Source organism: Hydra vulgaris, chromosome 15 (assembly GCF_038396675.1).
Source record: "Hydra vulgaris chromosome 15, alternate assembly HydraT2T_AEP".
Taxonomy (NCBI): Eukaryota; Metazoa; Cnidaria; class Hydrozoa; order Anthoathecata; family Hydridae; genus Hydra; species Hydra vulgaris.
This window is the reverse complement of record NC_088934.1, coordinates 6,733,435-6,875,000: the sequence shown is the minus strand read 5'-3', so window position 1 is coordinate 6,875,000 and position 141,566 is coordinate 6,733,435. Positions and strand designations below refer to the sequence as shown.

General features: G+C 27.8%; 7 protein-coding genes across 15 annotated transcripts in view; 4 read left to right on the top strand and 3 right to left on the bottom strand.

Moving 5' to 3' along the window:
• Nucleotides 1–5,276, bottom strand: part of LOC136071971 (pyridoxal phosphate homeostasis protein-like) — a 31,715-nt gene extending 26,439 nt beyond the window's left edge. The window contains exons 1-2 of the mRNA XM_065818664.1: nucleotides 5,110–5,276; nucleotides 4,916–5,032 (exon numbers count right to left, since the gene is read on the bottom strand). Coding sequence (XP_065674736.1) covers nucleotides 4,916–5,032; nucleotides 5,110–5,235 — 243 coding nt within the window. The 5' untranslated portion in view covers nucleotides 5,236–5,276. The remainder of the gene's footprint in view (nucleotides 1–4,915; nucleotides 5,033–5,109) is intronic.
• Nucleotides 5,277–22,476: 17,200 nt separating this feature from the next.
• On the top strand, nucleotides 22,477–45,166 carry LOC136092404 (uncharacterized). Of its 6 annotated transcripts, none has more exons than XM_065820600.1 (4): nucleotides 22,758–22,813; nucleotides 33,381–33,444; nucleotides 36,291–36,360; nucleotides 43,360–45,101. In XM_065820600.1, exon 4 carries the CDS (start codon nucleotides 43,396–43,398, stop codon nucleotides 44,680–44,682), a length of 1,287 nt encoding a protein of 428 aa, XP_065676672.1. In that variant the 5' UTR covers nucleotides 22,758–22,813; nucleotides 33,381–33,444; nucleotides 36,291–36,360; nucleotides 43,360–43,395; the 3' UTR covers nucleotides 44,683–45,101. The 6 variants fall into 6 exon arrangements, with proteins under 6 accessions (XP_065676668.1, XP_065676669.1, XP_065676672.1 ...); XM_065820599.1 differs by lacking the exon at nucleotides 22,758–22,813 and adding an exon at nucleotides 25,494–25,592; XM_065820597.1 differs by lacking the exon at nucleotides 36,291–36,360 and having other exon boundaries at nucleotides 22,572–22,813; nucleotides 43,360–45,166.
• Nucleotides 45,167–66,600: 21,434 nt separating this feature from the next.
• LOC136091377 (uncharacterized) lies at nucleotides 66,601–71,675 on the top strand. Its single transcript, XM_065818856.1, has 6 exons — nucleotides 66,601–66,795; nucleotides 69,646–69,910; nucleotides 70,265–70,534; nucleotides 70,688–70,893; nucleotides 71,170–71,329; nucleotides 71,481–71,675. The coding sequence occupies exons 2-6, from the start codon at nucleotides 69,817–69,819 to the stop codon at nucleotides 71,621–71,623; spliced, it is 873 nt and encodes a 290-aa protein (XP_065674928.1). The 5' UTR covers nucleotides 66,601–66,795; nucleotides 69,646–69,816; the 3' UTR covers nucleotides 71,624–71,675.
• A 5,320-nt stretch (nucleotides 71,676–76,995) lies between these two features.
• LOC136092486 (uncharacterized) lies at nucleotides 76,996–90,353 on the top strand. Its single transcript, XM_065820811.1, has 2 exons — nucleotides 76,996–77,393; nucleotides 89,921–90,353. Exons 1-2 carry the CDS (start codon nucleotides 77,100–77,102, stop codon nucleotides 90,122–90,124), a joined length of 498 nt encoding a protein of 165 aa, XP_065676883.1. The 5' UTR covers nucleotides 76,996–77,099; the 3' UTR covers nucleotides 90,125–90,353.
• A 5,188-nt stretch (nucleotides 90,354–95,541) lies between these two features.
• LOC136091714 (piggyBac transposable element-derived protein 3-like) lies at nucleotides 95,542–96,036 on the top strand. The gene has a single exon (XM_065819422.1). It carries the CDS (start codon nucleotides 95,542–95,544, stop codon nucleotides 96,034–96,036), a length of 495 nt encoding a protein of 164 aa, XP_065675494.1.
• Nucleotides 96,037–116,612: 20,576 nt separating this feature from the next.
• On the bottom strand, nucleotides 116,613–119,435 carry LOC136091570 (uncharacterized). 4 transcript variants are annotated; one of them, XM_065819259.1, is made up of 7 exons: nucleotides 118,896–119,435; nucleotides 118,721–118,792; nucleotides 117,846–117,923; nucleotides 117,494–117,675; nucleotides 117,145–117,209; nucleotides 116,886–116,980; nucleotides 116,613–116,786 (listed from the first exon to the last, which is right to left on the bottom strand). In XM_065819259.1, exons 2-7 carry the CDS (start codon nucleotides 118,758–118,760, stop codon nucleotides 116,671–116,673), a joined length of 576 nt encoding a protein of 191 aa, XP_065675331.1. In that variant the 5' UTR covers nucleotides 118,761–118,792; nucleotides 118,896–119,435; the 3' UTR covers nucleotides 116,613–116,670. The 4 variants fall into 4 exon arrangements, with proteins under 4 accessions (XP_065675331.1, XP_065675332.1, XP_065675333.1 ...); XM_065819260.1 differs by having other exon boundaries at nucleotides 119,035–119,435; XM_065819261.1 differs by lacking the exon at nucleotides 118,896–119,435 and having other exon boundaries at nucleotides 118,721–118,877.
• A 7,993-nt stretch (nucleotides 119,436–127,428) lies between these two features.
• LOC136091713 (uncharacterized) lies at nucleotides 127,429–127,893 on the bottom strand. The gene has a single exon (XM_065819421.1). The coding sequence runs from the start codon at nucleotides 127,891–127,893 to the stop codon at nucleotides 127,429–127,431; it is 465 nt and encodes a 154-aa protein (XP_065675493.1).
• Nucleotides 127,894–141,566: the final 13,673 nt, after the last annotated feature.

The window sequence follows — 141,566 nt, the reverse complement described above, 5'->3', positions numbered from 1 at the left end:
AGTAGTTACAATAAATGAGTCACAAGTCATGAATTAGTTTGAATATTGCTGCTGGGAAGAAACTTTGCAAACCTTGTAAGCAAAAGATTACTAGATAAGAAGTTTTTAAAGAGAAGCAAAGTCAGGTTGAACAAGATAAGGATTTTCTAATATCGTCATTCAAATCAAAAAGACAGGAGATCAATGGAGAACTCAAAAATTTTAACATATCTCTTCTAAAATCTCATTCAAAGTCATCAAAACATATACTCTCAAAAGGAAAGCAAAAAGTTATATGCATCAACGAAATGTTACTAGCAAAATTGAAAGTCAAGTCAATATTTACTCAAAACTATGTTATGAAAAAGATAACATGAAAAAGAAGGCTGATAACTTTTATAAAATTATGAGCTTGATAAAAGAAAAAATTCTATTTTCTGACAAAAGGACTATTGTTCAACTTCTAACATTGACACCCCCAAATTGGTCAATATTAGAAGTACAAAATAACTTTGCAGTTACAGAATACCAAACAAAGATGGCTAGACATATTTATAATAAAAAAGGATTGTTAGCTATCTCTCCATTGTATAAAAGTAAAGTCTTGCAAAAAAGAAATAAAAGATTATGTTAAATTGTTTTATGGCTCAAGTGATTTATGTAGAGCTATGCCTGGAAAAAAGAATATGTTAGTATTCAAAAGAACGCCCATAAACAGAAAAAACTGCTTTTGTGTAATTTAAAGGAACTGTATGTATTATACAATGAAAACAATCCAGAAATACAAATAAGTTACTCAAAATTTGCTTATCTTAGACCAAAGTGGTGCATTTTGCCAGGTGCAAGTGGTACACATTCTGTTTGTGTTTGTTCTTATCACCAAAATGCTATATTGCTAGTAGATGCCTTAAATATTGGACTAAAGTATAAAGATTTACTTTTGAAAACTGTTTGCCCAGTGCATGCTTGCACAGTGTGATAATTGTCCTGGTAAAGAACCCCTCACCAAGTATTTGTATGAGATTTTTGGAGAATACGAAGATGATTTTGAAATAAACTACAAGCAATGAAAAACTACTGATTGTGCAACACTATTGAGTTTAACAGTTGATGTTCCAACATTTGTTGAACCATTATTATCTTGCTTTGAAAAGCTACAAGCTCATTCTTTTATTTCTCACTCTCAATCACAGTACCTTAATCTACTAAAGCAAAATATGGACTTTGTAGTCCATATTTTGCTTTAGTAGATTAAGGTAGAATTATGCTTTTGTAGTTCAAGATGAAATACAAAGCTATCATTGGAACATCCAAAAATGTTCTTTACATCCATTAGTGATATACTATAAAGATGGAAAAAGGTGTACTGAAATATATTTCTTACTGTTTTATATCAGACAATATTACACATGATGTAACTTATGTGTACAAAATATTTTAACTAATCATACAGATATTAAAAACAAAATTTTCCAATCTGTCCAAATTACATTTATTCACTGATGGTTGCGCAGGACAGTACAAAAATTTGAAAAGCTTTTACAATCTATGCCAACTAGGGAACAAATTTGCCCTTAAAGTTAAATGAAACTTTTTTGGTAAGTCCCACAGAATGTCACCATGCAATGGGATTGGCAGCACTGTAAAAAAGTTAACAGCGCAAGAAACATCAGAGGCTTTGTATGAATTGTGTATTGAGAAAATCAAGGTTATTAACTTCATTTACATAAAGAGATTGGACTTACAATTGTAACGTGAAGAGCAAAAAGAAAGGTACACTGGTGTAACAACTCTACCTGGTACTCATAGCTTTCATCAACTTAAACATCTTGGAGACAAGAGGGTTGGGGCACTACAGGTGTAGTACAGATACTAATTATACAATAATCCACAATCTTAAAAAGAAACAAGACATATTTCAACCTGATTCTGTCACTTTAGGAGGTTGTGTAGCTTCAGTCTATGATGATAAGTGGAAGGTCAACATTGTAACTGAAACCAAACTGAAGAAGTTGATGCTAAAGTTTAGTTTCTCCATCGAAAAGGTTCATCAATCTGTTTTAACTGGCCTGAAAGAGATGACTACTATTTTATTCCCAGCATAAACATATTGAAAAAACTATTCCACAAGCTTGCTCCAGTTCTGGTAGAAACTATGTGTTTTAAAATGCTTAAATAGAGTTGAAAATGCTAAGTACAAGTAAAATGGCAATAATATTGTGAACTATTACACACACAGTCAAAATAATTTACATCTTCGAAACCTTTAAAAATCTTGCATATTTAAGCAACTTTTTAAGTTACGATTAACTTATTTTTATTTTATTTACAAATATTTTTTGGGAATTTCTTGAAAAAGTGATATATCTTTGAAATTAAAGTTCTATATGTTTCAGTGTTTTCCAGTTAGATTTTTTGTGCCTAGTAAGATTATAAGCAGCTGTATATTATAAGCAATTTGACAGGGGTGTTTTGAGATATTGGGCCCCAAAGTTGGTTTATAGAAAGTAGTTATTTTATTAATTTTTAAGCATGTTGATTTAATTATTTCTTTATTATTTTAAGTACATTTATTGAATTCAGCATTAAAAAAACATTATATGTTTATTTTCATATTTTTGCTATTTTTATTTCTTATTTTTTTAAGAAAAATGTTTTTCAGAATGTTATAAAAATCAGGACATTTTGGGAAACCAGGTCAGTATTTATACTGACCTGGTTTCCCATTTGCAGTATTTTGTCAACCGCTCAACATTTTTAGCTGAAATTTAGCATGCAATATTTTTTCATAATTAGGAACAATGTGTCAAAATATAACACAAAAAAAGACACATGGTTCAATGGACTGGGTGAAATGATATGAAATTACCCAGTAATGTTATTAATAATTTTAATCACAATAGACATTGCCATTGCCTTTAAAACAAAAATACAAAAATAAGTAATTCAAATTTCATTCTTATTATTCATCTTCATTTATTTTAAACAAACTTAACTGTATCTTATATGAACTTACCGAGTAGTGTAAATTTAAGTAGAGCGACTGCTTGTTAAATTTTTTTTAAAGCTGGCAGTGACCCTTGCTAAATATTCATATTACCAAAGCAAACTCTTGTACTACGGAACTTACTAAACTATTATCGGTTAATAATTTCTGTTGCCACAGCAATAAGCATGTGTTTACAGGTGTAAAGCAATAGTTAAATAATTTTAAAATGCTTATTTTGTTTATTTTTAGCAGTTTTTGAAAGCAACATTAAACTTTTTTAAAAGTGAATAAAAAAAAAAATTATAGAAATTATAAAAAATATATTAGTATTAACAAAAAAAGATAAATATTAAATGACTAAAAAAAATAAAAAAATTAAATCTCAAACTTTTATAATTTCAAATCTCGAAAATCTTGAAAACATGTTTATAAAAATCTTCTAATAATAAAATTACAGAAACAAAAAAAAAATAAAAAAATAAATAAATAAACTGAATTAAATTCAATTTAAACTTTTATTATTTTTAAATAATTCCTTAAAAGGAACATAATTGCATGAAAAACCAAAACATAAGAGAATTTTAATTAAACATGACATTCTTGGATTAAAAGCAAAAATGTCATGTTTAATTAAAGCAAAACTATACAATGCCTATACCTAGAGTGTTATTATATGTACCAGAGTAACATAGGATATAAAGGTTGATTATATTATGACATCTGAAAAGAAGGGAAAAAATGATAATAGAGGTTGAAATACTTAGTGTATCTGGTAAAGTCAAGGAAGTTTGTAAATGTTCAGAATAGAAATACAGATGATTAGGTAGCAATTATTTTTCTTAGAAAAAAACATTATAACCAGCTACATTAATTTCAATTATAATATAAGATAAATTGCTGTTTAACTAGACCAATTATTGAATATTGCTCTCCAATTTGGTCGCCACACCAAACTATGTTAATTAAATCTATTGAAAATATTCAAAAACGATTCACAAAAAAAATTGCTAATATTAGTTGTTTAAGCTATTCTAGCCATTTACAGTTGCTTGGTTTGGATTCTCTGGAACTCAGACGTTTAAAACATTGTTTAGTCATATGTTTCGAAATTATGCATAATTTGGTTTGCATAGATAAAAACTTGTTTTTTGAAATTAACAATAATAATTATACCCGCGGTCATACTTTTAGGATTCGAAAGCAACGATGTCAACTCGACATTCGCAAATATTGCTTTTCTCAACGAGTTGTAAATATCTGGAATAATCTGACATTAGAAGCTGTAAATGCTGATAACATTTGTATTTTTAAAAATAAATTAAAATGGTGCAATTTCAATAAACATTGTGTCTATAAAGTAAATGAATGAAATCTTGAATGTTTCTATTACAAACTATATTTGTTCCTATGTACTTTGTTTTCTTATTTAAGGGCATATTGTCAGTGTCTATTTATTGGACCTAAATGTCCTTTAGAACATGTATTATTATTTTTTTTTTTAAACTTGTTCTAATAAATCTTTATTTATTTATTTATTTTTTTAACTATGATCTCTAACTTTGTTTTTAAATTTTCTTTTTTTTTTTTTTTTTGTATAAAAAGAAATAAATACTTGCTTACTGCAACAAAGGCAATAAACTTGAAGTTGAATTTAACTATAGCTAATAGTTAACTTAAGAATAATATAAAAAATGAACAAAACGTTTTTTTTTTTTTTAAATACTTGGATTAACTTTCAGTAATAAATTAAATTTTTTGTAAATTTTTGTGATTAATTGTAAATAAATTAAATTTTTTGTGATTTTTTGTAAATAAATTAAATGTTATTCTTATTCTCATGTATTAAAAAAAAATGATAAAACTGTTTAAAAATGTCTTAAATAATATCAAAAAGCTTTAAAGATACCAACAATTAAATCCTACATTTTATTAAAAAAAAACACATACATAATTTTCACCAAAATCTCTTTGTCCATGATTGTAAGCTTCTATTAACATTTCAGGTGGTTTAGTTTTACTTACCACTATTAGAGTAGGCATTACTTGCAAATTGCCATGATCTTTCTAAAATATATTTGAAACTGTTATTCAGTTTTAAAATTGATTGCAAATAAGTTTTAGATACAAAATTTAATTCCTACCAAAGAAACTTGGAATGCTTTTTGAATATTTAAATTCACTTCAGTCAAAGCAGTAGAAATAAATGACGTGGACATGATTCGAATGAATTGTTGAGAAAGAAAATTATTGCTCACAAATGTTTTCATTAAAATTAAATATTTTCTAAACTTATTAAAAGAAAATAATTATAGCAAATTATTATTATTAGTTAAAAAAATTGCAAAAACATTTTAGTAAAAGTGTGACCAGTGTTCCTATTTTAAATTTATAGCAATAAATATTTATTCATTATCAGAATGTTTATTTATTATATTAAAAAATAAGTGCTAATAAAACAGCATTTATTTCCTATATTATATCCAAGAAGTCCTATACAACGTAAAGCATACAAAGTAGAAACTATGATTAAAAACTTTTATTGTTGTAACACATTATTTATGGAACAACTCAGTTTAATACATTTCTCAGATACATTTTCTAGCTAAGAATAATACGTAGCAAATGTAGCGTACCAAAATTTCGCAAATAGATTGCAGCTAACGGTAACGTAACAGCTACAACGCATTTTGTTGTAAACTCAATTTATTACAATGCCATACCGAAACTAGTCAATAATCAAATGATGTCTCGCAGAAAGAGATCATAGTGCAGACGCAGCCAAAAGCAAAGTTTATGACGCGATTAATTGTTTTAACGTCCGGACGGTTCAAATGTAAGTTTGTCGAAAGAAAAAAAGCCAAATAGTCTGCTACAAAGCTACCCAGGCACTGAACAAGTTCTATAAATAATTTAGGTTTCAAACAAAGCGTCTGGCAACAGTGATGGTTTTTGGCCTTGTTTTATTAAACAATAAAAAAAAAAAAGTGCTATTGGTTTTATCAAATCCAGACTGAAAACTTTTTTTTTTTTTTTTTCTTTACTTCATACAAGGCTTCAAGCAACCACTATTACAAAATGAAATTACTGGAAGAGTAAAGACTGATAACGATTAACAGACGACTTGAAAGATTGCAAACTATATGAATCAGGAAAACAAGCGAAAGAAAGCGAATTCAAAAGGACTAATGCTCGAGGAAAAAAGCAAGACGAATAAGAATTTTTAGAGCATTCAGGAACAGCTACAGTAAAAGGATGAAGCTTAATAAAATGACGAGTAACACAAGAATAAATTTTAGTAGAAGGCACAAGAGACGCATGCTCTTCAAAGCAGTGCCCATTATAGTATTAATAGAAAAGAAAAAGAGAAGTAACATTATGATGATATAATAAAGGTTAAAGTTTAATTGCAAAAGCAGGTCTAACTATGTTTACATTGCGTTTTTGCACTTTGTCTAAAAGAGAAAGGACATCAATGGAAGATCGCCCCAGATATAGCAACAGTATTCCACACAAGTACGGATTTGAGATTAATAAAGATGAAGAATAAAATCCTGCGTTAAAAAGTGGCACGCTTGATAAAGAGATGCAACCTTAGCAGGTGCTAACTTTGCAATCGATTTGATGTATTGCTTCCAAATAGATTGGAAGTAAGTGTTAATCATAGAAGATGAAGCAAAAAATATAGAAAGATCTATGTTATAGGGATAACGATTAGCTAAAAAAATTGACTTTTACCTGAGTTAAAGTTTACCAGCGACAGAGAGCCTCATACTGTTGCAGAATCGAGATTCTTTTTAATCTCAATTGATCTTAAAGCAATCAGAGAGTGTTGACTTCTTATTAAGACATGAATAAATTGTAGTACCATCAGCGAATAATGCAAACTAAGATATGAGATTTTCTGGATCAAAAACAAGACATAAGTCAAGTAGAGAAGGTAAATTATTTGGATTGTCTGGAAAGCGAGATGGAAAGTTGTCTATTTGTGTTAGAGATTGAGAAAGGCAAAAGTTGTTGTTGCCAGCAGTTTGATGAGCATTAAAGTCACCAAAAACAACGATATTAGGTGAAAGATAAATAGAAAAGGCTTGGTCAATTTGATTAAAAATAACATCGAAAAGAGTGTAGCCTTGAGATTAAGAAGAGAAATATAGAACTAAGAGAAAAGCGATAGAGGGAAGTGGTGCTAAATGAAAGCAAATAAAAAAATAATCTGTGGATTTAAACCTAGTTTCCCGACAAATAGGTAAATTCTCACGAAAATATATTTCCAGGCCAATCATGTGACTATTTTTGGCTTTTCAAATTAAAGGAAGATAACCATCAGTACTAAGCTCACAAGATGAGACGCTGCACTTAAATTAGTCTTACAAATAGCAAGTAGGTCTGATAAAATTTGCAAGTGGTTAGACTCAACAGAAGAAAGTTTACTTCAAAGAACACGAATATTAATGAATGATAGATTTAGAGAACTTGATAATGACGATGGTTTTCTGAGTTTTTTTAGTTTTTGATACTTTAGTCATTTTTAAATGTGTTAAAGAATTTGATTCAAAGCACAGATTGGGCTCAATATACTATTTAATAGTCCAAGCAACTGCCTTATTTCTACTAATAAATCCTAAACCGTAACAAAGGGCTCCAAATGTGGTCTCGGCAATGCATACCATAATTTCAAACAGGGACACTATCCATGTGTAACATGGCACTGTTAGTACTCTTACACTTTACAGCTGTTGATGGAGTCAGCCCTTCTGAGTCCTACCACAGAATTTGGGAAATATGACTACCAGTCAGCCTTAGAACCGTAAAATTGAGTTTTAGAGTTGTACCCTCATTAGGAGATAGTTAAAATAGTTGCCTCGTCATAAAAACAGAGATACAAGCAAAACCCATGCAATGACTTAAGAGGATCCAGCATTCATTATCCTAAACTGGAAACAATGTATTATAAATACATCTGCCCTAGCCTTATAGATAAAGAAGAGGTGCGAAGCTAGTCAACAGATAGAATCTGTTTCCCTTAAATAGAATCTGTTTAACTCATTCTAATTCTGATTTCCACAGACTGATTCTCAGAGTTCCATAGACATCCTAAACACACGTGATAAGCTCTGATTCAAGACCAGATATTCTAAATAATGACCATAAAAATTTAACCCACTCAATTTGAGGGGGATTTAAACTTTTTATGGTCATAATTTTTGAACGCTGCACAGTGGGGAGGAGTAGCTTTAAAAATGGACAAATATAAAAAATACTTCATAGATTGTTAGCATTTATTTACAATTGTCAGTCGTTTTTAAAGTATTTTCGAATAATTTTGAGTAAAGTTTTTAAAAAGACCGGTAAGTGGTAGTAGAAAAAATAAGAAAATCAAAAGCTTGCACGAACAAGTAATATTAAAACATATTCAAATCGATTCACTAAAATAAATTAGAGTAATTCGAATTATATGTAAAAAGTTAATTAAAAATAAGTTACTTGGTAATTCGATTAGTTTTATTCGTTTAAATTTGGTTAAAACAGATCTTACAAAAAAAATAAAAAATAGAACGTCATTAGTTCATGCGTTTAAGACCTGGTTTCGTTTCCTGGTTTCTACTGAAGTAAGTGATACCTTTCCACTAATACACACAAAAGGGCTCAATAAGGGCAAAAAAAAAAAAAAAAAAGGTTTTAAAATCTGCAATCATCAGGAATTTATTCTTGTGTCTGCATTTTGAAATCAACTCATTTCGTTTATTTAACAAGTTATCACCTGTTAAATAAACGAAATGAGTTGATTTCAAAATGCAGACACAAGAATAAATTCCTCTTATCTTTTTTTGACACCGATGATTAGCTAATATTTTGTTTTTTCATTGCCATCAAGTATGTTTTAGCGACGTTAAGATCCCACTACACAGTGTTTTGTAATTTTTAGAGGTTTTTTTTGTTTTTGAATTTGTATTCAATGGCTGATGATTGCCGTATAGGCATGAAACTTAAAGTACCATAGAAAAAGTTGTTTTTTCTTCGTTAATATATATGTATATCGCTCTATTTGAAGTATCTTTTTAATATTGAGCACTCTTTTACGACTATAAGCTTTGTTTTATTATTTTAATACAAAACAGCCTTAAATATCAATATATATATATATATATATATATATATATATATATATATATATATATATATATATATATATATATATATATATATATGTATATATACATTATATATATATACATTATATATATATATATACATTAGGGGTATATATATATATATATATATATACATTAGGGGTGGGTAATTTTTTTTCCTTTGAGTGATGACCTTATAATTATTGATGGAGTAATTATCAAAAGCTTACAAAAACATAAAAATAAGCTATATAAACGCTAAAAACCCTATGCATAAATCCATTTTAAAGTGTTGTCAAAAGTTTGAAAAATTGCTTAAACTATTATATATTTTATATATTTAAATATAAACTGCATTGTAAATCTGTAAGATATCTGAGAACAATTTAATTGGAAAAATTGGTTGTTCTTCCAATATTTCAAAGCCAAGACACTTTATATATGGAAATTTGATTGAGAAGCCATTGATGGATTATTCAAAATTATGTAAGACAAAGCAGGTATTAGGAAGGTATTATTTCCTTTTATAATTGGGTAATATTCTTAAATCAAGTGATGTTATTAAAGAAATTTCACTTGAAGTTTGTCAATTATTAAGTCAACTATTGTCAATTATAAAGCTTCCTATTCAAAATTATAAATTTGTTATTAAATCAACACAAAGTAGGAATAAAAAGTTAAGTATCATAATTTGCTGAGATAATTTATTTGACTTATTGTGATATTTGGAATGATTGTCCATTAGACATTGATTACACAAATGAAGTAGGCAAAAGGTCGCTTTTGAAAATTAAACTATTTCTTCAAAGAAACGTCATCAACGTAGATGCCAAATTTTTTAGACACAGTAATAACCTTTGATCTGCCTATGTGTGTTATTGTATTAAAATATTTTATTGTTTAAACTATATTTACTTCCATGACGCATTTTTTAAAGAGTTAAAACTAAAGAATTTAGAACTCAACAAACAATATCTTTACCCTAAGTTACATAAATTTTTATGCGTAGTTTGTGTGCATGGAGGCTAGCTACGTTAAACAATTTGCAGGGCCATTTATTTCTAAAAATAATTTTTACTTTTTTTTTGAAAGCTCAGTAATGAAACGTTTTTAAGATTTCAACGTGCTAATGACAGTTTAGGAGGGAGGAGGGGGGCTCTGACCCTCTAGTCACAGCAATGTTCGTTAGTTATTTTCAGCCCAATGTAAATTTGTCAATTTGTTTTTTTTAACTACTCCCTCCGTCTGGAAATATGGTATACATTTTAGCGATTTTTGTAGTCCGGAAATATGGTATACGTTTGCGAAAAAATAAAATAAATCAAAAAATGTACATGACAAGTTTATTATATTAATTTTATTTGAAACATTTTAATTAAATAAGAATGATTTTTTTTACTCGAAAGACTGCGAAGCGTTCCTCGGCGATTTAATGGTGTATTCTTTATTTGCGCTATATTGTTTGAATAGTCTTTAAGTTTTCTTCTGCATCTTTCTTTCTTTTTTGAAGAAAAATCGGCACATATTTTACCTTCTCTGTATTGAGTTTGTGCTGCATGCCAAATTCTACTAACGGTTAGCCTGGAAACTCGAAACGCACTAGCAACTTCAATGGTTGCACCGTGTTTTAGCTTATTCTCCTTCATCTGCTGTAATAATATTTCTAATATACCTCGACGTTGTTCTTTGGTTAATTGTTTATATTTGGAATCCCTTCTTTCTAAGTTTAACAAATTTCCTTCAGAATTTTCCATACTCGTCTTGCAACGGTATTAATTTTATTTGTCTCAAGAAACACTGATGTTTGAGCGTTATGTTTTTAATTAAGAATGATATTGCTTACGTCAAATATTTCAGGTTATATTACCATGAGTATTTACTATAACAATGTAATGACAGTTGCCAATTTACTTTTATAATCACGATAATCTACGATTTTTGTTGAAATGTATACCATATTTCCGGACGGAGGGAGTAATATTTTAGTTTATAAAGGTCATTCCTTTTAAAAGCAAAGACTTTTTAATCTTAAATTTTTATCATTTTAAAAAATCGAGTGTGCTTAGAGGGTTTTTGAATCTGTTACGGTGAAAATTATTTTTAAAGTGTTTATTATAATATTACTGCACCGATAGTAATAGAGCAAATCGATCTTAAGTAAAAAAATGTAAAATATTTACACCCCTACTCTCCATGGAGAGTAAGAAATGAACCTTTTATAAAAGAGAAATGTATTATATGAACTTAAATAAATCTTGGGATGGATTATTTACCTGAGTAAATGATAGTAAATTAGAACATATTTACGATTTGTTGGACCCAACGTGGTTAGTTGGACCCAACGTTAATTTAGAAAATTATTAACAAATAAAAATATATTTATAACTGCAATATATAGACCGCCAAATGGTAATTACAATCAATTTGAAAACCACTTAAACTACTTGTTACCAAAGCTCATAAAACAAAATGTTTACTAAAACATTTAACGTGGCTAAAACATTTAACGTGGCTAAATCTGCGTCCATTATCGATAATATTATTACTAATATTTACACAAGAGCTAAAATCCAAAGTGGTATTATTAAAATAGATATAACTGACCATTTTCCAGTTTTTCTGATAACAAATTCTGCAACCCTTGAGAATAAAATAAAAACAAAAACTGTATATGTAAGAAAAATAAATAATGAATCAATCGCCACGTTTCGTGACCTCTTACATAAAGTAAACTTGGAACTATTGACTGATTGCAATGACGTTAATGATGGCTACAATTTTTTTATTCACATGCTCACTCGGCAATACGAAAAGGCCTTTCCAAAATTAAATAAAATTATTAATTCTAAAAATTTGCTAAGTCCGTGGATGATGAGAGGACTCATTAAGTCGTCAAAAAAGAAACAAAAACTTTACCAAAAATTAAAAAAATAAAAAGAACTACAAAAATGAAATAAAATACAAAAAATATAAAAATTCTTTTGAAAAGTTAAAAAAGCAATATAAAAAAAATTACTACTCTTCATTGCTTATTAAAACATTTGGAAATGCAAGGAAAACATGGAATATAATTAAAGAAATAACGAGAGGGAAATGTGAAAAGTGATAATCTGCCAAAAAGATTGCAAATAAATGATAAAAGTGGAGATGCTTTTGTATAAACATAGGATAAAACCTTGCCGGTGCAATTTCTGAGAGAAAAAAATTATTTAAATCCTTTTTGAAAAAATCTGTTTCCTTCATGGAGGAGTCGAAGTTTTTAATAGATGAACTTCGACTAGCAATTAGTATGCTGAAAACAAATAAAAGTGTGGGTTGGATGAAGTTAACCCTAATGTTGTAAAAGCGGTCTCAGATATTATAGAGAAACCTCTTTTTAAAATTTTTAATCTTTCCCTAAAAAACGGCATTTTTTCTGACCAACTAAAATTAGCAAAAATAATTCCAATATACAAAAGTGGTGATGACTCTATAAAATCTAACTACAGACCAATTTCCATACTTTACTGTTTTTCCAAAATACTAGAGCGTATTATGCACAACAGACTGTACAATTATCTTGACAAAACAACATTCTTTATCATAAACAGTTTGATTTTCGCAATAACCATTCCACGAAACATGCAGTACTTGATCCTGCCAACCAAATTTTAAATGGTTTTGATAACAACACTTACACACTCGGAATTTTTCTGGATCTAGCAAAAGCATTTGTCAACCACAAGATTCTTGTTTATAAACTACGCATTTATGGAGTAGTTCACTCCAACTTAAAGTGGCTGCAATGTTTTTTACAAAATCGTAAACAAGGAGTACCATATGACTTAATATGTTCCCCATTTGAATCAATGAGTTGCGGAGTTCCCCATGAATCAATACTTACCCTCTGCTGTTTTTAATTTATATTAATGATATTTATTTGTCTTCTAAAATACTTAATTATATCGTTTTTGCTGATGACACTAATGTTTTCTTTTCTGACTCAAATTTAAAAAATATTTTTTATATTGTAAACACAGAATTAATATATCTTAATAAGTGGTTTATAGCAAATAAACTTTCATTAAATATTGAAAAAACGAAATATATTTTGTTTGCTAAACCATCTAAATCCGAGAACCTTCCACTTAAATTACCTGAACTAACAATTAACAATATTAAAATAAAAAGAGTTTTTTCAATGAAAATACTCGGAATAATTTTCGATGAAAATTTAAATTGGAAAAGCCAAATAAAGCTAGTCGAGAAAAAAGTTTCAAAGACCCTGGGGATTATGTACAAGACAAAACGTCTTTTGAATAAATTATGTTTAAAATATTTATACTTTTCATTTATACATATTCATAATTACTATTGTAATATTGCCTGGGCAAATAATCATTTATCTTTCCTAAAAATTATTTATATAAAACAAAAGCAAGCAAGTCGATTAGTTTTGGGCGCAGATAGATACGAAAGTGCCGAGCCGTTACTCAAGGAAATAAATGCTTTTAACGTATACGAACTAAATATATACCATAACTTGTTATTTATGTTTAAACTTCAAAATGAAATGATTCCAAAATATTTTTTCAAAAGTTTCGCTCGAATTAATTATAAATATGAAACAAGAAACTCAATGAGTAATTACTACATCCCACTAACATCGCTCATAAAATCTGACTTCTATGCCGGGGACCACGCCGTGGATTTCGGTTCTTGACTAAAATGTGAAAAAAATTAGATCTACTGATACATTTAAAAGAACTTTAAAAAAACACTAACTAAATTTAAACATTACGTACATTCTCTCATTTTTTTTAAAAATTGAAATAATTTTTATTTTTTATTTTTAATGTATTTTATTTATTTTTAATATTGTATTGCATATGTATACGCATCAATTTTTTCAATTTTTTTATTTATTTATTTATTTTTTTCTTTCTTTTTTAACTTTTTTTTTTTTTTTTGTTTATGTTTTTTTTTTAATTTGTTTTTTTTATTTATTTATTTTTTAATTTCTTTTTTAACTTTAAATTCTTTTTTAAACTTTAAATTTTTTTTTTTTCAAACTTATTAATTTCACTCTTTTATATAATATTGGAAGATGTAAAGTTTTATTGTATTTTTCTGTATTTCACGAAGGGGCTTGAAGATAAGACATTTTGACTTCTACTTGCCCCAGTCAGCTAATTATATATATTTGTTTAAATTTATAGATATCATTGTAAAACATGTAAAATGACAAAATAAATAATAATAATGAGATATAAAACAATTGTAATTTATTTTTAAAAAATATATCTTTTAAAATTTACATTGCACTTCTAATTAAAATATTTATAACACCGTTTTTCTTTTTTCTGAGAAACCTTTCAGTTCTGATACGAATGTTGACAATTTATTTTGAGTTTTTCTGGCGACCCGTTTTAAGTAAATTTCGTAACTTTTCGCCATCGCATTTCTCCAAATCCAAAGTTTACCGATATATTTTTTAAATCCAAAGTTTATCGGTATAAACTTTTCGGAGATGGAATGGTTTTACTTTTCCTTCAAACTAAAAAATTACATCTGTTAAATTAGGGTTTAGAAAAAATTTCTATATGCATTATATTCCATATTTCCATTCCGTTAGAATTTCCGTTTGCATTAATAACCATAGATGATCTTGGTGCAACCATATTATCTTGTATTTGGCGTTAACTAACAATGGTTGATTACCTTCAAATAACTTTTTATATTCTTGACTTATTATTGGTGTGCTAATTATCAATTCCTCGCACATTTGATATGAGTATAAAGGCAAGAAGATTCAAATTCCGATCATTTTTAGGCGCCAGTATACCATCTATATCGTTTGATTTCAGTATTACCATCTATATCGTTTGACGGTGAACAAATTAATGTAGACGTAAAAGATTTCCCTGCTTTGAAATCTTCAATTAGAAATAAAGTCACTCGTTTATAACCTTTCATATTTAATGCATTAAAATCAATGTTAAAAAATACAATGTCTAACCTTTTCGATATCATTAACAGTTGTTCGTTTCTTATTTGTCGCATTCTTTTCTACATTTTCCCTGTTGTTCAAATTCTGCGTTTTGATCAATTTGTTGTTACAGAATTCAATATATTTGTTGTAAGTAACTTCTCAACAATATATTTGTTGTAAATGACAACTCTTTTTCTGAAAATAATTCAATAAAGTCGCTTGCTTGGAATCCTTTGTCGTACAATAAACATCTAAGGGATTCGCCGCAATCCATATCGCACCTGATCATTTTATAAGCAAACTTGATACGACAATACCTGATCGCATTTTCATTATGACGTCTGCCGTCAATGTGTAGGTCGTCAATAGGTCAACTGTGCAGCTATGGCTTAGCAGGCAACTCTTTTTAAGTTAAGCTGAAATGTCGGTATTACAACATTCATTACATTTTTTAAGTATATGCTCTCTATATCAAAGACATCTTGTAGTATTGAAAAGAGTCAAACCAATGTGGTAGTTCCCGCAGGACCCAGTTAACACACAAACGTCAAAACAACGTTTCGACAAAACGTTTAGATTTGGTCAATTATTCGTTTAGAATGAAATCCAGATTAACGTTTAGAACAAACGTCCATAAAAAGTCTATATTCAAACGTATTTTAGATGTCTATTATAGGATTATTATACGTATATAAAGCGTTTAAATTTTGTCTAATTTACGTTTAAATCTAGTGCAATTAACGTATATAAAGCGTTTAGATTTTGTCTAAGTAAACGTATATTAAACTTTCAGATCTAATAGTTTATTTGACTTAGTTTACATCGTTTCAAATTATTTAAGCTTTAAAACTAGTATAAATTAAAATAACGTTATAACTTTTTAACTTTATATAAGTAATAAGAGCTATATTGGTCTTGAAATTTATAAATAAGATATAGTTATAAAAGTAATGGAGTTGATAAAAAAGATACAGTTTTAAAAGACCTGGCCTTATTTTTTATATTTTTTACAACTATTATAACATGTTTATAAACTTTTATACTATACTACTTATACTAGACTTTTATTTTATAAAACTAAATATAAAGTTATAAACTTATATAAAACGTTTTCATATTAAGAAAAAAATATTTGTGCACCATACTTGTTTATATTTCGATAATTAAAAAAATTAAATAATCAAGCTTTTTGCAGTGGAAGTTTTATAGTAACAATTTTTATCAAATATTTTTTAAATTTAATTTCATAAGCAGAAATTAAAAGATTACATTAATATCAAGTCAAAGATTTCTAATAAAATTAATAGGCCGGGTGAATAAAAATGGGCAATTGCTTTTACTTAGTAATTGGTCAGCTTTACGTGAATAAAAACTTTAGTATTTTTTCTTATGATTTTATTCAAGAAAAGCTGAGCAGTTACTGAGTAAATTGCTTAACTTTTCGTGAATAAAAGTTTTTATTTGCGTAAAGCTGACCAATTACTGAGTAAAAGCAATTGCTTATTTTTATTCACCCATCCTAATAAACTTATAAACAAATATTTTGGATCACTGTTTTTCTGGTTTATGCTTATCAAAAATCTTCCTAGAATACCGTCTACTACTTGTTCATCTTGCATCTGTTTGTGCAACATCATCTTCTACATTTGTATCCTGATCGTCTGTTTCGTTACCTGATTTGTAACCGCAAAAAACTAGGGTAACATAGTTAGCATTTTAAATGTACATTTTTTAAATGTACATGTAGCATTTTTAAATGTACATGTAGCATTTTTAAATGTACATGTAACATTTTTAAATGTACATGTAGCATTTTTAATGTTTAAATCAAAATTGGATTTACACAGAACAACTTTATTTGAATGGATTTTCTGAATAGAAGTTTCCGGAATTTTATGTACCATCCATGTTTATTTTTGACATTAAAAAGTTAGTAACGTCGCGACATAACATATGCAGTGGTTTTTACCAGCTTTGTTCCACCAATTTTCTTTAGCAAATGTAACTAAATTAAGCTAAAATGCATTTTAAGTAACAAAATAAATATTTAGTTGTAAAATTTTAAGTAACAAAATAAATATTTAGTTTTTCCACTCTGTCTGTTTCCAGACAGAGTGGAAATAAGATGTTGGTAAGATGGTAGACGAGCCTGGTCAGTTAACTATAAGTAATAAAATTTATATATAATGTAACATTTACTATACATAACAAAATAATTATATATATATATATATATATATATATATATATATATATATATATATATATATATATATATATATATATATATATATATATATATATATATATATATATATATATATATATATGTATATATATATGTGTGTATATATATATATATATATATATATATATATATATATATATATATATATATATATATAATAATAATAATAATTAGAGATTAAAGTGCCATTATTTACAACAATCACAGCAGTGATGAAGTAATTCAGAAGCACTAAAACAAGTTAGCTAGGAGTTTGAAAAAGCGTTTATAAAAAGTTCATATTTAAGTCTTTTTTTAAATATTTCTAAAGAGGTTTAGTTTCGCGTGTTTATAGATAAACGATTCCAAATTCGAGGTTCAGTCATACAAAAAGAATTTGAACCCAGAGAAGTTTTTTGTTGACGACGTGTAAGTTGACAACTGTCTGATGATCTAGTATATTGTTTTGAAGTTCGTTCTTCTAGGAGTTCAGATAAATATGCTGGAGATTTAGATAATAAAATTTTATATGTGATAACTGATATTTTATAGATTATTCTTTGACTTATTAGTAACCAATGAAGAGATTTCAGCAATATTTCTGAATTTAAATGACTAGGAAAATGGAAAACGATTCGAGATAAGCTATTTTGAATTCGTTGGAGTTTTTTAATATTTTTTTGATAAGTACCAGATAAAAGACTGTTAAAATAGTCAAGCTGAGAGTTAACAATATATATATATATATATATATATATATATATATATATATATATATATATATATATATATATATATATATATATATATATATATATATACATATATATATATATATATATATATATATATATATATATATATATAAATACATACATACATATATATATATACATATATATATATATATATATATATATATATATATATATATATATATATATATATATATATATATATATATATATATACTATATATATACTATATATATGCCTCTCCATCAGTAGGTTCATCAGGAAGAATGTCTAAATATCAAAAAGTTCAAATTGTAGAAAAATTATTTAAGAGGAAGTTGGAAATTGTTAAAATTAACTATGTAACAACTGTTCATGTCTGCGTTTAGAAATTAGTTCAGATTTTTTATTCAGCAAATTTTCTTGATCTAAATTAGTAATAATTTCAAATTTTTTTGGAAATTTTATTAATGGCAGGCGCAGTTTTTAGAGTAGACCGGTTTAATTTAAAACTAATATTTTTTTCTTTCAGTAGCCAAATATATTTTGATAGCATAGTCTCTTTTGAGTATTTTTTATGTTTAAAAGATTGTTTGTGGTTGGCATAAGGTTATTTCCATTTGCCCTCGGTTAGGCCAATATATTGTTTATCAGGGGTACAAATGCATTGTTTTGCGAAGAGACAATGCATTTGTAAATAATTTTTTTTGATAAGCAATTGCCATTTATAGGGCAGTCAAATTTTTGCTTGCAGTCACAATTTTCAGTATTTTTTCTTTGGGAAATTCGTTTTTATTAATCAATTCAAAATTATGGCCTTTTATAATTCTTTAAATATTTTTGTACAGCTATAGCTTACCTTAAAAGTGTTTCGGTTAAAAATTTTGTGCAATTTATAAAAGGGAGGGAAATGTATGTCTACTTATTTTAAAAACACTTTTCCAATATTTTTTCAAACATTTTTGCTGTAGCAGGGTTGAACCAAATTATATTTCTAGTTCGCTTTTTTGCAATTTTTGTTTCAAATTTTAGCTCGAAATTTTTAAATCCGCATTTTTTAAGAGCATCTTCATACACGCGTTTGGAAGAGTTAAAAATATTTTCATTTGAAGAATTTTGATTTAGTCTATTGTTAACTGAAATTGGAATCTATTAGAAATAGAAATAGGTTCTCGATGATAAGACTTATTCAGTCTTCTACGAGTTCCCTATAACAATAAAATATATCTTAACAAGTCCTTCATAATATATTCAACTAATGCTTCCTAAATTTTTTTTTTCAATTTTTTCTTCTTTTTTAACTAAGTATTTTTTTTTCTGTTAAATGTATTTTATCAGTATTTGGTTAAATATAACCTTTTGTAACGGAAGTATATTTTGCTTATACTAGGATGTGAAAAAATTGTAACTAATATGTAGTTGTGAAAATGTAAATAAATAAATAAATAAATTTGTTTTAAGATTTGAGGGGGATGATTTGAATTTATATTAATATACGATAATTCATCATTAGGTTTTTTCTAAAGCCTATAAGAATTTTCCGAGAGGTTAAATGTGATATCAAGAAAATTCACAGTTTTTAAATTAATGTTAATTTCAATTTAGACGCTAATATTTTTGGTAATTTGTGTAATATTTTTTCTGATTTTTTCAAGTTGAGGCCCTAATTTTTTTTGCGTTTTAATTAAACCATTGTTGCGATACAAGCCTAATTGAGCAAAATGAACTATTTTAGCTAGGGAGTTTAAAATATATAAGCCTACAAATTCGCAAATTTCTGCTCCGTCGTAACTTCCCATTATTACATCAAAGCACTTGTGCCTGGTTTTTTTCTTCAACGTCTCGTTATTAAAATAGAATAATTTTTTTCTGCAATGGTTAATTAGACGAATAGTGTCGTCTGTAATTTCAGTGTGGAGTTTTCCAAATTCTATTGTTTTATATAAAATTTCGGCTGTAATTAAGGGGTAAAAATCATTAATATCAAATTGTCTAACTGTGCATTTTAGAAAACCAATTTATGACATCATATATATATATATATATATATATATATATATATATATATATATATATATATATATATATATATATATATATATATATATATATATATATATATATATATATGTATATATATATATATATATAAAGTTTTGAAAACGCTAAAGTATCTTTAATTAAAGATGCTAACATTAAAACAGTTAAAAATAAATAACTTGATAGTTATAAGTTGTAATAGTGAAATTTCATTTAAGTTTAGCGATGTAATTAGTTCAGATGAGCCATCTGATAAGGACGATGACATTTGAATGATATTAAAATGCTACGACATAAATCAAAAGCTTTTGAACTTTTATTTAAGATATAATCTGACTAGAAATGCTATGCAGGGGTGCCCAAAGCATTTTTTGGTCTTTGAGATAGCAAACTTCCATACATGGAGCAAACTTCAAATATTTATATGTTTATACTTATGTCAAATAAAGATGCTTTGCAAAAAGTTGCGATGATTAGAGCTTGGGAACAAAAAAGCCACAAAAGTTTAGTCCCCCTGCCCCAAACGTGTGAGCAACAAGTTGATGAAATATTTTTTGTATTATTTTCAACTAGAATTATATTCATCGATAAATTTAAAATTTAATAGTAAAATATTTTAGCGTTCAAAAATTATGACCATATAAAGTTTAAACCCCTCTTCAATTTGAGGGGGTTGCAAATTTTATATTGTCATAAGTTTTGAACTCTGAGAGATAATACTATGAAACTTAAAATTTATCAATAAATATAAGTCTAATTGAAAATAATACAAAAACTATTTAATCAAATTGTTGCTCAAAGTTTGGAGCAGGGGAGGGGCTAAATTTATGGGGCTTTTTGTTCCCAAGGTCCAATCATCGCAATTTTTTGTAAAACATCCTTATTTCACATAAGTATAAACATATCAATGTTTGGAGCTTGATCCATGTCTGGAAATTATCTCAAAGACCAAAAAATGCTTTGGGCGCTCCTGATGCTATGAAAGCTCTTTTAAAGTTATTTAACATCAGTTATGATAAAACTTTACCACAATATGTTACTAAAATTAAAGCTAAGTCAGGAACCTACAACCGGTCTAAAAATTAGGTAAAAAGAATTGAAAAAAAATTGATATCATATATTGGTGTGAAAGACAATTTATTGTATTGCATGGACTATCGTAATTTAAAGTTAAATTTGAAAAACAAAGATGGTAACAGTGACATAGTAAAATTATAGCTGTTTTTTAATCAAAATGGCCATAAATCCTCTAAAGATTGTTTTTAGCCATTTCTGATGCCATTTAGGTATTACAATCATATTGGGGCACTTCCTGCAGCCTTTCACGATGGTGCAGAAAAACCAAATTTGAATTTTTATCTTAAACACCTGGATGATGAATTGCAAACTTTAAGTGTTCATTTTGGTTTGAAAGAACTACAAATGGTTATTTCTAAAGCTGATTTTATTTGCGATACACCTACACGTTCGTTTACTAAATATTTTTAATCACAATGCATACTAATAGATATGGGTACTGTAATATCAAAGGTGAGTTATGTTAGAATTGTATTATTTTAACACATCAGAGTTATACATTCTGTTCTGATGAAAGTTGCAAAAATACTTCGGAAAATATTCAGCATGCCCCGTCACCACTTTTAGATATTCCTCAATTAAATGAACAGCAATCGTCATGTCCCTCAAAATATACGCATTTGTTAATCCACCGCGTGGTAAAAAAGTTATTTTAACTTTATTTGCCAGCAATGGTAAAATGCGTCTTTTACCACGTCTTCTACTGACGAACAAAAGGGTTTTTAATATCAGATACAAGTAGTATAATAAATTATAGTAAAGACAAAATAAAAGATGTTTAAAAATTCAAATAATGTCTAGACTTTCTTTTTTAATTTATTTTTCGCTTACATAAAAGACAATATAGCTATTTATTCTGTTTGTATTGATATCAAACCTAATGTTGTTGATAGTTGTATGTGCTATAAGCGAGTTGATGTTGTTCAGAAAATATAGTTCACTAAATTCTTTTGGTGCTACTTTAATATTTTCATTGCAATGCTTGTTTATAATATTGCTGAAAAAAAGACTTAAATGACTGTTCATCATGTTTGTTAGACACTTTGAAGTTTAAAAAAGTTTTTATTTCTAATGTGTACTTATAATTATAGTTAATAAAATCAAATTGCTTAAATAAGTTCATCGGTTTCTTGTAATAAATTATTTTATTGCATAGTTTTAGTATAAATAAATAAATTTTTTTATAAAATTCTTTTAGCTCTCCTTTAAATCTCCTTTTTCTTATTAAAAGTATTATGGCGACATAAAACTGTCTCCATAAATACACATACCATTAAAAGCATCTTTTTTCCATAATCTGTCATATGAGAATACAATCCGTAGGTCTAATATAAATAATATTCAAAAATGAGCAAGGAAAAATAAATATGAAAATGTAAACAGTAAATAACAATTTAGCTTTACTTCAACATTGTTTCCTCCGCAATTATTACCGTGAATCCAAATACTTAGAGTTATCTTTTACTTAAAGTTTGTTTTTATAACCATTATAAATGCATTGATTTACTTAAGATCCAATGAAAACAATTAAAAAATATCTTTTTGTTGTTATCAACCAATGAATATCTGCTAAATCAAAGTATATAATTTTTAAAATTATGTTCGTATTTTGCAGCCACAAGTTTTTGAAAGAAGTTTTTGAAATTTTTTTCAACTTTTTAAAGGTAAGTCTTTACAAAATTTCGTAAAGGCAACTCTGATTTAGAAGCAAACTCAAATTTGATAATTGCAAAAGTAGCTTTTAAAAGTAACTTTTAAAATAGAAAGAAAAAATACTTTAACGTTTTCATTTATTTCAGTTATTAATGTTTTCATAATGAAAATGTTTTTACATTTTAATAATATTTCAGATTTATAACATCGCTACGAAATCTACTATTTTGACCTTAATTAGCGACTTTCAGTTTTTTGGGGACCCTAATGACAAAAATTAAAAGGAAGGAGGATGGGGGTGGAGGGGTGGTAGCAGGAGGGGATTTCCACTCACTGCTATATATGTATATATATATATATATATATATATATATATATATATATATATATATATATATATATATATATATATATATATAAATACATATATATATATATATATATATATATATATATATATATATATATATATATATATATATATATATATATATATATATATATATATATATATATATATATATATATATATATATATATATATATATATATATATGTTTATATTTTCATATATGGACTAAAATCTAATATTAAAAAAAAAAAGAAACTATATTGTGAAAAAATGGTATCATTTTATGAATGAAATGGAGTGATACTTTTTAAATAATTTCAAATTAAGCATTAGCTGTATTTTTTATTGTTTTTATGTGTTTTAACTTGTTAATGTTTAAAAAATATTTAGAATAATGACGTATTTTGCATTTCCATTTTAAAAGAAACTTTAGTAGATGTAATTCATTTTGGACCTATTAAGATTTTTTTATAAAATTTGTATATAATTAAAAATAATAAAAATACTTTCATCAGAGTATAGTAACTTATAAATTATACTTAATCAGTATTTAATTAAAATTAACTTTAATGGCACCAAAAAAAAAAACAATAAATATATCAGCCATTAAGATGAATAAATTTATTGGCAGAGGAAAACAATCTTTACCTTTTGAGCTCCCTACTGCATGAGATAGTGTGCGATATGGAATTTTTTTGAGAGAGACAAGTAATCAGAATACAAGAAACTATACTGTTGATAAACTAGTTACTGATCAGTGGCGGGTTTAAGGTAGGGAGCAAGGGGGAAGTAGATCCCTCCTTGGGACTATGTTATATATTTTTTAAGGCGAGTAAGAAAATATATCAATAATCTTCTATGTTGTATGCAGTTATAAAATAATCTTCTATGTTGTTATAAAATAATGCAGTTATAAAACAATCTTCTATGCAGTTATAAAATAATCTTCTATGCAGTTATAAAATAATCTTTTATGTCTACAATAATCTTCTATGTTGTATGCAGTTAGAAAATATGTCAATAATCTTTATATGCATTAATTATTCATATATATATATATATATGCACAAGTTATAAAGCATTACTTAGTTTATTGTAAAAACCAACGAATGTTTCTTCCTTTTTTACAAAAAGTTTTTAAACCATAATGCATTGTAACTTAAAGTGTTCTAAAGCGAATGGTCGAAGTGCGAATGAAAGTTTGCACTGTAGTTTATTCTTTTGTACCTGCTTATTTAATATAATCGACCGTTATAATCATATCCTGTAAATTCCCTTTAACTCAAACCTCCAAGAGACCAAGGAATATATCAACATAAATCATATTTTGTTAATGTTTTTTTAACACATCAGAATTGTACACCCTGTTCTGATAAAAGTTGCAAAAAATATATTGGAAAATAATCAGCATGGCTCTTCACCACTTTTAGATATTCCTCAATTAAATGGACAGCCATCTTCATGTCCTTCAGAATATATTCATTTGTTTTTCCACAGCGTGGTGAAAAAGTTATTTTAACTTTATTTGCCAGCAATTGTAAAAAGCGTCTTTTACCATTGCTGACGAATAGAAGTGTTTTTAAAATAAGTTGCAAGTAGTATAATAAACTATTGTAAATTCAAAATAAAAGATATTTAAAAACTCAAATATTGTCCTGTCTTTCTTTTTTAATATATTTTTTGCTTACATAAGAGACAATATAGCTATTTATTCTGTTTATATTGACATCAAACCTAATGTTGTTGATAGTTGTATGTGTTATAAGCGAGTTGATGTTGTTCAGTAAATATAGATCACTAAATTCCTTTGGTGCTAATTTGATATTGTCATTGCAATGCTTGTTAATAATATTGCTGAAAAAAAGACTTAAATGACTGTTCATCATGTTTGTTAGACACTTTGAAGTTTAAAAAAGTTTTTATTTCTAATGTGTGCTTATAATTATAGTTAATAAAATCAAATTGCTTAAATAAGTTCATCGGTTTCTTGTAATAAATTATTTTATTGCATAGTTTTACTATAAATAAATAAATTTTTTTATAAAATTCTTTTAACTCTCCTTTAAATCTCCTTTTTCTTATTAAAAGTATTATGGCGACATAAAACTGTCTCCATAAATACACATAACATTAAAAGTATCTTTTTTTCCATAATCTGTCATATGAGAATACAATCCGTAGGTCTAATATAAATAATATTCAAAAATGAGCAAGGAAAAATAATTATGAAAATGTAAACAGTAAATAACAATTTAGCTTTAGTTCAACATTGTTTCCTCCACAATTATTACCGTGAATCCAAATACTTAGAGTTATCTTTTACTTAAAGTTTGTTTTTATAACCATTATAAATGCATTGATTTACTTTTGATCCAATAAAGATAATTAAATAAATATCTTTTTGTTGTTATAAACCAATGGAAATCTGCTAAATCAAGGTATACGATTTTTAAAATTATGTTCGTATTTTGCAGCCACAAGTTTTTGAAAGAAGTTTTTGAAATTTTTTTCAACTTTATAAACGCAAGTCTTTACAAAATTTCGTAAAAGCAACTCTGATTTAGTAGCAAACTCAAATTTGATAATCGCAAAAGTAGCTAACTTTTAAAACATAAAGAAAAAATACTTTAACGTTTTCATTTATTTCGGTTATTAATGTTTTCATAATGAAAATGTTTTTACATATATATATATATATATTTATATGTTTATATATATATATATTTATATTTGTATATATATACATATATATATATATATATATATATATATATATATATATATATATATATATATATATATATATATATATATATATATGTATATATATATATAAATATATATATATATTTTTAAAGTTATTTAAATATATATATTTAAACAACTTTAAAAAGTATTCTACACAATAGAGTGCTCAATGTTCTCAAAAAAACAGAACAATTATATATAAGTAGAAAATAACTTGGCAAAATTTTTTTTCCATTTAACACTGTGTTTAATCAACAAAGATTCATCAGAAAAATTTTATTAAATTTTATTTTTCTGATGAATCTTTGTTGATGGAACACAGTGTTAAATGGAAAAAAATTTTTGTTAAATGATTTTTTACTTATATATATATATATATATATATATATATATATATATATATATATATATATATATATATATATATATATATATATATATATATATATATATATATATATATGTATATATATATATATGTTATATATATATATATATATATATATATATTTATATAAATATGCGTATAAGTATGTATTTATGTCTGAATATATATATATATATATATATATACATATATTTTATATATATATATGTTTATTTATACATATATATATAATCATATATATATATTTATATACATATATATACGCACATATAAATATATATATATATATATATATATATATATATATATAAATATGCGTATAAGTATGTATTTATGTCTGAATATATATATATATATATATATATATATATATATATATATATATATATATATATATACATTTTATATATATATATATGTTTATTTATACATATATATATAATCATATATATATTTATATACATATATATACGCACATATATATATATATATATATATATATATATATATATATATATATGTATATATATATATATATATATATATATATAAATATGCGTATAAATATGTATTTATGTCTGAATATATATATATATATATATATATATATATATATATATATATATATATATATATATATATATATATATATATATATATAAATATGCGTATAAATATGTATTTATGTCTGATTTTTGGATATCAAGACCAAGATCATAAATTGCAGAAATTATGTTTGCGCAAGACTAAGACCAGTTGTACCAAATTTACATTCAATAAACTGTAGAAAGTCTTCACAAATAACATTATCACAGTCAATGTATCTTATAACTAGAGATAGCTTTTCAACATTAGAACAATCAGAGGCTCCATCAAACAAGATAAAAAGATAACCTAACTTATTAATTTTCTTAATTAGAACTTCTTTGATTGTTATTTCACAGCATTCAATAAGTTCATTTTGTGCGGTTTTAGATATATAGGCTGCATTTTTAGGAGCAGAACAAATATGGTGCTCAAGAGCTTTATCAACTGCTTCAATACGAAAATTTTAAAGGTTTTTCAAATTTACCTATACCAATGTTGTCTTTACATGTTTCTCCGATCTCTAGATAATTCTTACTGTCATTACGATGACCTCGAAAAGCAATACCGTTGCAGTCAAGAAAAATAATTGTCTTTATAATTGAAATTAATTTATTTCGATTACCTATAATAATTTTTTTTTTAAATTATCGATGTCAACTTCAATCAGATTTTTTTTGAATTAGATCTAAATTGCAGCATGTTAAGATAATGCATTGACATTTGATGAAGTCGAAAACTATTATTTTGATCCAAATAAGCATGAGTTGCATTACCCCCTGTTGTAAAAGGTTTTCGAATAAAGTTGATTATTGAGGTATTGTTTTGAATACTGTTACCTAACATTGTATATAAAAAGCTACCTAACATTGTATATGGAAGTCAGTATGCTCCATCTTTAATTTTTCAGTAAGCTAACCAGGAATATTCCAATAGCCATTCCAATAGCCAAAAACAGGAAAAACAAAAGACAAGTAAGAAGTAAATATTTTATTATCTAGATCTAATAACATTGAATCATCTTTGCCAGCAGATGGATGTCTACCGCGCTCATAGTAAGTAGAAACATCATAAAAAAGAAGGCTTGAATGTACAAGGAATATAATTAAGTAAGATTGGATTAGGAGTAACATCAAAATTTACATCTATAATTTTAGTTTCATTATCAATGCAAAACTTTATGTGAGATTGAACTAATGATTTTTTGTTGAAAATAGATTTTTAGGAGGTTAACAAAATAAATTGAGAACCTTGGTGGGAACAGAAGAACGCCATAGAACACTTGGCAAAACTGAACACGATCCACTTATTAAATCACTTTTGACAAATTTCTTTGAGGTAAAAAAATCACTTTTAACAATAGAGACAAAATGATTTGGTGACCATATATCTTTATCCTTGAAAATAGAGCGACAATCTGTGTTATACCATAAAATACTCAGAATTTCTTTATTTGTTTTATGATCACCACGTGGGTATATATTTACATTAAATAACTTTTTATATTATTTAAGTCCAAAATCAGGATAAACAGATCGAATTTGTTTGCTTAACACTGTAGATAATGCAATTAAACAAAGAAAAGAAGCAAATTTACTGTTTCTGCAATTGTTATAGGCTTTTTTTTTTATAAGTTCAGAAATATTTTATATAATTTAATTCTGTAAAAAAATCAGAATTCTTAAATGAAACACATGCCATAAAAACAGAGAGTGAAGAAAAATATTTGGATTCCATTTGGTTTAAGATTATTGGGTATCTTGGGTTTATTCAACAGAAGTTAATAGTCGAGGAACTTCATTTGTTTTATCTGATGAATATATTACTAAAGCAGCAGAGTTGTAAAGTCAGTTACCATTTTTCATTAACCTGTAAAGTCATAACATATATAAACTAAATAAAACTAAAAAAACCATATTTAACTAAAGATTATTTGTCAAGATTTCTTGTTTTATAAACAAAATAAAACATAAAAAAAAAAAAGTGTTTAAGCTCCTACTTTAAAACAATATAGTCTTCATTTTCTTTTTGCATAGGAATAAAAGCTTCCATTTCAGAATTTTTTAAAGAAAGAAGGTCTTTGTTTACAACAGGAAGCTTTGAGTTTAATTCTTTGAGATTATTACGAAGAGATTTGAGATTATAGCTTTGTAAATCGTAATATTAAGCAAATGCTTGGCTTCAATGGCATTGGATAGCAACAAATCCATAATTGCAAAGAAAAATAAAATTTTTATTAAAAATTACTTTAAGCTAATTTTTAATAAGTTTGTAATAAAATTGTAAAAAAACAAATTTCTAATTTTGAACTTCAATTTATTTCAATACTTAAGGCTTTATTCGAATAATTAAGGCGTTATTAGAATAATTAAGGATTCATTTTAATATATAAACGGAATCGAGAGAACCCTTTTGATCAAACGTTCCTGCAACTTTTTTTTGTTGTCTACAGGAAATTCGGGTCAAAAGAATCCTGAAACAATAGGGATGTTTTGGTCTTAATTACGGCAACCAAAATAAATACATTTCAATAACAGTTGATTAAAAGAGTTCATTTGGTTCCGTTTAATTTAAAACAGAATCTTGATAAATTGCGGCGTTTTGAAACATGACGAAAGAGAGCTAAGTCTTTGAGGCATTGTTACAGCCGTTTATGTTGGTAAGCAGAAGATAGTATGGCTCAAAATGAGGTTTTTTAGCTTTCAAAAAAGCAGAGCAGATAATATATTCATATGTTGAGAACATAACAAGGAGAGCTGCTATATCAACTGATTTAGGTAGAATATGCAAGGGGATGCAACTAAATCAACTGAGGGTTTGAGATATTAGTATACTATAAATTTAAGTTTAGTATTTTTTATATCATGAAACATAATTTTTTATTGTTTTTTAGAAATTATGGGTGAATCCTGGGCAATACAGGATACCCCTAGATACGCCCCTGCATATGCATAAATTATACAGCATAACTTAGTTTATTGTAAAAACCACGAATGTTTCTTCCTTTTTTACAAAAAGTTTTTAAACCATAATGCATTGTAACTTAAAGTGTTCTAAAGCGAATGGTCGTAAAGTTTGCGCTGTAGTTTATTCTTTTGTATCTGCTTATTTAATATAATCGGTCGTTTTAATCATATCCAGTAAATTCTCGTTAACTCAAACCTCCAAGAGACCAACGTAAAACGGTTCGACTAAACAAATATTCGATTTAAGCGAAGCAAAACAATTGTTATTGTTTTCAAGGGAGTATAAAATTAGTTTGAAATAAAAAAAGTTTGAGTTATCGGGTTGTTCGGCGTACCGGGACGCAGCTGTATTTATTTTATTTTTATATTCTAAAAAGTTTAATTTTTAAAATCTTAAATGATTTTTTAAATTTTAAGTGTTCTACCTCAAGTGCTATATTAAAGTTTTACACAATTAACAAATGAGCAGTGCCAATGGAGATAGTAAAAAAGCAACTACTGCAAAAAAAAAAAAAAAAAAAAAACAAGTTTGAGCAGCCGTGGCACAGTGGTTAGAATTCTGGCTTTGAACCCAGAGGTCCGAGGTTCGACGCCAGCTCTAGCCCAACAAGTGACATTGGCACGGAAGAAGGCGTGAACCTGTTGTTAAATGCTCTTCCGCAGTGCTCTGCGATAAGACTGTAAGGACTTCTGGGGGCACCTAAAATAACTTAAAAAAAAAAGTCAATATTTCTATACATTTTAACAAGAAACATATATTATCAGAACAGGTTAATAAAACAGAAAACTTATTCATGTCGATACCGTGCACTTCTTTATTATCTGAAAATGAAAAAATCACTGCTTGCAGTATAGAAAAAGATAACTTAGAACCTTCAACTTTTATTTAGGATATTGTATATTATTTAAATTCAAAGTCTTTAAATCAGAATACAAGATGTAGGTTTTCATGGATCTGATTTTATTTATCCTTTTTCAACAAATTATTTGTAAGATAAAATATCAACTAGTTGATATTTTATCTTACAAATATGAAATAATATTTTGTTCAAATTATGGTTGTTACCATGACTGCGAAAAACAAATGCATGTTAAATGCATGTGTGTGCGAGAAAATAAAATTCCTGTAGAACTCAGTTGAACTCAGCTTTATCTAGTCACAGAGAGATAAAGTCGGTAGTTTCACACATTACCATATTGGTGGTGTTGACATAAAAGAGTCAACAAAATTCAAAGAAGTTGAATTAGAGAGAGCAAAGAAACGTAAAATAAAAGAAGAGAAGATCAATGAAAAAGTTCAGCAAGATTATAATTTCTTATCACTGGTTAAACAATTACTTCTAGAACATCTTTGTTAAATATGAAGTTATTAAAGTAAATGCATACTTAAAAAAAAATACAATTTATTATAAAAACTACATTTTGTTAACAATTAGGAAAATAATAATGTATCAATAAGATAAGATATTGCATTTAATTTTAGATTAAAAAAACAGACAAAAAGCTTTCAGAACCAGATTTTTCTAGAGATCAAGAACCTTCAAAAAATATTGTAAAAGTTTATAATAGGATGGACATAACAAACGTTGCAATTGCTAGTATGAGACATCGCACAGGTTTAAGGAAAACTGCGGAAATAGCAACAGCAGCTCTAATTGATGTTGAAATTATAACAAAGAATAGTTTTTTAGATTTTTTTTTTCATCGCAAACTATTGATCACATTAAGGTAGCTAAAGTGACACCAATTTTCAAAGCTCGTGATGCAACCAATGTTTCTAATTATTTTCCAATTTCTATTTTGTCTGTTTTTTCTAAAGTTTTAGAGAGAATTTTATATAACGTAATTTATAATCACCTTTCTTCAAATAATATACTATATGTTAATCAATACGGATTCAAAAAAAGAACTCAACAGAACATGGAATAATCCAAATTGTTCGCAATATTTCAAATTCTTTTAAAAATTCTCAATTCACGTTGGGAGTTTTCATAGATTTATCAAAAACTTTTGATACAATTGATCATAATATTCACCTACAAAAACTTGAGCATTATGGAATTATAGGAAATGTTTTACTGTTACTTAAAAGCTACTTAAACAACCGTAAGCAGTTTGCTTATAATAACTTAACTGACCCATCAATCTATTAAATATAACTTGTGGTGTTCCCCAGGGTTCTAAACTTGGGCCCCTTCTCTTTCTCATTTACATCAATGATTTACATAAAGCTTCGAATTTTATGGCTGTTGTGTTTGCAGATGACACTAACCTTTTTTTATCTGATAACAACATTACAACATTATTTCAAAATATAAATATCGAATTAACAAAAACTTCTGAATGGTTTAAAATAAACAAGCTTTCATTTAATGTTGAAAAAACTAATTGGATACTTTTTCATCCAGCTCCTAAAAAAAAAAACTTCTGCCTTAAGATTTACTATTACTTCTTATTGACAAAATTCTAATAAAATGAGTAATTAATTTAAACTTTTTGGGTATCTTTATCAATGAAAACCTTATTTGGAACACATAGAATTCTTTTGTAATAAAGTTGCTAAAAGTATAGGAATATTGTATAAAACTAGAAGTGCTTTAAATAATTAATATTTTAATTAATATTTGCAAATATTTTGATTATTGTATTAAAACAACTATGATTATATTAATATATTTACTAAATCTTTATAATTTTTTTAGCAGTAGTCGTTTTTATGTCATCGTTAGTTGTTACGCTTTGTCAGTTTATTACTGTTTGTAACTGTAACTTTGTATGTAAAAACGATTGATGTATGGAAAGTTATACCGATTTATTTAAATTATTATAATTACTTTATTATTATTATTATTATTATTATTATTACTATTATTAATATTATTATTATTATTACTAAGATTAATTGTATATAAATAAACTATTTTTTGAAGGTATTTACTTGAGATTAGTATTTCAATACTATTTGTAAATAGCCGTGAAAATTTATTTTCAGAATATATATAATTGATTAAACGTAATTTGACTTAATTATTTTACTCCTTTATCCTTTGTCATTTAAACTATGCAAATATTGCTTGGTGTAGTGATAATAAATCCAAACTTAGGCCTCTTTATCGTCAACAAAAGCATATTGCTCGTCGGATTAATTTTAAAGATAGATTACCTCTCTTATTTGAAATGAAAATTCTTGATATATATCAGCTAAATGTTTTTAATATTCTTTGTTTTATGTACAAATGTAAAACTCCAACCCAGTTTCTTTCCATAATTTATTTACCTTAAAAAATGAAAATAAATACAACTAAAGAACTAATAATTTAAATTGTCAGCTATTCTTTTAAACTAATTTTGGAAAATCAAGTATTTCATTTTGTGGAGCTTCTCTTTGGAATAAAATAGTTTTAAAACATTTTGATTTTTCTTTGGAATGGAGTTAGTTCTCATTCAAAAAATAGGCTTAAGGAAATCATTTTTTTTATTGATGATATATTTTTGTATTTTTAAAAATTGAATAATTTACTTTTTTATTTTTCATGCAGTGATACAACTGAATATATTTATAAATGCACTTAAATTTTTCTTGTGCTTTAAACACTTGACAAGGTATGTATGCATTTGATTTTTATGAGATTTTTAATTTTACGAGCGGTTCTCAATGAAGACTTGATGGTCTTCTGCGAGTGTTCGCTTTCTTTTTATTTATTAAATCAAATACTTGTATATTTTTTGCTTATTTATATTTTCTAGTTGTTAAAGGATTTTTAATCTTACCAATTTAATTTATTTGTATAACGACTTTTATACTTTGTATAAATTTTAAGTTTCAAGTTCGTCATCAGCGGTTCTCTGAGACAAGACCTGATGGTCTTCTTTCAGTATTCATATTCTTTATTTATTTTTTATTTATTTATTTTTACGATATCTTCACTTGTTATTTTTCTCTTGTATATTTGTATTTGTATCTTAAACATTATTAAATAGAACAAAAAATAAGGGGCACAAGAGAAGTTAGCATTGTAATAAATTAGATAAAGATCTTGAAAATAATGAGGTTTCCTGTATTATTTTTGATTGCAAAAAAGATAATACAAAAGTATTAACAGAATTTAATAACATATATTTTCCTTATCTTATTAAGGAAGAACATTTTTCTGTAGTTACTGAATCAGGTGGCAGATATCTATTTCACTTTGCTTCAGATAATTGCAGACTACCTGGTTATCAGGTTGATGAAAATAAATTTAGAAATGCAATTAAAAGGCATCGGAGGAGATGGCAAAAATGTAAATACTGAGCATGAAGGTGGTGCAATGCAATGTATGGAAAAAAACTAACAAGGTGAAAGTCTGGGTTGTTTGTAATCATCACACCAGTTAGTTATGGTTAATGCACTTAATTATAAATTGAGATGGCCAAACAAAATGTCAAAATGTGTGGTCTGAAAAACTTGGAAAAATTTTAAATACAGCTACAGATCTTAAAATCAATCCTAGTTTTACAAAGATTGATTTTGGACCTCCGTTACTTGTTCTTTGCCCAGAAGTTATCAAAAGTTTGAGTACTGATTAAAGCTATGCTTATGATCCGTGTAAATGAATACAAGCAACTAATGCTGGGGATTATAGCCATAGGTATAGAAGAACACCTGATATTAACATTGACTTGAAAAATAATCTTACAGAGTGACTCTTGATATGCAATTTTACAACTGCTGCTATTAAAGATTTTATTAATAGCCCCATGGTTGTTCCCCAATGGAGTTCTCATACACAGTCAGTTGAGAGGTGTATAAAAAAGTTTATAGAAACTGCAGGACATGTCCACACAGTAGAGAGAAGGGAATCTTACATAAGAGCTCAATTCATTAGTAAAGAGGTAATGTCGGCTAAATTATACTTAAAATGATTTTTCATCGTTGCGTTTTAAAAAGTATAAGATATCTTTTTAATAAACGTTTTTATATAGGAATTATCTTTAATTTATTGTTGTTTAAATATTTAAAGTATAATTACATACTTAATATAACATTTAATTTAGTATAGTATTTAATAAGTATTTCATATTTATTTAAATACTTTATTGTTTCTATAAACTAGTTATTGTCATATATCTTATCTTTGTTAAGACAATAATACTCGTATTTAGATATATTTAATTATTAAATATAAATTACGTTTAAATGTAAGCTTCCTCCTTAGAAAAATTTATCAAGAAGTATTGAAATATTTAATTTATGAGCAAATATTTACAAGGATTGAAATGGATTTTACAAAGACCGCTTTGCAAAATTTTTTGATACAGGCAAATTTATGTGAGAGTATAAACTGCAAAATTTTTAAATTTTTTTATCAAAGAGCATTTCATTAATTATTAATTGTGTCACTTTCCTTAAAATTCGGAGAAATTTATTATTTAACTCCTTTCCAATATATTCCGAACATAGTCGTTTCAACTATTACGTAACCGATAAAACGACAGTTATCTTTTTTTCAATTTAGAGGCAACTGTGTTTAAGGGACTTTTAAAAAAGTTTTTAACTTGCAAAAATTAAAATAAAAAGTTAGAAATAATCAAACTATTTTGTTTCTAGGTCGATTTAGGAATTAAAACCGTGAAACATTTCTTTATGGGTATGCATCTAGTAGTTTCTATGCTGGTCATATACAATAAAATGTAGCTAGCATTATAATACAAAAACAAATATGAATTTAAAACATTTTTAAAATGACACACCCTACTATAAAAACAGGGCTTGCAGTTTTGAAGCCTAGATTTAAAATAAAAGATTTTTTAAACAGAAGTTTTGAAAATAAAACCTTTGATAAACTTAGGAGAGCTAAAGTTAAACTAGTTAAACTGTCGAGTTTAAAGTAGGGCTTTTAAAAGGAGAGCGAAGAAAAAGAGAGAGAACATGGTAGCTAAATTTTCAAAAATTATAGTTTTTTTTTTATTAAATCAATCCAATATGCAACTTCACACTAAAGAAAATAATATTAACAAGACGAAAGCAATAACATTTAAAATGAGGTAGCCTATATGGACCCTTTAAGTGAAGTTTGTGAAGTTGAGAGTGTTGAATTGACAATGATGAATTTTACTCTGGTAATTTTCATATTTTAATTTTTATCATCTTTAACATTTGCGAGACAAAATAAACTTATTAATGTTTAATAAACTAAAATATGTTATAAAACACATTTGTGGATTACTAATAATTATGATGTAAACATTTTTTCATTGTATAAAATCTGTTTGCAGTTTGCAACAAGAAGCATAAGGTTGTAGCTTAAAACATCGTTTAATTTTTGGTACATCATTTTGTGGGGTTTACTTTTTACGTATTTAATAATAAATTTTTATAAATATTCACATTTTATGACACTTATTACATACATTTATCTATTTTTTTATAATCTTAATGCTTATCATAAATACATTTTTTTTTCTAGATACCATAAAGATCCTGCTTAATGGCCATTACAGTTAAAGGAAAATGAACGTATGCACTACTTAAGCAAGGTCTATGCTTTTCTTGAAAATAAAGCGTCTAATCTTCGTAAATAAATTTCTAATCTTTGAATCGAGCTTTTTAAAATCAGTATAGATGTTAATATTTATATATTTTCAAAAAAATTGAATTATGGTGAAAAGTGTGATCAAAAACGACGTTTTATGACTCTTATAAATGTGTGTTTTGTTATGTTTGAAATTGCTTTCTATCGATTACAACAACTTATTTTTATGAAGTGGTTTTTTCAATTGGAAAAAAGCTGAACAAACTGATTTTAGCCAATCAAACAGCAAGAAACATATGCCATGTATGATTAAGTGGATACAATTCATAAAACAAAATACTCTTATCGATGATTATATGGTTAGCCAGATTAAAGACGAGATTGGGCTGTGATTTTAGAAAGAGTAGTAGCAGTTCATTTTTTAGCCAAAAGAGGGTTTTTTGAGGCTATAATGAAGTTATAGGATCATCAAATTACGGAATTTTTTTAGGCGTGCAAACTATTTTCTTAATCTGATCCAGTTTTGCAGCAAGACATTCACACTTTTGCAAATAAAGGCAAAGAGAATGTTTTTTATTTGTCTAAAACTGTGTGCAGTGTCAGAGAGTGCAACAATTCTAACAACTATTTTGGTGTTCTTCAAAGTGTGAATATTTTTTTGTAGGTTCTACACACAGATGCGATTTATTGAAAAGTTACCCAATGTTTGCATAATCTATGTTTTTATAGCATATAGGTTGTTTTAAAATATTCCCTTAGCGAATTGCGAGGCTAAGAGTTCATCCTTTACTTTTAAAAGAGTAAAAGACATGCACTGGTTATCAGTGCTCAATCATTCAACTTCGATGTAAGTTGAATGATTTCTTCCTGCATTTCTTTTCCGCAAACCATTTTTTTCTAATTAACTTAATTAAATATTTAATTTTGATAACTTTACTAAAAAATTTTAATTATTTTTAATTTTTATTAAACTTAAATTTTAAACTTTTATTATTTACTTTATTAACTATTTATTAACTTTTAATTTATAAAGTTTACTAAAAATGATATCTAATTATGATTTTAAGTTTTCTTAAAAGAAAAAATGTTTTGCTATATATTTTTTTTGCACAAAGAAATAGGTAAAAATAGGCTAAGATTACCCAACCTACACTAAATATTTCATATTTATTTTATTGATCAATGAAATAAATATGAATTATTTAGGAAATGTATAGAAAATAAATATGAAATATTTATTGTTCAATAAAATAAATATGAAATATTTAGTGTAGGGTTGGGTAATCTGAGCCTATTTTTACCTACTTCTGACTAAGAACAAAAAATATATAGCAAAGCAATTTTTTTTTGAAGAAAACTCAAAATCATAATTAGATATCACTTTTAAACTACATTTAAAGATTTATACTTAGTTTTTAAAGATGTTTAAGGAGAATTAATTTAGTTGTATTCTATAGACCCACATCGCCCCGTTAAGTGGTTTAATGTCGGTCTAAGTCACATTTTTATCCTTTTTTCAATAAAATATACCAACCTTTATTATCCTACAAACCTTCATTATCCTAAAAAACTAACCTTCATTATCTTACAAAAACTACATGTTTGTATAATAAAAATTCCATGTGCAATCCTTCAAAACTGCTACGTTATCTAATAGTTTTAATTGAAAACATAATATCATTACATCTTTAATGATCATTTAAAGGTATCCATAGCAGCATGACCCCAGAAAAATTCCCTATATATATATAAATGAATTCAGTCAGGTTTGTAATTAATACCAATTTTTATTTTAAAGGAATTTTTTGTTGTATAATACACATTGACATTCAGACCCACATTACCCCACTCAAAAATATTGCTTGTTTCAAAAAAAACTATGCATCATTCAGTCTTAAAACTTATTTGAACCTAATTATTTGGTAATTTTTCTTCCAGATAAAACATTTTCGATGTTTTAGATCCCGTTTTTAACACCCTTTTTCTAAAGTTTAAGGTTTTTGATAAAAATTTCTCTTTAAGTGTATGCGCTATTTTGATTCAAAATATACTTAAGAACTTGCATAGTAAGTTTATAATTAAAATTTACCACCTATAACATACAAAAAAAACTTCTACCTAAACCTTTCTTCTGAAAAAGTGATAAAGTTTGATTAGACCCATCTTACCCCTAGACCCACATTACCCCATCCTAGCCTATTCAAATAAATATCAGCGCTAGCTTTTTCAAGAGAACCTTTCTTTTTACTCATTTTTGCTGTTGCCCACGGAAAAAGGCTTTCTTCTTTAAAATTGCACCCTTAATCCACCGTTGTTTATTTTAAAACAACTTTTCTATGGTACTTTAAGTTTCGTGTCAATATACCAATCATCTGCCACGAAATTTACTATATACGGTGTAGTGAATTATTTAGGTCGCTAAAATAACAAACACAGTAAAAATGGTAATTTTAAAAATCTTTAGATGAACTGCTTACCGAGATTTAAATACAGTTTCACAGAAGCCAAAATATACTATTTCTTTTTTATTTGGTTATTTGACAACACAAAAACTTGATAGATACGATCTATACTAAGCACTGATTGTTCATAAGTTAAATGGGTTTGTTGACACGGTTGCAGGTTTTTTTTCCTTAGTTGCAACTTGCTAATATAATTATATATTCTATATTTAATATAATTACATATTCTGTGATTATGCAAATTAACAATGGACTTGATGTTTGGAATACACGAAAAGTTACTTGAAAAAAGTTACTTGAAAAAAAGAATAGAGTTGTAAAGAAAAGAAACGATTGAAAGAAGACTTGAAAAACTGTAGGTTTTAAGAGTCAAGAAAATAGATAGATATAGAGAGTTCCAAAAAAGTGCGGGGAAAAAAACTAGACGAGTAAAAGTATTTAGAGTATGCAGGAACAGATGTAAAAGAAACGTATAAAACTTTGCTGAATAAAGAGTTAAGAGAGAATGAGTTTTAGTAAATGGAACTAGAAATACTAGCTCCTATGAGCAGCGACCATGATAGTATTTGCAGAGAAGGGAAAGAGGTGCAACTTTAAGACGGTGGGATAGAGGCTCAAGCATGGCAGATAGCGGCTAAAGCTTGGCAGATATAAGCCAAGAAGAAGTACAGAAGAGGACTCAGCGCTGTTGTTACTGAATAAAATTATTCAGTATTAATTATTAATAATAAATAAAATAATTCAGTATATAATTATTCAGAATAAAATTATTCAGTAACAACAGTTTGCAAGTCAGCCGTAGAGCGAGAGGATCGAAAACCGTATTGATTGCCTGACAGTAAGTTATTTGACTCAAGATGTAATGTAAGAAATTTGTTAATCAAAGACTCAAAGACCTTGCTAATGACAGAAAGAAGACTGATCAGAAAATAATTGGATGGGTCAGGGCTCTAATGAGTTTTTGAAAATTGAAATAACAGATATCATTTTCCAGCAAGTAGAAGAACAAGACTCAGTCAAACTATTATTAAATAGTTTAGAGAGAATTGAAGAGAGTTTAAAAAGTAAAAAAGTGTAAAACACTTTAGTAAGACTATAACAAGAATGTTGTCTAAATCACAAACCGTAGAAAAGTTGATTTGAAAAATAGCTTTAGCAACGGAAGCTGGAGAGATTTGAATGTCTAACAATTGGTTGAATGTCTGACGTGGTAAATCGATTAACCTGTTTAATTAGAATGGAGTGGGAATGGAAGAAAGAGAATAGCCATAAGAATAAAAAGCCAAATTAGAAGAAAAGTTCTTTGCAAATATTTCTGTCTTTTCCTAGGAGAGGTATAAGATCAGTCCCATGGATGAGAGATGAAATGTTGGACCTACGATTGTTAATGACGCTGTTGAAGATTTTCCAAAAGCCTCTTGAGTCTAACCTTTGAGATAAGATACGAGATTTAGTAAACTAAAAGTAATAGAGCTTATCATTAAACAAAACTTTTTTACATCGATTTCATGCAATAATAACTAGAAGTTTGTTCTCAAGAGAGTTTTTCTTTTGAAAAAGATGAAAAAATTGTTGCGATTTGATACAGAAGCTGCACGAAGGATATACATAGGTATAGATTAGATATAGCTGCACGAAGATGAAATCCATGGAGTGTGATGAGACATGAATTAGAACCATAAATCTTCCAATTCTGCTTGATTCTATTAGGTTACGTAGGAAACGCATTTATTAGTTGAGAGAGAAAAAAAATAAGCTCAAGGACGTCACGAATAAAATCACAAAAAAAATCCCTGTCATTTATAGGGTAGTAGTAAGTAGTGCGATGATAGGGTAAGTCTATAAAGGAAATATGAGATAAAAGGTTTGAAGAGATCATTGCACGGTGAGAGCCACCTAAAGGAGTAAAAGGAGAAACTAAACAAAAGCAGGGATCAGAGACAAGACATAAATCAAGGAGTGTAGGTAAGTGATTAGGGTTGTCAGGAAATCGAGTCACAATGTTAACTATCTGAGTAAGAGATTGAGAAATGTAAAAGTTATAAGCTTTAGTCCCACCAGGGTCAGTGGCGTTAGCCAATTGGCTAAATGGCGTTAAACCTGAGCAAAGCCATTAATTGTTATGAGCAATAACAAAATTATTGTAGGAGGGGTTAAGAGAGAGGGAATGGTTAATTTTATCACAAATTTCATCTAAAAGAGTGCAGTCTTGGGATAAAGGAGAATAATTAAGAACTAAGAGAAAGGTGATATTGAAAAGTTAGAAGAGATTCAAACCTGATTTCACAACAATTAGATTCTTTGCAAATCAAAGGATAGTACCCATAAACATTGAGATCTGAAGAAAGAATATGTGAAAAGAGAGAGGGAATGGTCAATTTTATCACAAATTTCATCTAAAAGAGTGCAGTCTTGGGATAAAGGAGAACAATTAAGAACTAAAAGAAAGGTGATATTGAAAAGTTAGAAGAGATTCAAACCTGATTTCACAACAATTTGATTTTTTGCAAATCAAAGGATAGTACCCATAAACACTGAGATCTGAAGAAAAAATATGTAAATTTAAATTAGTCTTACTAAGAACAAGCAAGGCTAGCAAATTTTAAAATAGGTAAAATTTAACTGATAGAAAGTTGCTTCACAGACCCCAAATATTTGTAAAAGATATATTGAACATTTAGTTGGTGGGGTAGGTTTTTTATGTTTAATATTTTAGGTTACTTTTGGCATGGTTTAAGTTTAAAGAGATCTTGACTCATAAATAGACTAAGCAATACACAGCCTCCTATTCATTGAGCTATACAATTGTCTCAGTCATGCTAATTAACCCTAAGTTGTAACTTAGGGCTTCTTATGTGGCATTGAAAATGCGCACAAAAAGCATTTACGGGGACACCATTCATGTACAACATGGCAATATTGTTACTCTGATATTTTTCAGCTGTTGATGGAATGCAGAATTTGGGAAACCTTACCACCAGCTAGCCTTAGAACCCATAAACTGAGTTTTAGAGCTGTACCCTTATTAGGAAATAACAGAAAGAGTTACATAGCGACTATAAAAGAAGCACACGCAAAAACTATGAGTAGAGTCAAGAAGATCCAGCATTCATCATCCTACGCAGAAAACAATGTTACTCAGGTTTACATCTTTGCCAGCCCAATAGATAAAGAAGGAGTTCGAGGCTGGTTAGCAGGATTATTCTGCTTACACCTTAAGTCTCTGACTTGGAGACCTTCTACAAGACAGTAGCTGGATGCAGTTAACATCTGCCCAAGATAAGTAATTACCGAGACACCATCTCTAGCCTTTACTCAACTAAAAACCCCAAAGCAGGGGATTTTTAAGTTAGAGTTTGTTTTTACTAGCCTTTGCCTAAAAAAAACAATCTAGACAGCAGCAGGGCTTGAGGCAGGTCGTACTTAGTTATATGATACCGGTAGCAGAGTGATTGTGATGATCCTAAGCCTGACCTGTCTTGGGTATACCCTTTCCTTTCTATTTTCTGGTCTTCTTAGAACCTAAAAAAATTTAAAATCTGTTAAGAAACATATAAATTCAGTCATTTACTACTCAAGTATTATTCTAAAAAAAATTATTAAATTAACTTAATTTACATCTTTCAGCTTGACATTTTCTACTTTCATTCTTTCAGCTAAGAGATCATTTTTTTAATACTTAGTGGAGATGTTAAAAAGCTGGAAAGATTATGAGAGGAATTTTTTCACTATTTTTTGCTGAAGACAATTTAGTCAGTTTCTTGTATTATAAATTAAGTTTGATGTTTTGATGTTAATGTTCTACCCTGAAATCACAACTATCTTGCCAAACCCAGCATTATCCTAAATTTTTTTAAACTTAGGTTCAAAGCAAGAATTTTTAGGATATGTACAAACAACATTTTTACAAACAAGATATTTAGATTTTAGTTTCAACTTGCAACTAACATTAGTAGAAGTGAGTTTATAGCTGTGACTCGCAAAGAATGAATTAATTGTATCTCAAACTATCACCGCTAGATGGAAGCTGTCCTTGAGGTAATTCTCTCAGTGAGTACTTACACAGTTAAATATACCTCAATTTTCCTGTATCTTTTGGTTTTTTCTTCTTCTGTCCTATTATCATTCTTTTTTTAGCTGTTCAAACACTTTCATAGAACGCTATTTACAAAATCACGTTGAAGTGATATAGTGTTTTGTGCAAAAGTATAAATAAAAATACTGAGTTTATTTATTTATCTGTTATCAATGACAAAAATTGATTTTAAAAATAGGTAAAAAACATCCTATAATTTATTGTCATATATATTTAGTATTTATGAAACGCTTTTTTTGCATACACAATGTTAAAAAAAATAAAGAAATAAGATTATTTTATTAATTATATTTTCTTACATACACAATGTTGAAGTTTTACATACACAATGTTGAAGTGTTACATACACAATGTTGAAGTAGATAAAATTATACAATTATTCCATAATTCTGTTGCATACATAATTTTTAAGTAAATAAATACATTTGTTACTTTTTTTTTACAGGTAAACTTAATAAAAGAAGTTCAATAACCGCATGTGATGCCATCACGAATTATAGTTAATGATAACGTTCTACAACCACAAGCAGATATGACATCGCAGAAAATAAAAAATGATGACGTTCTACATTCACAAGCAGACATTAATCAAATGGCTAGCGAGACCACGCAAAATACAAACAACGATGATGTTTTTATTCCTCAGCCAAATGAAGAAAATTTATTAGCTGACATTTTAGGGGATGACGTTAAAGAAATTAAAACACCAATTTTTGAAACTGGGAACAAAGTTGCAAGTTTTGTAAAAGGGTCGTTGAACTTGGCTTATTTAGCAGCAAAACAATCTAAATCAGTTGAAGATTGGGTAAAAAATGGCGCCCTTACGTTGACTTCTCTTTACGAATTGGGATTAGGTATTCATCAAACCATCAAAATAAAAGAAAAGAAAAACATACGCGAAGAGAGGTTTAGAAAACAAGCAATAAAGTTAAAAAGTAAACTAATTAGTATGATGATAGGCGAAAAACTGGACGCACAGGAAGAGAATTTTAAAAAAGCAACCCAAGTATATCTTGCGCGTTATTACGCAACCTATTACATCGATAAAATTGACTATTATAAAGAAAAGAGTGAAAAGAAGAAGAACGTGCGTTCGTATCCATTGATTAAAAATTTTGAAGAATATTTTTCGTCTAGTGGTACACTTGCTGAAAAAATAGATAGTTACAGAAAAAAACTAGTTAAGTTGAATATTGACAGAGAAATACCAAATACAAAAAGTAGTTATTTTGAATACGTAGAGTATATTTTGAAGAAAGATTATCGTGAGTTTGTTAAGGAAGAGCATAAAGAGGAGTTTGCCTTGAAATATAAATTGTACAGAGCATATTTAAAACATGGGGAGTTTGATAAACAAATTTGTTGTGGCGATCAAAATGAAGAATTAAAAGCCCTCGCAAGTATTATTATCTTACCTGGAATTTATTTTTCTTTTTCAAGAGCAATGAGTGAATATAAATGGAACAGAAACATTTTAAAACTAGAAGAAGCTATGAAATCTTACTTGAAAGTTGAATCAAAAATAAAGGCTGTTATTAAGAAAAAACTTGCTATTGAAAAACTAAATTACTACTGGAAACTAACAGATTCTAGATATGGGAAGTTTTTATTGGATCTAAATCTTAAAGAATTGAGTTATGAATTTAAAAATGGTTCTTGTGAAAAAAAGTTTGACGTTGCTTTTGACTTATTTCAAAAATTGAGTTATACAGGCATTGCAAATCGAATGAACTACGTGCATTTAAATATTGAATACAAAAAGATTTGATACACAAAAATAAATAATGTAAATAAAACAAAAATGAAATAAATAAAAATACCATGAGCTAGTAGTTAGTTTTCTTAAAAAAAATTTTCTACCGTCTACCGTCTAAATTTATCTCAAAATTAAATTTATCAGTTGATTGACATTTTTACTTAAACGAAGTGATGCATCAGTTTGTTATGGAAAAGGTGCCAAAAGTCAAATAGCATTTTAAGCATGTCAAGTTTTCAAATCAAATTTGATACACTGAAAGCTCTAATAACTGACTCCTCAAACTAATTACAATCATTTTTAGACATGGACAACAACTGTTTCCATCACGATATTTCGAGTTTATAGCCTGTTTAGATCTTCAATTTAAATCTTAAAAAAGCTCATTACAAAAAGTTAATTTTTTCAAATATATAGCATTTAGTTTTAAATTAGTTTAATAATCGAAACAAGTTAACTAATAAGATAAAAATTTGTTATGATAAAAGAAAAGAAATTACAATAATTTTTAATCAAGTTAATCAAACAAGTGTAAAAAATGTTCATCAACTGTAAAAACAATAATACTGAGAGAAGGGGCCGTCGCGAAGAGGTCTTACATTGGGAGGGGGATGGTTGCTTTTTTTTTGCCAACTAACAACCAAAAAAAAAAAAACTTCTACGTCCTCCTTCAGGACGGCCCTGACTGTGAATTTTTTTACTTTTTCTAGGTTTTTATCAAAGAATAAATGTTATAATATAATTACTGTGATAATATAATAACTGTCTAATAATTCTTGTTGAGTAAGTTAACCCATTTGGGAACAATTTTTTTTTGTAAACTTTTTTTAATTTTGTATTAGAATCCACGTATGTGAACACAGGAAAAAATATCTTTTTGCAAAACAAGAGTATTAAAAATGTCTTTGGAGAATATAAATGAATGTTCCCATTTGTGAACGCTGGTCTTTATAGCAAGTAAATAAAATTAACAGATTCAGCAAAACATCAAATTATTTATTTGCTCCCATTTGGGAACGCTGGACCGTTATGGGTTAATATGTAGACAGAATTAATTTTGTTAGAAGCTAAGAACGCATCAAAGTTAATTTGAAAAGATTTTTTTTCATACAAAAGAAAAAGAAAAGACCAACTTTGAAAAAATTAATAAAGTGTTTTAGCTGATAAAGTTTTTTTATTTAAGGTTTTTATTTTTTTTATTATTATTAAATATTAAAAATTTTGCAACAATATCTTTGTTTCAAACATAAATATTATTCCAAATTAATAATTGGCGTTTCATTAACGAAGTTATTACTAAAAATTATCTAAACAGTGCACAGTGGGGCAGAATAGCTTTTAAACTGGACAAAATTTTTTTTTTTTGATTTTTATGTTAAATAATTATTTTAAGGGCATTTCTTAGACAGGAAAAGTTACTCTAAAGTTTTTTAAACATTCATTTACAATTCAGACGTTTTTAATGTATTTTTGAGTAAATTCGAGTAAAGTTCTTAAATGTTAATAAAAAATTTAAAAAAATCAAAAGCTTGCATGAATAAACAATATTAAAACAAATTCCAATCACTAAACTAAATTACAGTAATTCGAATTTAATGTAAAAAATCACTCAAAAGAAGTTACTCAATAACTCGTTAAGTTTTTAAGCTTATTATTATTAAAATTATTATTAAAATTATTATTAAAATTATTATCAAAATTATTATTAAAATTATTATTAAAATTATTATTAAAATTATTATTAAAATTATTATTAAAATTATTATTAAATTTATTATTAAAATTATTATTAAAATTATTATTATTATTAAAAGTTACTTAAAAACTCGTTAAGCTTTTAAGCTATTAAAGCTTAACATCAAGTTTAAAAACTTGCGCAAAACAAATCTTACAAAAAAAAAGAAAAAAAAAAGAACGTCATTAGTTCATTTTCAAATAGTACAAGTAAGTGCAAAAAAAAAAGCTTCACAGTCATATAATCATCAGCATTTTCATTAAAATAAAATTTGAAACTGTATCTAACTGAGGACATGAACTAAAAGTGCATTTTCATCAGTCTATAATCATCAGCATTTTCATTAAAATAAAATTTGAAACTGTATCTAACTGAGGACATGAACTAAAAGTGCATTTTCATCAGTCTATAATCATCAGCATTTTCATTAAAATAAAATTTGAAACTGTATCTAACTGAGGACATGAACTAAAAGTGCATATTTAAAAAAATATATATTTTAAATGCACTTTTTTTAAAGACCTACTAATGAATATTTTAAACACTTCAAAATTTTTTTTTCCAGCATGCTCTAAAAACTTATTTTTTCAAAATAAGTTTTTTTGAGCATGCTGGAAAAGATACAGTAAAAGAATGAGACTTTGCTGAATAGCGAGTCGAGAGAGAGTTTTAGTTAACGTAACTAGAGATGCTCATTTGAGCAGCGACCATATTTAATATAGTAATTGCAGAAAATAGAAAGAGTTGCATCTTTACGACGATGAAAGAGCTTGACAGATAGAGCGGGTCTAAATACGCTTAGAATGCGTTTTAGAACCTTGTCTAGAAGAAAAAGAACATCATAAGAAAAACCGGGTCTAATATAACAACAGTATTCCATAGAAAAGCGAATAAGAGATTTGTAAAGGTAGAAAATTGAACCAGGAGTGAGAAAATGGCAAGCAAGATTAAAAGGAACAACTTTAGCAAATGCTAGTTTAGCAGTCAATTGTACAAATGGTTTCCATAAGAAGTCAGAAGTAAACTATAATTTAAGAAAAAGTAGAGAAGAGGACTCAGTGAGTGGGTTACCGTTCATCAATATATGAATTGTAGACAGTATTGCAACAGTTGTTTGCAGTAAAGAACTGAGTTTTGTTGAAGTTAAAATTTACAAGCCATTGATAGTGCCAATCTGTTACAAAAGTGATATCAGATTCAAGATGTTCTAAGCGACTGAAAAGTAAAAACTTTCTGTCAAGACATCAGTGTAAAGTTGAATCATAAGCAAATAGAGCTACTTTAGATGTAAGGTTTCGAGAAGAGTTATTAATGTAGATAGGAAAAAAAACAGGACCAAGGATAGAACATTGAGGTACCCTAGAAGTTACTGTAAATGAAGAAGAGTTTTGGGCTTCTTGGAGATGCTTATAAAAAAAAAGCAAGTTGGTGGAGATTCTTATAAAGAAGAAGCAAGTTTATGGAGATGTTTATAAAAAGAAGCAAGTTTATGGAGATCCTTATAAAAAAGAAGCAAGTTTATAGAGTAGACCAGCTAAAACTACTGCCTAAAAATTTTGAGAACTAACTACAGAGAAGAACTTTTTTAAAAGCTTTAGATATGTTAAGAGCAATAGCTCTTACCTCCATCTAATTCACAATAAAATCTTTCAGTAACAGCAGTTATCAAGTCAGCCGTAGTGCAGGAGGATCTCGCTGACTCAAAAATATAACTTAGATGAAAAGATGCATATCTTTTCATCACAACTTATCTTTCATCAAAAAAACTTGTGATGCAAATTCTAAAATATTTTTTTTAATTTTGTCTGCTGTCAATTTGAACATTCAAATTAATTTGAATGTTCAAATTGACAGAAATTTTGACATCATAGTGCCCCAATTAAAACACCTGTAGATTGAGAACCCCTATCTGTAGATTGAGAACCCCTATCTGTAGATTGAGAACCCCTATCTGTAGATTAAGAACCCCTATCTGTAGATTGAGAACCCCTATCTGTAGATTGAGAACCCCTATCTGTAGATTGAGAACCCCTATCTGTAATTTAGTAACAATTAGCGCAAATGATTTTTGCTGATCAAACCTCAAAACGTTACTGATAACTGTAATATTCATTCACATTCATCATTTTCAAAAAAATAGTTAGATGTAAGTTTTACTATAAAAATCTAAAACTTTTTATTATACTTATTTTATTGTTACATTTTTTTTCATTTTATAGATCAAAATATTGATTTGCTATTTAAAGCGTGGTTCGAATTGGATTATGCATACCGTGATTTTAGAAACATTTTCTAAAATATAAACTACTGCCAAAATGAAAAAAAATGTTAAAAAAAAGTACAAAACCTGGTCAAAGTACTATCAGTTAGTAAATAAAAAAAAAACGTTTGAACTATTTAAACCCTATTTTTTACATTGTATTATATTTTTACATTATATGATTTTTGCCAAAGCAGTCCAGTCACATTTACTGCAAGTAATGAAACAAATGATGTTGCACAAAAATTTGTTGACAGCTTAGAAGAAGGTATTTAAAAATTTGTAGCATGATTCAGTTTAAAAAAAAGATGATATATACTCCTGAAAATAAAGATGATTTTAATGCAGCAACAGGATGTCACCGTTGTGGAAAAGATCTTGAAAATGATAAACCACGTGACTGCTCATAATGTTTGTAATTGGAATTATGTAGTTCCAGAATTCTTTCCAGTTAAACTTTACAATTTATCTGGTTACGATTGTCATTGTTTATAAAGAAATTATCTGGAGGAGAGTTGAGTTGTATACCAAACAATGAAGAAAAGTATACTAGCTTTTCTAGAAAAATTAAAGTTGGTGAGTTTATTAAAGATGGTAAGATTGTTGAAGATAAACGCGAGATTCGTTTCATAGACAGTTTTAGATTTATGCTTTCTAATTTGGAAAATATCGGAAAATTATATTCAGGTAAAAAATTAGATTTGTTACTAAGAAAAGGTGTGTACCAATATAACTGGGTTGGTTCTATTAATAAACTTTCTGAGACACAGTTACCACCAAAAGAATCATTCTTTTCAAAACTAAACGATGAAGATAAGTGATGATGATTAATCACATGCACAAATTGTAATTGTATGGAACGAGTTTAATTGTAAAGCATTTAGAGATTACCATGATTTGTACAACGTTTTAGATGTGTTGTTACTAACTGATATATTTGAGAATTACAGATGTTTTTATTAATTGCTATAAATTAGATCCTGCTTGGTATTATACATCAACAAAATTAGCTTGGGATGCAGCATTAAAAAAAACACAAATAAAATTTGAATTGTTGAGTGATTATGATATGAAATTGATGATAAAGAAAGGAATAAGAGGTAGAATTAGTATGATGTCTAATAGATTAGGAACTTTTAATAATAAGTACATAGGTGATAAGTATGACCAAAGCAAACAACCAACATATATACAGTATCTAGATGCTAATAATTTATATGGGTGGGCAATGAGTAAACCACTACCTACACATGGTTTTAAATGGATGGATGAAAATGAGTTAATAAACTGGAGATCAATTCCCTGTATACTGGAAGTTGATTTAGATTACCCTGAAAATCAACATGATGATCATAATGATTATCCACTTGCACCCAAAAGAATAACTGTTGATAAAGTTGAAAAATTTTGAATAATAAGAAAAATTATATAGTTCATTATGAAAATCTTAAATTTTGTGAAAGATTAGGATTAAAGATTACAAAAACTCATAGAGGTATAAAGTTTGAAGAAAGTGAAAACATTTAACTAAATACAAATCTAAGAACTAAAGCAACAAATGATTTTGAAAAAGACTTTTTCAAACTTATGATCAATTCAGTATTTGGAAAAACAATGGAGATTATTGAAAATTATATTGATATGAGGTTAGTTAAAGGGTATTAAATTAGCATCTCAACCCAACTATGACAGGAGAACAGTATTTGATGAAAACTTAATAGCATTACACATGAAAAGAAAAAAATTAAAGTGTAGCAAACCAATTTACTTAGATATGTGTATATTAGATTTCAATAAAACACTAATGTATGAATTTCACTACGATTACATAAAGAATAAATATTCTGATCGAGCAAAACTATTATTCACAGATACAGATTAGCATACGAAATAAAGACAGAAGACTTTTATGCAGATATTTCACACATTAGCATATGGACACTACAAACTAAAAGAAAAAAAACCCAATAATTTATAGGTCAAAGAGGCCGAAGAAGTCAAAGTGGCTAAAAAAGTCACATTGGTCAAAGAGGCCAAATAGGCCATAAGAGTTATTTTAGAAGAAAAAAAAACAATAGTTTATAATTAAAAATGGAAAAGATTAATAACAACTATAATTAACGTATCAAACTTGAAGGAATAAAGTTTTTAAAGTATTTTAAATAAAATATGAAAACTTTCCATAAAATATATTTTTTTTAAGGACAGTCATCATTTAGAAAGTTGTTTCCACATTAAAAAGTAACTAGAGGAACATGAAAATCATTAAAAAAAAAATTTCATAAAATTTATAACTATTAAACATATCTTTTATTTTACATTTAAAGTGTAAAAGAAAATTTACTGTTTTTGTTTTAGAACCACTAACAAATTTTCAATGCAGCTAAAAAACAAAAAATAAATCATTTTAAAGGTGCATTAGGTGTAAGAGATGAATTACCTAAAAATACACAAAGAAAAGAATGTGGAATATTAAATACTGGAGATTTCATTGCATTTCCTGGTATAAAGACGGAGATAAAAAAAACTTTTTATCTGGTTGGTGGTGATTTTCCAGAGTCAAAAAAGTTTTGACTCTTATGGAGAACCACCACCATTTGAAATTGTTAATTATTTAAAAAGTCTCTTTATTATAATAGTGAAAGACTTAAATTTGGAAATACTTCATTTTGTGGACACTAGTAATGTTAACATGAATTTATTAGAATTCATGTTAATATTACTAGTTGCATTATTTTGTCCATCTCTCCTAATAAAAAGTTACTAGCTTGAGATGTTGTTAATCCATTTGAGATGTTGTTAATCCATTTGTTACTTGTTTTGTAATATTTTAACTAGACTATAAAAAAAAATTACCTCAGATTATTAATAATATTCTGAAAATCATATCTCGTTTTTTTAAAATAAATAGATTTTTAAAAAACGAGATATAATTTTCAGAGTATTGCAATATTATAATATAATGCAACTAGTAATATTAACATGAATTCTAATAAATTAATAAATGTAGCAGAACCTACTAACTCAAATGACGCTGCTACAAAAAATTATGTTCATAAAATAATATCTATTCCTAGCATTTTAGAAATAATACCAAATTCAAGTTTAACATACCTTGGAGTAAAATCACAGACTCTTGCACCATATACAGGTGCTGATGGATCAGCAATTTTTATTCGAAATGGTGGTCCTGGTATTCTCAGAAGATTATGGTTAGCAATTAAAGGAACAATTATTATTGGAAGTGTACCAGGTAATGTATTTATTAAAATATAAGCAGATATTACACTTTGCATAGGAGATTCATCTTCTTCAACAGATAATACCTGAATAAATACTATACCTTTAGCCTGTGATATTTTGTTAGCTTCTACTTGTTGGTGGACAATTTTATACAAACTCTTTACAAGGTTGTAATGTGTTTACTAATAATGATTTAGGAGGATACTTTACACTTGATTTACCATTTAAAACCAATCTAACAATTTAATTGCTCAATAAAACTGGTTATACACTAACATATCGGTTACAACCTTTGATTACCTAAAGTCCATCAATACCACAACCAATTTCATCTCCTAAATTATACTCATCAGCATTTAGATATATGAACACAACTTATGATAGAGAATATATATTATTGGATGCTATAGGAAATGGTAATGGTGCTTATTCACAATATATTAGAATGAATGTTATTGGTAGATTGGTGGGAATCAAGAGTACGCATGTATGACGCACTCAATTCTCCTGTAAATACTAACTCTGTTATACAACCTTGGACGCTGTATAACTATAATAATTATACAGTACTTCCTGGATATGATGTTGAAATGAAATACTTTTAAATTAAATGTTATTAAATGTTTTTACTGCTCATCTGGTTGAGAAGATTTTTATCTTTATTCATGGAAAGGTGCTAACACTACCTCATTTAATAATACATCAGCTGGACTATTGTATCAATCAAAAGAAACAATTGATTCTACAACTACTATCTCATTTTAAAGAAATTATACCGATTCCATGCCTAGTGTTGCTAATGGAAGAAGATTAGTGGTTACATTGAACTCTGGCAATAAAAAAATTGGACAATCTGGAAGTTTTTATGTTTTAATAGGACAATTTTACTATTATGCGTAGTTATATTACATTTACGCTTAACTTAAAAAATTGAGCTATATTATATTTACGCTAAATATTCATGAGCCAAATATTATAAAATTAATTTTATAATTTTGAAATTTTTATATTTTTCTTTATATTTATACTTTATATTACTTTATTATTGGCTCAGGAATTATGGTTAAGATAATGGTTGAAATGAGTTAAGAAATTATGGTTGGGTTTATGGTCTAAATAAATTAAGAAATTATGGTTACGACCATAGTTGAAGTATGATGTCAGATTATGGTTCGGTTTATGGAGGTAAAAAAATGAGCTAGATCCGGCACTTCTATTACTTAGCATAGTGTAAATACTACCTATTATCGTGAATAAATATCAATTAGCACCTTATGGAAATGAAAACAAATTTTTTTAAATTGGCAAGATAAAGGATGAAAAATGACGAGCTCGTCATTTTGTCCCGTGTATTATTCAATAAACTATGATTATGATGCTGAAGTTGTTGAACAAATAAATAATAAATAATTAAATAAGTATTCGAAAATTGTTATTATATAAATTTAATAACAGAACAGAATTCAGTTTTCTTAAATATAAAATGAACTGCAAATACACTGAATATTTTTTGAGTTAAATAAAACTTGATTATAATTGTTTATCAATGGTTTATATATTTATATTTCAGATATAGTTAGAGACTATAAGAAAAAATCCTCAAGAGCTATGGCTTTAAGTGAGCTGAAGCTACACTTCGTCGCTGCTTGAAAAACAAAAAAAAAAATGTGAGGATAAATAATATAACTTTTATAAGGGTTTAAGATTTATATTTTAATATTATAAATTAAGTGATTTAAACTTTTGATTTATTTAAACTTTTGGTTGTAATCATGTTATTTAATCCTTATTCAAATATGATAAATTTGAGTTCTGAAACTTTTTTTTTACTAGAATGCTAATTTTTATTTCAGGAAATTCCGGTTCATGGAACCGGAATATCCTGAAACCAATTGCTGCACAGCAAGAAGATTTAAACCCCTACTAAACAGCAATGGGCAAAATGTTTTTGATGTTCAAATACCAGGAACGACTATCAACTAGGAAAAATTAAATCACAGCAGTCAAGTTTTCTAATTACAAACCGAGGTCTATCAATATGGAATCGTTTCCAAAATAAAAATATTAAAGACCTAAAAAGCATTTCATCGTTTAAACAACAAACTAAAATGCATCTCCTTAATTCCTGACATATATATTATAGTTTACAGTATTTGTTTTCAGATTTTTTAAAATATTTTTCTTTTTATTTATTTTTTATTTTTTTCTTCTTATGTGTTTTAATTTTATTAAATTTTTTATTTTTCTTTAAAAATTAAAGTGTTTTTTTATTTTTATTTCAATAGTGAATAAAGGGGCTCTATGAAAAGGTTGTGATGATAAACGCATCATCCTTACCTTCTTTGAGTCCCTGACTGATTATAACAGTATATATATATATATATATATTATAAATTAAAAAGATTAAAAACGTTTTTTATAAAGGTTTTTTTATGTTTACGATGTTATTTATTTTATATGAAAAATTGTAATATTGTTTAATCAGCGAAATAAAAGTTAAATAAATAATAAATAAATAATAAATCCCTATTTACGGTCAGACATAATCATCCAAACTTTTCCATAACAAAAAAATGATGTTGGGTAATGTTTATAGTGTCGTAGATGAATCAAACAACAATTTATCATATTTTAAAAATTAGAATAAGATTAATACAAATATTTACTTTTTAAGAGTCAAAACTTATAACTACATGTGGATCGATACCATCTATCCCAAGTATCATGTTTTACGGTAAGAAGAGTCGTCATGGACTATTCCCGCCCGGCATCTTTACGTTGATTCAACGTTGAAATTTTAGTTGATGAGGTTGTTCGTGGGGATTCGCGCATTTTTTAGTTTATTGCAGATTGCTAAAACAAATTCGACAAAAAAATGATAGTTCAAACCGTTTAAAACTAATTTTACTGAATTTAAATTTAAACCTTGCAGTTTGTAAACAGCGGCGGTTTTAAGCACAGGCAAAGCAGGCATTTGCCGGTGGCCTCGCGCTCAGGTGGCCTCGCATTTTTTTTTCTTAGTACAAGTAATATAAAAAAATTTTCTTAGTACAATAAATATAAACAACGAAACTCATTTATTAAAATTCAATATAATGTATGCGTACAGTATTTTTATAAACAGTATTTTTATAAAATATTCAACTTTACATATACATCTATTATTATGTATGTAGCAATTTTTTTTTGCGTTATACATAATGCCTGGCAACCATATGAAAGAGTATGCGGTTTCTAGTCTCATATACATTGACAATGACTGTGACAAATATATCTTTGCCCATATACACCTACACGTCTCAAAGGCTTTTTCTGTTTTTCCATCCTCCTAACTGAATGACTTTTTGTTTGTTTGTTTATCTATTTTATATAATATTGTCTTTACATTTTATATAATATTGTCTTACATTTTGGCTTTTGATTAGACTCGACGTTACAGAACTTACAACAAAGACTGATTTTTCTTTTACTAATTTATCACATTTACATACTACTTTTATTATTTTACATTAATGTTTTCATGAGGACGCTTGTTCCTTCCTTCTGACTTTGAGTCTTTATGCATTTTATGAGTTGAGTTCTTTATGTACATTTTAATATACAAAATCCTGGTACGTTTTTGGTTTTATATTGAAAAGATTTGTGGTTTCTGTAGTATTATATTTGTTTGACGTCGCTATGCCATTTTTGTCTTCATTAACGACCTTTTCATTTTTCCTGACAACAATTTTGTTTTTAGTTTCTCGTTTGTTATAGTTTGTTATATTGCTATAGCTATAGTATGATTGTTGTTGCTATAAAAAATGTTTTGTTATGATTGTGTGCGAGTTACAATTTTTTGGTATAATGTAAGTATTGAATAATGTAAAAAACCAAATTAAAAACTCATAAAAATTTTCAAATTAAAACTCATAAAAAACTATTTACGTTCCACTATGGGTCAAGACCGCTTATCTGCATTAGCTTTAATTTCCATTGAAAATAAAATAAGTCGGTCCTTGGACTGTTCTGATTTAATTGATGAGTTTGCTTCTTTAAAAGTCAGAAAGGTTATTAGTGCATCTTTATCCAAAATAAAAAAAATACTTAATGTACATTTAAAACCTATGTGCGTTTTTTGTTTCGTTACGTTCTAATAAATATCCAAAACACAATAGAACACAAGAGTTAAAAACTCAACTAATATAATAGAAAACTTGCCTATGGCCTCGCATATGGTAAATCCGCCACTGTTTATAAACTTAAATTTATTTACAATAAATTTATTATTGACAAAATACATTAAAGCGAGTATTTTTATTTATTTAAAATACTCGCTTTAATGTATTTTGTCGTGCATCAAGGACCTAACAGACAAATAAGTACATAACTTTGTTTTCCTCTGTGTCATTATAGCAGTCTATTTACACTAATATTATTATTTATATTCTTCCCTCCCTCACAACTATTTTCAAAAGTATCTTACTTTTGCTTACTGATTTCAGGAACTTTTTATTTACCCTTTATTATACGTTCTTCAAACACTTACCCGCATCATTTTCATCAACCAATCATCTTAGACTTTTATCTACCAATTGATTGGCACTTTTATTTACCGATCGCATATACATCTGTTGAAATTTAACTCTAAGAGCATATTCTCTATTGTTTCTGCTTTTCACCGTTTTACCACAACATGCGTCATAGATCATCGTGGTACACTTTAGTAAACTTTTACATGCGTTTATTATCTGCTCATTCGCGTTGCACAAACAATCCACTTCAGTATCACAAATTTCAAAACTTGTTTCTATTTTTCAATCAAGATATGGTAAGTTACATGTTCAATTTTTATTTCATTTTGTATTTTAATTTATTTTTTTACTATTTGTAGTTATTTTTTTAAGAGTATATAATGTACGTTCTATAAGTTACGTTTGGGTAGAATTTGTTAGTATAAGTACAAAATAAGTACTCAGCACTTATTAGGCTGTTTGGTATTATTTTAAGACTACCTCCTGTGTAATAAATTCTACTAACTTTCCTAAAAGTATATCAGTACGTATTTTTTTAAATGGAAGAGTGTTAGGGTGTTTGGCTTTACAGTAGTATGCCCTATCAAATGTTACAACATAAGAAGGCTTTGACGTCATAGAGGTGGGTTTTACTTGCTTGTTTTGAGGATGATATCCCGACGGGGGTTTCTAAAAATGAGCATTAAAACATTAGAAACATCATATACCAGAGTATTGATTCCTTATAAGGGTCAATACTATATCCATTTCCTGATGAGAATCTGGTATTATACTACATAATTTTCAATTTTATTTAACGCTGATATATTTTTATACTCTTTCTTTAAGTAAATATGCGCACACTCTCCCTATTATAATTAATGTGTGTCTTTGAATTTTTTGTGGTACATCTGCTATATTGTTGTGCTTTATGTTTAATAATTTAAGCTATTTTGTTATATTGTGTTAATTGGTTTATCACATTATGATTACCGCAACGATGGCATTTATTAACAGTTGTTTTGGTTTTTGTAAAAAAATTTTGTGTATTTATCTAATGGATTCTAATAGTTTTATTTGGGTGTTTACCATTTTTTGTCTGTGGCTGACGAGTTCGTGTTGCTTGGTGGTACACAGATTTATTCAGTTTATCGCTGTTTGTGAATATAAACTAAATGTAAAACAAATATTTTTGCTATAAAGCTGCAAATTTTTATAATACAAATTTATTAAACAATCAACTAAACGGTTAAGTTATAATTATATCTGCATTAGTATAAAACAAATAACTCCATGTTAACGGCATTTATTCTTATTTAATATAAACTAAGCGTTAAAAGAGTATTTTCAGTACTAGGGTATTAATTATAGTTAAATGTTAACTAAGCATAAAACATAAAGGTGAGTTTCCACTCATCCGTTTTTCTGCTGGAACGGGATGGGAAAGGAAAGAATAATCACGTGAGCATGCGCAGTTTTACTTCGAACAAATTAAATTTTATAATGCGCATGCCCACGTGATTATTTTTCCCTTCCTTTTCCCGTTCCCGTGAAAAAACGGATGAGTGGAAACTCGCGTTAAAAGTCCATTTGGAGTTGTTTGTATTTTTAAAATGGAATAAATATAAAAAATACAAACAACTCCATTAAAATGGTATACATTTTTAAATGAATAGCTTCGCTATAACGGTATAAATTACAACTTTATTTTAACTAAGTATTAAGTAATCATAATACGAGTTACTCGATGAAAACGGTATAAATTATATTTATATATAAACTAAGTATAATACAAATAACAACACTTGGAGGGCATACAGTTTTAAAAACGAATAATTTCACTAAAACGATATCAATAGTTAATTTGTATAAACAAAGTATAATGCGTATTACTCCAAGAAAGCGGTATAAGTTATAACTGTACATAAACTAGATTTAAAACGGTATAAAGTTTGAGTTAAATGTGAACTAGATATTAAACAAATAACCCCACTTTAATGGAATAAATTGTTATTAAAAATTAACTGTGTAAAACAATATTCTTAGATTAAAGGTATATAAAATAATAAGATATAAACTATGTAAAAAACAAATAACTGCAACGGTATACATTTTTGAATACTAACCACGCCATAATGCGGTTTTAAAATATAATTAAATATATTACTTAGTATAAAACAAATATTTACGGTCAAAGGCATTACTTTAAAGAATTATACATAAATATAAAACGAACATTTCCCCAATTATGATCAAAATTAAACAAAGTAAAAAGCGATAGAACAATAAAAAGTTTAAAACAAATATTTCCATTTAAAGAGTATAAATTAAATATGAATATAAGTTAAAATAAATTTAAGTTATATATAATAATAAAGGGTATATCTGAATATAAACTTAAGTATAAAAGATTCTACTAAAATGATTTACATTTTTAAAAAACAAGTTACTCCACTAAAACGGCATATATCATAATCTTTTATAAAATTAGATAAATCGAATAGCTCCATTTATATGGTATAAATTATAATTAATTATATATTAAATATAAACAAATGCTTACCCTGAAGGATATACATTGTGATTTAATATAAACTGAGAGAGTTTTACTACCATAATATAAACTAATTATAATTAATAAACTACTAGCAGTAAGCAACCCGTAATACGGGTTATTAGTAATTAAATCATTGCTTATAGTTAACGACAAAAAAAGACTACATTAACATAAGTAAATTTTTTTAAAAATCTGTTACACATAGCAGATACCATAAAAGGAAAGTCAAGTAAAGCCTGTCAACACCTAAAATAGAAATAAAAATTAATTACAATTTTTAATTACAAAAGTAATTAAAAATTGTAATTAATCTTTTGCATTTTATTGTTAGTAGAATTAGGATAATAATATAACAGAAAATATAAAGAATTAAAAAAATAGCTATAACAGCCCAGATCTATAAACACAAAACACAGAAACAATAACGCATAGCATAAGATTTTTGTAAGCACACATTACAGACATTACTATGTCTCTCCAAAATAATTAAAAAAGAAAAGATTATCAAAAGGCTAGACAATTTAACGTAAAAACACCGCCAAATAACACCACAAATTAATAAGATATTTTATCAACTAAAATACTTGTACTAAAGACTTTATTTTAGAATTTATTACAATATTGAACAATTATGGTTAAACAATTTGAACAATTATATCATAAAAAAGCAAGCAACTCGTAAAATATTTTATATACATGGTTATTATCAATTGTGGTATTAAGATATACGTAAGGGATCAGTAATTACATGTTTTATTGATGCTCCCTGTGCTAATTCTTATTTAACTCTCATCTAATAGAGAGAGAGAGGGAGAAAAAGAGAGAAAGAGTTTCCAAAGCAGCATATTAAAAAAAGTAAAAAAGTCACGCAATAAATAATATTAACTGGTTTTATTAAGTTACCAGTAAACAAGATTATTTTTACCTTTATTGATTGAAGTTCCAGCTTCTCTCTAACTATTGACTAATGATTAATAGAGTAAATTTCATATCATTAAATTTACAAAATTAAAACCATGGTTCAACAGTAAGCAAACTAATCAAGTGATGACAAAGGCAACTTAAGAAAAAATAGCATAATTATGTTTGAATTTATAAAAAAAATTAAAATCATTTTAATTTAAAACTGTTATTAACTGTTACTATAAGTAAAGTAAAATTCATTCCTAGTATTGTTCTAAAGTGTTTAAAATCAAATAAACAAACATTAACACTGCTTGACACTGAATTCTGGCAAGTAAGTTTTCTGCTCGCCAAGCAGCATTTTTTACATTTCAACAATGACTAATTTTTCTTTGCCTAGCTCTATCTCTTTTATTTGGACAACAATTATTTTTACCTATTATAATTTACACAAATTAATTCTTTGCCTATTATTAGCCACACATATATATATATATATATATATATATATATATATATATATATATATATATATATATATATATATGTATATATATATATATATATATATATATCTATCTATCTATATATATATATATATATATATATATATATATATATATATATATATATATATATATATATATATATATATATATATATATATGTTTATCAAAATTAATCAATATTTATTTACATCAATAAATTATAATTTAACAAAGAATCTAGACTACAATACACAATCTAAAAGTGTAAAAAATGAAGCAATATCAGTCAGTATATTTTACTCTTTAGTAATAAAAAAAATAAAGGAATTCAAGAGTATGTGTATATTAATATTTTCAAAGAGAAAATATTCATATACAGAGAAATATAAAATATACTAAGATATCGGCACATTTATGTATATAAACTTATTTGTCAACAAATTACAGACAGTTTTCCATGTTAAATACATGAAATATATATCTAATAAAGAATATACCCTACAAACTTACTAAAATCAGTACCAGTTTTTCTAAAATTTCGTCGAAAAATTTTTATTATTATTAACCCTTCTAATAATAAAAAATAACACTAAAGTGATCTGAAGTGACTAAAAATCAATTCATCTAATTCCAAACGCTCTATAAAATAGTTTTCAGCTCTTTCCAATTGCACTAAAATATAAAACAAAACTTGCTTAGTTCTTAAAAATCTGAAAACAGGAAAGTAAAAAACCTGGAACAAACATTTTTTAATAAAACTTCTATATTTAAACAAATTAAATTAAATAAAGCTCTAGGACTTCCTACATTGTTGATGGCAAAACTACAACACAGCATGGTCTAATATTATGATCATTTCCAAGGTCGCTTACATGTTTGTGGCATCATACTGCTCGCTTCTCTGTTTAGGTTAATTGTCTAATTATAAGTCTATAATTGTAATACTGAGATAATGTAGCCTAATTTCTAACCAACGTAGCACATTGATTATGCAAACCAGCATCACCCCTTGGAAAAAATAGAGAATAAATCATAGGATCTAAGTTGGCAGACATACTTGATATAGGTTTAAGAGGATGACCTCTTGGGTAAATAATAACTCAACTTGGAAGCAGGTGAAGCACCATCTTTGCAAACAAATAAAACTGCGACATCACCAAGTGAAGGGAGATTATAGCAACATCTATCTTGCTCTTCAAGTAAAGACACTTTTACAACTGAGCGACCTTCTATAGCTGCTCGGCGAATTTCTTCACCTTCCATTTCAGCTATGTTTTTAAATGCAGGAGCAATTGGGTTCTCTTCACTAATAATATTTTGCAATCGAAACATTAAATCATTTAAGCAAAGATCATTAGCACGTTGTCGCATTCTAAAATTTACAGCTGCAAGTGGATCATAGATAAATAGTTGACAATATGTCAGCGGAACATCTTGACTTGGCCTAAGATTACCTATACAATGAAAAACTTGACTTCATATTCTAAAACATGGCGGCCCATGATTCATTGAACTACAGCCAACTGGGGTGACTTCGGACAGCGGGGTGACTTAGGACAGAGCATTACTTATTATTCTACTTCAGTTTCTAAAACGTTAACTAAACTTAAAAGTGTTGTGTGGAACAAGCTCTAAAGAAGATATAAAAAAAACTATAGAAGATCACAGTAAAGGCATGAGTATTCGAAAAGCTGCTGATAAGCATTAAGTCAAAAAATCAACATTGCATGATCACATTAGAAAACCCACCTTAAAGGTTGGAGGCCAGACAATTATAGCAAAGCAGATGAGGTACTCATTGCTCAAATGCTAGAAGCTGTCACTGATTTGGATTTTCCTATCGGAAGATTAGAAGTCAGAATGGTGGCTTTTGATTTCCTCAAAAATCGTATACTGGGTATACTGTTGCAATTTGCAGATACCTAGAAATGACTGGTTAAATTCATTTATGAAACGAAACAATATTACTGGCAGAAATGCTTTAAACATTAAACGATCAAGATCAAAGTTAGGAGTAGAAGTGATAAATATTCATTGTTTTATCATTAATTATATGTGTATTTGAAATAGTTTATCAATAGTTTTTTTGTTCTTTTTTTTTTGTTATTTGAAATAAATAAAAATTAAATTAAGCAGCTTTTTTACATAGTTATACATTCATTTTAAAATCCTTGATGTTGAAATTTCAACTTTAAAAATCCCAAGCTTCAAGTGTCCGGAACGACCCCATTTCCCGATTTTGATTTTTTGATTTTCAGATCGTTCATTTATGCTAATACCATATTGGAAAGCTGAAAGCCAAAATTTCTTCATGTTCTTTATAATTACAGTGGTACGATCCACAAAAATATTTCCATTTTGTATTGATTTTAATAAAACAGTTTAATATTTTCTTCGAAAACTGTCTGTTGTCCGCTGAAAAAATTTACCCCGGTTGACGGTACATTAGCTTTAAATGAAGCAAAAGAAAGACAGACATTAAAATTTCGAATATATTTCAAAAAATTCAGATTGGCATTTCCATCTGCATAGTTTCCTTTAAGTACATCTTCTAAATCTTGTGGAAATGATGAAGGTTGCGACAAAACTACCTTTCTATTAAGACAGCATAAAAAATTTGTTTCATCAGGAAATTTCTTAGCACCACAATGCTGACAAATATAATTCATTTCTCCTAAATAATAATAATCTGGAATAGTATTACTTCTTGCTAGACAATGCATTCTTTCATATCTAGCAGCATTTCTAGCATTTTATCATTTTATTTATTAATTTCATCTCGCATAAGCCTATCTCTTTCATTTCTGCAATGATTATTTTCAACTTGTCTAACCAAGCTCTACTCATTTAGATTCAAACTATTTGCTGCTTGCCATGCAGCATTTCTAGCATTTTGTTAATTATTAAATTTATCTCACCTAAGCCTATCTCTTTTATTTCTGCGAAGATTAACTTGCTTATTAACATTTCCATTTTCTAAACTAATATCAGCTTCTAGCCTAATATCATCCATTTAAACTTCACTTTTAATTGAAAGTAGTAACAAAAATCTTAAACTAACCCTGAAGACTGTGATCTTTACTATAAAATTTTCTTTCTACTCTAAATAGCACACACAAATAATTTTTATAAATAATAAACTGTCATTTAAAATAAAATTGTACAATAATCTTATGACTTTATATTGAAAATCAATATACCTTAAAGCGAAAAGCTGTTGTGATTTACCAGAATAGTAGTTGTAAAAGATTATTATTTCATGTTAGCTTTTACAAAATAATTTATGCTGAAACATCATGATTCCAAAATATTTATTGCAAAATCATGTAGTAAACAGCATTAAGGACAAAAAATCAAATTGAGATAAAACAAATTGTATATATGGCAAAATAATTTGTCTTGGCTTATAGTGAATGATTAAAAGCAGTGATTTTAAATAATTATATTACCTATTTATCATTTTTAACAATAGACACCAACATGAAAGTAAGCCAAATGTCTATCAACTCAAAAGATAACAAAATAACAACATCACAACAACAACACTCAACAATAGTACACACCATAAGTTAATTTAATATGCATATAACATAACTTAAGTAACATAACATTCATATATAACAGAACATAAGTAACAACATTATGCAAAATGTTATTAAAATACATTATTATGCAATTTTAGAATAATTAATAATAAAGGCTTGAAAACACCTAAAAATAAAGCAGTAACAGTATGACACCAAACACTGTTGTGTACCCCTGTTATAAGTACATCACATAGCTTGCAAGGTTGACAAATCTTGCTCTACACATTTACCAAGTCATAGCACTTTGAAAACATGGAAACAACATAATATAAACACATGTACCAACTGTATATACAACAATTATATAACACATATCAACACATACACAAACAATAAAAACACGCTTTACATTATTATAAAAAAACATTGATAAAACAACTATAAAGCGCATATTACCACATACACATACTTATCAAAAAAGCGTATATGCAAACAATAAACATGAGCAAACAAAAATTTTAAAAATAACGCAAGAAAATTTGAAAAGATTCAAAGTAAACAAAATAAATATATACAAACAATACTCTTTAACTTCATTTTTTTTTCATGAGAACTGTAATCTTCATAAACAAAAATAAACCTTTACATGCAGTAACCTGTGACATGCCATGTCAGCGTTGGCACAAAATTTTAATTTATTTTTAATAAATTTTTTAAAAAAGAACAAAAATAGTTAATGACATCACAGATATTTCAAAGTAGTAACAACCAATTTTATGGAAATAGCATTAGTATAACTTTTTTGTTGCATAAAAAATAATTAGGTTTCATCCATACCCCTATTTTCCTCCTAAAAAATAAAATAATAAAAACTGCTAAAAAAAAAATAAAGCTAAAAGAAAAACTAAAACAAAAAAAATGTAAACGATTTAAAAAATTAATTGTAGTAATTCTTTCTACTTTATATCTCATAAAAACTTTTTATATATAACTATTTTCTATACTTACTTAAATATAATATATTTCTATACTTACTTAAATATAATATATATAATATGATAAATATAAATATAATATAATATGATAATATCAAATATAACGATGATTATTTATCTTAATATGATTCTTTATGTAATATTTCTAAACTAAGAAATCTTAATATAATAATAATTGAATTCCAAAAGGAAAAAGTTTTAACTCGCTTAAGGGGGTACCCCCCTCTGATTTTAAATCTAAGCATTTTTACAAATAATGATTATTGGTAACATGCTTATATTAAATTAAGAATAATGTTGCCATAGTAACCACAAAATACCCCTAAAATGACCAAAAAATGACTTTACGCCAACTAAAATACAAAGAAATTGAGTCATTTCTACCTTTCCATACTGAACCATAGTGTTGTTATAAGGCAGGTCTATGATATGAGTGGAACAGATATTTCATTAAATTATTCGCTTAATAATATCAAATCCTTTTTTATTATCATTGATAGAGGTGTAGAACTGATGAAGATAGTTGCAATCTTTTTTTTGACACTTAAGATATAATAAAGAAGATAAACCATGTCATTTATTATATCTCTCACCTAATGAGAGTGTGGGACTACCACATTCTGGACACAAAAAAGAACTTAAAACAGAAACCAAAACAGCAACATTAATGATACGATAACCAGATATACAAGGTTTCAAAACAAGTGTATCTTCTAAGTCTTCAACTTTTCAAGACGAAGCTGACAAATTAAGTGAGTTTTCATTATTTTGTTCCCAAACAATATAAATTAATTGTTGGCAACTCAATACTAACATTATCAGAAACACTATCAATGTTCACAGATTTATTAAGATTTCCAATAAATCCTTTCCTTTTACGGTGAGTTTGTGTACGTTGCTTCACTCGACTAATAAAACTAAGCTTATAAAATACTATAAAAAACACTAAAACTGATTTAAATTGTCGTACTTGATGTAGCAACCTTTACAAAAATTCTAGAAAAGTTCATAAAGAAGCTGTTTAAGCTTGAACATTACAATTATAACACACATTAGGGTTAAATAAAGGTAAAATGTAGGATGTATACAGTTAAACAAGTGCGTTGCTATGGCATTGCTAGAGATATCACGTTAAGATTTATTTAAATAGACAAATTAAGATAGTTATAGGTTAATTTGCTACTTTTAAAACAATTTTTATAATCATTCACAGGTAAAAGTAGTTAAAAACAATTTATTTTTTTTTGAAAATGTTGAAATTTTAACAGCCCCTTAAGAGATCTTTCTCAAATGACTGCGTGCATTTTGAGAACGCGCTCTTTCAAAGCCTTGTAACTAATGAAACAACGTTAAACGGTAAACGTTTTCTGTAACAATTATATTAAGATTGAGTGAATATTTTCAATGAAGCAGTATAAACAAAATTTAGATATAAACTATATATAAATTGAATATCTGCGCTAAAATGGTATACATTTCATATGACATAAGAGATATAAATGATCAGTGACTAGAATTTCTCCCACTTCACTCAATGCTTCTGTACTGGGCACCTGTCTAACTTTTTTGATCATTGTCTAACTACCCAGCGGGCACAGGACGTCCAAGGACGTCCATAGGACGTACTAAGTTCGTCCGTTCGTCCACGTCTAAAACGGACCTATTTAGACGTCCATAGGACGTCCAATGTTCGTCCGTTCGTCCAAGTCTAAAACAGACCTATTAAGACGAAACGGGTCGATTCTGATCCGGCCGAACGAACTATTTTATTTCAACCCACGTGTGTTTAAAGTAAAGTGATTCTCTTTAAAACTGAGATCATCTCCAAGTGGTGTTATTAAATTTTGCATTTATATATTATAATGGATTCGAAGCTTAGATTAACAAAAAGAAAAAATGTTTCTATCGATAAGAAAATACAAAGGTACGAGTGGGTTTTAATGTATTTTATATTTCAAGTAAATTTTTTTTTTTTTTCATGTCAATGTTTTGGTATTCAAATATATAATATACATTTAAATATAGTTATATATACTAAATATATAAAAATATTGTTAAAATTTATGCATGTATCTAATTATAAATATACACTGCAGTGTATATAAATGTGTGTATAAATGTATATATATATATATATATATATATATATATATATATATATATATATATATTTATTTAATATATATATATATATATATATATTAATATTATATATATTAAATATATATAAATATATATATACTTATATATATGTATATATATATATATATATATTATATATATATATATATATATATATATATATATATATATTAAATATATATAAATATATATTTATATATATATATATAATATATATATATATTTAATATAAATATATATATAAATTTGTTTTGAAACTTAACACTTAAATAATTATAGTGTTATAGCCATATATAACATAAAAAATATAAAACTTAGTAAGATGCAGCCATATAGTTGCTTTTTACCTATTTATAATTTTTGTATAAGTTAAATTAATAGATTATTTATGTTTAGTAGAAAGCGACTTGCAGACTGGCGAAATTCTAGAAAAGCTGTCTGTGAATTTTCCTAATCTTTTATTCTAAAGGAAGATTTTAAAAGTTCAGATTCTGAAGATTTAGAGAGTGCAGATAGTGACTCTGTATGTAAATTTGCTGCAGATAATGTTATTTATCCAAATGTAACTAGTGCCTTAAGGCCAACATTTAGTAATGGGGTACTACAAAAATATGTTTTTTCTTCTGATTCAATTATTAAAAATCAGATAGAGAGATTCACAGATATTAAAGATGGTGATCAGGAAGAAATGTATGTCTTTAACAATAGTGATATTGAAAAAGAGCCATTTGAAACAAATATTTTTCAAAATGAAATAAAAAACTGGAGTTTAAAACACAACTGCACAAGGCAATGTACCAATGATTTATTGACAATTTTAAATCGTCATGGGCACCAGGAAATGCCAAAAGATGCAAGGACACTTTTGTGTACAAGAAGAGTTGTGAAAACAGCATCTTTAAAAAATGGAAATTACATTTATTTTGGCATAAAACAAGGTATTAAAAATATATTGCAAGTTCAAGACTTCAACTCCACTAAAATTAATCTTATATGTAATGTAGATGGTCTACCACTCTTTGAATCCAGTGTCTACCAAGTTTGGCCTATACTTTGTCAATTTGGACATTTTAAACCATTTGTTGTTGGATTGTATGGCGGTGAAATAAAGCCACGTGCTTCAGAATTATTAGCAGATTTTGCAGAAGAGTTAAAAACTTTCAAACAGCCAGAAGAAATATTTGGTAAGATCTTTAATATTTCTTTGTTTGCAATAACATGTGATGCTCCTGCTAGGGCACTATTAAAAGGCACAGTTGAACATTCAGGATACTATGCATGTGAGAGATGCAATTTGCGTGGTTTTTATGTTCATGGTCGTATTGTTTATGATAAAAGTCACGAAACAATTGCAAATAGAAACAATGCTGATTTAAAAGTCGGATTATACTCTCAACAAGATAAAGATGGTCGGTGCCATCATCATACACGAACTCCACTGTTTGACATTGAAGGTTTAGACATGATTCAGGATTTTGCTCTAGACTATATGCACTTAGTTAATTTAGGTGTTATGAGACGTATGTTATACTACTACAAAGGTGCATATTCCCAAATATTTGATGGTCGTTTATCAACACCTTATTTAAAAGAGATTTCTCATTTACTCACTAATTTAAATGGAAAATTGCCATCAGATTTTGTGCGTCAAACGAGGTCTTTAGAAGATGTAAATAGGTGGAAAGCCACAGAACTAAGAACATTCTTACTTTATGTGGGTATTGTTGTCTTAAAGGACATTCTCAATCCTAAAATGTATAAACATTTTCTTAGCTTATCTTTAGCAATCCGCATGTTGTGCGAGGAGAGTAATGTTAATAGGAGAATATATTTGAGCCATGCTAAAAAACTTTTGGAGTATTTTGTGTTTAACACTCATGAACATTTTGGTGACACATTTTGTGTCTACAACGTTCACTGTCTTCATATAACAGATGATGTTGAACATTTTGAAAGCAGTTTGGACGAGATTTCTTGCTTCCAGTTTGAGAATTTTTTGCAACATTTAAAAACATTAGCACGAGGTAAACAAAACCCTTTAGTAGAACTTGCAAAACGCCTAAGCGAACATAAATTAGATGATCCACGTAAAGAAAAATTAATAACTAAAATTGATGTTTCTAAGAATGCTTGTTTCATGACGAAATATTTTGTTGTTTTTGTTAAAAACATTTTACCAAACGATCAATTAGTTTGTGAAATCTACAAAAAGAATCGTTTAAACAATTTCTTTGACAGCTTTGTAGAATCTAAGATACTTAATATATACTATATCAAAAACAAAAATTGTAGTCTAGCAATGCAAACAATTAACATGCATGACTTACTTAGAAAATGTGTGTGTATTCCATATAAAAATAACAAAGTTGTAATATCTTTATTAAATAATGTGAATTTTTGAAATTGCATATTTTTTTGTTTTTTATGTATTTATTGAAGGTTTATACATTTTTTAACTATGAAGCTAATTTCTAGAATCATATATGTTTTACAAAAACATAAAATTTATCCTCAAAACAATTCAAAATATACAAGAGTTACAATTTTGCATTGATATATTGTACATAATAAATAGTAAGTTTAATTGTTATGACTTATTTGCTATTTAGTTTATAATTATCTAAAATTGTAGGTTGTACAGTACTGTTGCAATTAAAGAAGATGGTATTGACACTAAGACAGTAGTACCTACTCACTGGGTTAATGCAGAAGAAATATAGTATACTATCCTCCACGAGGAAAAAAAACTGTGGGTGTTTATTTATCTGAATGGGCTAGTCCAGAACCTGGCTGGCAAGAGTTTATGTTGTTAGAATTTATTTTGGAGTGTGGAAGTTATGAAACATGTCAGGCAATGTTAAACTTTTTAACTGAAGATGAAAATGATGATCGTCCTGGTAAGTGTATCTATTGGTTCATTTAAAAACTGTTTGCATTTTTTTTTTGTCAGATGATATACTGTTATATATTTTGTAATAAAGATAATATTTTCAGAAACTTGCTTGTGTAGTTTCTTTGTTCAGCAAGGTTATTTTTTCACAGTTATAGGCTTGAGATAAGGTTTTAACAAAAATTACACAATAGTTACCCCTGGACCTTGAAGAAATTAGTATAATAAGAAGAAAAAATTGATAAAATAAGACCAATGCAATTTATGATAATAATGTATATAGAGCTTTAATATGTTGGGTATTTAATTGGTGTGTTCTGGGATTATTTAATTTTTTATTCTATTTTTTTTGATTTTATAGTTTCAAATATACTCAACCCAAAGGAACGAGTTCCAAGTCCAAATTTGAATGTTTTAAAGTGCACACCATCTGGTTCTTCATCACCAATTCAAATGGGTGTGCCACTTATATCTCCATGGAAAAAAAGTAAAGTGGGCTGTGTAATACAGCCAAGACCAAATGAAGATTTCCAACGATCATTGGATTTAGAATCGTACCACTTTAACAAAAATCCAACATCTTTCAAGATAGGTGATGGTGGTGTTTCATTTAAGGAAATGACAAATAAACGTAAGTTTTTGCATGGTATTAAGGTTTGTGATGATCTTTATTTCTCTGCTCTTATAATCTTTCTCTTTTAAAATTTTAAAAGCTAATTTTACCTCTAGTTTTATAAATGTTTTTTCCTGTTGGCTTCAATACAAATAAAGAATTTATATTTAGAGTTTCAGTATGCCATGCTAATAAAACTAGAATTGTTGCAGCAAAATCAAATTAAAATTATGGAGCGATTGGACAACATGGAAACACAACCAAAAAGTGGTGCTACTGATGTGGGTGTCATAATTACAATCCCACATAAAGATATTAAGTGTTTTAATGAAGAAGAGGAAATTCTCAGAGCAAGTTCTAGTGCTATGAAAAACAAGGTATAAACATTAAACTTTTCAGGAGTATATTCTATATACTATTAAAACAGGTGATGACCACAAATAACATACAACAAAGTTGTATGTTATTTATGTTATTTGTGGTCAACTCTAATGAAACAGGAATCTATTATGTTCCTGATGATTATTCAAGTAATGTTTCTTGTAACGTTAGTATATCGTGTTTGTGAAAATGTAAAGGTGCAATATAAAATTTAACTTTTACGATATTAGATTTTAGAACTTATTAGATTTAATAATTTAACAATTTCTCAGATCACTCAAATCAAAGCCATTGGTGGTGCAACACCACGCAAAACTGTGAAAAATGTTTTAAACCAGTTAATGGTGCCACAAGTGCAAAACTTATTTAGTAAAGATGGATTGAAAGGCAAGCTAAAGTTTACAGCTACAGAACATTACAAGTGTATTAAAGGTTAGGCAATGATTGTATTATGCATTCCTAAGTTGAATTAAAAAAAAAAGTTATTTTTATATTTACATATAAAAATAAAAAATTGTTTATATAAAAACCATTTCTTTGTTCAGAAGACTAACAATTGTAATTTACTTTTTTGTTTGTTTAGAAGGCTTAGTATCTGAAAGAACCGGTTATGATGCCGCAACTATCGAAGCCCTTGTTGGCGATTTATTGAAGCGGGCGTTGCCGAAAGTAAAAATAGTTAACGATGCTGACGTTGACGATGATGACGAAGAAGAAGCAACTTAAAATTGTTGCTTTGTAAATTTATTACTTTTGAAAGTAAATGCTTTTTACATTTTTCAGTTGTTTTTATTTTAGCACACCTTTTTATAAGCATTTGAAATTCTGATCAAAGTTTTTAAAATAATATTTATACTCTGTCACAGATGTAATTCTACCTAGACACACAGATATATCTAATTAGACTATCTAGTTAGACATATTTTGAAAAATATTTTAGACGTCCATGGACGTCTAAAATATTAGAAATTATAGACATAGTTGTCCAAAATGGACGGGCGAATGCCGTTTCATTTAGTCGTCTATAGGACGTCTTATGGACGTCTAAAATGGACTTCCGTTCGTCCAATTTTAGACGTCCATGGACGTCAATAGACGTCCGAAATGGGCGGACGAGTGCCGTTTCATTTAGTCGTCCATAGGACGTCTTATGGACGTCCAAAATGGACGTCCGTTCGTCCAATATCGGACGTCCATGGACGTCTTATGGACGTCCGCGTGCCCTCTGGGTAAGACTAACTCCAATAAAAATTATAGCTTCTTTCTCACTCACGTTTTTACAGCTGTTTGTGTTCCTTAAAGTAACTGGGTTCAGATACAAAGTTATGCAAGAAAAACCCTAATCGTAAAAACATACGGAAATCAGTACTGCCCATCCTTACCACTAAATTATATAATTTGAAATTATAAAGCTTTCTAACTGGACTTTTGTCCTTTTTGATAATTTCTTGCTTAATACTTACTCTAAAATAATCTTTTTTAAATTTTCACTGGAATTTAACGGCCTGATGTGTTCCAAGTAGTGACTAGACTTTTGCTTTAGTTGCGAGCATTATGAAACAGTTGATAAATTAACGTCGAAGAAAACTTTCACTCTAAATGTTGAATCAACGTAAATTCAACGTTAGGTTTCAACGTTGTTTTCCGGCTGGGTTATTTCAATTGGCACTTCACCTTTTTTTTAAAAAATAATAGTAAGCCGACAGAGTAGAGTGACAAAAGGTACAACGTGGTCAAAGGTACAAAAGGTTCCCCTAACTTGTTGCATCAGCACTACAGGCTTTAATCAGCCGTTTTTTTCGATTTTTGCCAGAAAACAAAGATCAAGTATTGATCTGACTTTTTGACAAATTTGAGAAAATTCATACATGTTTTTATTCATATCTTTATTCACTAAACTTGAATGTGCAAATATTGTAGGATAAATCAAGTACAGTTGAACTGTTTTTAAATCATTCCCAGGCATAATTTGGTTTCTTATTGTTTATACAGCACACTTATTATCTACAAAAGCAGTTTCATTTACTTTTTATCAAGATTAAAAACTTTCAAAAAAAAAAGAAAAACAATTTTACAGACATTTTTTTACATTCCATGAAAAATTGATTTAAATTCGTATCAAAAATTAGTTTAACTATTGTTCCTTATTATATTTACTAATCTTAAAGTGTAAAAACACAAGTCGTCATAGCATTAACTTTCATTTTAAACACATATTGTCATTACCTTTTATTTCAAGACTTTTTTGATTTGTAAATTTTTTGATTTTGAATCTTTTAGAATCTTATTTTTTTCAAAATTAATTTTTTTTGTATTAGAAATATAATTTTTTAAATTCAAAATCAAAGTTAGATTTTGTTTATGATGCTAGGTCCTAAATTTCACATACTTAATTTCTTTTTTAAATGAGTAGCTTATAATATATATATATACATATATATATATATATATATATATATATATATATATATATATATATTCATATATATATATATATATATATATATATATATATATATATATATATATATATATATATACATATATATATATATATATATATATATATATATATATATATATATATATATATACATATATATATATATATATATATATATATATATATATATATATATATATATATATATATATATATATATATATATATATATATATATATATACATACATACATACATTTAAGTTGAATTTATAGAGACCTTATAATAAAAAATACAATAAAAATGCAATTTAATAATGTAACAAATATTTTAAAAAGATAAAAGAACCGGTAATGTTAAAAGGAACCAGATTGAAAGTGATTTTTACATGGTTCATTTGTTGAGTGGGTTTTCCCCACTCTATGTACATTCTTTCTTTGAATAATAATATAAATTTGTTGGAGGCCGAATCCAAAATTGAAAAATTAGCATTATTAAAACTATTAAAACAGCTTTCATTTAAATGTGTGAGTTTTTATCTCTTTTTTGGTGGTCGATTATCCGTGTTTTTTAATGGCGAGTAGTTTCGCCAATATAACAGGATTTACAGCCTGCGCATTAGGGTGGAGCGATTTTGAAAATTTTTGAAATTTGATTTGCCTTAGCAGCAAATCAATATCTTTTGATGAAAGAAGAACCTTACTCTTCTTTTTTTTTAGTTTAAATGAGTTCTTGAGGTTCCTCTTTGGATTCTAAATTTTTGATGGGTCCTAATACTGTTTTAATTTTTTTTTTCTAAACTATATCAACTTGATACTTAAAAGAAGCAAAATAATATGCTGATTTTGAAAATAATATTTGTTTTTATTAAAAAATTAAAATCAAAAAAGTAGAGTTGTTTTTTTCATTAAAAACCCCCGTCCACAACAAAACGGGGGTTTTAAGGTATATTTTTGCAAGTATTTTTTTCACTAAAAAATTTTTTTAATAAAATTATTATTTATGAAACAAGCATTTTTTTCTGCTTTTTTTGAGTCCAAGGTTGATATGGTTTAGAAAAAAAAAAATTCAAAAGTATTAGGACCTGTCAAGAATTTAAATTCCAAAGAGGACCCTCAAGATCTCATCAAATTAAAAAAATATTTTTTTACTTTTATCTTATAATTAATAGACATTGATTCGTGTCTCAGTAATATTGGTTTTTAAACTCTTTTTTTTTTTGCTATGAAAATCGCTCCACCCAACTGCGCATTCAAATTTATAGATTTAATTCATCGTTGTCTATAAATTTGAATGCGCAGGCTGTATTCTAATAAATAAGATAAAAAATTGTCTTATTTATTAGAATATTTAATCATTTTGTACTCAAGAGAAACATTGAATATATATGAGGAATGGACTTGCAAAACCTGATAATTCACTTTTTCAAAAAATCTGACTTGCGCACACCACTGGATAGCTCTTGTAATTTTGCATCAGGAAAATAATTCAGGACATGCAGAATCCAATATTTCTATCACAAATTAATATGCATACAATAGTGTTTCAATTACAACTGCATAACAAACAGATTTTCTGAAAACAGTTTTTGCCAATTGTCTCGAAATGACAAAAAAGTGAATTATCAGGTTTTGCAAGTTCACTCCTCATATATGTATATATATATATATATATATATATATATATATATATATATATATATATATATATATATATATATATATATATATATATATATATATATATATATTAGACCATTTCAAAATTGTATATAAAAAAAATAATTTTTGAACTTTATTTGGGCTTCCCTTTGATTTGATGTGATATGTGGTTAAGAAAATTAGTTCAAAATTGCAAACTTAAATAATGTGTTTCAGAGACAGCTCAATTAACTTTACTTTTCAGTAAAGTTAATTGAGCACAGTTAACAGGTCCCTATTATTTTGAAAAAAGAAGTTTTTTCAAAAGTATGTCATGTTGGATCTTAAAAGTAGCAAAATTATATAAAAATTATAAAAAAAAATGATAATTTGTTCTACAATTATTATTTTAGATTTAATTGCACAAAAACTATGGTTTTTTAACTAGAAATAAAAAAAGTACATTTTTACAAGTTTTTAAAAAAAATAAAAATTTTTTAATTTATTTTTTATAAAACAATTATTATTTTTGAAATTTATATATTATTTTGCTTCTTTTGAGTACCAGGTTGACCTACTTTTAAGGAACTTTTTTTTTTAAGTTTTCGACCCCATTGAAAAGTAAACTTAATTGAGCTGTTACTAAATATTGGAATAATGCTTTAAAACTTTAATGATTTACTTTTTTTCATTAATTAACAACATTTAAACATCTAGCCACTTAATTATTAAAAAATATATTTTTTGAACTGGTCTAATATGTATATATATATATATATATATATATATATATATATATATATATATATATATATATATATATATATATATATATATATATATATATATATATATATACATATATATATATATATATATATATATATATATATATATATATATATATATATATATATATATATATATATATATATATATATATATATATATACTATATTATATTATACTATATTATATTATACTAAATATATATATAATATTATATTATAGGGTGGAGCGATTTTGAATATTTTTGAAATTTAATTTGCCTTTTGCCATCGATTCGAATCGATGTCTTTTGGTGAAAAAAAAACCTTACTTTTTTTTTTTTAAATTTAGATGAGTTCTTGAGGTTCCTCTTTGGATTCTAAGTTTCTGACGGGTCCTTATATTGTTGAAGTTTCATTTCTTCTAAACTATATCAACCTGGTACTCAAAAGAAGCAGAAAAATATGCTGATTATGAAAATAATATTTTTATTCTGATTATGAAAATAGTATTTTTATTCGAAACTAAAAAGTAAAAAAATAAAAATGTTTTTTTTTATAAAACTTTTTTTTATAAAACTTTTTTTATAAAAATATTCAAAAAAGTTAATATAATAGGGGCAGGAGAAGACTTAAAACTCAATTTTCATTGTTTTTAAATTTATGATTTTGGCCGGATAGTTCGACATTTTAGGCCATTGCGCACTCTAATAAATTAAAAAGGATTTTTTCGAGAGAAATTGCAATTTCTTTCTATAAGCTTTAATGTCTTCAAACTTTTCTCTTTTACTAAAAAAAAAAGTCTTGAATGTTTTTTCTTATTTTTAAAAAATACTTTTCTATTAAAGTAAATGTTTACTATACTTTTTTCATAGAATTAACTGCAATACTACACTGCAGTTAACACTAAGTTAGACTAAAAGTAAACTACGAGCAAATATTAGCAATTTATTAATGCGTAAAGCACGAAATAATTAAGAATTGATAAACTGTCACGTTTATAGTTAACAGATTGTTTTTTTTCATGTTATTCTTAAATTTTATGCTTTTGTATAAAACCCCCCAAAAAACTTAAAGCATTTTCATTAAACTGTATTTTAATAAACTTTGACAAATACGTTAACAAATACCAAGTTTTAAATTATGTTAACGCGACAAATCATTTTTATCTGTAATTTGTTTATATAAATAGTTGTTAAGACAAATAGCGCTTCTCCATAGTGTTTTATGTACATAACTTTAAAAACTCTTTTCATTTTTGGAGACAGTGAGTTTATGCAATAAACTGAAAGCTTGCAAAGTTTGCGTCTTACCATTAATCGAAGTGTTGTAAGACATTTAAAAATATTACAATGGTAAAACAACACAATATAAAGCTAACCATTAAGAATTCTACTCCTTTTGCGTTGACTTATTTTTCTAACTGGTTTGAGTCGGGTAGAGTGGCAGATCATTTTTCTTGGCCCAAAGAGATTATGCCGAATGAAACTCAAACAATATTGTGTTATGAACGTGACTGGGCAATGAGCGGCTGTTCTGGCTATGTTCAATATCTAATGAATGGATCTTTAATCACAATTGGGTTTTCAAATCCAAGTGTAGGAACTAACAAGTTAGGTGTAAGTGCTGGCGTTGATGGCAAACAAGTTAGTTATTTTTATTCAAATTTTCATTGTTATTATTACTATTATTATTTGTGTTGTTATTATTATATTATTATTGTTACCATAATTTTAATATTGATTAAAAAAAAGAAAATACACTATACTAATAACAACACTAGCAACAACTTAAAATTATTTACGTAAAGTTAATTTTAAAAATACGTAACTAAAACGCGTAAAAGTTACTTTATAATAAAACCAATAGCTTTTATTAATAAAAGTAATTTAAAAGGTTATTTATTTTTACTTGTGTAAATTTAAAAAATTAAAAAGTTATTTACTTTTACTTGTGTAAATTTAAAAAATTAAAAAGTTATTATTATTATTAAAAAGTTATTTAAAAAATTAAAAAGTTATTTACTTTTACTTGTATAAATTAAAAAAATTAAAAAGTTATTTACTTTTACTTGCGTGTAAATTGAAAAAGTATTTTAGTTTTTACTTACGAAAATAACGTAAAAACGGTTAATTATAAAAAATACGTCACTAAAAAATCGATAAAATAAATACTTCGCTAAATTAAAATCGCTTGTAAGAGCGAATATTATTTTTTGTTGTTGTTTACAAAAACTTTAACTTAATAAAAAGACAATTCGCACAAATTTAAAAAAAAAAATTTTATTCATAATTAAATATAAATAATATTACTATTATTTTTAAGTTTAACAAAAAAAATTTTTTCCGTTAAATAATATAGATAAAAAAACAACAACATTTTTTTGTTTCTATTTTCTTGGAATTTTTTTCTATTTTAATAGCCGTAGCTATTTATATATTTTTTTTCTAGAAATATTAATTATGTTGAAAAAACAAAAACAAATCTTATTCATAAGTGTTTACACGCTAAAAACAAGATTATATGGATGGTCAAGCGCCAAACCAGCCTATACGACAAAGTTGAAAAAAATTAGTTTATTTAAAAATGATTTATGTAGTATTTCTTTGCTAACACCAAAATGCCATAATTGAAATTTTTAAGTGCACTGAACTGCAATTACTTTTAATTTTTTCGGCTTAGTGGCTTTTGTTAAAGACTATTGTTTAAACTTTGCGTCAAATTATCTCAGTTCAACGTATTCGCTGCATAGGCTGGTTTGGCGCTAAGTCATCCGTAAGTAGGTACCTTCTCAAGCGTTCGATATAGATGCATTTTATATTTCCGACATTCAAACTCCGCTTCAAAAATATTCCAATAACATAACGCTTCAAAAATAATCCAGTTTTTCTATGTTTTTTTAAATATGCAAAATGGTAAAGAAAACTGTTTTCAAAAGATATGAAGAAAAATGTTTTCAAACAAGTGGAAGAGACTTTTCAAAAAAGGCTTGATATCGAAATAAAAAAATGGAATGCTAAGTTTTCAGAGCTAGAAATAGCTCTCAAATTTAAGCAAAGCGAAATGAGTTAAAACTACAAGTTTTAACTCATTTCGTCTCGCAACATGAAGTTTAGAATTAAATAGAGTTCCAAATTGGCTGGCCGGCAACGCTAGCCAGAATAAACTTGAAAAAGCCAATATAATTGAATATAGGGATAACAGATGCCGCTTTCCAGCAGGTTGTAAAACAAGACTCTGATAAGCACTTGTTGAACAATTACTGATTAAATTGCTTAACTTTACGTGACTAAAAATTTAAGAAAAACTCCTTAGTTTTTATTCACGTAAAGCTGATCAATTACTGAATAATAGCAATTGCTAATTTTTATTCACCCGGCCTGATGATGACATTCAGCAAATTAAATGAAATTCTTCATACTATAAATAAGGAAGAAATCAAACCTACTCACGTTATAAGATTGAAATCTCTAACATATAAACCAGGTCTAATTGTCGTAGAACTACCAGATAAGACTAATCGAAATCCAATATTAGCTTCAGCAAAAAATTTAAAAGGGAGTCGTAAATTTGGAAACGTATTCATCTGTCCCGATCAAACTGAAGCAGAAAGATTATTAGATTTCCAACTGCGAACTAAACGGAATGAATTAAATAATTCTTCAAAAAACAATATGGGATCCGGGGAAACGAAGTTGTGAAACTTAAAGTATTACAGCAACAACAAAAGTAATGAATTAGAATGTTGGTACACTAACGCCACATCTTTGGAAAACAAGAATTTGAAGCTTCTATAAGAGTACATAAAACAGTTATCATTGCAGAGACAGATACGTGGTTTTTTAGCAACTCAATACCAATTTTTTATTGCTATTTATTATACCGAAAAGTCAAAAGTGACGGTGGCGTAGCTATCCATATAAAGAAAGATTTTGCGCAATATGAAGTTACATTTCAAAATATTGAACAAAATAATTTAGAATAAAATAACATTTCAATCATGTAGTAAAATATTAACAGAATGCTTTTACCGTGCAAGAAATTTGAATTTAAATAAACAATTGCAAAGTTCTTTAACGATAGTATTACGCCTGTAAGTACTATAGACTTAGTATTCACCGATAAACCTAACAACGTATTTGAATTATTGTATTTACCTCCTCTTTTTACTAAACAAAGACATTATGTATTAAAATGGAAACTAGCCATCGACAGTGAAACGACTAAAAGTTAAAATAAAACATCAAAAATTTTGACGACCATTACAGAGTAGTTTCCATTATAATGAAACTATTCTGAAATAAGTAGAGTGGTTGAAGAAATGAACTGGACAATGCATTTTATGAATTTAACTGCAGACAAAATGTAAAATAAATTTTTATTAGTTTACTCAAATATCACTGACTCTTTTATACCACAACGAACTAGAACTTATAATGAGAAATTTAAGATTTAGTGCGTATCAAAAGTTCACCATTTATATTCAAAGAACAATAGATAGACTAAACAAAGAACTATAGATTTATTCAAAGAACGATAAATTTATATTCAAAGAACAATAAATTTATATTCAAAGATCGATAGACTAAATGACAAATAAAATACAAAGACTTAAAGAATAAGACTTAAAGTACTACAAGCAAAACTCTCATTTAAAAGAATCTTAGTAAGATAAGTAAATCAAGCCCAATCCAAAACTACTTTTAAAATATATTAACAGCCAAAACAATTTAAAAAGTACCATCCGAACTTTAACATCCAATAACGAACTAATTAAAGAACCTTGTCAAATTGTTAACATTATGAATGATCACTTTAAATCAGTCTTTACCAGGAAGAATGCCATTAGTTTACCGATTCTAAAAAATTACTTTTTATCTTAAATGGAAAATAATAAATGGAAATTGGCAGGCATAACGCCAACATTCAAATAAGGAAACAGGTTAATTGCTAGCAACTACAGAGCAGTTTCATTTCTCTAAAGTACTCAAAAGTATTACATCTGCCACAATATGTAAGTATAAGTCAAATAATGGTCTATTAAATAAATTTTAACATGGATTTGTATGGGGGAAATCTTGTTTCACAAATCTTATTGAAATAATGGACCTTTTGAGTAAATCGCTAGAGGAAAAACGTTCCAGTAGATATTTGTTATACTGATTTTACTAAAGTCTTTGACACGGTACCTCATGAACGATTATTAATCAAACTTGAATGATATGGCATATCAAATGTCGTATGCAACTGAATTAGCAACTTTTTAACTAATCGAAACCAAAGAGTGATACAAGCCAATGAAGCATCAAACTGGGATATGATAACAAGCGGTGTTCCCCAAGGTTCGGTAATTTTTCCACTTATAATCATTATATATTTCAACGATTTACCAGAGATTTTAGAACATTCTAAGCTCTTTGCAGATGAAACCTAATTATTCGGGAAAGTAACTAACTGTGAGAGTTTTCATTTGCATCAAAATGAAATTAATCAAGCCTCCAAATGGTCGGAGATCTGGCAATTACAATTTGACAGTGAAAAAAAAAAAGTCGTATTATGCACTTTGGAAAAAATAACCTTCGCTAAATTTATAAACTAGGTGACAAAATAATAGCAGTCTCTAATACCAAAAAAAATCTTGGAATTGCAATGTCATTAAATCTCAAAAGGAAAAATTATATGTACATTAAAAGCTTATTAAATTCTTAGAGTGTTGAAAAAAATATTTCATTACATCAACAAAAAAATGTTCAAAATACTATACGTAACATTTACAAGACCCTATCTTTAATTTGCGATGCAAGCATGGTGTCAATACCTTAAAAGTGATATTATTGTACGCAAAAAGTTCAATGTTATGCCACTAAATAGATAGGGGAGACCGTTATCTTCAGAGCCTTTATCTTCAGCGTTCAGCGTTTATCTTCAGAGCCTTTTATCAGAAAGTCACAAAATTTACACAGAACCTTCCTTACCTTCTTTCACTACTGTATTGTTAGGATTCGCGCATGCGCATGGGAGATATTGGGATTTAAGTGTTTTTTGGACAAAAACGTAACTTTTGGAATATCGCTTCCTTTTTACTTTACAAAGAAAATAGTTGATCGCAATTATTCTAAGAGTTCCAGTCAAAATTGGTTTACTATTTCCAGTCAGACAGAAAAAAAGGGTTTTAGGGTAGACAGTTTTGGCTGTTTAACGAACTAATTTTTGGTACCAGCTAAAAGTAATATTAAATTTTTGGCTCAAAATTGCTGCCAAAATAAATAATACAAAAATTACTAAAATTTTTGTATTTAATATACATTAATAATCATTTTTATAGTCTGCGCCAACTTACCCCGGGTTGGGGTAAGTTAGCGAACTTTTTTTTTTTGAGGCCCCAGAAGGACCCTAAAAACTTTTTTTATAATGAGTGCAAGTTAAAAGTGTTACCTAAATTCATACTCTTGAAGACTGCGCTTCAATATTTACAAAATACATTGCCGTTAATGCTACAGAGCACAAAAAGTAAAAACAGAGGCAACTTGTCCCGGTCTCCACACCCCAGATTCGAAAACAAAGTTATGAAACAAGAATTAAAATACTTGGCTTGAGCACACTTGAAAAAAAGTAATATTTTTGCCTGTATCAGCCCAACACAAGGGAAAATAATTTCAAAATCAGAAGAGAAATTGTTAACTTCAATATGCGTCATTAATTCTTAAGCAATAGAGTCTCATTAGTGTCAAATATAATAGGTCTATAAAGTTAATAGATATGTATAATAGAGTAGATAAAAACAATGTATATATTATACATATGTATTATAAAATGAACAGAAAAATAAAAGGAACGAACTACCAGATTTTATCAAATCAAAAGCTTAAACTTATTCAAAACTCACATTGATAAATATCTAGAGCTATATGATTTGTAATTTATAATTTAGCTTATTTACCAGAAAAATTACACAACGAATATGCTGTTAAAGTGAAATTAATTATTATTTATTTTACTTGTAGTTTTTTTTCAAAATTCGCATTGATAAATATCTATAGCTATATGATTTGTAATTTGTAATTTAACTTATTTACCAGAAAAACTACATAATGAATATGCTGTCAAAGTGAAATTAATTACTATTAATTTTACTTTTAGTTTTCAAACTACTACAGCTTTCTATTATATTATATTATATCTTGTATCTATACTAGATAAACAATAAAGAAAAATAATATAGATAAATTGTAAATAGTCTATAATGATTATTTATTTACTATTAAATTTATTATTTACTATTCATCTAAATTTTTCTAAATACTATATATTATTTACTATTTATCTATATGAGACATCTATATTATATTATATTTTATATACAAGTTATCAAAACAATGCACTGTGGGCCAGAGATCGGCATAAATGCCGATAAAGAGTCCGGGGAAAATTTTCAAGCTCGTCCTAAAGTTTTTTTTTAAAAGCATTCTCTATAATTGAATTAAAATTTTAACGTTTCAATATTTCAAAAACGTAAACGGATACTCTTAAATTTAATTAAAGTTTTATAGTTTCAATATTAGGGTACATGCTTGAATGAGAAAATTTCTACAATATTAAGATACTGTAAAAAAGTTATTACCATAGTCAGGAAATGTGGACAAAAAAAAATCTAGAGCCTATTATGGTAACTTTTTATTTTATTTTGTAATATTTTAACTGTCATATTTAGAGTTAAGAAAAAAGTTATAAAATACAAGATTATTTTTATTTGTTAAGTATTCTAAAATGAAAATATCTTACGCAAAGTTGCTCAAATTAAAGTTTAGCAGGTTTTAAACTCGTTTGTCATTTTCAATTGTTCAAAGTTAAGTATGAACTCTAAAACTTAACATAGAAATTATTTTCTAAACAATTTAACAAAAAATGTATTAAAGTAAACAGACACAACGATAGATTTGAGTTGCATTACAAAATCCGGTTTGAATAAAGAACTACAAACAAGAAATGCATGTTTTGAAACAGATAAACTAGACAAGGGCCAAAACTCGGGCTCGGATTTTCCTACTTTTCACAATTTAGGTATGATATTTCATAAAAATTAAAGTAATGGACTAATGATGTTTTTTACTATTTAATTGAGTTTTAGCAAGTGTTTATACTAAATGCAATCATCTGATATTTTAATTTAAATTAGTTGTCTACGTATGTATATTGTATTAAAAGAGGAAAAAAGGTTCCAAACTAAATGAGCTTCCAAGCTAAAAGAGGAAAAAAGGTTCAGCGATACGAAAAGGTTCATTATCATCTATACTATAGTTATTTTTAATTTATCTTACTTATTAAAAAAAAAATCTCTAAAATACTATTGATTGTATTCATCATTCAACTCTTCAAATTTACATTTTTACACATAAAGTTGTCAAACAAATATTAAAATCAGAACGAGATGGTACAGTTAATTCAACAACAATTTATACTGGAGAGGAAGTATTAGTTACAGAGCCTTATTGACCATTTTACTCAATGAATCTGTAAAGGCTCCTGAAAAATACATTCTTGTCTTTATACACAAAGTAGGATTTAATTGTTTAACCTAACTAATGAAAAACATGGACTAATGAAAAATCATCATCTGCACTTTCCTGCCGTCCAGAACGATTTCAATATGTAAAAGAAAATGCTAAGGTTATTACGCAAGAATATATTTCCTTCAAGAACAGTAACTTGAAACCAACGGTCTTTAATATTATCAAACATAAGTTAGAATGCACAATGATTAATGGAAAAGTGGCTATTATAGTTTCGCTTTTAAGTAATTCTTTACAAGTATGTAATATTTGTGGACTGACTCCTTCAAATATGATCGATCTGAATGTATTACTCAAAAATCTCTAATAGAATCTCCAATGAGCCTGAATTGAGCACATAAAATGCATGGATTAGGTGTTTTGAATGCTGCCTTCATATAAGTTATAAAATTAAACTAGGAAAGTGGCAAGTTAGGGAAGAGGATGCTAAAGAAATTTTTAAATTTCAAATAATAAATTATTGTATTAAACTTTTATTGTAACTTTTTTTTAATTTTAAGTTTTGTATATTTTTACTCTGATTTCTGATAAAATATCCAATAAATAAATGTTTCTTTGTTTATAAAAAGGGGTCTGATACGTAACAAACAATTTAATTAAGTAATGCTTTAAATCTGGGAAAAAAACAACCAAAAGTTATGTCTAAAATCCATAACGCCCTATACACCAATTTCTATTACAGTGTATAGGGTGCCTGCATCTGCAAAAAAAAAAAACAATTTGTTTTTTTTAAAAGAGATCATAATAAATACAGTCACTGATAAAAATTTCAATTCGATTACTTTAAAAATAAAGGAGTTATGATTTTTTGTCCATTTTATGTTGATCTTGGCCCACTGTTAAATGCACAATTAACTTTTATTACATTTTTTGTTAAAAGTGAAGGTTAAACTAGACAAAAATGGTATTGTAAAAAACCTGTTAGAAAATAGTTTCCACATCAAGAATTTATTATACTGATACAAATGCCAACCAATGGACCAATGAAACCAATGAAAGTAACATGCTAACAGATTATTTAGAGATCTTTTTTTTTATATGTAATAATTAATATTTGAAAATCAAACCGTAGATCGCTGCAACTTCTCGCTCTCAATGAGAGTTCGTCGCGTTGGTATGGCAAGATTCTAACTGAATTTTTTTATTTAGGAGAATTAAAAAAAAAAAATTTTTTTTTAATGTTTAATTAAAATCATTTGTATTATTTATTTATTTGTTTATGCATTCTTTTAACACAATAACTCGTTAATGATATACCGTATCAAGAGAGCTTATGAAGAAGACCAACATACCAAACTTTATCTAAGGTTTTAGAAATGTTGAGAGTGATAGACCTAACCTCTTCTTATTTATCTAATGCACGATAAAACCTTTTGGTTATTTTCATTAACAAATCAGCAGTAGAACAAGAAGATCGAAATCCAAAATAAAGTTAATATATTCAAGATGAAAGGTTAAGTGTTTGTAAAGTAAAGACTCAAAAACCTTGCTTATGATAGGAAGAAGAATAATGGTAAAGAAGTTAGACAAGTCAGATTGCTCTCCAGAATTTTTGAAAGTTGGGATATCAGATGCCGCTTTCCAGCAGGTCGGGAAACAAGACTGATAAGCACTTGTTAAATTGTTTTGAAAGTATAGACGACAGCTCCAGAGAGCACTTCTACAAGACCATAACAGATATGTTGTCTAGACCACAAGCTGCAGAAGAGTCTAAACAGGAAATTAATTTAGATAAAGAAGCCAGAGTTATACGAATGTCAAGAAATGGGTCAACCTGTTTGTCGGTTATATCAGTTAGGATGTGATTAGTGGAATCAAGAGCTCAACTTTTGTCTTTAGGTGAAGTAACAAAATCTGAACTATGTAAGAGATGTGGAATGACAGACTTGCTCTTATTATAGACACTGTTAAAGATTTTCTGGAAGTCCTGGGAGCCTAATTTTGATTTAAGATGAAATACAGGATTTCGTGGCATGAGAATAACGGGCTTTGGCGTCAGACAAAACTTTTTTACAGTGGTTTCTAGCAATAGTATACAATCTATTTCTAGAGAATTGTTTTGGCGATAGATATGGAAGTGATGGTTACGATTGGAAATTGAAGCAGTATAATGAGAAAAAAAACCATGGAGTAGAGTGAGGCTTGACTTGGAGTTGTCAAGAGGGAATAAAAGATTCCATGCCAGTCTGAATCCAAGTAGTTACATAAACAGCATATTTGTCAGCAGGAAGACGAAATATTTCTACCCAAAAGCCGTCACAAAGAAAATCACGGAAAGAGTTTCAGTCAGCTTTAAAATAAGAAGTATGATGATAGGGGGATGATGAAAAAGAACGAGATAACAGTTTTAGAGAGATCAAATCATGATCAGAAGCACCTAAGGGTGAATGTGAAAAAAAACTTAGCACTGACTAGGATCAGAAACAAAAATGTGAAGAAACTGCGGATCAGAAACAAGACATAAATCGAGTGGAGAAGGAAAATGATTCAGATTGTTTGGAAATCAAATTAGAAAGTTGACTGTTTGTGTTAGAGATTGAGAAAAGCAAAAGTTGCCTTAACACCTGCAGAATCACTGAAACTAGAACCAAGCCATTCAGCGTGATGATTAATAAATTCACCAATTACAACAATACTTCCTGAAGGATAAAGAGAGGGCTTGGTTAATTTGATCAGAAATAATGTCAAATAGAGTACAGCCTTGAGATGAAGGAGAGCAATAAAGAGCATAGGGAAAAGTGATAGAGTGAAGTGGAGTTAAACGAAATCACATCAAAGAATAGTCTGTGAATTCAAACCTAGTTTCCCAACAAATGAGTGAATTCTTACGAATGTAAATGCCTAGGCCAAGCATGTGACTATTTGAGTCTTTACGAATTAAACGAAGATAGCCGTTAAACACTATCTAATTTGAGTTCAGCTGTCTCATCACAAGATGAGACAACTGAACTAAAATTCGTCTTACAAAGAGCATGTAGCTCTGGTGAACTTTGCAAGAGATAAGACTGAACAGAAGAAATTTTACTTCAAAGACCATGAATATTAGTGGTTGATAGATTTAGAGAACTTGGCTATGACAATGGTTTTTTGTGTTTTATAATTTTTGATACTTTAGTCATTTTTTAAAGTGACTAAAAAACTTTACTCAAATCACAGATGGTACTCAGTACACTATCTAATAGTCCAAGCAATAGCCTCATTTTTATTAATAAACCCAAGGCCGTAACAAAGGCTCCAAATGTAGCCTCAACAATACACACCAAAAGTACGAACAGGGACACCATCCATGCGCAACATGGCACTGTTAGTGCTCTAATATTTTACAGCTGTTAACAGAATCGGTCTTTCTGAGAGCTACGACATTGTTTTTATTGTTTGCTTCTTGTAATAACAAGAATTGCTTAGAAGTTAAGAACTAAGAAGATTCCTGAGCAGTTGATTCCAATACACAAATTTTTTTTCCAGAAAAAAAGTCTTAAACTTATTTAAAAAAGGGTCTATTCGCACACACGTGCAAATATCTAGTTATAGTAATACATTTTTTATAGCATATATATATATATATATATATGTATACATATATATATATATATATATATATATATATATATATATATATATATATATATATATATATATATATATATACATATATATATATATATATATATATATATATATATATATATATATATATATATATATATATATATATATATATATATATATGTATATATATATATACACACATATATAAACATATAGATATATACATATATATATATATATATATATATATATATACATATATACATATATATATGTATATATATATATATATATATATATATATATATATATATATATATATATATATATATATATATATATATATATATATTCTCTTTAATTATATATAATTTTGCTACCTTGACAATTAAGCTACATTTTATTGTCGTTGTTAAAACAATTAATAGCGCGAAAGTACATTAAGTTTTATATTTTTTTATAAAACCGCAATAATGAGACTAGAAAGCTTTTTTTAACTAATAGTGTTTTTGTATTTTAAAAAATTTTTTTTTAAAACCTGCGTGGAGTGTTGCTGCGTTGACTATCTTATAGCCTGCTGCTACAAGGGAGTGTTGCTACATCGACTATTTTATAGCCTGACTCGCAACGGAGTGCTGCTACATCGACTGAGGATATATTTAACCACATACTATAAAAAAACTATCACATACATACTGTTAAAAAATTATTACTATAATAAGATATTTGCACGTGCGTGCGAATAGACCCTTTTTAAATAAGTTTTTATAAATATGTTTTTACAGAATATAATTACTATATTTTAAAATTTTTATATTCATTGAAAAAATTTAAAAAATACCAGGGAAACGCTTAATATTTATGGGTCCGTTTTAAATGCGTTTTATGTTTTCAACATCCGTATCATAAACAATCCAGTTATCCATGTTTTTTTGAAATATCCAAAAGATATGAAGAAAAAAAGTTTTAGAATAAGTCATTTCAAACTGATGGTATCGACATTTCAAACTGATGGTATCGACATTAGCATATAAGCGATACTACGCCAAACGAGACCATGTGGTATCTTGGTATCGTGTGGTATCGAACCAATACTGATGGTATCGAGATTAGTATGTAAGCGATGCCACTTGATACGAGACCATCCTCACAATGCAACACTTATTTGCTCTTGATACCAAACAATTTCAATATTACTTTTAAATTCTTTCGTTAATTCTTTTCCAATGCGTTATATAATGATGCAATACTTTTTTTTATACCTATTGTCTAAGATATTTTTTATTATATTGACCCAATATGCAGATGCAATGTAACCACTCAAATGTTTGAACTTTGACTATTTTTTGATACCTGTGCTCCAAAAAGTAGAATTATTCAACTGTTTGTTGCCTTACATAAGTATTTTGTTCGTTACCCAAAAATTAGAATAATTAAGCCAAGGTTGTGTCAACACGGGCATTCTAGTATATAAGGAATTAAAAATATTCATAGTCAAAATGAACAAGGACTAGCCGCTCTTAGATTTATATATTTAAAAATTAGAGATAAATCTTATAAAGTAATTTTGGTGTTAACAAGAATTCAAGTTTTATATAAAGTCTTTATATTAAGTCAAAAAAGTTTTAAAATAATCGAATAATGTGAGAATTGCTCCCTGAAAAAATAACAAAAATAAAAAAATTTAAAAATGTCAGATCGACGTTAATATGCCGTTTTTTCTCGTTAAAGTTTAGTGGACAAACAAGGTTAATTTTACGTTAGGTGCCTACTGGTTATTTTTAAATTTCATTGATCAACAATAAAAAAAATTTTTTTTTCGCGTAAATTTTTTTCCCTTAAGAAGGTGATTATTGTATTGTTCAAAATTAATCTTACACGATTAGTCACTTTGAAGGTCTAGTCGTTTTACATAATTTGTCCCTTTACACGTTTAGTTATCGTCAAGTAATACGATCGAGTAGTACTGCGTTAAAGCATTATGTTTTTGGTGTAATTTTTTAACGTGTCTTTATTAACGCTTGTGTAAAGAAAAATGTTAACTTTTTTTTTAGTTTTGGGAAGTCATTGAATCGAAAGACTATCAGGAAGTCAATGAGAATATAAAAGTTGGTGGAAAAGATGTACTTGTTACCAGTAAATGTACAGGTGGCACTACCAATGACGCCAGTATTTTGTTTATTTCAAACCAAAAATCAAACAACCAAGCTTTCCCTCCACCTTATTCTAATAATATTTATCCACCTCCAAAATATTAAGAAATAAAACTATAAAATAAGTAGCAACTTTAAATTTTTGATTGCAAGCAATTTTTTTTTATCTATTTACCTTCTATATATTTTATAAAATACTTATGTAAAATATAGTTGATGATCTCTTAAGCTAAATTGAACGTCATCTCATGTGCAGAATTTATATATTACAAACTATAAATTTTTGTGTGAAAGTTTTTCAGTTATGTGCAGAATGTAAAAATTGCTTTCCGTTTGTATGTTTATTTTAGTTAAAATTTAATGCCCTTATTACCCCTAAGCAGCATGGCTTTGTTAGTCGCAAGGGCTGAGTCTCTTGGCAGAAACAATTCATTGAGACTACGCAGTAAACGTTGTCTACTCAGACTTCACAAAGGCTTTTAAAGTGTTGCACAAGCACCTTCTTTACAAGTTAAGAGCTACTGGTGTTTAAGGCGCGCGTGCATAGACTAGATCTTAGTTTGGTTACTCGACTAAATTCAACAAGAGATCATCAACAGCATTACATATGAATGGAAAACGGCGACTAGTTGTGTGCCCTAAAACTGGATTTTGGGCCCATTGCTCTTTGGGAACTTTATAAATGATCTGTCAAACAACATCACTCGTTATATGAAACTGTATGTCGACTGCAGCAAAGTTATAGGGTTTAATTGAGAATGAGTCGGACAGCATCACTCTTCAAACTGACATTAACAAAGCAATGTAACGGGCACATATTTGACTCATGCATTTGTGCGGTCAACATTTGAGAAATACAAAGTAATGTTGACCGCACATTAACGCAAGTCAACACGCAAATACCTGACTAACATCGACGGAACGCATTGTACATTCAAAAAATCTGAAGCCAAACGAGACTTTGTTGTTGTGGTCTATAATAATCTTAAGGTCAGACCACAATTAGAATCAGCTGTATCAATAATGAATAAAATGCTGAGGCGAAATAAAAAGATATTTCACAACCGCAGTTTTCAGTTATAACGGACACCGTATATCATTTACATTTTCCCACGCGTCGAGTTGGCTGTACAAGCTTTGTTGTCGCACTTAAAGTTAAATCAATCATATATAAATATAAATCTATTACTGATATCGCATTTTCAAGCAAGTCTAACATCGAGCTTAAAAATAATTTCTACACTCTAATGTCTAATACGTGTTGAATAAAGATTGACTCAAACGGCTCGGTTTTGTAGCACTTGACGAATGCCGTAAAAGAAAAGACTTCATCGAGCAATTTCATGCATCAACTCGAACTTGTAAACGTCATTGTCGTGCCAAGACATTTAAATAAAACAATCAAATATATTCTGTAAGGACAAATTCATAAATTAGAACGCCAACTGTTATAAAATTGTGAGGAGTGAAATAACTTGTTTTTTAAGTAGGGTTGTCATCCCATCCTAGGATGCATAGCAAAGTAACTTTATACATAACTGCTGTTTTGTCTGCGTCATCTGTGTCTTCATATTCGCCAGCAAATAAGGGCCTGGTGAGGAGGAGCAAGGTGAAGCATCACTTCATCAAATTAAAAATTTATTTTAATAGTTTTTTGAATATCACTGAATAAAAATTTGAAAAACAAGATATGACAGTTCATAATTAATAAATATTTAAAAAAAGATTTTAAAAAGGAAAGAACGATTTAAAAAACACTTGGATATTTTAAAAAGGAAATGTTTTAGAAAAAAAGTAGGGGGTAAGTGCCCCTGACCCCCCTTTTGGCTTATTTTGTGTGTGTGTGTGTGTGTGTGTGTGTGTGTGTCTGTGTGTGTGTGTGTGTGTGTGTGTGTGTGTGCGTGTGTGTGTGTGTGTGTGTGTGTGTATATATATAAATAAGTAAGTTTAATTTTGCTGTGAGCATATATTCAGCAAGAGTGCTCGATGAATGATATTAGAGCTATATAATTGATTTTTTGACGAGATAAAAATAATTGCATGATTTTTACTACTAAAAGTTTCATGCGTTAAGCAATCATCAGGTAAAAAATACATTGTTTTTTTCGTTAAAAAATATACTCAATAAACATAGTGGCGTTCAAAAACAATTATAAAACTATAACTATTTGCGAGCGTGGTTTGGTTTTTTGATATTTGGGCTCGTGGTTGTCAAGCAAGAACTTGTTTTCGTGACGGCACTTAGACATAATTTCTGTTTTTTTATTTAGTAATTTTTGCGTACCTTTGTATGATATTATGCAAAGTTTTTTATGAAGGCAAAGCAAGCATTTTTTTGTTACGTTGCTGTAGGCGGGGACTTGTTTAATTATTAACCAAGTTAATTTTGGTGTTATTTTTAAGTTTTCTTTTATCCGATATATATACTTTGAAAGGGTGGTTGAATTTTTCATCTTTTTATTTGTGAATGAGTGTTTGTGGTTAGCCCATGCCGTCACAAATAAAAAGATGAATTTTTCATCTTTTTATTTGTGAATGAGTGTGTGTGGTTAGCCCACGCTCGCAAATAGTTATAATTTTATAATTGTTTTTGAACGCCACGATATTTATTGAGTATATTTTTTAACAAAAAAAACAATGTATTTTTTACCTGATGATTGCTAAACGCATGAAGCTTTTAGTAGTAAAAATCATGTAGTTATTTTTATTTAATCTCGTCAAAAAATCAATTATATATATATATATATATATATATATATATGTATATATATATATATATATATATATATATATATATATATATATATATATATATATTAAAATAGTGTTGTCTTTTGCGTAAAAACATTCTTAAATTTGACTTTCAATATTTCAAATACAAATTATTTTTGTTTATTTATTTTTATTTATTTATTTGTCATATGCGTTAGTGGTGTAGTGGTAAGAGCGCTCGCTTTGTAAGCGAGAGGTTCGGAGTTCGACTCCCACCACGTCCCTGGAAGTACCGCGCTCAACTTAGTTTCTCCGCGCAGCGGTCTTGCTCGGCAAGGTTCGTGTTTCGGAGTTAAAGAGTTGAGAGAGGGTTGCACCACGAATAATAACTAAAAAATTAAAAAAAAAAAAAAAAATATAAACATTTTACAACGTTCTTATTTACAAGCTTCAAAATAAAATATAAAATAAAAGAATGACAGGAACAAGTAGAAGACAGTAGTCTTATCATCAAGCCCTATAGTAAACGTAAAGTGTTGTTTTTTTTCTTTCACAAGTTCACTTTATGTAAATATATACTTTCTCATATTATAAAACAATATAAATTAATTACAATAGAATAAATAGATTTAAAAAAAAAAAAAAGAACTTTAATAAAACAAGATTTTATGTTATAATAAGAATTAATAAAACAAAATCCCTAAAATCTAAAATAATATATGGATTTTTTTTTTTTTAATTTTTTTTTTCTGTTAAAAATACAAAAATATGTTTGTATCTGTTAAGTCAAGCAAATGTATTTTAGCAACATTTTTAAAAGAATTTATTGAGGTTATACTTATCATATTTTCATCAAGAACTGTATTCCATAAAAAAAGGTCCTCGATATGAAATTGAATAATCTGTTTTTTCAAGATTAGACTTAGATAAAATAAAGTTGTAAACAGAGCATCTCGCTAAGTATTTATGATTAATTTTTGAAAAGCGATTATTAAAAAATTTTCGTTGCATGTCATTTTGATATTTAAACATTAATAATAAATTTTGGAAGAGGTTTAACTCATAGGCATTAAGTGCTTTTATTTCTTGGAATAACAGCGTAACGTGGGCGTATTTATGCACTTAACATAGAATTCCACATGCTTGTTTTTGTTTGATATATATATTTTTTAATGCTGAAGCGCAAGTACTTGCCCAAGTAATATTACAATAGCTAATGTGGATAAATGAGAAATAACCGTAACTGTGGATGAATGAATAATATATATCTTTTAAACATTTTTTACTTAGTAGATATTTTATTTTATGCATAATGCCTATTGTTTTAGAAATTTTATTTTTAATGAACATGATATGATTTTTCCAATTAAGATGTTCATCAAATATTACTCCTAAGACTTTCATTGATACGACTCTTTTTACTATAAAGTTATTTATCATTAGCTGAGGAAGTTGAAGGAGCAAGTTATCGGATTTAGTTGGTTCCCAGGAAAAAAAGTCCTATAGAATTTCTATAAACTTTTGAAACATATGGTCTATAGAAATTCTATAGAATTCTATAAAATTTCTATAGAATGTATATTAATTTCTATAGAAATTGCTATAAAACTTTATTTTCTATAAAATAAAAAGTAGAAACAAAAGTTCTATTGGAATTTCTATAGAAATTAACAGAGATTCTGTAAAAATTTTATAGAATTCTATAGAATTTCTATAGACCATATGTTCCAAAAGTTTATAGAAATTCTATAAAACTTTTTTTCCTGGGTTGATGCAATAAAATATATTAAGTTTAACTGATGTTCAACGAGAGTTTGTTTGCTTTGAACCAATCACTAAGATTTTCCAGTTCACAATTTACTGTGGAGAAAATTGTTTTTATATTGGAGTGCGAATAAAAAAGATTAGTATCATCATCGAAAAGAATAAAATTAACCCCTTTCTGCATACTGTATCATATATGATACAGTTTATAAATTGTATATCTCTGGTTGAACGCACAGCGATTTTAAATGGGAATTAAGTTTATTTAAAGCATGTAATATTTAAGTGAGTGTGGCCACCTAGTTGAAACGTTTTTGGGAATTTTACTTTCAATTTTATTTCTCATATTATCAAAATGGCAACCGGCAGCAAATCAACTAATTATTGTAAGTACACCATTTTGTTGGGAAAGATTCCTTTGAATCATAAACCCACAAAAATTCCCAAAGTTTCTTATACATATTGGTAGTCCTCTTGTGTATTTATTTACCTATTTTCTTAAACTTTCATTCCTCAACAACTCTTTTTGTAAGTGTATCATAAATGATACATCATGCATCTAAAGAAAAAAATTTTAATTTTGTATTTTTGATTTATTGTTATATTTTTTGTTATTAAACGTTTTTATTATTTCTTCTAATCTTTAGCAATCAAGCCAACTTCTTTCTATTGCAGAAAGCCTTCTGGTATCCACAAGATACAGGCACCTGTCTTGATCAAGTTTGTTGATGACGACGCAGATCTCTGCTCCTCAGGCGGAGATTCCAGCGATGAAGATATAACTGATCGCGAACTATTTTTGCCACTATCTTTTTCGTCCAGTGAGGAAGTTAATAGCAGTGATGAGAATGCTGACAGCAATGACAATCAGTCCACTTTCAATATTAGGAAGAGCAAAAAAACACGGTGCAGCAGTGGTGCAAGCTACTAACAAACCAAATGCAAATGAAAAAAAGCCTGCAAAAAAATCTCAGCTATTGTGGAAAGTTTAAAATCTTCCCAATAAACAAGAAGACCACAAATTTAAAGGTAACTACCAACAAAAAATGGACGAGTTATTGGATTGTCTTGGTTCAGAACTGTCGTACTTTTATCAGATTTTTCCTAAAGAGCTTTTTCAAGAAATTGCCTATCAGACAACATTGTACTCCATGCAAACCAATCCTGAAAACCTATTTGCTGTAAAAGAGGAAGATATAGTTAGTTTTGTTGCATGTGTTTTGTATATGTCCATAGTCAAACTCACAAGCACAAGAGATTATTGGTCGTCTTCCATTGGAATTGCTCATGTAGCAAATATTATGCCCGTCAACCGCTTTGAAAAATTAAAAAGCATTATTCATTTTGCTGACAACAACTCTGCTGACAAAGACGATAAACTTTTCAAGATATGCCCTCTCATAAACAAAATAAATGAACAGCTGAACAGTATTCCATTTGAAGAAAATTTGGCGGTTGATGAGCAGATTATTCCGTTCAAAGGGAGACATTTAATCAAACAATACAACCCTAAAAAAACCCGCACAAATGGGGGTTTCTAGTTTTTGTTCTGAGTGGTGTCTCTGGCTTCAGCTATAATTTTTCATTTTTCTTCAGCTATACATCAAGATTTTCAAGAAAAGATACGTGCCATATCAACATTTCCTGTCCGGGAGTAGTCACTATCTACAACAAGCACATGAGGGGAGTCGACTTGCTTGATTCTCTGCTTGGCTATTACAGAAACAAGATTTGGTCAAAAGTGTGGTATCACCGGATCTTTTTTCACTTGATTGATATGTCCAAAATCAATGCCTGGATTCTTTGGCAAAAGCGTAATCTGTCAACTCCACTTGTCAAATTCAAATTGGCGGTAGCAGATTTGTTGTCTAATTACCAGGTGTCGCGTAAACGAAAAGCAGGTCGCCCATCTCTTGCTGACATCACACAACGTGTTGGTCCAAAAGTTGCCATTCCCCATGAAGCAAATCGGTCTGATCAAGTTGGACATTGGCCTATTTTCAATGAAAAGCGGGCTCGTTGCAAATATGACAATTGCTCCGCCTTAACATATTCATTTTGTGAAAAGTGTGACACTGCGCTGTGTAGGACTGCAACTGTTTTAGGTTTTAACTGCTGTATAAGGTTTTAGGTTTTAACTGCTGTTTTAGGTTTTAACTGCTGTGTTTTAGGTTTTAACTGCTGTATAAGGACCGCAACTGTTTTAAAGCTTTCCATCAATAGATTTTTTATTTATAATGATATCTTTATTGAGTGTATTTAACTACCAAGCTCCAAGTTCCAAGATAAACTCTCTGAATAGCAACAAACATTAGTTTATAATTTTTTCATCAAGTTCCACTACTGCATGATGTATCATATATGATACAATTAATTATTTTGCAATTAATTGACCTTAACGTTTTTTTTTTTGGTTTTTTTTTTGGATGTTAGGTCATAGAATGTTTCTAGAATCATTAGTTTAGTTCGATAAAAAAAAGTTATGCAAAAAGGGGTTAGGCATGTCTGAGGATAGGAACATATCATTCACATAGAGTAGAAACAATACGGGTCCAAGAATTGAGCCTTGAGGAACTCCACAATTTATTGATTCCAACTTTGTCTAAGTTGAGTCAAAACATACTCCTTCTCTTCTATTTTTTAGATAACATCGTAGGCACTTTAGGCTGCTGTTTTTCACTCCGTGTGTTTCTAGTTTGTGAAGAAGATATTCATGATCAACAGTGTCAAAAGCTTTTGACAAGTCAATAAACAAGCCGAGAGTATAATTTTTGTTACCAAACCCAAGTAGAATTTGTCTGGCTAAATCAGTTATTGCATGATGAGCCGAATGCCCTTTCCTAAAACCAAACTGTTTATTAAATAAGATACTATTTTTTTCAAGATAACTATATAGTCTGTTGTACATAATGCGCTCGAGCAGCTTTGAAAAACAAGAGAGAATGGACATTGGTCTGTAGTTAGATAGTATAGAATCATTGCCATTTTTGTATACAGGACCTACTCTTGCTATTTTTAATTGACCAGGAAAAACGCCAGCTGCTAATGACAATTTAAAGATTAAATACAGAGGTAATTCAGTAACAGTAAAAAACAGCTTTTAAAACATTAACATTAATATCGACAAACCCTGCAGTCTTGTTTGTTTTAAGTGCATTAAAAGAAATTCAAAGTTCATTTACTGATAATTCAGACTCATCCATTCCAGATCGAGTTTTTTTTTAAATAGGATTGGAATATTTTTTTTCCCGGAGTTATATCTGCTGCTCAGTTTGACCGTATATTTATAAAAAATTTATTTAAATTTTCAGCAATTTCTTTCTTATCAAGTATATCTTCATTTATATTAGTTTTCAACCTCTTTGGAATTGTGATGTTTTTTATTAATTGTTTTTTTTCCTATTGCTTCTTTAATAACTTCCTATGTTTTTCTACTATTTCCTATCGAATGTTCTAATAAGATTGTTCTAGATTAGAATAGAATTAATCATTAAAAACAATTTATATATTTTTTGTATTTAATTTCATTGCTATAAGTTTTGTTTTTTGAAAATTTTTCATAAAGCTTTTGTTTTTTTCTGGATAATTTTTTAAGGCCATTTGTCATCCACGTCATCCACGTCATCCACGGGTTATCAAAGGTTTTAAAGTAAGTAGTTTTTTCAATTTTTGGAAAAGATATTTCATATTCTCTAGAAAACGATCGTATAGTCGTATCCTTCATTTGCGTCACTGTACTTAGTTAAAAATCCCCAATTTTCGCTAACAATTCATGAAATTTGTTAATAGACTGACTGTTTATTTGCCTTACGTATGTTGTAGAAGAATTGATAGCGTCAGAAATTACAGAGTAAGTTATGAGAAAATTTGGAAAATGATCGCTAACATCAGTTTTTAAGATGTCACTTTCCAATTGAGAAACCATGTAATTGTTAGTAATTATATTATCAATAATTGAAGAAGTATTGTGCGTTACTCGCGTTTATTATAGATATTATGCTATTCTAGTATTGACAAACCGTGCAGCGTAACAATCATTATTTATTTTTTGAATATCTTTGTTGAAATCACCTGTGAAATAAACGTGCTTTTTAATGACTTTTAATAATATATTCTTCAAGCGGTTTTCAAATGCATTAAAATTACCATTAGGTGGTCTGTAAAGAGTAGTTATAAAGAGTTTAGAAAAAGAGTTTTTTGAAACAATAATTTTGTCATACCTGACATAAATATTTTCACCGTTTAATCGTCTTTTCTTTACATCAGCCTTTTTCTTTTTACATCGATCTTTTTCTCATATCCACAGTTTCAAGGGAGAAGTCTTCATTCACGTATGTGTTAGTTCCTTTGAGTCTGTAGGATTCTTGGAGAATCTTTATTTTGTCCTTATACCTTAGCAAACTTAATACAGCTATTCTGAGGCGTCCATCTTTATTTAATCCAGTTCGATGAGCACGCTCAATATCAACTCCAGTTAATCCTAACTTATTTCTAAAAAGCAATTGAACTTTATCTTCCGTTTCATTCCAGGTTTCTTTATTGTTATCTGGCAATCCATTGATCCGGAAATTCTTTCTTCTGGATCTATCTTCTGATTTTCTGTGTTTTTCCTTGATGTTTCCACTTAACAATGTATCTTTTTTTTGAGCGTTCTATTGCTTGTTCGTTAATAATGGCAATTTTTTTATCAAATAACTCATCATGGTAATTTAAAACTAACTTCAAATCGTCTACATCTTTAACTATTACCATTACGCAGCGTTGTCAAGCCTTTCATTGATTGTCTTTGTGTTTGCACTTAATATGTCGATAAAAAATTTTTCTTGTTCTTTCAATAATATTGCTGTTTCTTTTTTGTATTCTATAAACATTGCTGTTGTCTCTTTTTTATAATCTGAAAATATTTCTTTTAACATTTTTTGAATCTCAACAAGCGTAACTGCAATATTTATCAACTTTATTATTATTTTTTTTATATTCTATTTTTTTTTGTATTCAATAAAAGTACAACTATATGTAATCAGCATTTTCCAAAATGTATTTTATGTTTGGAAAAAACCTGTTGCGTAGCACGGGTTTATACCGCCCGGTTTGAAATCTGATTTGCACCACAAATTAATTTTAATTAATTTTAGTTTTGAATAACCTCTCTCACAACTAGCCACACTTACAGCAATTGTAAGAAAAAACCTGTTGCAGTATAAATGTTGTTAGATGATGTTAGAAAATGAGTTTTTAAGACTGTAATTTAGAATGAACTGAAAGAGTTCCATTAGACCACCATCCATCCGTGTTTTAGTTTTGTTTTGTGATGCAGAAACGGAAATAAAACTTTCAACTTTTTAAATTAATTGAAAAATATATTTATAATTTTATTAAAGTGGCGAAGCAAATGTGCTAATGACCAAAGTTATAAAATAGTTGACTAATTACAATAAAAATTAAAAATACTACTACTAATATTTAAAAAGGTCTTTTTTTATGTCCTTCTTCTTGTTTTCTTCGGTTGCTAAAAATACTTTTTTCTTTGAGTCCGGGGCGACACCCTCCTAAGTTACTGGTATTACCAGAAATTATATCATAATTTTGCGATAAAACAACATTTAAAAATTAGTTTTCATTATTTATGACGTTAAGTTTGTGATACGTTATTAGTATTTATATAGAAAAAGTAGATGTTTTCATTTTAAACTAAATATTAAGTACTAGTTGTTTTTTTTCATTTTTTTATTTTTACATTATCAATTATCAATATAATTTTCTGTATCTTTCAGGAAAAAAAATTGAAGTTTTTTAACTTATGCATGATAAATAAATGTTCAAAGCTTAAGTGACTGAACTTAAGCTTTGAACATTTATTTATCACGCATGATTTTACGGTATATTCAATTGTTTTTCAATTAGAGAACGGTTTAAACGACAAAAATTAATGTTCACATTTATATTTATTTCCATTTACAATCAATAATAGTTTCCAAAAGATACATACATATATTATAAACTATTTGATTTTAAAGTGAAACTTTTTTAATGAAGGTATGTCCGGAGTTGTAGGTAACAGTGGCTTTGCGGATAGTCTTTAAGGCTACTAGAAACTTTGTATCAACTCCTCCAAAATTGTTTAAAATCATAATGAACAGATTCAGAGGCATGTTCAGGCATTCAGACCAAAAACCCAATTCTTTATTTAGATTGGAATTTGAAATAAGTGAAATAAATTCACATGTATGCTATAAGTTTAACATAAGCGTCTTTGTAGTCGTTAATGGTTGACTGATATTCAGATAACAAACTAGAACTAAGAAATACAACTTTAACAGATGTTATATATTTAAAGGAATTAACTATAGAAATGATACCTTCATTTTGTTCCAACAAAATTTTTAACACAGGAATATTTTTGATCAGTTTCGAGCATTCTCCACCTATAAATTGACAACCATGCAGCCTAGGGCTTTGAAAACCTAAAATTTGGTTCCACTGGTTTGCCGATAAAGTAGCATCCATAGATTACAAATATATTTCAAGATTATTATAAATTCTGTTTGTATTTCCACAAAGGAGAAAAAGTTCAATTGGAGCAAGGATTTTAATAATTTTTATTTCTTCAGGCAGATTAACTAGTAGAAGTTTAGTCAATTAATATAAGATGCATCTAAAAGCTTGGACTTTTTGTAAATCTTTACTGGCGGCTTTGTAAGCAGTAAAATATAATCTTTTGAAAATTTTCTCTCTTTTTTTACTGTCTCAACAAGTCTTTTAATGATTTTACAATAAAAAAAATTAGTTACAATAAAAACTTCTGTATAACTTTACATACCATTTACTTTACATAACCATTACATACTTTTTTAAATACACCTATTATTTGTCAATTGATGTAATGAAAAACTATCGTAACCTAAAAAACATCTTATAATTTGAAAAACTATATATAAAAACAATTTTTGCACACATTAAATTCTGTTCAGATTACCCTTCAATGGGACTATTCTGAACATAGCATATTTTTATATCAAGAGTTTCAAAAACATATTTTTACTAAAGCAAGGTTTAAAAATTTACTCGACATACTATTTTATAAAAATTACTCTGTAAATTATCATAAAATCAAGTATTTTGTTTTGATGAGCCCCTCATTGCCTTGCTCCCTCTATATACATACATACCTACATATATATATATATATATATATATATATATATATATATATATATATATATATATATATATATATATATATATATATATATATATATATGTATATATATATATATATGTATATATATATACATAAAATAAGTTTTAATGGAAACTTGTCTAAATAAATTTATATTTATTATACTTTAAATTTATACTAATTGCAACATAAATAAAATTGCATAAAGATCGATTACAAAGTAGAACGTTAAATGTTATTTTGGAAAGATCATGTAATAATTAGCTTATAATACAAAATGGATTTAGACAGTAAAATCAAAGTAAAACGTGGTTCTGCAAAATATTATATTGCAAATCGAATGAAATTGAAATCTTACGATAGGCACGACAATAGATTACTTGGGGGTCTATATTGGCCTCTTGGGACACTTTTAGAACAGAAACTTTTTATATCAGATTCTAGGATTCTTAAAATGCAAGTTAGTAAATTTAAAACTTAGTTACTCTATGTTTATAACGAAAGTGCTGGAATTGGAAACCACAGACGCTGTCCTAAATCTGAGAAAACATAATGAGAAAATGACCAAAAATTACTCAAAATCTTAAATGTTGTTTTCAAGGAAGACGAAAATCTCAAGGAAGAGAAAAATTTGAATAACTGCTTCATAGATCAAAAAAATGGATCAGAATACATAGCAGCATGCAGACTTGATAGTTGATAGTGAATAGCTTGCAAATGTTAAAAATCTGCCATTGATTTCCTTAACGCATATGAATACTAGTTGGGTGACCAGATAACACAGCAACATCGTATAAGTGTCCTTTGCAATTTTGAATATATTTTCTATCACTTTCTAATTTTTCAAATATCATAGTTAAAATAGACTCTTTCTTTTTTGTGTCAACGAAAGCAACCAAGTAATCCACAACATACTTTGATTTTCATTAATTCTAACGTAGCGTAAAACCTGACTGATTTGATCCACGTGAGATTTATCAGGGATGCTATCAAACACCACTACTTAGTTTCTAATAGCTGTTCAATAAATTTTCTTTTGCCTTTTACCAAAATTTCAATAAACTTGTTTTGAATGGTTGTTGACAAGTAAGATAAATAATTTTTTCCCAGTTCTTGGGAAAACTTGTAAACACATTTGGACCTGCTCTTGCAGCCAACCTCCAACCATTATCTCATCGTCGTAATGTTGCTTCTCTTTTTCTTTTCTATAAATACTATAATGGGCACTGCTCTAAAGAGCTAGCGTCACTTATGCCATCCACTAAAATTCATTTTCGTGTTAATCGTCATTCAATCAAGTCTCATCCTTTTTCTTTGACTGTTCCTAAGTGCTCCAAAAACTCAACTTTTTTTCCTCAAACATCAGTTCTTTGGAATTCGCTTCCTTTATCTTGCTTCTCTGATTCATATAATTTACAATCTTTTAAGTTGTCTGTCAATCATTATCTTGCTCTACAATCTTCATCTTTTCTCTTCCAGTAACTTACAACTCTAATAGTGGCTGCTTACAGCCTAGTTGGGGGCGAAGATGTTTGAAAAAAAAAAAAAAAAGTTTGGTTCTGAAAATGTATTTTTATTCAACACGTGATCATATTTTGGCAACAAATGAACCAATTTTAAAAAAATTTCCTCTACTGCCAGTAGTTTTTTCTTGATCTTGATTACCAAAATTTTTTCGGTGACCTCTTAGAGACAAATTTTTTTAAAGAAAAAATCATTTTTGTAGAGACAAAAATCATGCGCAATTTACGAAGTCACTGCAGTTGAAAATATAAGTTGAATTATTTTGCATTACAATTACTAGTTTGATGCTATTTAAAACAAATGCCAAGTATTGTGTAATGATGTTTCGGGTAGGGATGCCAAACTGATAAGTTTTAAAATTTTTAAAGATAAATTTGCCGCCTTTAAAATAGTACTGCCCGGGGCGGCCCGCCCCTACCACCCCACCCTTCCTATGCTACCGGAAAAATACACATATTTTTTTAATACAATTTTGATAAAATGGTATTCTAAATAGAAGAATAAAAGCGAATATTTCTTAACAATAAACGTTTTAAAACAAACTTTTAAAAACAACAAACGTTTAAAAACAAATTTTTAATACATTTTTGTGTTAAAAACGAAAAAAACAACAACAAATCTTTTGGCTTTTCCCAAAACAAAATAGGACGGGTGACATTAAAAAAAATAAGGCCTTCCGTTTGTCGGTGTGCGGGTCTCATCTATAGACCGAAGACCTTCATTTGCGAGTTTGCGGATCACTTTTTCATTTTAAAAAGCCTACAAATGCTATCGTAACCATTTGTTCTAATTTCAACAAACGCTGACTATATTGATTTCCAACTAAGGATTGCTTTTAAATGGTGGTCAATGATTTAGTTTTTATCTATTGAAGGTATTCACTTTACAACATAGAAAAAAATGGTTACAAATGCAATATGGTCAATCTTTTTGTACACACAGGAGCGAATTAAATGCCCTAGTTATTGTACTGAGGAATCTTGTAAATATTATTTTGGTTGTACAAAGCAATTTGAAAGAGAGCTCACAATTTGTGGTTTTATTCAGTATGATGGTCGAATAAATCAATTTTTTTATTTGCTTTCAGATCAGCCTTAAATGCTAGAGAAAATTCGTCAACAGGTTATGCCAGTACTTTAACTGGCTTTGTTGCATATGTAACTGCAATGCTAGATAAAATAAACAACAACAAAGTTCTCCCTTGTTTAGGTGATAAATTCAATACTTTGTTTTTAATACAAAGAATGAATTTATCACCTAAAAAAGAAAAGGTTTGACTTGACAAATTTTGTCACCAATCATTTGCTAGTAAACTATCCAAAATAGTTTTTCCAACTATAAATGAGTTTTCAGATAAATTGAGGGTTTTGCTTAATTACATGCGGAATTGAAAAAACATGGCTTAAAAAAATTAGTTCTTTTTGAGATTTAAACAGCTTCCATACTTCCTTCATCGAGAATAAAAGTAGTTTGATAAAAGTAAATCCTGATTTGGATAAGTATTTAAATGCTGAAAATGACTATGACGCTGATGTTCAAGAAAAGTTACCAGAAATAATTAAAAATAGTTTACCGAAAGCAATTTAAGAAATTGAAGTGATTCATAATGAACCAGAGATGAACCATGTTGATGAGGTATTATTTGATACTAATCAAAGCAACATTTCTTTTTAGAAAATGTTTACTCATATTTATAAACATTTGTCAAGAAGGATTGGCGTCTATTTCTGAGTAAGTTTATGTATCCTTTAAAAATCACCAAAAATCCAAATCGTTATTACAACGTTGGTATAGACCAACTTTATAAGTAAAGTCTAGCACAGACAGTGCTGGAATACCCAATAGGCCCGACTAAACCATGACCTAGGGCTCCCGTATAATTAGGGGCCCCAAAAAATCTTAAATTTTTTTAGTTTGAATAATAATTTTAATATAATATTTTATTGTGAATTAATTAATAATGCAAATAATGCAATTTAAACACTTATATTTATTATCATTCTAATTTATTTATAAAAGTGCTTAAAATATTTAAGTTTTTTTCTCGATATTTCTGTGCAGGGTAAACCTGCAATTAAGCAGCGTATCTTCAAGTTTTTTGCGCTCTGTAGAGACTTGAAAACTTCCAGAATATTTAGGAAAAGCGAAGTAAATAAATTTCAATGTATACTTTAAAATTTATTTATATTGTAATAAATAATTTTAGGTAAATAAATTTTAAACCAGTTATTTTAATAACTACTTTAAAATTTATTTACTTTGCTGTTATTACTGCTATTGCTACTATAATTTTTTATTAATTGTTTGTTATTTTTTCCTTAGTATTGTTATAAATTTGTTTTGTGTTGTCTATTATTTTTCTAAGTTCAAATTTTTAAACTGCACCCGAAAAGCAGTTGTGAGCTAAAACATAAATGTAGTTTATCCATTGATAAATGTATAATTATCCATTGCAAGTTCTTTAAAGAAAGTAAGTGTTCATTTTTCATGTTTACACAAATAAACTTATATAACTGATGATCTTTTATGTATCTAATTTTGTGATTAAGTCGGATTTTATTGGAACGTTTTTAATTTTGATTTCAATATGAAAATTGGCAGTTTTATCCATGCATTATCATAGATTAAACCATGCCAAGATCTAAGTGGCATGCTAAGATCAAACTAAGTGGGAAAGAAACAAACCAATTATGCTGCTGATTTTAAAAAAATAATTTCAATTTTCCGAGGGTCTGTTCCCCCATCTCTATCACTCAGTGAAAAAATTGAAACTGTTAATAATGAAATTGTAAGAAATTAATTTTTACTTATTGTATGTTTTATCAAACTGTAAGCATTTAGAAATGGATATTTATAGCTATTTATAGATATTTATAGCAAATTTATAGTAAATTTGCAGGTTCAATCACAAACAGATAAAATTGATCATTTCGACAGCAGCGATTCTTTTGCTCATTAAAATCAATCAAATCTTCAGATTGATAGCTGTTCGAATGATCTTGAGCAACACATAGTTAGATCTAATCCTCTTACTTGCGGAAATAAATCTGTTATTGAGAAGGACTGTCGTTCAAACAATCCTGGAAAGTGGGGTAATTTTAATAAAGATAACTTTAGTTTTTGAATTAACCGTGGGTTAAAAAAAAAGCAAATGACAATAGTTTTTTGTGAGAATGGTTTATTTATTCCCCAACAAATGCTTGTTTTTACTGTTTCCCTTGTAAACTTTTTGTGTCGAAAGAAAAATTAAAAAAATTCTCTAGCTATGGATTTAATGATTGGTAGAATATTTTTCCAATACATCAAAATAAAAATGGATCTCTTCACAGAGAATGGTTATTGACATATATTGGGAGAAAACAAAGCTCTGTTGTGTGTGACACCCTTCAACGTGAATTCCAAACGGAGCAAAATTACTGGAAAGAATTATTGAAATGTCTTCTAACTTTGAACTTTTGGAAAATGACTATCAACAGAAGGTTTCTAATTTGGTTGATTTTTATTCTAACGAAGATTTTTATACAGAATTTAGACCATATCACAGCTATGTCAAATTAAAATTTGCATCAAAATCTCAGTTTTCTTATTCTGAACTTTACGAAACTTTGGTTCATGACAATCTTGCAAAACATATTTAAAAAAAATTGTAGTATGTTTAAAAAAATAATAAATACCAGACTAATCACATAATTTTTTATATTTGCTTTGGGTTTTATATATTTATTTGTTAACTATGTAGCAAAGATAAAGTGGGTAATTTTTGACGAATCATTATATATATGTATATATATATATATATATATATATATATATATATATATATATATGTATATATATATATATATATATATATATATATATAAATATATATATAAATATATATATAAATATATATATTTATATATATATATATATATATATATATATATATATATATATATATGTATATATATATATATATATATATATATATATATATATAAATATATAAAATTTTTATAAAATTGGGGTAGAGCGGGGCAAGTTGAGCATATGGTATGTACACAAAGTCCTTTGGTCCCATGAAATAGTTTAATTTTTTACTTTTTCGTCCATTTTTAAAATGTTGTTTTTAAAAAGTTTTTTTATATATTTTTTAAATCGAACTTCAAAGTTTAAGAATGTTGTATAAAATAATATTTTTATGTTTTATGACGCTTTCTTACTATTTAATTTTTTTTCTTCTCATATTTACATCATTAAAATATATAAAATAAAAAGTTTATAAATTAAGCACACGCTTACTGTTCTTAAAAGTTTTATTGATGATTCACTCAAGTTTCGTAGCACGCATATTCATTGATTTGTTGATTGCTCAACTTACCAAACTATTACTTAATTTACCCCGCTGGGGCAGGTTGAGCAGCTCCACAAACTTTAGGCATTATCTTTTTCAAAAAATTCGAAAAGTGTACTTTTTTCTTAATAAATTTTTATCCATTTAAATTATTTTTCAATTAGTGAAAAAATGATGTAAATACGAAAGATTGTTGATTGCTCATTGTATTTTTATAAGTAAAATAAGAAAGACGACGCATAAGAGCTGCTAGATTTAGTAAAAATTGCTTAACTAGCCCCGCTCTACCTTTATAAACAATGTTTATTAATAACGTTTTCTTTAATTGTAGCTAACTCCAAAATAATTTTTTTACATTCATATTTTTAAATCGTGGTCAAGTTGAAAAATGTTTTTTTCTTTTAAATAATACGTAATGAATAGATACGTAATGAATATATTAATTTAATGGCTAATAAGATGTTAGTTTTACATTTTGATAGTAAAATTTTAAAGCATATTGAGGAGGACACAAGACAAGTAACTACTGCAGATAGACTATTGGTACCTGTAACTAGCCCAGAGTTTGAAACCAAAGATGATCTTTTACTTGGTGTTGCGCCAACTGATAGAAGTAAAGGAATCGATATGGCTAAAAGTATTATGAATCTCCTAGAACATTTTGAAGTTTGTGACTATATTATAGGATTCTTTTCTGACACCACAATAAGTAACACTGGATAGAAATCTAGTACAATAATTATTATTGCAAGATTTCTTGGTAAACAATTTATTGGTTATTGTGTAGACAACATATTGTCAAAATAAATATTACTTGGGCTTTTAAGGCAGTTTCAAAGGAAACGTCTTAAATAAGTTGCTAAAGGAAACGTCTCAAATAAGTTGCTAAAAGATTTTCAGAAGAAATAGATAACAGATTTTATCTAAAAGTTTCAAATGATTTCCTGAGCAAGACCTTATTGTTTGCAGTGATATATTTACTTTTATTAGTTGCTAATACTAAAAATTATTTAACAAACTTTATAAAACTTCAAAAACGCGGGTTTATAGTTGGTAATGATTAATTTTAAATTTTATTCCATCAAAAAATGGAATAAACTTTAAAAATAAAAATACGCATTTACTTCAAAAAAAAAAATACTATAAACAAAGTTTAAATCTAGTGAATCTAAACAAAGTTTAAATTTAGTGATAGAATCTAAACAAAGTTTAAATCTAGTGATAGAATCTAAACAAGTTTGTAAATTATTTATTATCTCTCCATATAAAACAAAAACTTTATATTAAATATTTAAAATCAAAAACAACTGAGAGTAAGACCATTTATAAAAATTACGTAAGATTATTTGAATGCCTGAGGAAAAAATCAAAAAAAATATACTACACTGATTTACTTGAAAATTACAAATTAAACTTAAAACGAGCTTGGCAACTTATAAACAATATTACTGGTAACACTAAAAAAAATTTCACAATCTTTGTCCTCAGTTATTAAAGTAGATGATAATCTTTTTCTTGATCAAAAAACAATTGCTTCGGAATTTAATAAATATTTTGTACCTGTAGAACCAAACCTGGCCAAAAAAATTCCAAACCCTAAAAAATTAATAAAGGCTAATATGACCCTCTAAACAAATGTCTAAATTTTTTTGATTTGTCTTTTGAAAAATTTGAAAGTGCTTTTAAGTTGTTAAAGTCATATAAAGCAGTTGGTCCAGATAATTTCAATGGAAAATGTTATTATAAGCTGTTTTGACATTTTAAAAGAAACACTTTTTCTAAATTTTTAAATGCTCTATTAATCAGGATGATTTTCCTGATGATTTAAAAATAGCAAAAATTATTCCTATATTTAAAGAAGAAGAAAAAACTAATGTAGGGTAGAGCGGGGCATATTGGAACAGTGGGGCATAATGGGACAGTTATGCCTGAAGCCTTATATCTAAGCTGAAAATTATTTTTATCAAAACTTTTTTTTGATAAAACATTTTAAATTATTGTGCTTTATTATTGTGAAAAAAAAATTAATTTTAGAAATACAAAAATGCATTAAAAGTACCAAAATACATCAGTAAGTTTACGAAAAACATAATTTGCGTATTTTCTTAAGCAATACACACTGCTCATTTTTAGAGATTTTAAGTTGAAGTTATTTTTACTTCAGATTTTTTTAAACCACTCTTTCGAGCAGGTTGACATGAAATAGAAACCGTTGAAAACGAATTAAAAACCGCATCTTTTTTCGTTTTTTTACCATTTTTCTAAATATTTAAAACCTTCAAATAATGAGGGGGTCCTAAACTTTATGTGGCTGTATCTTTTGAGCGCCAAAACATATTTTGATAAAATTTGAAACCTAATTACAATTTATGTTTGAATTCAAGATAAAGAATTTTTTTTTAAAAAATAATTTCCCTCAACCAGGGGGATGCAGGAGTCATTTTCAAGGGTATTTCAGCCGTGATTTTTAGCAAAAAACTATCATTTTAATAAATATTAGCAAAATAATAGTTGCAATTATCTTCTTGTCAAAAATCTATTAGGAATGCAACAAATTTTCCATCTCTACTGACACACACAAAATATGAATAAATCTCCGATAACAAAATCAGGCAAATAAAATGCCACAAACAGTATTTTAAAAATTATAATATGTTACAAAATTGAAAAAGAAATAGGTATTTTTTCAATCTAAATATATTCTTGCAAAATCTTCTTACAATCTCGTTGAACTGTATTCAACAACCATAGCTCTTAGCTTTTCACCGCGATGGACGTTTTTCTCAGATAAAACAAACCTTTTCAGTGTCTTGCTTAAGTTTTTATGCACTGCTTCAGATGTTTGTTTTGATGTAATACCGAGCGGGATTTTCTGCCTTTCGAGATACTCCTTGAGATGGAACCTGATTATGTGAAACTTCCATCCAAGTGAAATCTTCATTGCAAATACATCATGGACATATACTTTTAAGTGAAGGATGGACTCCCCAAACTTGTCTATTTTTTCTTTGTAGGATATATCGAGTTTCATCCCAAAACAGCATTCAGCTACTAAATCAAACAAAATTTAACCAAATATTAACTTTCTGAAAATAATAGTATTAACATATTCGCGTCTTCTAATTTTATTTAGACTCGTAGGTCAACAGTGTCCTATCTGTACTAACTGAATTAAAAAAGATCGAAGAAGTGTTAAAAAATTTAAAAAGCAATGAAGTACCTTCTTTAAACCTCCTCAGGGTTTCAATACATTCCAGATATTCAATTGGAGAATAAAGTGTCATTTCGTCCAATGATGTTAAAACTTTGGCACAGTTAGGTCCATCAAAACCACCACCATTATATCCATGCCTGATAACTGTTTTCTTTTCAAGAAACTCCTATAGATTTTTATCAGTGAAGAGAATATTAATAAATTTTACTAATATGGTGTTCATAAATATGATATTCAGGTGGTCGAATTATGTTGATAATTTCTTCAGTCAATTTCTGATCCAACGGACATGGATAAGTAACATTTTTATAATATTGCATCTGCATACGAGGTTTGTTATCAAATTGGTATTTTTTGAATTCATCTGCCAGTGATCCAAAAGTCCTTAGAACTCCTTTTTCATCCATTGGCCCATCACAATAGCAACACGAGTATTTTCCACCGTAACCCTTGATTATAGAAAATAACTTATAGGTATTGCTTATTCAAAATGTAAAATATAAATGAAATATGATTTTTACTAATAATCCAATGATGATGTTGATCAATTTGAGGTCAGAAGCCAAGGTAAACTTCAATTGATTGAGTTGAAGGAGTTGGAAAAGTGTTTTCAGATTATGATGATTCTCTTCTACGTTTCAAACTATGCCTAAGATAATCACTTTGTTGACCACTGGGTACTTCTGGTTTCTTGATTGAAAATCTAATACTGATGGGTCAAACACGTTCATGACAATCTTTAGAGATCCCTGCCCTCCATCAATACCAACGCGTACAACAAAATTAAAAATATCCATTTTTCTGAAGGAATAAACTTCAGTTACGAGCATCGATAGGTCAGTACAATAAACAATATCTTTTTCAAAAAGGTTTTTACCTATCTTGAGCTGATATTTTTTCACATCGTAAAACCTATTCAAGTAGCGTGACCTGTTCGTAACTTCAGCATAAGTGTTCTCCTGTATTCCAGATCGTCCAACATCTTTTCTAATCTCCTTCATTATTCCTAACACTGCACAATTTGGAAGATCATGGTTTATCTTCAAGTTCATGATTGTTTCACTTCTTATATGCCTTATAGGTGATCAGTCTCTGTATACTTTAACAGTAAGAGCTTTTCCTCATGTTGCAAGTTTTATTTTTTTATTATCACCAACAACAGATATTTTTTTAGCGTACAAGAAACAACTCTGTCAGCAATGTTTTGGTTCTTTGAAGTAATTAAGGCGTGAAGATTTTAAACAGTTTTTTTTTTGCTGCAAGGATGTCAAATACCAGTACCAACAATTTAACAGCATTCTGAGAAAAAATGAATTTCTTTTTTCAAATGTAATGTTTTCAGATTCCACGTAGGCGAATTCAGAAAGATTAAGTGTACTACTACTTTTAGTACATTGCCCTAACCTGCAAATAGCACAATTGCAGTTGCCATCTTTTTGTTTAATTCTTCCCAATTTTTTAATTTGATCACGACCATTTATCCAGGAAGTCTCCACAGCTATACTGATAGCTTTATCTTTCTGTTTTAAATCAGTTTGTCTTGCAGCTTCCGCATGTTCCTGACGGGTGAGGACTTAGGCTCAGACTGAATCCAGGGTCCGCAAATTCTTTGATCAGATGAATCAATGAACCATTCTTCTCCAAAGATAGAGATTTTTTGTCTTTATTGACACAACAGAAATATATCCATCTCCTATTTTCTGATTGAAATCTTGCTTTTTGCAGACTCATTTTGTACAAAAATGTTTTTATTTAGTATTTTCTGTATAAGATTTTTAAAATTTTATAAATCAATACTCTACCAAATTATTTAATTTAAACAAATTATCAGACAATTGACGTAATTTATTGAGATAATTTGTCTAACTATCGTGTTTATGCCATTAGTTTGATATTAGATCATTTGTAGTTAGTCTCTAGATAAAATTAACTTCAATTTCAGGCACAAACCACGTGGTTTGCAAACAAGAGTAGAAATACCCTTGAAAAACGCCCCCTGCATCCCCCTGGTTGAGGGCAAGTAATTTTTGAAAAGAAACAAAATTATTATCTTGAATACCATCATAAATTGTAATTAGGCTACAAATTTTATCAAAATATATTTTGACGCTCAAAAGATACAGCCACATAAAGTTTAGGACCCCCTCATTATTTGAAGGTTTTAAATATTTAGAAAAATGGTCAAAAAATGAAAAAAGATGCGGTTTTTAATTCGTTTTTAACGGTTTCTGTTTCATGTCAACCTGCTCGAAAGAGTGGTTTAAAAAATCTGAAGTAAAAATAACTTCAACTTAAAACCCCTAAAAATGAGTCGTGTACAACGACAAAAGAAATATCTTTAGCTATTGCGAATTTGGTTTATTTATAGAAAATTTATATTTTTCAGACAATATTTTTTTTCCTCTTTTATTATTTGGTTTTAAAAAAACATTTGAAATTGAACTTTTTGAATAGTTTTAATTTCAGCAAAATGACTTTTGTGGGAATATCGGGACAACAAGTTAACAAAATATTATTTTTCTTATTTAGAAAAGCAATTTTAGTAATAAATTCAAAGAAGTTCTTATTTTTATAACCTAACTTCGATTATTAATAGCGTTTAGTGAAAACAAAGATAATTAAAAATTATATAAGAAAGATCAATCAGTCAAAATGGGAAAAAATGCAGTTTTAGCTATTTATGAACTATTATGATTAAGAGTTCATAAATATTATGATATTGATGAACTCTTCTAAACTACAAACAAAGAAGTCAATCACATTTCTAATTGGTTCAAAGCTAATAAATTAACTTTAAATATTAACAAAACAAAATTATCTAAACAAAAAAAACCTCACCCAACTCTATTATTCATTTATACACAATTATATAAATTATGCAATCATCGCCTGGGGAAGTAGGGATAAAAGTAAATTACAACATCTTTATCGCCGTCAGAAACATGCAATCCGCGTAGTTAATTATTCAGATCGCTTTTTAAATTCAAAATATTTTTTTGATTATATGAAGGTTCTAGATGTTTATAAACTGAACATATTTAATGTCTTATGTTTTACTTTTATATGGAAAAAAAGATTTATCTTTATTTGTTTTTAATGACCTTTTTTCTATTAAACCAATAAATAAGTACACATTAAGAAATAAAAGTTTTTTAAATGAACCTTTTTGTAGAACTAAGTTCAATCAATTTTGTATTTCATATCGTGCACCCCATCTTTGGAATAAAATAGTATTACCAAATTTTGATCCTTCTATTACTCTTCCTGTTTTTAAAATTAAGTTAAAAAAATTCATTCTCTCTATGGGCAACATTCTAAAATTCTACTAAAAATGTATGTATAATGTATTTGTTAAATCTTTATCTTTTTATATATTAAAATGTGTTGTATCTTTGCATAATGTAAATACGCTAAATTTTTAATATGTATATATATATATATATGTTATAAATAAATATTTTTACTTTTTAAGGTTCCGATGATAAGATCCATATGATCTTCTTTCGGAAACCTAGCTTTATATTGTTAGCACGCTGAATTGTATCATTTGAGTAATTGTATTACGACTTATGTTTATGTATTACGACTTGTAACACGACTATGTGTATGCTGAATTGTATTATTTGCGTAATGGTATTACGACTTATGCTTATGTATTACGAATTATGTAACACGACTAACATTAATATATTATTAAATTTAACATTAATAAAATACTAAATTTAACAAGTTTGATGAAGTATGTGGAGTTCCTCAAGGATCCATACTAGGAACTATTCTTTCCTAATTTATATTAATGATCTATACAAAGCTTCGGATTTAAAAACAATTATGTTTGCTGATGACTCTAATTTATTTATGTTACGCAAAAGCATTTCTACTATATATCATTATGTGATCATCGAGTTAATCAAAATATCTGACTGGTTTAAGACTAACAAATTATCTCTTAGCATTGATAAAACTAAATGAATTCTTTTCCATCCTCCTATCAAAAAAGATAAACTGCCAATTATCATGCCTCAACTTAATATTGACAATATACAAATTAAAAAAGTAACAGTAACCAACTTTCTAGTTGTTTATATAGATGAAAATCTTATATATGGTAAAATCACATTAAAAACTTATCAAGTAAAATTTCAAAAAGTATAGGAATATTGTTCAAAGCAAGAAATGTTTTAAATAAACATACTTTAGTACAATTATATCATTCATTTATTCATTGTCACGTGAACTATTCAAACATTGCTTGGGGTAGTACAAATAAAAATAAACTTAAACCTCTTTTTTGTCAGCAGAAACATGTAGCACTTCTTATATATTTTAAAGACCATTATACTCATGCCAACCTCTATTATTTAAAATGAAAGTTTTTAATATAAATGAACTTAATATTTTTAATATTCTTTGTTTTATGTTCAAATGTGAAACCAATTCATACCCGATTTCTTTCCATACTTTGTATTCATCAAAAGATAAAAATTTTACGCAATAATAATTTTATTAAGCAGCTTATTATTCAAACAAATTTTTTTAATTTTTTATTTTTTTTTTAATTTCGTATTGATTATCATGGACCATTCTTATGCAATAAAATAGTTGTAAAAACTTTTACTGAGGATTTCATTTAGTTACTACTTTTTTTTAAACGAAAGCTTAAAGAACTCATTTTTACAATCGAAAGTTTAACAATATACTTCTAATAATTTTTAGTGATCTTCCTTTTTTACACTTTATTTAAACATAAGTTTATAAAAATTATATTTGTATCATTAACAACTGTAATCTACATATATAATCCTAGTGGGCACCCAACGTCGAACCAACGTTGGATTTAAGGTTATGTTGGGCGACGTCGACCAACTATATTTAACGTTGTAATAACGCTATATTCACTAACGTTATTTTTTATCAGAGTTTCAACGTTGTACTAACAGTGGTTTTGTAACGTTTGTGTTATAACGTTGTAATAACGTTGTAATAACATCGGCAACACTTACTCCAATTATCATCGGAAATAAAGCGTTGTATTAACGTTGGTTATACTAACGTTTTTTTTCATCCGAATTAAAACATAATGGTAACGTTAGTTACAATAACGTTATTTCTCATCTGAATTACAACATTATGGTAACATTTGTTACACTAACGTTATTTTTTATCGGAATCGTAACATTGTGGTAACGTTAGTTACACCAATGTTTCTTTTCATCGAATTACAACGTTATAACAACTTCGGTTATACTAATATTTTTTTTAAATCGGAATTATAACGTTTTGTTAACGTTGGATGAAGCGGACTTTTTTTCGTCGCAATTACATTTGGTTCCCAGCCGGCAAATAACGTTGAAATAACGTTGAACTTAGGTTGAAACCTAACGTTGAATTTACGTTGATTTAACGTTTAGAATGAAAGTTTTTTTCAACGTTGATTTATCAACATTAAATCAACGTTAGGTTCAAACGTTATATCAACGTTGATTTGACGCAAAAAACGTTATAAGAACGTTGAATTTACGTTGATTTAACGTTTAGAATGAAAGTTTTTTTCAACGTTAAATCAACGTTAGATCCAAATGTTAAATCAACCTTCAATTGATCCAATGGTGACAAAATATATTAATATATTTTGCTTATATATGTTGTTTCAACGTAAATTTAATGTTATTATAACGTTTATGCTTATCAAAAACCGTTCATGATCACCATTTGATCACCATTGAAACTTATTAGACATGTCCAATAGTTGCTGTACAACTCTATTGGACTATCAATGTATATTAAATCTACTCATAGTCTGTAGTTAGACTATTTTTAGTTAAGTTTAGTTAGACATATATTAGTAAAGAAAGAGATAATATTTGTTTATGATATATATTTTTAAATATTACATATATTTTCATATATTTGAATTAAATCTACACAATTTTCTTTTCTTTACCGCCACCTTTTCGAAATGGAGCGTATTTTAGGAAGTCAGACAATATTCCATTAATCAAAGTTTCTGTCGCTCCATCGTATTTAATAGTAGAAGCTGTAAAAAAAAAAGGAAAATATAAAGTAAAAATCAAAAAAGAAAGATTTGAAATAATATAATGAATGGAAAAGTTTCACATAACTTATAAAGATATACCTTTAACAACACCATATAAATTAGTATTCTTAAAACATATTTTTCCACCTTTGCCTTTCATATTCATGGAGACCATAAAATTGTTTGAAAATATTCTAAATTTTTAAAAGATAATATAAATGCGAAATGATTATAAATGAATAATAATTTTTCAAAAATTTAAATTGAACTCATTATGAAATAACTTTTTCTAAAATTATTAAACAAATATTTTTTGAAAAAGTAATTATGAATGATATAAGAGCTATCAGTTAATTACCTCAGCATAATTTTGTGTATTCTATCTTTTAAAGATGTTCCACCAATTAATTGTAGCTGATTTACCTACAAAAAACATTAAGTAAATCCAACATTATGGTTTGGGTCAAGTATGATATCAAAACATTAAACTATTACAGATCTCCAAGACAAATTTTATTAAAGTGAACCAGGATTTTTCTAGAACAAATTCAAAATTTTAAGAATTTTTCAGGACAGTTTATTTTCTATATAATTCCAGAATTTTTTATTGTTTTCAAGGGCCGTTGTCGATCTTAATAATGTTTTTTTAACTAAAGGGCAATGTTCAATAACTAAATAACTATTAATATAATACTTATTATACTCACCCACAATGAGCGCACTTTTTCATCATTTAATGCTTTATCCGCTTCAGTTAACTCCATATCTGTTGAAATAAACTTTATTTGGCTTATAAATTCACTGTTAAAAGCAGGCTCAGTCACTCTGTTTTGATTTTGCAACTCATTTCTTATTTCGGTAAGTAGATACAACACTCTCTTTTGAAACTCTACAAATTTTATTAAGTTTTACAAAATAACTTGCATAATAAGGAAATTCCTCAGTTTTTAAAACTTTAAAATCTTATATGAAATTTATATTTCTACAAAATAAATAAATTTAAATGAAATTTACTTTTAAATTTACAAATTTATTTTAAAAAAATATAAAATATCATACTGCCTTCAGACATTGGAAACTTATCAACGTTATCTAATTTCTTTAGTTTATTTCCACTTTTCTTTACTTCATCATGTGCTAAATTGTTTTTAAGTATTTCTTTATACAAATTGAACTTAAAACACATAATTAAAAAAGCCCTTTGTCAACACTTTGTATCACAATCAGTTGTATATTACACTTTATATTATAATTGTATCTTTTTTTTTTAAATAACGCAATCTTATTTTAAATTATTTAAATAAATTTCGTGCAAATATAACAGCTTTGGGAGGGGGGGGGGGAAGGGGTATATATTAGTAGAAAATCACTTAACAAAATTTTTTTTTTATTTTACACTGAGTTTCATCAATAAAGACTCATCAGAAATGATGAGTCTTTATTGATGAAACACAATGTAAAATGAAAAAAAAAATTTTGTTAAGTGATTTTCTACTAATACATAATTGCTCTGTTCTTTTAAGAACATTGAGCACTCTATTTTATAGAATAAATTTAAAAGTTGTTTTTATATATATATATATATATATATATATATATATAAATTTGTTAGCATATATTCAGCATATATATATATATATAAATTTGATTTTTGGACGAGATTAAATAAAAATAACTACATGATTTTTTACTACTAAAAGTTTCATCGCATGAAACTTTTAGTAGTAAAACATGCGAAAAATAAAAAATACATGTATTTTTTATTTTTATTTAATCTTGCCAAAAAATCAATTATATAGCTCTGTTATCATTCATCGAGCACTCTTGCTGAATATATGCTCACAGCAAAATTATATATATATATATATATATATATATATATATATATATATATATATATATATATATATATATATATAAATATATATATTTACCTATAGATTTTATCAATGAACAACTGGAGGTCAGGTGCATTGACACTTCATCTAAATCTTTGATAACTGAACCTGTAAAATATAATTACTAATTTATGATATAAATTACAAAAACATTTTTATTTTTAGATATAAAAATTGAAATTTATAAAATCAAAGCACATAAAACTAATACCTGTTTGGGATATTCTCTTTGTTTATGTTTTCTTTTTCGTAAATAGTTATATGAATAGTTATATATTTTGTATCAACAAAATAACTCTTCCTAACAAAATTATTTAAAAAATAATAATTGTAATATATAGATGTTATACCTGTAGGGAATTTAGTTTGGATTTGTGGAAACTTAAGCCAATTCTACTCAGCATTTTAGTGCAGTCAATGCTTTGGTACCTGGAGGCCAATAAACAGTTTTATTACAAATCCAATTAGATTGAATTACACCTTTTTCTCCTTGTAAATCTTCATTCCAAACAGCTCCTTTCCACATACTTGATTTTGAAAATATTATATGAACTATTAAAAAAAAGGAAGAAACCATAATATAAGTGTACTAACAGGCCTAGTTAAACTAGCTAAGTCATGACATTTTATAATCATGATACTTGCTAAACAATAATATTAGTAGACATTATTAGCAAAGATAAATTTTTCTTTATTTTATAAATTTATCGTATTTTAAATTCATTTTTATGAATATATTTATTATTCTATTAATCTACATAGTTCTGAATATATTATGTTTAAATAACTCAAGGCATCAAAGGAAAATAATGAAAGAATCCCAGGTTGCTAAAACATAATAAACTACATAAGAGTAATATGGAATATTGAACAAAAATAGATAATATTCATTACTAATATACAAAATATAATATAAAGTTTATTATAAAATATCACACAACAATAACTTAGTTTGATTGAAAATATAAAAGCAACAAAAAATAAAAAATAAATAAATAATAAATTATCATTCAAACAATTTTAAAGACCAAATAATAACTTGTAACTTATTTTTTACACATCTTCATCTAAAAAACATTAATATTAATACGAATTTTTAATACCATATCATAAGTATTTTTGTTTTTATTAAAAATAAAAATATTATATCAGTTAAGCTTTTCTTATTTTACTTAAAACATCAAAACAATCCTACAATTTTTCATAACTGAAATTTTTTTTTGGTAATATTAAGTTAACACTGAAAACAAAATATTAGTAGACAACAAGAAAATATTTCTTTGTTGAAATATATGTAAATATTTATAACAACCAATCTAATTTCCTTTCTTTTCTGCCACCTTTTCAAAATGGAGGGTATTTTAAGAAGTCAGACAAAATGCCATCAAGTAAAGTTTCAGTCGCTTCATCGTATTCAATAGAAGAAGCTGTAAATAAAAATAAAAAAGTTTTATATATCTTATAAAGGTATACCTTTCATAGCATCATATAGTCTGGTAAACTTCTGTTAGTATAACAAGAAAAAAATAATCAGTCCTGATCTGAATAACAAGTTAACACCAGGAATAGCATCTGGTTGTAAAAATTGCCTAACCTTGCTCATAATGTTTTATAATCATATTAATGAAAATGAAACTGTAGACATTTAACATTAATTGCCCTTAAACCATTGAAATTATACTACCAAATAAGAAGCCGTTGTTCTAATATATACAGTTATAAGTTTTTATAAGTTTTGACATAAAGCTGTAGACATAAAATTAAAAAAAGTTTTGAAACTAAATGATATAACTATTTAATAAAATACTTATTAAAACTCACTCCTGATGATTGTTTTTTTTTTCGTCATCTTATATCTTGTCCACTTCAACAAATTTAGCTACAGACAAAATAAAACTTATTTGGCTTATAAATTTGCTATTATAATCAGGCTCACTGTGTTTTGGAATTTCTTATATCAGTAAGAAAATGTAACACTCTCTTTTGAAACTCTATAATTTAAAATAGTTTCACAAAACAACTTTTGTTGAACATTTTTACAAACCTAATAAAACTAAACAAAAATTCACTAAAAAATAATTAATAACATACTGCCTTCAGCCATCGAGAATTTATCAACGTTATCTAATTTTGGTACTCTGTTTTCTTTTTTCTTATCCTCACTGAAAGATAAAAGAACTCTGCTTCAGGCTCCAAAATCAGTTACCATCGAAAGCAAGTGTGGTGGTCAATACTGTTATTTTGGCCTTGAGACTGGTATACAAAAAGCTGTTTCTGCAGATAGCATAAGGCTTCTGCTATCAGTATAGCTAACAACTTGTTTACTTATTCACGTGAACAGCAGTGCTTCGCCAGTTTATGATTAAAAGAAGCATCGTTTTTTTCAATTTCTTCTGAGAAAAAAAAAGTTATTGTCACTTTGAGACAAATAATCATAAAGAAATTCTTCACTTTCATAATTGCTTTCCGAATTTTTTTCTTCTTCTACTTAACTAATATTTTGTGTATATTTTGAATTGTCATTATATTTTTCGACTTTCTCTTCTTCACTACTAGTCTAGTAGTGAAGAAGAGAAAGTCGAAAAATATAATGACAATTCAAAATATACATCATCAAAATATACAATCATCTTCTAGTAACTAGAAGATGATTCTGCCAGAGCTAGAACATTAGAGTGGCATTTTCGCCAGTTTCTTAAATAAGCCATTAATTTCTTTTGTCAAAACAAGTAGAAATTTGAATTCTAAATAAAATGTTTTTGAAAATTCAAAATTCAAATTTTCCCTCTGTTTTGCACATTATACTAAAATATTGCTTTATTACTTTTTCGCTTTAACTATTTTTACTTTAAGCACCAATTCATTCAGTTTTTTTGTCAACGTTGATTTATCGTTGAAACAACGTTAAATAAACAACGTTTAAATCGTAACGTTGTTTTAACGTTGAGACATAGTTGAACAACGTTGAAACAACGCTTCAACCAAATTTCAACGTTGAAACAACGTAAAGACGCCGGCTGGGTTAATTAAAATATTTTATGTCAACATACGTTTCCTCTTGAGTCGCATTTTGCGACAAATGAGGAAATCCATATATAATTTTAATTCATTTTGGTAAAACTAATTACATTAGACGAAAACACGCGAATAAATGTTTACATTTTAAAAAGAAATTTGATTACTTTTTTTTACCAAAAAATGTATGCTATGTTTGCAAGAAAAATTTGAAATAATTACTCATTGAAATCAGGAAAATTTATTAAATAAAAAATCGGAATTAATTTCTAAATGTAGGCACGAAAATAAATACCTCTTAAAAAATTGTGAAAACAAATGACCAAATTAAACTATCCCCATTCCAAAGAAATTTATTTAATAAATACTTTCTTTAATTATTTAATAATTAATTTATTTAATAATTACTTTAGCATCCCGTTAACCAAAAAAAGATAGTAATTAAAATTTTTTTATATTAATTTATAACTTCCTGTAAAATATTTTTTTCTATAAATTGATTTTTTTTTGAGATTTAGTAACTCTTCCTAATGATCCAGCAATGGTAAAACTTCAAGTTGAAAGAAAAAAGTTAGGTAAGTAGTTTTTACTAATTTATTATTGCTCTGTTCTTTAAGAACATTGAGCACTCTATTTGTAAAATACACTAACATAATTTACATTTATATACTAACAGATTAATTTTGAAATACAGAAAATTCTGAGATACGCACCAGACAAGGTGAATGTAGAAGATGGCGGGCGAAAACAAAATTAAAGAACAACCAATGACGTCCCAAAAAACTGCAGCAACAAGAAAATAACTAACTTTTTATTTTTAAATTTATTATGTAAAAATTCCCTAGGAATATTTCTTAACGAACGAAATTACTCTACCACGTTGTAATGTTTTTGTAAATCGACGTTTTTAAACAATTTCTTCTCATTTTGTTGTCAAACCTGTTGTTTATTGAACGTTAACCTTCAGCTAAGTAGATCTACTCAAACGTTTAATAAGCGTTAGAATAACGTTAAGCAACGTTTGAATGGTGTTAATCCATTGTTGTTCGATGTCAAAACGTCAAGATAAAATGTTATAATTTTTATCTTGACGAAAAACGTCAAGATGAAAATTATAACATTTCGTTTTAGCGTCTAATTTACAACGTTAGCTAACGTTAGCAAAACTGACGTCGTCCATCCTTTCCACTTCCAACATTAACCCAATGTCCAACCAACCTAAAAAGCCACGTTAGAATTTTGTTATACCAATGTTGCTCGATGTTAATACAACATTAATTAATGTTGGAAAAACATCGAGGAAATTATAACACATCGGTCTTCGTCCAAATTATAACGTTAGCTAATGTTGGCAAATCTGACGTCGTCCATCCTTTCCATTTCCAACGTCAATCCAACGTTAATCCTACCAAAAAAACAACGTCATTTAACGTTGTATCAACGTTGTTGTGCCCGCTGGGATAGATACAACGCATCTTGTATTTATAACGGAACATTTTAAGTTTCTTATTTCGTTACTTATTTTTACCTTGTAAATATCTTACAAATTTTAACACAAACATTTCTTAGTGGTACTCGACGACAGGACCGTATGGTCTTCTACGAGTCCACGCATTCTTTCATTTTTTAATAACGATCCTTATATATATTTTTTATTATTATATCTTTGTATTTTAAATATTGTAATGAAAATATATATATATATATTTTCATATATATATATATATATATATATATATATATATATATATATATATATATATATATATATATATATATATATATATATATATATATATATATATATATATATATATATATATATATATATATATATATATATATATATTATGTGTTTTTTTTATTTTTAATCTATTGGCCGCACCATCTAGATAAATAATATTACAACTTTTTTACTATTATAAAATCGATTGAGTTCAGTTCAATAAACACATCTCTATTGTTCCGAGATTTCAATTTGTTTACTGAATTTGAATTTCAAATTCAGTTTTAAAACGACTTGTAATTTGTGCATTCAAAATTCAGCTAAATTCTTTGTGCCAATTTGATATTTCTTTTGTTCTTCAGTAAAAAGCTTTTTTTATTGGTAAGTGTAATCCAATAATGTTATTTTCATATTATTAAGCCTTTCAAATATAACAAAAAATTCCTTAGATTTTATAGTTTGCACTTATTATTAAGGGCTCAATGGCAGAAAAGCGGCCTTCTCAGAGGTCTATTACAAATTTTTGTTATACTGAACAATTTGAAAATGGGTCAAGCAGTATGAAAGAGACATGAACTTCTTCATTCGTTCTTTTAGGTGAATCAAAAGTGAAATTGTGAAACTTGTCAGGTGATATAGTCATCAAATTTTAGTGAGAACAAATTCTCCTTCTACAGGAACAAAAACTGATAAAGGACTTCCTTATTGTTTGAAAATGTTAATTGTTCAACATGCTGAAGCACTTCTGAGCGGGGTTAGTAAAAATTCTGTGCGGGGGGGGGGGGGGGAAGGGTGTAAAAATTCTGAGCGGGGTTGCAGTAGCTCATAAAGTTAAATTCAATTTGTTGGAGCATCTCATAGAAGTTCTTTCAAGGGCTTTTCTTGACAGAGAGGTTGCAAAAACCATCTCTCTTGAAAGAACCAAAACCACCTACACAACTATTTACAGTCTTGGAAACGAAGAGTCAAAGGTAACTATAATTTAAGAAAGATACAGTTTAGGTTTTTGGCAGGTTTAAACTCTAGTTGACAAATTTAAATTTGAATTTTAATAAAAAATACATTAAACGTTTTTGTGTCACCTTAATTACTTAATTGTTGTACTTGACTAGCAAACTAGCTATTTTGGCTAGGTTTCGAAACCCAATATCAAAATGCATGGAAGATGCTCTTTTTGAGCTAGTTTTCCTCAAAAAGCGGTGACATCATAGCAGATAGCATGGGTAAACTATTTGATTGCCTTCAATTTTCAAGGAACAAGTGTGTTAAATTTGGAGCAGATAGATGCTCAGTCTGGATGGGTGACAAAGGAGGAGTAAAGGATTTGTTTGCTCGCCATTATGATTTCATGGCACTTAGTTCGAATTTTAGCAGAACTCATTTGAAATTGAGCTGCATGGACTCAAAAAGAAATGAAAATTCCAAGTTGCTTGCAAAAGACTTGTTGTTACATTGAGCTCTGAAAATGCAACCAGATAAAAAATTAAACATTTTTATAACCAAATTTTGTCAAAAGCGGCCAATATTATCATTTACTGGTCTAGTAATTAGTAAATTTCTATAACCGCCCAGTTAAAATTTTTTCACATTTGTTAAAGTAACCATAACATTACAATGAGGTTAAAAGAAAGTCTTGGGGCACCATTTATAATATTCAAAAAATAAATGATGTCAAAAATGATGACCAAAGTTCGCTTGATAAATTTCATACATGTTTGAAAAAGTGGCAATGAAAATATTAAATTATAAACAAAATTTATGAATGTTGTTTCAATTTGTTTCAAATATGTTCTTTCAGATTTAATTTTTCAAAGAACTCTAACCTTCGACTACTCTCTGTTGCTGACCTTGAGACTTGAGATTTTGCTGACCCTAGGCTTGACATCTCTGGCGCAAAGTTTACTCTCTTGTCAATGAATGGTTTTTGTTTGAGCTGTAAAAAACAGATATCTTGTCAAAGTTCAGTTCTCAGGTAAAAAAAAAATTTCTTATGAACATTGACAATTATTCTTTTATGCCAGAAATAAATACTTATCTAAATACAAATGTTAGAAAGATTGGTGGCCATCATAATCATAGAAAGAAATTCATATGAATACATATTTTCTTTATTTTTAAAATAGTGCTGTATTCGTAAAAATTGAGAAGCTTTTTGCAATTTTAACAAGTTGATGTGTTAAGGTTTTAATAGCAACTTAAAATTGCATAATCGACTCTACCACAGCTGGTTTAATCTACTACCAAAGAGTATAATTTAAAACCGTAATCGTTTTGAATTTCAGCAATTTTTTACCACTTATACTCAAATTTTATTTTAAAATTTTTTAAATAAAGTTTTCTTTTGACAGCTATGTGCATCAAGAAAACAATTAAAGGTGTAGTCCGACTGTTTTTATTATAGAAAATGAAACAGCCTATATTTGGATTAAGGTTCTGGAATTTTGTAGAAACCATTGAAAATGGAATTCACAAGTCCATTAATCTAACAATAACAAAGCTCTTTTTTGCTGCTCTATCAGTTCCACAATCTTCAGCTTTTGTTAAATGTTCTATTCGACTCTCCATCGGCTGAAGGACTGAGATACCAATTGTTATTTGATTAGTAATGTTAATGGACGTCTTTTGTCCAACCAACAGATTCATCGCAATGGCTACTGCATTAAATATGAGCTATCTGAGTTACTTTTAGCTGATGTAATGAATGGCAATTGTCATGGTAGGTACTTTGAAGACCAAGAGCAGAGAAAACCAAAGAAAGGGACCAATCAGATATCTTCTGTCTGCATTCAAATTTCAGAGAATGGTGCTGAGGCCTGCCACATGAAATCGGTGGTTTAATTGAAAAACTTGGAATAGAAGTAATTGTTAAGCTCAGCAAGGAGTCATAAAAGTCAATCTTTTAGTTAAAACTTTTATTATCATTATTATCATTATTGTTATTATTATTATTCTTATTATTATTATAATATTTATTATTATTATTATTGAGAAAATTAATACTTTTCTAAACTTTATTTTTATGGAGTTGTCTTTTGTCAAAAATAATATATAAGATTTTTTTAACTTTACTTTTGTTACAAGTCAATTTGTCATTTCAAAAGTTTTTTAAAATAAATACTAATTTGGTTGTGTTATGATTTAAATTTATAACATAAAAAAATTCTACGGTTTTTCATAATAATCTACGAATTAGTTGCGTTTATTTTTGTCAAATCTACAGTTTGGGAAAAAATTGAGTGTGGCAACGCTCACTGAGTTTTTAGGGTGCTATACAAATAATAAACAAGTATTCTTCATTCTTCAGACTTAGTTTACTGTATTCATTTTGACTAACCTGTTAGCAAATACTTTATCCTGCAGCGCCGTCAAATCCAGCCATGCATCAAGACGTCCTTTTAGTTAATTCCCTAAGTATTGTGAAAATCTTTTAATGATATGTGTACTAAATAGTCATCTAAGTGAATGCTCTTAGGATATACAGTGGGTTGCATAAATATAGAGTTACTACATTGTTTGTGTGAAATTTTTGTATTTTTCACTACTATCTTTAAAACCATTTATTTAATACAATTAAAAGCGTATTAAATATCTTAATCAATTGATTCTCTACAAATGGTATATATTTGAAACTCGTTAGGTTAAACAGTCTTGAGTAATTTTTATTTTAATTAGAACATACTTGTATTTCTAATGTAGCAAAAATATAGAGTCAACTAAAATTTAACAACTTAAGTTGAAATATCTCAACAAAATGTGAGCATTTTTGTTGTCTAGCACATTCACTTGGCAACTTTAATTGTTCAAGATGACAAGAAACTTGTTTTGTTTTCATCTGAGAGAGTCTGCATACTCTTGGACCTTCTTTCAGGAAATATAGTAACCTTTTTGTAACACCTAAAAAAACTAAATACATTGAGTCCAGCAAAATGTTTTTAACACAAGGAATTTCATAATCAAGAAGAATACTTCCATTTAATTGATGGCTTCCTTGATAAATCTCTTGTCAAAAATCCATATCATTACGCAGAGGACATTCTTGTTCTTCAAAAACAACTCTATTTTTGACATATGTGCCATGAATAGTGCATCTTTCACAAGAGTCATACCCATTATGTGCCTTGACACATTTTAACATCTGCCTTGCTGGAGCATCACAGCAAAAATATTTTAAACCCATTTCAAACAGCAAGTTGTCAAACTTAAAGCCATTCGCTTTTAAATCCTGAAATTCTAATAAAAAGTCATTTTGAAACTCAGAAACAGGATCTCGTTTTTGCATACCACAGTATAATGATATAATAAAAGGTTTCATTCCACCAAATGCACCAAGTATTGGCATAAACTGCTTACTACTGCTTTTAAACGAAGGAACTCCGTCTATATTAACTTTTAAACAAATAGGATTCAAAGATAATTTGTTTCCTGTATGTGACTCCAGTATTTTCAATATAACATTTAAAATACCCATGGGACTTATACCAGGTAAACATGTTCTTCCCCACTTATAGGTAAAGTATGTATATACCTTGGTGTTTTTAACAGTGTACGGCTATCTTTTGGTAATTCAATATGTCCATTATTAACAAGAATCTCTAAAAGTTCATTAATACATGCACGCGTACATTTGTTCCAAGCAGGCCAGGATGCCAGTTTTTTAGAAAAAGAACATTCTAAGATAGGCTCGCCATTGTCAAAACTTATACCAGAAAAATCAAAATCTGATGTAATACTACTACTACTACTACTACTACTACTACTACTACTACTACTACTACTACTACTACTACTACTACTACTACTACTACTACTACTACTACTACTACTACTACTACTACTACTACTACTACTACTACTACTACTACTTATATTCTCATCAAAATTATTTACTGACACAGAAGGAAGAGATTCGACTTCCTTGTTAATAAGTTGTATATCGTCATCAGGGTCATTAGCCCGGGCATTGTTGATTAGATGATTGATTTCACGATTATGTGCTCTCCAATTGTTAATGTAAGACATCTAATATGATACAAAGTTAAATTCATTTTTTTTCTTGATTTAATTATTTGTGATATATATATATATATATATATATATATATATATATATATATATATATATATATATATATATATACATATATATATATATATATATATATATATATATATATATATATATATATATATATATATATATATATATATATAAATATATACATATATAAACACAGTGACGAACCCAGAGTTTATTTTGGGATGCCGGTTTTTTATGGATTGCGGCAACAAAGGTGAGCAGATAGGGGGAGAGGTTGAAAAAGGTCTTGAGGGGCTCACTGCAATGTTTTTAAATCATTTAAATATCTATCTATGTTTTATCCTAAGAAATTCGTTAATTTTTTAAATTATTATTATTATTTATATTTTTATCATATTTATCAGTTATTTATATTATTAATTAATTTAAATATTATTGATTAATTTAATAAACAAATTTCGTAGTGTGCCGCTATTTAATTCAAAAAATTATTACTTTTAAGAATAATTAAATCGTTAAAAATGTGGTTTTTATAAACGTTTGTTTTAATATTATGATCTTCATAGGTGTTAATTGACAATTGTTTAAAGTAAAATAAACAAAATAACAACTATTTAATTAAAAAATAAAAAATAATACAACAAAATTCTGTTGCAATTTAAATTACAAAGTGGGCATTGCGACAAACGTCCAGCGACGTCGGGGTTGGATGCCGGATTGATGATCAGTTTATGTTGGAAATGTATATATATATAATCTTTGATAGTCATATTCTCGTTATGCGATTATATAAATAAGTTGAATTTAATAAAAAAGCAGGGTATAAACTTTTTAATAATATATTTTGATCAGCGTCATCAGATTTTATATATATATATATATATATATATATATATATATATATATATATATATATATATATATATATATATATATATATATATATATATATATATATATATATATATATATATATATATATATATATATATATATATATATATATATATATATATATATATATATATAATTAAAAAAGTAAGATGAAAAAAAAACAACTTTTTTACGGTACTTAAAGTTTCATGCCGTTTGCGGCACTCATCAGCCATATATTATTTTTGAAATATATGGCTGATGAGTGCCGCAAACGGCATGAAACTTTAAGTACCGTAAAAAAGTTGTTTTTTTTCATCTTACTTTTTTAATTATTTATTGATCTATTTTGTGATTATTTCACTTTATATTGATCACTCTCAAATCGAAAAAATTGATTATTATTACATAATCAAAACAACAATATATATATATATATATTTATATTTATTTATACATACACACACACATATATATATATATACATATATACATTTGCACATATATGTATGTGTGCGTATTACACATATATACACACGCATATAAAAAAAAATATATATATATATGGCTATATATATATATATATATGTAAATTATGTTAGTGTATTCTTCCTGATAAACCTACAGATGGAGAAACACTGTGTAGAAGAAAGAAAAAATTAGATAAGTGTTTTTACTAATTTATACATATATATATATATATATATATATATATATATATATATATATATATATTATATATATATATATATATATATATATATATATTAGGGTGGTCCTTAAAAATGAAAAGTTGAAATGTTGTGCTCCCACCCCCTAGAATTGTTCGTTTATATGATAAGATGTTTGTGTAAAAATATTTATACATTTGGTTGATGTTTAGAGGTCGCCCAAGCATGTTCTATAAATGTTATTTTGGCTTATTTAAAAAAAAAATTAGTTTATGAAACTTGTTCATGAAACATTGAAACTAATCAACACTTTCACCTTGTGGTCGATTCAGGTGTTTAGTAATATCAACCATCAACTAATTAAGTAATAAGTATTCTTTGATGCATGTTGGTTGACGTCATTTAGCATAAACGTCATTTTTCAAAATATTAATGCGTGTTTTGTGAGATAATTACCAGTTAATGCAATAGAAACGTCTCACTATCTGCAATTCAACTCAGTAAATACAATACAAGGAGTCAAAGGAATCTTCAAACCAGGAATAGTGAGTATAAATTTATCGTTTCATTTTGTTTTTTGCTCCTTGACCAGTTGAAATTGTATTGCGTCATTCGTTGTATTTGTAGGCAGCGCAAAAAATCAATTGCTGTAATTTTTTTTATGCATTGAAAGCAATTTACTACTTATTAATTTTGCTTCACTCAACACTTTCTACAATTAATATGAATTTCATGAGCGATTGACCATTTTATCATTTTAAGAAATAGCCTATGGGCCTAACGCATGTCCCATCGCACTGTGTGAACTTTATTTGTTCTTTATTTCACTTTGTAGGCGAAACATGACAACACGTAGTAAGTCGGCACTATATCTCCTGGGTGAACTAACTACTGCAGTTTCCAGCATCCGCCTTGCATCAAATGGTGAAGCACTAGGGCTTTTCTGTCATCATCATCTCAATCTTGGACTCACAACACGCCAAGCATCATCGTATGTGATTGAAGAGGTGACAAAAGTCTGGAAATTTGCTCGTATTCCAACTTGCCGGAAGGATCATGCCATTGCCAAGTTGGAGCTACTGCATAAGGAATGGTCAACTCTGAAAAAGCACAAAACACGCCAGTCGGAGTCGCATACATCAAATGAAACCCAATTTTGTGGCAAAATGAACGATCTCCTTGATATCGCTCACGCTAACGCTGTCACGATGATAAAAATTCAGGAAGATCTCGAGTTTCTTGCCGCACAGCGGGAACCTGGTCGACGAGGTTATATGGGCTCAATCGACACAGCACTGGTAGCCAAGGAAGAACGGAAGGCAAAGCGTACTGAGCTGGAAAATGCTAGAAGAAAACGAGCGAAGGACCAATGGGCTCAGGCTTCAGCCAGTGCAGTGTTGGATGAAAAAGACTACATCAGTGAAGAAGAACGCATCGATGATGATGGTGAATTCAGTGCGCATAAGTTCTGTACTCCACCAAAAAAAAAAAATAAGAGCAACGAAAAAAGTAATAACACCTCAGTTAGCTGCTGCATTAGATCGCCCCAAAATGAGCGACAGGTAAGCCACTTTCGTCATTGCTGAAACTGTTCAAAGTTTGGGATATGACACCAGCGACCTCAGTATAAAACGTAGCACTATAAAGCGTGGACGTGAGAGATATCGGTCGGAAATTGCAGCAGCTTTGAAGAACAATTTGTCAAGTGATGTACCGTTGACAGTACATTGGGATGGCAAGTTAATGCAGGATCTTTGTGGCAAAGATCATGTTGACCGCCTTCCAATAATAGTTACAGGTTTTGGTGTCTGTCAGTTGTTGAAGGTAAGCAAGATGGTTGGTGGAACAGGAAAAAGTCAGGCGTCAGCGGTAGTCCAAGCACTTCAAGAGTGGAGAGTCCAAAATCGTGTTATTGGAATGTGTTTCGACACAACCAGCTCAAATACTGGAATTCACATTGGGGCCTGTGTTGAAATTGAGCGAGCACTTGGCAAGGATTTGCTGTACTTGGCATGTCGCCATCATATAATGGAGCTGTTGGCCGGAGCTGCATTTACAGCAAGCCTTACCCCCTCGTCTGCCCCAGAGGTTCTGCTTTTTAAAAGATTTCAGCAGAAATGGTCCGTTTTGGATCAGACAAAGTATGAGACAGGCTCAGAGTTGGGTGAAATTCCGCACGCAGTGAAGCAGGAAACACTGGAATTTGCTCATAGCCAGTTGCTCCGTGAGTCAGTGCGAGACGACTATCGTGAACTCCTCCAGCTTTCCATCATCTTCCTCGGAGGTTCACCGATCCTGCACGTGGAATCAACTTCATGGCACCAGGTGCCATGCATCACGCTAGATGGATGTCGAAAGTTATATACTCACTCAAAGTCTGGATGTTCCGGTCACAATTTAAGCTCACAGCATTTGAAGAGAAAGGCCTCCGTAAGATGTGCGTCTTCACAGCCATCATATATCTGAAAGCCTGGTTCACTGCACCACTGGCTGCCAGCGCTCCTCGTAATGACCTTCAACTGCTTCAGAATCTCTACAGCTACAGGTAGTTTGACGAAAAAATTGCCATAGCTACTTGCAAGAAGCTTGAACATCACTTGTGGTATCTGTCGGAATATTTAGTGGGCCTTGCCTTTTTCGATCCAAACGTTTCATCCGAGAATAAACGAAACATGGTGGATGCACTACAGTCCAAACAATCTGTTCAACCTGGTCCAAAACGAATCATTCTAAAAGCCAGCGAGTCATCGCAACACAACTTAGAGGACTTCGTAACTTCAAACACTCGTGATCCTCTCAGCAGTCTCCACATTGGTTCTGATTTCTTGTGCGCGGACCCCGAAACATGGGAAGACAGAGATGATTACAAGCAAAGCACAACAATTGTGAACAAACTTCTGGTCACAAATGACAATGCTGAACGGGGTGTAGCCCTTGTGCAGGAGTTAAATAAACTCATAACCCATGATGAGGACCAGTTCCAATTCCTTCTGCAAGTTGTGGCCGATCACCGACGTCGCTACCCGGATTGCCTCAAGTCAACACTGCAGGCACAGACTGTCTTATAGGCCTGCTAATTTAGTCATTACTGTGGTGATTTTGAACATTGAACAATTACAACACACTACACTAGTAATACTATATCTCTACACTGCCATTACATTAACTCTGAGTTACAAACACTAATAAGAATACTGTTGAACTGTCACTTCAGTCAATTACTCTTTTCGGAATACTCGTAATCGGTGTTCATGTTTGCTATACCTTATAAAAAGACAAGCTGGGCGACCTCACAACACTGTCTGATTGCACAAATATTTTTTGCAGGCTTTCTTGTTACCCAAAGGAACATTTTAAAAGGGTGGGAGCTTAACATTTCAAAAAAAAAAATTTTTATTGCTTTAAGGACCACCCTAATATATATATATATATATATATATATATATATATATATATATATATATATATATATATATATATATATATATATATATATATATATATATATATATATATATATATATATATTTATATTTATAACAACAACTATAAATGTATTCTATAAAATAGAGTGCTCAATATTCTTAAAAGAACAGAGCAATCTATATATCTATAAGCAATCTTTAAGCAAATAGTATATATATACATACAGGATGTTAGCTAGCCTAATGGCCGCGCGTATACCGCGGAATTACCAATGGGTTTAAAGTTCCCAAACTCAAAGATATATATTGTTTAAACCAACAGTATGATAAAGTCTTTACTCAGACCCATAACAGAACATTAATGCCAGAGTTTAAACCAAAAACTCAAACTATATCTCATATTGACAGTAAAAATCTATTTAGTAATTCTCGAGTAGCAACTCTACTGTGCAACTTAGACAAATCGAAACCGACTGGAGTGGACCAGTTGCATCCTTTTGTTCTTTCAAAATGTTACAAAAACCTGAGTTTTCCATTATCTTACATATTTATCAAATCTTTAGAAACAGGTATTGTTCCCTTACTATGGAAAGATGCTAATATCTTACCCATCTTCAAAAAAGGATGTAAACTTGATCCAATAAATTACTGTCTCATCTCGTTAACTTCAATTGGAAGTAAGATCATTGAATGATTAGTGAGAGAAGACTGAGCACCTTACTAAACTCAAACTACTATCTATTCACCAACATGGATTTTTTAGTGATAAATTTTGTGCTACAAACCTCTTAGAGGTGTTAGATATAACTACTGAGGCAATAAACCATAATTTTATGGCTGTCCTAATCTTACTGGACTTTTCAAAAGTTTTTGACAGAGTTAGACATGAAATACTGAATACAAAACTTAATGAGTTTGGGTTTGATGTAAAATTAACTGCCTGGATTTCTGACTTTTTAAAAAGTAGACGACAGCAAGTAGTCTTAGATGGTGTGTATTCTGATTGGGCAAAGGTAACGGGTACCACAAGGATCATTTATTGGTTCACAAGTGTTTTTGATATATTTAAATGACATGCAAGAATTAGTCAAGAACTTTTGTAAGCTTTTTGCAGATGATAGCCAGCTCGTTGCTACAATTAAAAGCTTTATGGATATCATATCAGTTCAAAATGACCTTGATGCCTTCATAGACTGGTCCAAGCTATTGGAGATGCCCTTCAATATCGAGAAATGTAAAATTATGAAATTCGGTGAAAAATCAAATAAAAATCTAGAAAAACTGCTACTTCACTATGAATGACGATATTGGAGCTGTTTTTAAACTTAAAAGAACTAAAATTGAGCAGAATCTTGGTGTAATTTTTAATAATAAATTAAAATGGAATTACCACATCAGACATGCAATAAATAAAACAAATATAATCCTAGCGATACTTAGGCTAACATTCAAATCTTGGATGGGGTCTATTTTTGTTAGGTTGTTTACAACTTTTGTTTGACCTTATTTAGAATACTGCTCACTTACTAAATTTATTACAGCAATAAAAAATTTAGATTACAAAGCCGTCTAACTTATCTCAATCGACAAACTCTTGAACAAAGAAGGCAGCGAGGGGAGTGATACAATATTTAAAGCATTCAAGGGGTTTGATGAAGTAAATTGGTTTCATATTAATGGCTAACCACATTCCCTCTTAGCTTAAGGACCTGCAAGTAATGTTAGAGGCTCTAAATTAAGACTGTCAAAACAATTTACAAATAACCAAACAAGATGTAACTTCTTTACAAACGGAATTATAATCTAATGGAATAAATTAACAAATCAAGTTATCAATTCAAGAACCGTCAACGAGTTAAAGAATCGATATGACAAGCTCATTGTTGCCAAACAGGTATCTCCGAAAGTAGACAAACTTTATGAGAAATTTAATTTTTCTCATTGCAGATTATTGTATTATATTAAACCATATTTTGTATATATATGTGTGTATATATGTGTAATACACTTACACACAATATATATATGTATATATATATATATATATATATATATACATATATATATATATATATATATATATATATATATATATATATATATATATATATATATATATATATATATATATGTATATGTGTATATATATAGACATATATACATATATATATATGTGTGTGTATATATGTGTAATACACATATATACACACACATTTATATATATATATATACATATATACATATATACATATATATATTACATATATACATACATATATACATACAATTATACATATATATATATATATATATATATATATATATATATATATATATATATATATACATATATATGTCTATATATATATATATATATATATATATATATATATATATATATATATATATATATATATATATATATTTACATATATACATATATATGTCTGTATATATGTGTAATACACTTACACACACACATATATACATACATGCATATATAAATATATATATTTTTTTTTTATATAGATACATATATATATATATATATATATATATATATATATATATATATATATATATATATATATATATATATATATATGAGAGAGAAAGAGAGAGATGTATATATATATATATATATATATATATATATATATATATATATATATATATATTTATATATATTTATATATAATTATACATATATATATATATATATATATATATACATATATATATATATATATATATATATATATATATATATATATATATATATATATATATATATATATATATATATATATATATAGATACACACATTAAAATCACAAATAACTAAATTAAGAAAACAAAGAATCGAATATTTGCCTAGTTTTTACAGATATACACACGCGCTGGATTAACTTTTTTTGTTTTAACAAACCATAAAACGTGTTTTTTGGCGACGTAAACCGATGTTATGCGACGTCGAAACAATGTTTATATTATGACGTTGTTCCGACATCAGTACAGCGACGTCGGAACAACGTTAAACGACGTTTAAAGACGTCAGCAGACGTCGGTATGAAGACGTTGTTCAGACATCGTAATATTGACGTTAGAATAACGTCTTTTATTATCGGTTGACGTCGTTGATGTTAATCCAACGTAAACGCAATGTCGGATCGACATCGAGTGCCCGCTGGGTTAGCAAAATAATTTTGGTGTTAACATGTGATCAAATGTTATGTTATATTAAGTTTTTTTATTAAGTCAAAAATGTTTTCAAATGATCAGTAAATGTGAGATTTGCGCCCTGAAAAAAGAACAAAAATAAAAATATTTTAAATCGACATTAACTTGCCGTTTTTCTCTGTTGATTCAACATTTAAACAAGGATAATTTAACGTCAGGTACTGGTTGTATTTAAATCTCCAAAATTAACAATTTTTAAAATTTATGTTAATAGATAATTTCAACATGTAATGATTTGATATTATAAAGGTTACTATAAAGATATTATAATGGTTCCCAAAAATTTATTACATTTTTGTTATTTTTTTTTTTTTTTTGGCGTAAAATTTTTTCCCACATGGAGGGGAAAATTGAATTGTTTAAAGTTAATCTTACGCAATTAGTCGTTTTGCACGTCTAGTCGTTTGACATGATTTGTCGTTTTACTCGTTTAGTTATCGTCAAGTAATACAATCAAGTAGTATTGCGCTAAAACATTATTTTCACAATGTAATTTTTATAGTATCCTTATTAAAACTTGTGTAAGATATAGAAAAAAGGTTAACTTTTTTTTAGTTTTGGGAAGTCATTGAATCAAAAGATTATCAGAAAGTCAATGAAAATATAAAAGTCGGTGGAAAAGATGTACATTTTACAAGTAAATGCACAGGTGGCACAACCAATAACGCCAATATTTCGTTTATTTCAAACCAAAATTCAAACAACCAATCTTTCCCTCCACCTTACTTCAATAACATATATCCACCTCCAAATTATTGAAAAATAAAACTATAAAATAAGTATCAATATTATATTTATCAATATTTTGGATTGCAAGCTATTTTTATTTTATTTACTTTCTTTTACTTAAATAAAATCTATTTTATTATAAAAAATATTTTATAAAATACTTATATAAAATAATTAATAAAATGATAATAAAACTAAAATAAATAATACTTAATAAAAATACTTAAATAAAATATTGTTGATACTCTCTTAAGTTGATACTCTCTTAAGTAAACAACGAACACTCTCTGAAAAAAAAGCTAAAATCTACAATAATTAAATTAAACAACTGTAAGGAATTTTTTTAAATTTGAATAAATAAATAAATGTAACTTAACTTTTAATACAAATCGATAATAAAGATAATATTAATAACAAGGTATATATGTAACACGTACATATATACCACGTATGCAACTTATTTTTTATGTGTATTACACGTCTAAGAAATAGGTACTCGATGACAAGACTGACTTAAGTCTACTGCGAGCTTCCTATGACTACAAATAAGTATTTCTTCTTATCAATCTTACACAAATTTTGTTTTTATCATATTTATACACTAACAATATACACTAACAAGTTTAACTAAACGTAACTAACAATAAATTAAATCCATTTTAAGCTGCAGTTCGTGTGCCGTATGTATAATATATAAACCTCAATTTTCTAAAGCTTTTAGTTATATGCCCTTTTTGCTAACGTCAGTCCCGTGCAAGATGATGGAAAGCATTTTTCAAACAAAAACAGCATGGCTTTGTTCATCATAAAGGCTGAGATTTAAACCTGCTAGAAGCTGGAGACATCCCAACAAAAACAATTCCTTGAGGCAACGCAGTAAACCTCATGTACATTAATTTTGAAAAAGCATTTGATAAATTGTTGCTCAAGTACTTTCTTTTCAATTTAAGAGCTTGCGACATTTAAGCGCGCGCTAGACTGGATCTCAGCTTAGCTACTGAAGTAAACAAGTGATTGTTAACAACATTGCATCTGAATGGAAAACGATAACTAAAAATGCGCCTCAAGTTTCGATTTTGGTTCAATAACTTTTTGAGATCTTCATAAATGATATACCGGAAAACATCACTCATCTTTTTTTTTATTTTATTAAATTTTATTAAGGTTCCCCAAGAAGTTCTTACCATCTTATCACAGAGCACCGCGGATGAGCATTTAATTAGAAATTCACGCCTCCTTCCTAACCGATGCCGCAAAAACATGCCCAGAGGTGGGGTTTGAACCACGGATCCTTTAATTCTGAGGCAAGTGCGTCACGGCTGCTCAGCCGTCGTTTCTGAGGCAAGTGCACCACTGCGCCACGGTTGCTCAGCCGTCGTATGAAACTGTATGCTATCATATGAAGCTGTACGCTTCCTTCAGTAAAATTATGAGCGCAATTGGGAATGAATTAGACCGCATCACACTCCAAACTAACATTAATAAAGCAATGTAACGATCGCATATTTGGCTTACGCATTTCAACGTTAAAAAATACAAAGTAATGCATGTTGACCGCGCAATGATACGTGGTACACATGCCAAACTTTTAGTGAAATTATTGGTAACGCTAAAAAAATCATGCACTTTGAAAAATGTAATTAGAATTAATGATGAAATCTTATACTATTCGCGTAAAATAAAAACTGAATAAAATAAATTTTTGCTCTTGGTTGGACCTAATTATTTCAAATATAGAAAAAAACACTGATATCTTCTCTATTGCATTAGTTAATCTTGATTCTTTACAATTATCGTCGGTTAAACTTGACAGTTTTTAGTATGCTAAAAAGTTTTTTTACGGCTCGGCTCCGGCTCCTAAGAAATGTCCGTCTCCGGATCGGCTCCGGTTCGGTCTCGGCTCCTATACTTAATGAACAAAATTCGCAAATTTTGGAATTGAATTGGTGAGAAGAAGAAAAGTACTCGCCCATTTTTTGTTATTTGCACTTTTTTTCATAACTTCATTTAACTTATGTAGATCTCTCTATGTACTACAAAAATAATACTAGTCGATCTTTCTTTCATTATTTTTTGCTAAAAGTAGATTGATAAATAGTTTATAAACTTTAACGGTTTAAAACTTAACATTGATTATATCGAAATGAAAATATTGGACCAGTGCTGTTCTTATTTTCACCGATTCAATTTTTTTTTGACCACATTTGTCAACCCAAATCCAAACTAAGTACAGCAATTAATTTTTAACCAACTTTCATGGTTACAAGGTTAATGTATTACTATCAGTATTCTACTAACGCATATTGTATTTAAAAAGAAAAATATTTTGGGTAAATATACATTTTTTTAAACATATTTTAACCCAAAACTAAAGTTTTTAGTTCTAATTTTAGTTCTAATTCTATGCAGTGGTCACGGTACCTAAAAAAGACGTCTTTTAAATAATTCAATGACGTCCAAAACGTTTGAAAGACGTTTAAAGGACGTCTTTCTTACGTCCCGTACCAATTGGGTACCCAGTGGGCTCGGGACATATAAAAGACGTCTTTTGAACGTTTAGAAAACGTCAAAAATGTTTAAAAGACGTTCAAAACGCTTCAAAGACGTTTAAAAGACGTCTTTTGAATGTCTCGTGCCGACTGGGTATTACAATTTGTAAGATATGAATAACCTTTAGTCATTAAATCATGCATCAAATATTTAACAGCATAATATCAATATAAAAATATAATATAAAATAGTATATGTAACACAGTAAGAATGTTTCCATATATAATTTACTTGTTGTTTTTTTTCTTAATAAAGCATATTATTGTTATTGCTATGATAGTATTTTGTTGAGTACTAAATCGTTAAAATATTCATTTTTATGACGTTTTGACGTTTTAAGACTGTAGCTGTAAGAAAAAATACTTAAAAAAAATTCAATAAATAATTCATTCAACAAATTAGTTAAACAATGAATAAAATTTGTCTACAATTAAAAAAAAAATACATTCTACTGCATTTAAAAAACACGAGAGCCGCTAAATTTTTACGGCTCCGGCTACACCAAAAAACAGCGCCTCCCGGTTCCACGGTTCCGATTCCGGCTCCTGCTCGGCTCCACAAGCCTGACTAAAACCAAATGAAGCAAGTGGATTCGATTATTCAAATGGCAATTTAATCAAAAGATCATGCAAAGTTATTAAAGACGTTCTTTTAAAAAAACATTAAAAAAAAAAAAAGGTTTTTATGATCAATTTAAAATAGCTAAAGGAAGGGCGAAATTTAACACAGGATATTTAACAAATAATAACCATTAACATAACTACCGCCCTGTCTCTGCTCTCCCAGTTATTTTTGAGTTAATAAACAGAATTTACGTTCATCTTACTGACAATGATTTGTTATTTGTTATTCATCAGTATGAATTCAAATAAAAAAACAACTTTGCAGAACACGCGATTTAACTCAACAGAACACGCAAAATCTATCTTAGACATCTTCATTGACTTATTAAAATCCTTTAAAAAGAAAATAATACAAAAAATTCAAATATTATAGAAAAACTGGAGATGTTTTAGAGTCTATAAAAGTCATTTAAGTAATAAGAAAAAGTTTGTATTTGCTTGAGCTTTTTTACAAACGAGCTTGTTAAAAGTTACTTGAGGTGTTTCGCCAACATCTCAGACCTCTTCTTTTCTCGCATATATTAACAATTTCTATAACTTATTCGAAATAATGGGAATCACATTTGTAGGTGGTACAATTCAATTTTACTTATTATCCAACCTATAAACTTGAAATTTTAAAAATATTGTTAATGGGTTCAAATCAAATTAACTTAAAAAAACTAATTGGTCTCTTTTTCTATTTAAACATAAAAATAAGAACCTGGCATACCTTTAGTTAATTTGAAAGAGTGATAAAACTAATAGAAAAAAGACCAATTTTTAAACCCATATAAATGAGCTTCCGTTTTTTTTGTGTGTTTTTTTTTAATTTTTGTTTTTAGGTATCTCAAGAAGACTTTTTGAACGGTTTTGTCACAGAGCGCCGCGGAAGAGCATTTAATTAGAAAGTTCATACCTTCTTTCTTACCGATGGCGTGAAATATGCCTAGAGCTTGCTTCGAACCCTGGATCTCTTGCTTCCACCTTTTTACTTAATGAGAAACGCAGTTA

Excerpts from the sequence above, each read along its gene's own strand:
- LOC136092404 (XM_065820596.1), top strand. The coding sequence starts at position 43,396 with ATGCCATCACGAATTATAGTTAATGATAACGTTCTACAACCACAAGCA.
- LOC136091377 (XM_065818856.1), top strand. The coding sequence starts at position 69,817 with ATGTTGTTAGAATTTATTTTGGAGTGTGGAAGTTATGAAACATGTCAG. Across the intron at positions 70,535-70,687 it reads TAAGGAAATGACAAATAAAC|AGTTTCAGTATGCCATGCTA; the intron begins GTAAGTTTTTGC and ends ATTTATATTTAG. Across the intron at positions 70,894-71,169 it reads CTAGTGCTATGAAAAACAAG|ATCACTCAAATCAAAGCCAT; the intron begins GTATAAACATTA and ends ACAATTTCTCAG.
- LOC136092486 (XM_065820811.1), top strand. The coding sequence starts at position 77,100 with ATGGTAAAACAACACAATATAAAGCTAACCATTAAGAATTCTACTCCT. Across the intron at positions 77,394-89,920 it reads CTGGCGTTGATGGCAAACAA|TTTTGGGAAGTCATTGAATC; the intron begins GTTAGTTATTTT and ends CTTTTTTTTTAG.
- LOC136091714 (XM_065819422.1), top strand. The coding sequence starts at position 95,542 with ATGGACGAGTTATTGGATTGTCTTGGTTCAGAACTGTCGTACTTTTAT.
- LOC136091570 (XM_065819258.1), bottom strand. The coding sequence starts at position 117,972 with ATGTGTTTTAAGTTCAATTTGTATAAAGAAATACTTAAAAACAATTTA. Across the intron at positions 117,676-117,845 it reads GTTTCCAATGTCTGAAGGCA|AGTTTCAAAAGAGAGTGTTG; the intron begins GTATGATATTTT and ends TAAAATTTGTAG. Across the intron at positions 117,210-117,493 it reads AAAAAGTGCGCTCATTGTGG|GTAAATCAGCTACAATTAAT; the intron begins GTGAGTATAATA and ends TGTTTTTTGTAG.
- LOC136091713 (XM_065819421.1), bottom strand. The coding sequence starts at position 127,893 with ATGGGTATTTTAAATGTTATATTGAAAATACTGGAGTCACATACAGGA.